General features: G+C 41.0%; 1 protein-coding gene across 4 annotated transcripts; it reads right to left on the bottom strand.

Annotated features, from left to right (window-relative positions):
* Nucleotides 1-26757: 26757 nt before the first annotated feature.
* On the bottom strand, nt 26758-138624 carry ARHGAP12 (Rho GTPase activating protein 12). Of its 4 annotated transcripts, XM_060097801.1 has the most exons (19): nt 138522-138624; nt 125842-125880; nt 123451-124205; nt 78246-78509; nt 71198-71338; nt 69804-69884; nt 63307-63432; nt 60005-60079; nt 52722-52783; nt 48562-48643; nt 42476-42577; nt 39888-39986; nt 37004-37106; nt 35102-35218; nt 32139-32237; nt 30766-30843; nt 30532-30666; nt 30200-30302; nt 26758-29370 (listed from the first exon to the last, which is right to left on the bottom strand). In XM_060097801.1, the coding sequence occupies exons 3-19, from the start codon at nt 124132-124134 to the stop codon at nt 29196-29198; spliced, it is 2526 nt and encodes an 841-aa protein (XP_059953784.1). In that variant the 5' UTR covers nt 124135-124205; nt 125842-125880; nt 138522-138624; the 3' UTR covers nt 26758-29195. The 4 variants fall into 4 exon arrangements, with proteins under 4 accessions (XP_059953784.1, XP_059953781.1, XP_059953782.1 ...); XM_060097798.1 differs by lacking the exon at nt 71198-71338 and having other exon boundaries at nt 138522-138623; XM_060097799.1 differs by lacking the exons at nt 63307-63432; nt 71198-71338 and having other exon boundaries at nt 138522-138623.
* Between the last annotated feature and the right edge of the window lie 5555 nt (nt 138625-144179).

Below are 144179 nucleotides of genomic sequence, written 5' to 3'. Positions count from 1 at the left end.
GCGGCAGCAGGTGAGCTGCAGGTCTGCGAGCCCAAGGGGCCGTCCCAGGGCGGTCTGGGTGGGCGTCAGTCAGCGCAGGGGAGAGACAACAGGGAAGCAGCGCTGGGGCCGTCTTCTTTCCTGAAATGACCTGCATTTGCAAGCTAACTGCAGTTTCTGGCCCTGCCTGGGTCTCAGCCTCAGCCTCAGTGGCGGAGACTCATGGCCCATTGCTCCTGGCACGCTCTCCCTCCAACTCCTTTTTCTTGGCCAGACGCGGCCAGTCAGAAACGGACAGGGAAGAACCCAGCTCTCCAAAGTCTTCTGGTGTCTTGTCTAGGGTTCCTATGGAGCTTGGGACAAACCCCAAACAGGTCTCAGCAGTTAAGGATGCTGACCTGCGCTGGCACCTCTCTCGACTTTCCCACCTCACCTTCACACCCCGTTCGCTGACAACAAACGGACCCCTCCCTCCTCGACCCTTCCCACACTGCCCCACAAACCCAGGACCACACAAAGGGCAGGCGCGGCCCCTGTGGGAACCGGAGGCCCTCCGCCAGGACGGGACCAGCCCTCCCGTTTGAAAGGCCCTTTCTTCTAGTACTTAATGAGGCAAAGGCCGTTAAGGGCGGGACTGACCAGATGCGGGTGGAGAAGGGGGAGTTTGCAGGGTGGAGAGGAATCAGATGAGGAAAGGAAGGGATTCCGGGCGGGGCTGAGTCTGGACGTGGGACAACACAGCACGTCTGCTTGGTTTCATTAGAGCCTCAGGTGGCAGAGGCGGCCCTTAGTGTACTTAGTACTTGAGGGGAAGACCCGGCATCAGCTTAGGTTTTCGAGCACAGAAGTAACGATGAAAGCACATTTTTTCCCAGGGTGGGACCGAGAGGAGGTTCAAGGCCCTGAAAGGCTCACACACCTTATTCCTGGCCTTCCAGCTCCGTGAAATTCAAAACTGCAAAATTGATGTATGTCAAACGGGTCCATTTTCTACATGATGCAATTCATAAGTTAGACTGTGCCATGAGAGCTCGTGGAAAAAATGGAATTCTCTAAAAATCTGAGGGAAAACAAACCCTGAATGCAAAGGATGCAGACCAACTGTCTTCACAGAAGTGCTCACTCTGAGGATGTAAGACAGGCTCTAGGTGACAGGAGACTGACGTCTACACTCTACTTACAGGTTCGTTTTTTTATTTGTTTGTTTGTTTGAGATGTTGAGGGTAGGAGTTTATTAATTAATTTTTGCTGTGTTGGGTCTTCGTTTCTGTGCGAGGGTTTTCGCCAGTTGTGGCGAGCAGGGGACACTCTTCATCGCGGTGCGCGGGCCTCTCGCGGCCTCTCTTGTTGCGGAGCACAGGCTCCAGACGCGCAGGCTCAATAGTTGTGGCTCACGGGCTTAGTTGCTCCGCGGCATGTGGGATCCTCCCAGACCAGGGCTCGAACCGGTGTCCCCTGCATTAGCAGGGCAGATTCTCAACCACTGCGCCACCAGGGAAGCCCCACAGGTTCGTTTTTATTTTCAGTTTTTTATTCTCTCAGTGGCCGGAAGGTAGGAGGGAAACTCTCCTTAAAAACTGACTGCCAGGTTTTCTCACGAGAACAAGGACTGTGAAGCCACCTTCTTGAGGAATGTTCATTGCCTTGACCTTTAGCATCCTGATGGGCTGACTGCGCGGCCCTCGCCCCGGGGGTCAGCAGGGTGATAAATACCCAAGACTTAGAAACAAGCCCGCCTCAGTCCCGGCGAGGTGCGGGGTGCAAGTCCCTCCAACGCCCGCCCCCGGGGGAGCGGGACAGTGAGCGCCCAGCTGCGCGCGGGAGGGTGGGCGTGGCAGCACAGGTGGAGGCAGTGGGGGCGGGGTTGAAGTGAGGCCCCACCCCGCATCCCTAGCGGCGTCCCGGTGGGCGACCACGGCCCTCGCACGGGGAGCGGTGTTTCTGCTCCATCAGGGACCACCCGAGGCGCCGCAGGGCTCTCCCACCAGGCCCGTGGGGGAGGCTTTGCTGTGGCCGAGGAAGCAGCCTCCCTTCGAGCCACAGCCATCAGAGTCCCGTCGGGAAGCCCTGCACGTGATGCAGATGCGCTCGGACAGACTCGAGGACGGAGCCGCGAAATTAAAACCACAGCAGAGTCCGGGCGGCGTTGAGGAGCTCTCAGCCTCCAGCACGCGGCCCGGCACCGGGGCGGAAACTGAACCGGCGTCCACCGCGCGGCGCCCTGGAGCGGTAACCACGGCGACCGCGCGCGCGCCCCGCCCCGGGAAGCCCCGCCTCCCTGCGCTCTCCACTGGCCGCCCGCCGCGGTGCTCCCCGAAGCCACCAATCACCGGCCGCATCTCCCTACAAAGAGTGGAGAGACACCTCAGGCCAGAAGCCGCGCTCTGTGCACGAAACCTAGGCTGATGGCTTAACTGAGGTCAACGTAAACTCCAATTGGAGAAGCAAAAAGCAAGCAAGATGATCTAATCGCCTATATATAAGGGAGCAATCCGAGAGTCCGAGCAGCTCCTAGTAACCGGCCCTGGAAAGGTGTCTGTGCGAAGAGCCAACAGACTGCGCTGATCCTGGACGTCTGTCTGTCTAGACGGGAGTTCCGGCTCCATCACTACCTGATTCCGTGTCACTTCCCATCCGGGGGTCTCTGATTCCTCAGCTTAGAGAGGAGGACTGCATAGTCTGTCAGGACCCTTCCAACTCCAGATTTCTGTGAGCTGCAGAGTCTGAGTTACACCCCCAGCCCCCGGGGGGGGGGGGTAGCCAATGATGTTTAGCGTTCAGACTTGAACAGGAAAGCACTGAATGGGAGGCTGATTTAATTTTGCTTTTTTTCTTTGCCTCTGTCTGCAGGAAAAGAAATAGCTGTCTCATTCCCCTTTGCCAGAGGAAAAAAATCGATAGGTGTTTAATCTGCAAGAGAGATTAATTTCCCATCTCACTGCTGTGGCCTCTCCCATTGCGGAGCACAGGCTCCGGACGCGCAGGCTCAGCGGCCATGGCTCACGGGCCCAGCCGCTCCGTGGCATGTGGGATCTTCCCAGACCGGGGCACGAACCCGTGTCCCCTGCATTGGCAGGTGGACTCTCAACCACTGCGCCACCAGGGAAGCCCAGGTGCATTCCTTTTAAAAAGAAGGAAGAGGCTGCCTTTAACTTGGCCACAATCTGAAACTCTGAAAATTCTAGTGATTCTGCAACACAAAGGTTTCAGCTTTACAGGACTTGCAGCTGGTTTCACAGACTTTCGAAGCCTTAAAGAGCACAGTGATGGAGCTCACCAGTATAGCAGATCTTCTTACTTACCAAATCCACAAAACAGAATCCACTGGGTTTGGCACCTGCGAAGTCTTGCCGCCATCCCAGGATACATTCCTTTCTCTTACTAAACCCACCTCATTCCCTGTCATGTCGGACGACCTCCTCTACCCCAGCAACAGGTGTTCCTTGAACTCCAGTACGATCCCAGCACTTATGAGACCAGGGGAGGATCTCCGAAGCCCCCAGGTCCATTCTAGCCCCGCTGCTTCTGCCCACCTTCTGACCCGGGCTGCGGCCTCTTCCCTTCCCATCACATGCGCCAATTCAAAACGCTTCGCAGGCTTCCCGTGGTTTCTCCTAGTTTTCTGGTTAACTCCTGGAATCCAGCGTCTCCAGGAAGCTGGTGCCCCCATGGTTTGTCCAGGGCTGCTCTGAGACAGACAAACAGCAGTCAGCCAGACTGGTTCACCATCTGCATAGAAGCTGGAAGTTGATGGTGACGGTCTAGCCAAAAGAAGGAGGCGGGAGAGGAGCAATAGAAGAAGAAAAACATGCCAAGGGCTAAACTGCATCCCTTTCTAAAAGGATCTGAAAGAGAATAGATATATGTATATATATCACTTTGCTGTACATCTGAAACTAACACAACATTGTAAATCAACTGTACTCCAGGATAAAATAAAAATGAAAAATAATAACATAAAATAAGATGCATCCCTTTCCACCCTACAAAGTCCAAAATCTTTCACCAGCCGGTTCAAAGCAGAGCCTACCCTGTCACTAACTGGCACTGCGCGTTCATTTAAACAACACTTTGAGCACCTGCTCTGTGCCGGCCCTGGTACACTGGCAAATGAGACAGGCAAGGCCAGGCCTCACGGAGCCCGCAGGCTTGGGCTCCCGGCACAGGAGAGCGTGAAGGGTTCAGGCTGGATGGTGCAGGAGCAGAGAGAGAGGCGTGGCTGGAGCCAAGTGCTCAGAGGAAGCAGGGCCAGGTCCCCCAGAGCCTCGCACTCACTGAGGAGGTGGAATTTTAAGTACAATGGATTCTTTATTTTTAAATTTTTTATTATTTATTTTTGGCCGCACCTCGAGGCATGCAAGACTTCCTGACCAGGGATCAAACCCACGCCCCCTGCAGTGGAAGCGCAGAGTCTTAACCACTGGACCGCCGGGAGCCTTTGCGGGGTTTAAGCAGCAGAGAGGCATGACCTGATTTACATTTGTAAACCCCGCTCTGGCTGCTCTGGGGCTCCTGTAGCGTTATCCAGAGAGGAATCTTCTTGGCATGAGAAGAAATCCGTGCAGCCGCCTGAGTAGACATCCCCTTCTGCACTTTAATCTGCCCCAGGAGGGGACGGTTATCCCACCCAGTCTAGCTTGGGGTATTGCTTTTGGGCCTCCAGGTTTGTAAATCAACCTCTTATGCAAAGCTATGAACTAGATTCTGTCCAAAGTCCTGCCTGCCTGTGAGGTCCTGTGAGCGGTGAGTGGATTGGAGCCCTCCGCTTTAAACCATCGTCATGTTTGCTGGATGAACCAATGAAAAACCAAGTAGATGGCTGGCTGGCAGGAACGTGTGTGTGTGTGTGTGTGTGTGTGTGTGTGTGTGTATGTGTGTGTGTGTGGAGGGAGAGAGAGAGAGAGAATGAGGGCGCGCTGGAGGTAGCTAGGGAAGGGTCCCCGGGGAGGAGGGATGGGTCGAGAGCGCCAGCGGAGAGATTGATCTCACCTCTTAAGCCCCGCCTGCGTATTCTGGGACGGTGCTCAGTCCGCCTTCCAGGCTCTTTGGCTGCCTGGAGACAGGCTACGTAAATGGCCTGAAGCAAGTGTCAAAATCTCCCCAGGTGCTTTGCGCCCCGAGGGCAGAATAATCGCCTTCTCTTCAGACCCCACAACTGCATCCACCCCGCTCTGGGAGCCCAGGCTTTCCACATCCCTAGATGTCCCCTCTAGCCGCAGCGGGGTTAGGAGAGTCCAGGAAGGAAGAAGGGGGTGTGGCTGCTGAGACCCCAGGTCAGGGCTCCCCGTGAGGCCAGAGACAAGGTGGAAGCAGAATCCACCCCCATCCCAGCCTCAGGGCTGGCCCTCGGATCCCCAAGGACCCTCCCTGCACACAGGTGGGTGCCAGAGCGCTGAGGGTCGGTGCCAAAGGCTCCCTGACAGTGTCAGCGTCCCCCACTGCCCAGGCTGCCCCTGGATCCAGGCCACTAGGCGCCTGCCATGTGTGAGGCTGACACCTTCCACCAGCAGCCGCTTTCAACACGTTGGTCGGAATCCTGTGTCGGATCGGCTGTTCCTTCGTGGGGTCTGGGCCTCCAGAGGGAGAAACAAGCTTGACGTGGAACAATGTGCCGACTCAGGCTACCCAGAAGCAGAGAGGAAAATGCCAGCACTTTGCTGTGAGGCCACCCCGCTTGCGAAATCTGCCTTTTTGGTTTCTGGTGGGAAGTCCCACTCTGCTCTGTTAGCAAAAAGACAGGGAGAGGGAGAGAGGGAGAGGGAGGGAGACAGACAGACAGACAGCCAGGGCCCCACACACTCGGCCAGGTTGCTTTTGTTCTCCTGCAAGGGAGAAATGCTTTCCACATGGTCTGAGTGCAGGAGGCTTCTTTCCCCCGGCATTGGATCCCTGGACGCCGCAGCGTGTAAACAATCATCATCCCACAGGCAGTTTCCAGAAACAGAGCCTCACTGGCTGATCCCACGCCCGCCTCTGAGGGAGGTGACCGCGTCCCCGCACCATCCGGCACCCGCCCCCCTGACCACCTGGAGCTGGACCGCTAAGTCTCCTGGAAGCTCATCCTGGCAGAGAGGAAGGCCTGAGGCAAATGATGCTCTTGGTGGCCGTCGTCTGAGGTCACCCAGGCTCCCTGCCCAGAACTGCCTTCTCTGGGGCCCCTGGGCTCCGTGACTGCCTGAGACAGACCACCGTCCTCTCCTCCAACAGGGAGATAAGATCACATGAAGACAAACCCAGGGCTGGGGAGAAACACTCTCATGGACGCCTGTGAGCACATCAGATACTGTGGATTTCCTACGTCTTTGCAGGCAATTTGTACTAAATAAATAAATATAAAATACTCCCTTAAAATGGATAGGCTCTCTGAATAAGCATTTCCAGTTCTAGGAAGCCATCCCCAGAAAATAAGCCAGGAATGTGGCAAACAGAAAAAAAGGGAAACAACCTACGTGCCCAATCATAGAGGATTGAAGGGTCTCTTCTACTTTGAGTCAACAGTCACAGACCCCTAGCAAACATAATTTTTGAGAACACATCCTGATAAATAAATGTGTATTTATTTATGATAAGTTGTGTATGGGTACTGTGGTACTAAAAATGTTATGTGCATTTAAAAACATGTAATATGGGCATTTTAAGCAATATTTTAATTTTTATTTTATTCATTAATACCACGGCAATATGTAGGCTTTGAGAGAGCAGGTGATGTTGGACATGCTCAGTTATCATAATTACCACTTGTGATGCAACTGTTGAAAGTTCAATATATTTCTCTGCTTGGTTATAAAGCTGCCATAATTGAAAATAATCTTTTATGATGGCAGATACAAGTAGGAGAAAGGCATAATTGGGCACACAATAAATCAAGTTAATTTTTCATTCTCATATACTAAGCATACAGAGATTTGTTCTGGAATGGGGCTAAGTAAATTTTCCACTTCTATGATGTCAATTAATCCATCCTACATTTTTTTAATACTTTTAACAAATGCAACCAAAACACGAAAAATTTCATGGGGAAATCTTTAAACAAGTTACAAATTTCTGTTTCCACATTTTAAACTGAGCAAATATGAGAGTATTTATATATAACTGCATTTTTTCCAGCAATAAAATCACATAACATTGGAAATCAAAAGGTACTCACTACTTCTCTCAAAACGCATTATTTTATTTTTCATTGTTAAAATGTCACCATAACTTGGAGGGACAGATCCCATGTATTTGTTTTGAAACTTAAATGACATAATATGAGAAGCCACCAAATTCCTGTATTCATTAGCTCTTTTAAGTAATTTGCTACATGATGCACATCCAAACTTTGTGTACAGGGCTTCCCTGGTGGCGCAGTGGTTGACAGTCTGCCTGCCGATGCAGGGGACACGGGTTCGTGCCCCGGTCCGGGAAGATCCCACATGCCGCGGAGTGGCTGGGCCCGTGAGCCATGGCCACTGAGCCTGCGCATCCGGAGCCTGTGCTCCGCAACGGGAGAGGCCACAACAGTGAGAGGCCTGCGTACCGCAAAAAAAAAAAAAGAAAAAAAAAAAACCTTTGTGTACATAAAAGACTTTTTTGCTCATTCCCTATGTCCTTAAAAAATATTATAAAGATTCTACTATATGTTTAAAGCTTCATTTTATAAATGGAGCCACGTGACTGACATTCAGCATAGAACTTTGCACTCGAGTTTCAAATTCCTTGCTACAGTAGTTTGTTTGTAAATAAATTTCAAGCATGGTGTAAATTACCAGCTGATATTTGTGGAGCACTTACTATGGGTCAGGCATAGTTTAAGCGCTTTAGATATATTAACTCACTTAACTTTTGCAACTACCCCTCGTGTAGATATAATTATTATCCCCATTTTACAGGTGAGAAACCTGAGGCCCAGAGAGGTCAAGTAACTTGCTGTCTCACAGCAAGCAAGCAGCAGCCCTGGAATTTGAACCATGACAGTCCAGGTCCAAGGACAGTGCTGTTCCCCACTTGCTAGACTACTATCTATGTGTCTATGTCTATCTGTTGAAGTTCAAGAACCTTGTGGTTCAAGCGGGCACACTAGGACTTCCCTGGTGGCACAGTGGTTAAGAATCCACCTGCCAATGTAGGGGACATGGGTTTGAGCCCTGGTCCAGGAAGATCCCACATGCCGCGGAGCAACTAAGCCCGCGTGCCACAACTACTGAGCCTGCACTCTAGAGTTTGCGAGCCACAACTACTGAGCCCGCCTGCCACAACTACTGAAGCCCACGTGCCTAGAGCCCGTGCTCTACAATGAGAAGCCACCCCAACGAGAAGCCCATGCACCGCAACAAAGAGTAGCCCCTGCTCGCTGCAACTAGAGAAAGCCTGCGTGCAGCAACAAAGACCCAATGCAGCCAAAAATAAATTAATTAATAAATTTAAAAAAAAGCAGGCACTCTATTTTCTATCTGCTCTTATACCTATGTATAAGAACAACATTTGTTGTTGCTGTTTTTAACCATTATTGCAAACATTATTTAATATTGAGAATATATATCCTTCAGTTATCCTTCTTGTAGTGGCTTACAAAAACATACTTCATGTGTTTTGTTTTTGAAACAGAACTCAGCAAATGCTGTAACCGAATCATGTTGAAAACGTGTGTGATTTCATCCACTTCTAGAGCAAAACTTCCACACTGTGTTGTGTGTTCTAATACTTGTTTCTCCAAATATTCAGCAACTGCTTTCTATGCATCATCCAGTAGTATTTTCTGGCAAAAACTACATTTAAGTTCATCCCCACATTTTCCCCACGTGTTATTTTGGCCAGTTCTACCCTGGTATGTGGCTTTTAAGCTTCTAAACATTTATTACTAGTAGTTGAGTCAAAACGTATAAGTTCGGAAATATTTCATGTCTTTAAACATCGGTGGAAAATGTTGAAATTTGTCGTTATATTCTCAATGCCTTTTTTTTTAAATGTCCTGCCTATGGTGATATTCTTATTAGCTCTCAAGGTACACTTAGAGTAAGGCCATTACAAACGGAATGGCTAATATATCCATTATTCTCTCAAAACGTTAATACATTTGAGGCTGACTTATTTTCAGGTCTGTTTATATTGGTGGTGTTCTTACATCTAACAAGAACTATGACAAGCTCATACCATACACTGAAGAACCTATTCTGTTATTTTCTTGTTTTCCTCTCCCTTTCTACATTTTCTTTGCAGGAAGCTTTTTCAGCCATCTGTCCATTTTGTGACGGTTATTAGTTAAAAGAGTATGATCTGGAAATCTCTCTAACCAAAAGTCATAAATTGCAGTAAATTGCAGTTTGCTAAAAGCGAAGAAAGTTGTGGGGTTCCCCACCCCGACCAGCCTCCCCCAGGACCATGGGTACCACCTGGTGCCATCAGGTTCACAGACTTCATGCAGCACCATGGTGAGTCCAGACATCAGCTTATTTGGGGATAAAAATAAATAGCAGAGGAAGTTGCAATATTTTCTTCCCTCACCCCAGGGGATTGTCTTGCATGTGCCTCACTTTGGAGACCACAAGGGAATACTTTGCAGTTTTAAAAATTATGTTATAGAAGACTATATACAAAGATACAGGAACAGAGTCATAATATGCTAAATGGAAAAGATCAGGTTCAAAAACAGGATATACACAATAATTTTATTTTGTATATAAAAGTGTAATTCAAGATGATTCAAAGAAATGGAAAAATATCCCATTCTCTTGGACTGGAAGAATTAACGTTGTTAAAATGGCCATACCACCCAAAGCAATCTATAGATTTAATGTGATCCCTATCAAATTACCCATGTCATTTTTCACAGAACTGGAAAAAATAATCCTAAAATTTATATTTTAGGAACCATAAAAAACCAGAATTGCCAAAGCAATCCTGAGGAAAGGGAACAAAGCTGGAGGCATAACCCTTCCAGACTTCAGACCATACTACAAAGCCACAGTAATCAAAACAGCATGGTATTGGCACAAACACAGAATATGGATCAACAGAACACAACAGAGAGCCCAGACATAAACCCACACAACTAAGATCAATTAATTTTTGACAAAGGAGACAAGAATATACAATGGAGAAAAAACATTTTTCAGCAAGTGGTGTTGGGAAAGCTGGATAGCCACACATAAATCAATGAGTTTAGAATACACCCTCATACCATGCACAAAAATAAACTCAAAATGGCTTAAAGGTTTAAATATTAGACATGACACCATAGAACTCCTAGAAGAGAACATAGGCAAAACATTCTTCGACATAACATCATACCAATGTCTTCTTAGGTCAGTCTCCCAAGGCAATAGAAATAAAAGCAAAAATAAACAAATGGGACCTAATCAAACTATAAGCTTTTGCACAGCAAAGGAAACCATAAACAAAACAAAAAGACAACCTATGGACCGTGAGAAAATATTTGCAGATGATGCAACCAATGAGGGCTTAATTTTCAAAATATACAAACAGCTAATACAACTCAGTAACAAAAAACAACCCACTCAAAAGGATAGGCAGAAGACCTAAATAGACAGTTCTCCAAAGAAGACACACAGATGGCCAATGACAAGATGCTCAACATTGTTAATTATTAGTGAAATGCAAGTCAAAACTGCAGTGAGGTATCACCTCGCACCAGTCAGAATGGTCATCGTTAACAAGTCTACAAATAACAAATGCTGGAGAGGGTGTGGAGAAAAGGGAACCCTCTTGCACTGTTGGTGGGAATGTGAATTGGTGCAGCCACTATGGAGAACAGTATGGAGTTCCTCAAAAAACTAAAAGTAGAGCTACCATATGATCTAGCAATCCCACTCCTGGGCATATAGTCAGACAAAACTATAATTCGAAAAGATCCATGCACCCATATGTTCATAGCAGCACTATTCACAATAGCCAGGACATGGAAACAACCTAAATGTCTATCGACATATGGATGGATAAAGAAGATGTGGTACATATATACAGTGGAATACTACTCAGCCATAAAAAAGAATGCAATAATGCCATTTGCAGCAACATGGATGGACCTAGAGATGATCATACAAAGTGAAGTAAGTCAGAAAGAGAAGACAAATACCATATGATATCACTTATATATGGAGTCTAAAATATGACACAAACGAACTTATCTATGAAAGAGAAACTGACTCACAGACATAGAGGACGGACTTGTGGTTGCCAAGGGGGAGGGGGGTGGGGGAGTGATGGATTGGGAGTGTGGGATGAGCAGATGCAAACTAGTGTATATAGGATGGATCAACAACAAGGTCCTACTGTAGAGCACAGGGAACTATTGATATATTCAATATCTTGTAATAAACAATAACGCAATATAAAAAGAATATATATATCAATATATAACTGAATCACTTTGCTGTATACCAGAAACGAGCACAACATTGTAAATCAACTGTATAATATTGATGATATCCTGTTAAACTCTGTCTCTTTCCAGCTTAAAAGTAGCAGCCCCATCCTCGTGGCTCATCTGACTGCACAGGGATGGCTGGTGAACACAGACAGAATGCAAGGACCTGAATTATCTACGAAGGACAAGCATATCACCAAGCTACCAACCCTAAACAACTACAGACACAGGCTTTAGGGACGTTAACTCAGGGACAGGCTTGTGAATTGGACACGGCCAGTTCCCTGGAAGGGTGTGGCTCAGGCCTGTGGCAATGGCACAATACTAAGACCACCCTTGGGCTTCTGTTCCCAGCTGTGGAAGGGGGCACAGCAGCAATGCAGCGTGGTGGAACAGCAGCTCCATGCAGTCCACAGGGCATCGTAACTGGTGGAAGACATTACAGAAGGCCTACTCGAGTCGTCGAGCAACGCAAAAAACCACTGTTCGGGATCTAGAACAGCTGCGCACGACCTACAGGACCCCTGGGACATTCACAGCGACCAAGGAATCCACTTTACTGGCCATGAAGTTCAGAAATGGGCCAATGAACCGGACACACTGGCATAAAATAAATAAATAAAAATAACATAAATTTTAAAAGAAAACGAAAAAAGTGTATACACACACGTGACGTTTATTCACATACACGGCAGGGAGCAAATGCTTCACGCCGTCACCATCTGTGTCTGCCTGCCCCCTCGAGGTAAGTGGGTGCGGGGTGCCCACGTCCTCCTGGAAGCGAGGGAGCGGACACAGCAGCAGAGCTGTGCTTCTGTGCTTGGGGGATGGGAGATGGGGGCTGCAGCAGGTGAGCCGGGAGCTGCGCGAAGCCCGGCCGGGTACCAGGTGCCGGCAGAGGGCGAGCACAGGGCGGCGGCCCACTTCCCAGCTTCCCGCCCTGTCCCCCGCGGTAGACTGCCTGTCAGCTCGGTCTTAGCAACGACCTGTGTTATTCTAACACGGTTCTTCCAAGGGACCTCACCAGACTTCACGTCCTGGCCTCGCGTGTCCGACAACGTGGTTTGGGTGCTGGGTCAGGAGAGAGACGGTCTTCGCAAGCGACGCAGACAAGAGGCGCCAGCACCTGGGGAACGTTAGGCCGGTGGTCCAGGGCTGCGGCGCCACACTCCCTGCTCCCCCCGGGCCTGCTCAGCCCTTGGGTCCCGCCGGCCTCCCCTCCAGCCGGGCTGGCTTTGGCCTCCCGCCCACGCTGGCCTGGAGCAGCCGGTGCGAGCCCCCGCCCTCTGTCCTGACCTCCGCGTTGGGAGGCCTTCCAGGGCTGGCAGGGGCCCAGCTCACATCCCTGGGGTGACCCGGGACTGACCGCCCATCCTGGTGGCTTCAGACCCCGCACACACAAGAGCGCGGGGACCGGGGGATGAAGCGGGTGAGCCGGGGGCCCTGAGTTGCCATCCCCGCCCCCCACGGCCTGAGCTTGCTCCCTCTCAGACTCTCACCTAAAAGCTGAGGCTCCACGGGCCCCGCTGCGGAAGCCGGCGCTGGGCCCGGCAGCCTGCTCGCGGGGCAAAGCCTCTGCCCAGAGAGACGAGGAATTGAAGATGTTATTGACGGCACCTGCAGTGTGTTGAGCCCCAGACGACAGGCCCTTTACACACGTGCTGCCCTTTAATCCCATCAACAGCCCCGGGCAGGTGGGCTCTTTCATCTTCACTTTTACAGATGAGGAAACAAGCTCAGGGAAGCTGAATAAATAAATTGCCCGACGCCTCACAGCCCAGAAGTGGGAAGCTGGACCTGCGAGCCCCACGTGTGTGTCTGGGGACCCTGCAGTCCATTCTTGAGGCAGGGCGGCTGGAGTTCCGACCAGTCGGCAGGCAGGTCACTGGGGTGTCTGTCGTGAACCCTGTCCCATGGTACACTCTGGCACCCACCGAGGACGGGGCAGATCGGCCTATGTGGCACGAGGCCACCAGGGGCAGCAGCTGGGCACACGGCTCTCAGAGACACCTCGTGCCCCTGGTGGGACTTCACTCCCCACCCAGACCCAGGCGGGGCTGCGAGCACCGAAGTCCCGGGACCAGGCCTTCCCCGTCCAAACCTGATCTTCTCCGAGATTTGACAGAAGGAAGGGGGCCGGGATGCAGGGAAATACAGCTGAGTCTGCCATGACCCCATGTGGCCGACGAACCAGCTTCCTGGGCCCCCAGCTGAGCCCACTGAGATACACACGAGGGAGTGTGTGTGTGTACATGTGTGGGTGTGTGCACGTGTGTGTGCGTATGTGAATGTGTGTGCGTGCATGTGTGGGTGTGTTAATGTGTGTGCATATGTGAATTGTGCATGTGTGAGTGTGTGGGTGTGAGTGTTGTGCATGTGTGTGCGTGTGTGTGTGCATATGTGAATGTGTGTGGGTGTGTGCATGTGTGTGCATGTGTGAATGTGTGTGTGCATGTGTGTGAGTGCATAGGTGAATGTGTGTGTTCATTGTGGGTGTGCACGTGTGTGCATGTGTGGGTGTGTGCATGTGTTCATATGTGAATGTGTGTTCATGTATGCATCTGTGAGTGTGAGTGTGTGGCAGTGTGTGTGTGTCTGTGAGTGCACGTCCAAGTGTGTGTTGAGGGGGACCCAGATTCTCAGCAGCCCGAGCCGGGGATTGCACTTTAGTTTGAAGCACCAAAGGCCACACATGTGCCCCCCACTCTCACCAGCTCTGGGGCCTCCTCCTATTTCGTGGAGAAGCCAAGCCTCACACAAACTTAAGAGGCCACCGGGAGAGCTGATTATGATCTTTAAGACCTAATGCTACCACCCACGACTCTCTGTTTACAAAGGACACTTGCTTACCGTCACTCTCGTAAACCGTGTGTACCGCGAGCACTTGGTGGGCAGGGCCGTGAGCTCGCATTCCGGGCAGGCGGGAGGAGAGGGGCCGCTGCTGTCGGGCGGGTGAGAGCGGAGACCAAGGCGCAGAAGGCAGCTGCTCTGGCCCCAGATGCGTGGCGGTTGGGGAAGGTGACAGATCCCGTTAAGGGATGCCGCCCAGCACACACAGGGGAGCCGTGTCCCCGTAAATCAACATCAGGCCTAGGTCTCGGGAAGGCTCCTGCAAACCTGGGGCCCAAACAGGCTTCCTGCCTAAGAAAGGACGAGGGAAAAGGGAAGAAGGGGTCAGTGGCTGTCCTCCAACACTGAGAACAGGCCCTGAGGGCAGACGTGGAGCACGAACTTCAGGGGTCCCCCGTCTCCCAGTCCTGAGACACTGGGAGAATCCCGGGGCTCTGAACTGAAACCGAGTCCCCCCAAAACTGAGTTCCTCTGCCGAGTTCATGATTACCCTCTCTATCCAAAACTTTATTCCCTTTCTTGTCCTACACCAGCTCCCCTCAGGATTGAGGAGTGTCAAATGAAAGGGGGGGCAGTTTCCCTGGTGGCGCAGTGGTTGAGAGTCCGCCTGCCGATGCAGGGGACACGGGTTCGTGCCCCGGTCTGGGAGGATCCCACATGCCGCGGAGCGGCTGGGCCCGTGAGCCATGGCCGCTGAGCCTGCGCGTCCGGAGCCTGTGCTCCGCAACGGGAGAGGCCACAACAGTGAGAGGCCTGCGTACCACACACACACACACACACACACACACACACACACAAAAGTATTGTACAATTCCACTTATACTAGGCACCTGGAGTAGTCAATGTCATACAGAAAGTGGGTGAGGGGTTACTAGGGGCTGGGGGAGGGGGAATGGGGAGTTATTGTTTAATGGGGACAGTTTCTATTTGGAATGATGAAGAAGTTCTGGAAATGGATAGTGGTAATGGTTGCACAAAATTGTGTATATACTTAATGCCACTGAATTGTACAGTTAAAATGGTCCATTTTATGTTATGTATATTTTACCACAATTAAAAAAAAATTCTTCAGTTACTTAACTCTGCAGCAGAAAAAAATCCCGCATCACTCCCAGGTTGCTGCAGGCGTCCACAGGCTGGGAGTGGGGCAGCGGGCAAGAGCGTCAGGTGGACTTCAGACTCCTGCAAGGAGACAGATTTCCAAGCATCTCGGCTGCTTTTACCCTAACGGCTGTTGCTAAAATGGGCAAACTGATGGGTTTTAGCTTCAACAGCCCCTTGGAGCAAAGAAACAGAAACCAAAGCCTGCCTTCCACACACACACCGTGATAGGGCACCCAGCAGAAGACCCTTCCCACAGGGAGGCCTGTCCCGGGGCTGTACCCATTCTCCACCCCCCGAAGCATGCTCACCACGGGGCCCATGTGACAATGGCCTTGGCAGCCAGCAAGGAAAGCGGACGACCCAGGCCTGGCCACTGGCCCTAGACTGAATTTGCAGCCTAGCATGTGTGTCAGGGGGTCCCAGATGGGCCTGCTCGTCAGGTACAGGTCAAGGGATGCTAGCAGCCACGCACACCACGCCGCCACCGTGACGGCCTCCCCATCACCCCCTCCATACCCCCTCTGACCCTCTCCCTCTTCCGTCACAGCTCTGCTTCCTACCGTTTCCTGGGAGCCCCCTGCTCTCTCGCCCTGGCCCCCACGTGGGCTGGACATTCTCTCTGCCACCAGCAACCCTACTCATCCTTTTGACCTCAGCCCCAAAGGCCTTTCCTCAGGGAAGCTTGCTCTGACCCCAAGCCTAAACCCCTTTGTAAATACACTTTTTGTGTGTGTGGTACGCGGGCCTCTCACTGTTGTGGCCTCTCCCGTTGCGGAGCACAGGCTCCGGACACGCAGGCTCAGCGGCCATGGCTCATGGGCCCAGCCACTCTGCAGCATGTGGGATCTTCCTGGACCCGGGCACGAACCTGTGTCCCCTGCATCGGCAGGTGGACTCTCAACCACTGCGCCACCAGGGAAGCCCGTAAATACACTTTTATAAACTTGGTTCCTTGCTTTCAGAGCACTTAAATCAGTTTTGAATTATACTTTTATCAGTGGGATGATTTGATTAATATCTCTATCCCTCACTAGACTATAAACACCCTGACAGCAGGAAATATTTCTGGTAATATTCATCATAATTCCAGTGTCTAACACATTGGATGGACTCAAAATTGTTTTTGAACAAATAGCTCAGAAGACTTGGGGTTTGTCCCAACTTTGCCACTTGTCGTATGACCTTCGTCAGCCACTGATCTTTCTGAAATTTGGTTTCCCTTCTTGTATAATGGAATAACATGACTTATTTTTGTGTGTACACATTTAGTTTTATTGTAGCAAAGCAACTTGTACTCTTGTAACATTTAAAACTGAGTGTCATCTTTCCTCTCCAGTGAAACAAAAAGAAAAATCAAAAAATAAACAGGAACAAAATTACAATGGAAAATGTCAATTGCACATAAGATCCTACAGGTCCTGCTGGTTCCCCATGGAGTGTCAGGGCTCAAGTCATCATTAGGAGAGAATTTTATTTTAAAAGTGTCATCTTAAACTGCAAGGATGTCCGTTAAACACCACAATTCCCGGGGTTCTTATAAGGACCAAATAAAACCCAATATATGAAAAATGTAAGTTTTATTACAGGATTGCAGCTGGAGTAATATCATATTTTGCTCTGTGATTAACACTGATTAGGCACTTACTGTAAACCAGACACTATGCAAGGTGCTTCCAAGACATTTTCTCATTTAATCCTTGTCTTAAAAACTGCAAAGAAGGTGTGATTGTCTGAATTCTACATATGAAGAAGTTGAAGTTCTTAGAAGTTCAAGAAATTTGCTTTGACTCCGGCTGAGAAATGTGGGATCGGAACTCAGGTCTCTCTGATCCCAGCGCCTGCACTCTCCTGACCCCCAGCCTCGGGGTCTTCTCCAAGCTCCCCTCGCCCAGAGCTGCTCTGGAACTGACTGGCTGGCTGGCTGGCTGGCTGGAATCAAGGAGGGAACGCCAGAGGGTCTCTGCTTTCCATGTCCTTCCCAAATTCACTAGAAGTTTAGAGTCACCAGAGCACAGCATTCCCCAGTATAAGGGCAGCTGGGCAAGAACCCAGATCTCCTGGGGAAACCCAGGTCTGCAGAGCATCTCCCTGACTTTGGTGAAGGGGGCCACCGGCCTCGGGTCGCCCCAGATCTGCTTCAGTTTACGATCACTCACCCTGCCTTCCACTCACAGGCATGTTCAAGCAGCCCTTGAGTGTCTAAAAGATCCTGCAAGGAGACGGTGATACCAAAGGAAGTTCTTTTTCAATTTACAAAAGCTTTTCTAAAAGTGATTTTTCAACCTAAGACAAAAACCAGCTTTAAATTTTTGCCATTGTCTCCAGATCCAAAAGTCCTGTTTCCTAAGTTTTTTAATAGAACCACACTTTGTCCACTTTGGAATCAGTTTACAGTTTCCATTTTGTTCTTTGGAAGGCCTTCCTGCGTTTATGACAAAGTTTTTTTCAATGTCCATCACCCAAGGAGCAGAAGAAACCTCTGCATTCAGTGCGTCTCGGGGGTAACAAGTGACAACCAGAAAAAAAAATTTTAATTTTTTTTTTAAAGAGTGACAACCAGAAGAGTTTCCACTTTTGTTTTCTAGGACCCTAAGATTAATTACTATAAACAATTCCAAACAGTAAGTGCTTGATGATTATATTTTGGACATCTATGTAGGTTATGAGTGGGTAGATATTTTATTTTAAATATACACATACTAAGTTTACTTTCTGCAAAAAGACATTTCCAACTCCTACCTCAAGCTCAAGGAAATTAAAACACCACATACACACACACACACACACACACACACACACACACACACACACCCTGAGCCGTATTTTCACCAAAGATAATGAACAGAGTAGACAAATCAGTCTGACAGGTAATTTACCATTAACGGTTTGATTTCATCAGTCTAGCCACAGTGCATTATGAACCAGGAAAATTAGACAAGTCAAGAGCATGATAGTATCAGTGTTTAGTGTTTATTTTCCATTACCTGGCAGCACAATTATTCTCAATAAAATATAACTGTTCTCTAAGAGAAAAACTTGAAGCAGTTTGGCTAATAAAATAGTACTATTAAAGTTTCAAGCAGACTCAGCTACTTGGACAAAGGGACCATGTGCCTTTTATTGACGATCACTGTGACAGCTGGAAAACCATGCAGATTTATCACTCCGTTTAGGTGAAATGCAGGGAAACAGGGCATTCTCCACACAAATAACTTCCACAGCCACTAAATGAAAAATGTTTTTCTCCTTCCCTTTTGAATGTCACGCAAAATGTAGTCATTTTTTACGTGAGGTGACAGTTCTGTGTTGGTTACCCCAACCCAAAGCAACATACGACAAAGTTATTGCAAATCTTACATCAATATGAGATATATTAATAAATGTCACACCTGTTCTGGTGCCCTAAGCCCAGGTATAAATTCATCTAAAAAGGATGAAAAGAGTCTTAACAGTTACCCTTGCCTATCAGACTTTTCAGAAATTGAGTTTTCAAAAACAGGTAAATTGTTTGAGATTAGCCTCCCACACAAATATTCCTGTCATATGGGGAAATTTTTCTTCCCAATGCTGTGTTTTGAAAAAAAAAATAGTGGAATACAACTTTGAAAAAATGTAGATTCCTTACACTTCAAATGTAATTTCAATGTTCCTAATTTTACCATTGTAGCTCTTATAACCAGTTGCCAAATGAAGCAGCTGAGAATCCAAGAAAATCTTCAGTTTCAAGATAGTGCCTTCTTAGAAGCGGAAAGATAGTAATTTCAAGAACATCAATGCCAAAAGAGGGTAAAAGGCAGTTTCTAAGGCTTAATAAGGTCAATCCTAGCTCCTTCTACCACAGAGACACTGAGGGTTGATATAAGAAGGGAAGGAGGACTTCCCCGGTGGCGCAGTGGTTAAGAATCCGCCTGCCAAGGAAGGGGAGACGGGTTCGAGCCCTGGTCTGGGAAGATCCCAAATGCCGTGGAGCAACTAAGCCCGTGAGCCACAACTACTGAGCCTGCACACTGCAACTACTGAGCCCGCAGAGCCACAACTACCGAAGCCCACACACTTAGAGCCAGTGCTCCGCAACAAGAGAAGCCACCGCAATGAGAAGCCCGCGCACCATAACCAAGGGTAGCCCCTGCTCGCCGTAACTAGAGAAAGCCTGCACGCAGCAACAAAGACCCAATGCAGCCAAAACTAACTAACTAAATTTATAAAAAAAATTTTTTTTAATTTAAAAAAAGAAGGGAAGGAAGAGGAGGGGGAGGAGAAGTAATAGTAGTAATGATAATAATAAAGCTGTAGCGAGGGCTAGAGTCTACAGATCACACAGCACTTGCAGTGTGGGGTATGATTGAAAGAAGAGGGAGGAACACACCTCATATCTCATTCACCCTCCACTCGCTAGTTCAGCATCCACTGACGATACTTGCCTGAATCGCTTATTACTTTCATGGTTGCTCTTCTCTTTCTTCTTTTGTTCATTTTTCTCCTGGATTATTGGTCTTTTACCTCTTAATTTCTAAGAGCTCTTTAAATATTACAAAGATTATTTCTTCATCTATGACAGATTTGTCTATTTTGTTAATCATAAAAAAAATAGTAAAAGAATATATAGCTAATAGTTACAGTAAGAGAAGTGAAATATTGAAAACTACTAGAGTCAAAAGAAGACCAGAAAATGAGGGGGAGACATTTCACTTTTATGGCTTTGATATTGCCAGGAACTGAGGACCAGAGACCAAATATTGTAACAAAAGATACTCCCACTGCTCTTACCTCTCAGGCTCTCAGGAAATTCCAAGTGTTTTGGGAGCTGTGATCCAGGAATTGCAGACAAATACTAAATACATACAGAAAAAAATTTTATATATATTTGAATATATATGACCAAAATATATCTGAATGACCAAATATATATTGCTTACAAATCACAATAACGCAAGTAGAGAATTCTAGGTTGGCAGTTTACTTTCAGTATTTTACTATTTTTGTTGAGAAGTCAGTAACCAATTTTATTATTGCTTATTTGAAGGTAACATGTCATTTTTCTTTTGTCTCTACTGTTTGGCACTTTCCCTATGATATCCCTACAGTGATGTGGGGTTTTTGTATTTAGCCTGTGTGTTTAGAGAGCTCCCTCCATCTATGGTTTGTTGATTTTCAATCTACTTTGGAAAATTCCCAGCCATTCTCTCTTCAAATAGTGCTTCTACCATATTCTCTCTGACATTTCCTGGAACCCCTGCTACATGGATGTTAATTTTTTTTCACCATTTCCCATATAACCCTTATGTTCAATTCTTTATTTTCTATCCTTTTGTCTCTCCAGGTTTCAGTCTGGATATTATCTGATGAGATATCTTTTGGTACACTTCTCTCTTTAGCTGTGTCTAATCTGTAAGCTCATCTATGGAGTTCTTAATTTCAACTACTGTATTTTTCAGTCCCAGAATTTTCATTTGAGTCTTATAATTTCTAGTTCTTTGCTGAAATTCTCTTTCTTTTCATTCAATATCTTAAACATACTAATCACAGCTTTTGTAAAATAGGACAATTCCAATATTTGGAACTCACGTGTAACTATTTCTATTGTCTGTTTTTACTATTGATTTTAGTCAATTATTGCTTTTATTCTCTGTTTTTTGTTTTGTCTTGTTTTTTTAATTGAATGCCAAACACTGTGTATGAAAAATTGTGACTTAGATGTTCTGGATGTTCTGGTCCCACAGAGAGGTTAAGCTTCTTTTAAAAGTTTTAAACACATCTCCCTCCCTTTTTTATTGTGGCATAATTTACATGCAGGGAAATGTGAAGATCTTAAGTGAATAGTTTGATGAAATTTGACAAATACACACCCCACATCTATCAAAATATGGCACATTTTATCACTCCTTGGGCCTCTTTCCCAATAAATTCCCTCTCCCCACAAAATAAATATTGAGATGAATGTATAAACAAGTGCAATAGAGACACAATGGAATATCACCCAGCAATAAAAAGACACATAAACACCTGGGTGAATCACAAAACGTTACAGTGAATCAAAGAAGTTGGACAGAAAAGAGTATCTGCATAATGGTTATATTTATATGAACCTCTAGCAGAGTCAAATCTAATCTATAATTATAGAAAAGCCCATCAGTATTTGCTTGGGACCAGGTCTGGAGAATAGATATTGACCAAAATGGGCCCTTGGAACTTCTGGGGGTGATGGAAGTGGTCTTTGTCTTGTTTGTGCTAGTGGTTTACACAGGTGAGTATATTTGTCACTAATCAAACTATACACTTAAATGGGCATATTTTATTGTATGTAAATTGTACCTCAATAACGTTGATTTTAAAATGTTACCAGGTTTTCCAGTTGTTCTCAGCTGGAGAATCTTGATTCTCAGGGACCCAGGGGATGACAGAATTAGGATATTCCAGAAGTGTTCATTTGTTTAGTCTCCTGTTACATATACACCAACCAGAATAATACCAATACAATTACTAAAAATACTTTTGAATTTTTGCATATGTCCTCCCCATTTTTCATAACAATGGTACTAAATCTGCATTTGGAAGGGTGTATGTAGTCATTAAGGACTATCTATCCTCCCTGTTGGCCCTCATTTAGTCTTATTTCTATTATAAGTAACTAAATATTTAATACTCCACCACCAGTCCTTATGCTGATGTTTCCAAGACATTTTGGTAGCCTGAAACTCTGTAATCTGTAGTCTGTAAACTTCTGTAATCGATTCTTAAAGATGGGATCATGAGAAGAGCCTTTCTTGAATTCTTAAATGCTGATAACAATTTGTGCCTTTTATATTTCAAAGTCCGTTTTGTTAGATAGGAAATCCTTGACTTTCTTTTCTTGAGAATCTTAAACACATTGCTCCACCTGCATCTGGTATACAATAGTATGGTTGAAAGTTCTAATAATCTAGTTATTTCCTCCTTACAGTCCAGTAATTTCACTAGAGTATGTCTTGTTCATGGTTATTTTCGGTCAATATTAGTTATCTGGTGTGCTCTTTCAATACATAATTTCTAATTTCAGGTAAGTGCTTCTAAAATATTTTTAATGTCTTTTTCTTGCCTTGGTTTTCTTATGAACTCCTATTGGTACTCTGTGTGACCTTCTTTACCTATCTTCAGTGTCACTTTTTAATCTTCTAAAAATTTTTCTTTCATTTTTTATTAAAAAAATTTTACACCTTCTATTTCTTTTAAGGCATTATGTTTTATCTGCTCTTATGTTTCTATTTATGATCCTGAAGTATTTTATTTCTAATTCTTTCCTGAGTTCTGTCATCTTATAATTCTGATTTGATGTTGTTCTTTCATGTCTTATACTATTTCTTAAAAAGCTCATTTTGCAATAAAAAGTTAAAGTTTTCTTTTATGGGCACGTGTTTCTGGAATGCTCCCATTTTCCATAGGGGTGTTATTCTGCTTATTCTTTTTCCTTATAATCTCATATGGGATTTGGCCTTGATGTTATTATTTTGCTCATTTTCCTGTAAAATTCATTTTCCTGAACTTATGGACTAAGGAGTCAGGAAAGCCTTTGTTAACTTCACAGATTCATTCTTGTGTTGTTTCTGCATTGTGTTAAAAAGTATGGCAGCTTGATTCCTGGGACTTCCTGGCTCTACTTCCCCTGCCCACCTTGAACTAGACAACCTCCTTTACCTGCGGTCCCTATCCTACCCAATTTTGATTCTACTCCCAGCAACTTTTCTTCAGTGTGAGGCCTTGTCCTGGAAGGGATCTCTGGCAAGTGGGTTTTGAGACTTCCTGGGGTGACAGTGACTCAGCCCTTTCAGTCCTGGTGGTTATACTGTGGTTCTCCTGCCCTCGGGTTTATCAGATGCTACCCGACTGCCTCTTTCAAATACTGTACCCTTCCAGATCTTGGAGCTGGTGGTACTTTATCCCCAGCTGCTCGTATTTTGGGGGTTGTGAGGATATCTTGTTACCTAGCTTTGCTGTCAATGTCATCATGCTGTTGTTTTAACATGGGAATTGAAAAACTATGCCGTCACCACTACTTCCCCAGAATCCTTTCCATATATTAATTTTCGTACAGAAGGTATGATGTGGATTACTTGTGTGACCACTAACAATGCTGTTAAATCCATGCTTTTCCTGACACTTCAGTGGAGAATGTCCCACTTCACATTTTATTGCTTCATGCCACAATGATCCATTTGCTGTTTAAAACCAGGCCTCATCCATTGAAACGATGCTTCATCAAAACCTTTGACATCTCCTGTATTTATTTGACAAGCTTGCCTAACTTCAACTCCACAAGTACTCAAGAATTATATCATTCTCAACTGATACCCAATCACGTAGCAATAAATCTTAGTTCAATCTCAGCAACCTGGCCTGGCCACTAGTAGCTGACTGGGAAGGCACATTTATAATAAACTGAGATTGACCATTTCAATTCACCCACTCAATAAGGGTTTATGTCAGAACTAAATATATACCAGTTGTCATAATACCAATCTCAAAACCAGAAACATGGGACTTTCCTGGTGGTCCAGTGGTTAAGACTCTGTGCTTCTGTTTTGCTTACCATTATATCCCCAGAGGTTAACACCATGCGTAAACACCTAATACGACGTCACTGAATTTGTTGAATGAATAAATGGGATCCTAGCAGGTTGTTTATATTAAACTCTCTTCAGTGGGGGATGTTTCAGCACTACCTGTTATTTAAAACAGCAGTTTCATATTGTGTGATGCTGGCTTTGTGGAACCACTGATGCCAACTGAATATGCTCCAGCCGCTTCCGAGTGTGGTAAGATGGGTAAGAAGGCTGAGCTGTTGGTACTGGCAGTGCTCAGGCAATCAATCTGGCTGATGTAACAGGCCAGGAGACGGGGCTGTCATAAGATGCAGCCAGGTGTCAGAAACACCACATCTGATCTGGTTCCCAACATAAGGCATTGAATTCAGGGAAACTCATAGTCAAAACTAAAGATACTGGTATCTTTAGCTATTGTTCCCCTTTATAACGCAGCTGTGCTGGCTTCTGTAGAGATCTTTGATTCCTCTTTAAGTCCAGTGTCCAGGAAACCTGGACACTGTGGACACAAGGGCCTCAGCAAGCCCCAATACGGCCTGTGTGAGTAGCCACACATCTGACTGTCCAAGGCAAACAGCAACTGCTGAGACAGGCCAACTGCAGATTCATAAGAGACGTACACAACATATGAAAGAAAGAAAATAGAAGTTTCAACATGCTCCATAAATAAAAATTTAGCTTGAAAACAGATGTCCACAATAGGTAGACAAGCTACATGTTTCCTCCTCCAATGATATTATGTGAACATGCCACAATTCATCACAAGCTTTTTTTTTTTTTTGGCCACGCTGTGTAGCATGCGGGATCTTAGTTCCCCAACCAGGGATCAGGGATTGAACCCGAGCCCCCCATAGTAGAAGCGTGGAGTCTTAACCACTGGACCGCCAGGGAAGTGCCTGTCACAAACTTTAAATAGAAATAACATAACTGATCAAGATCCCTCAGGCTTCTGAGTCGCTAACCAGCCATCAGGCTGCAGGCACTCACACGCACTCTGGGCCTCCATAACATAAGACCGTGAGTGTGAGAGTTCCTATGGTTCCGGCCTGCTTTATCAATCAGTGAGACTCAGTTTTACTTGACTGTTAAGATACCCATTTCTCTTGACTATGTATATAAACAATCTCTCAAAATGCCCAGGAGAAGGAGGCCCTGAAGGCCATGCGGAACCCGCACTAGTCATGACCCTGACCGGACAGCTGTTTTGACTTCTACCTCCGCAAGGGCTCTGTTGATAAGAGCTTCCACGGCGTGGTCACTCTGATGTCAGTAGGTTCCGTGAACATTACAAGGTTCACGACAATTTACAAGTTTCAGTGCTACCTGCAGTGCGAGCCACAAGGATTACAACTACCTAGAAGATCTGGCTGTCGGTTAAAATCTTTACCGAAGACTGCTCCTCTGAAAACGTGGAGAGAGCAAGTAAAACAGAGGGAGGGGCAGGGTGATGAGAAAAAGTGAGAAACCAAACTTCTTGAAATTCGTGTCGTAGTGATTTGTTCAACAGTTACCTTGTCCTGGAAGTGCTCTGTTTATGAGGACCATGGAAGTGCTTTTTTCTTTTTTTTTCCTGTGGGAGAAGGGAAGCAATGAGGGAAATGAAAGAGTTCATTTAAGTGCCATATTCACATAAGGCTAATTTGTAAAAGCTCAAAGCAGCTGAATACATTTACAGCCAGCACTGGCCCACAAAACTTCACTTGAGAAGGCTAATTGAGATTCTCCAGGAGAACTCCCGGCCTTCAGTAGTTAAGGGAATGTTTCATTAGCATTCTGAGCCGCCCCCTTTTCTAGAAGGCTAAGTCTGACTCTGCCTGGCCTGGGTTCACAGCTTGTGAATTTCCAACAGAGTCTAATCACTATCATTGTAAGGCTGCTGATGTGGTTTTGCAGCCCCTTTGCCTTTTTTTTTTTTCCCTTTTGGTTTCAAACTAAAGTTGCATTTAACACGATTGTATTAGTTATACAGGAATACTGTTTTAAAAAAAACAAAAACAGAAATGATGCCCCACCTCCAGGACTGTAACATACAGGCTGAGCTCGCTAATTAAGACACCTCTGTCTCAAACTAGAGGCGTGCTTTCTATAAAAGAGAATCGTTAGAGCTGACGGCTGGAGTTCAGAGACCAGTAAACTCAATAAAATCTTATTTTCTACCATTTTCAACTCTATATAGATGCAGTATTTGAGCAGTTGACTTTTTAACATCAGTGAGAGGATGACACCCATTTGACTATTATTTTTTACTAAAATGACATGTTGTAGGTTCCTCTGTATATTTTTTTAAATGCTTAAAGATGTTGGAGAAATCAGCGTCATGGGAAACTGCATGTTTACTTTAAATATTTAATTAAAAGCCTCTCCCACGAACTAGGAAAAAATTCCTCACTGCTATCTTAATATCTATTATTACAGGCTTACAAAGAATCATAGGATAAAACCAAAATAGTACAAAGGTCTCCAGGTATCTGCCATGATTATTATTGATGAGTTTTCATTTGTATGTAAGCAATGACACATACACACACACATTTACATACACATATATGTGCATATGTGTATATAACACAACTGCCTAGGCCCAAAGTTTGGCTGAATTATTCCATCTGTACTTTTCACATAAGAAAAAAAAAATCTATAGATTTGCCTCTATCTAAAAGATAACATCGTTTTCCCAGAAATATTTCATAATTTTTCTAGAGTAAAAGGTAAAATTTCTTACTGCTGTAACATTTAAATAATAAGTATTTTCCTTCTATTGGATTATAACAACATACTTGAATATACTTTTTCCTTTCAATTTCCAACTACTTTTTTTAATGACATTCTGAAGGAAAGCCTATTAGTAAATGAAATTCCACTGACAATTTATTTCAGCCTTTAATATATTTTCTACTAAAAGTCAAGCTGTCAAGACAGAAAAATATTACTGGTTTTGTTATGACAAGAAAACAAGTGAGAATTTTTAATTCACAAAGGATGAACACACAAGACATTGATCTCATTATACATACAGTATTACAACAAGCTGATTAGCTGTGGACTATTAGAACATTCAAGACTTCACATACACACAGGTGTACTTGGAAACAAGAAACACAGGACAATTTTCATCTTTGATATGTCATAACTACCAAGAGAAAGAACATCACTGATTTGAGTCTAATTGTTTTCCTGGCATACAATCACTATATAGGCCAGGCCTAAAGCATACTGTATATTGTTAAGGACATCTTTAGGCAAACATAAACATTCTCATTTGGGAGCTTTTTCTCCCTGCCCAAAACAATGCTTTCCCATTGCTGTCAAGTAGCTTGGTTTGTTATCAATTTAACAAGATCACAACAACAAACATTTTCACCACAAAACTCAGGTGAGAGGTTTTTACGCAGGTCATACAAAAAATATTTGTCCCCAAGAAAAGTAATCTGTAAATTATAGATGCAACCCTAAGAAAAAGAGTCTTGGTTACAAATCATTCACTTTCAAATATTGATGAAGAAATAGAGTGGAGGGGGTGGGAGGAGGTGGAAGGGGATGGGAGGGGATGGGAGGGGGGTGGGAGGGATGGGAGGGGGTGAGAAGGGGTGGGAGGTGGTGGAAGGGGGTGAGAAGGGATGGGAGGGGGTGGAAGGGGATGGGAGGGGGTGGGAGGGGGATGGGAGGGATGGGAGGGGGTAGAAGGGGATGGGAGGGGATGGGGGGATGGGAGGGGGTGAGAAGGGGTGGGAGGTGGTGGAAGGGGGTGAGAAGGGATGGGAGGGGTGGGAGGGGTGGGAGGGGGTGGGAGGGGGTGGGAGGGGATGGGAAGGGGTGGGTGGCAGAGGCACTGGCATGGCAGGGAGCACAAAAGGTGTGAAACGAGGAAAACATTTGCCACAGGAAGTACTGGATTCAGTTGATTTTTTTTTAAATGAGGTATTATAAGAGTGTGCCAGTAAATGCAAAAACAAAAACAAAATTATAAACCAAAATACACATTTCCAATGGAAAAATCTCTAAACCTCTTATAGTTTTCTTTATTCAGATTAGACATTTCATATACAGCAGTTAATCTAGAAAAATACATTTAAAAAAATCTTCAGCAGACCATGCTCTCTGTAACAAAACCTTCCAAACCCTGTTTTATTATACAAACCAATCTACAATAGTAATGTAAAAAGAAATTCTCAAACTTAGCAATGTCACTTTCGACCTGACATCCCTCTAATTTACATATGGGTTGCCACTATTCGTACTGCAGAGTTAGAATTCTGTAATAAATTTTTTCTAATGTATTCTGTACATATTAAATAATCTAAAAGGTTCCTCTTGTAGTGCATTTACCATTTAGCAAGTCTAGTCAGCATTGTTCCAGTACCATTTGCATTACAGTGATTTGCCTGTAAATGTAATTAAAATCTAAAAGTGCACACAGTTAACTTTCTCAAATAACGGCCTATTTCTGGAGGAAACCTAATATTCACGGAGAATTACCAATATCGTGATTAGAAATGAGAGGTTAGAATGTACTCTGAGACTATATAACACAATTATATACATAAGCTAAAGGACAGTGAGTCTTTAGCCTGTATTTACATCAAATAACGTTGGTTTCCACAGGATCATACCAAGAACTCAGTATGGCACTAGGTAGATTAGGATTGTTAGCTACAAGTCAGTGTAGCACAGACAGCCCCAAAATACCCTGAACTGGCTTATACTAAATTAAACTCCAGTATATCACAGTGTTTTAAGTACTATTAGTATGCTGCTGTGCTACTCCGTAAAGACAGCAAGACTTCATCAAGGGATCGCATCTGGGTTATAATGGGTCCTAGCAATCAGACTGCCACTGCATGCAGAAACCCCGAAAAAAAAAACACAGGTTTCAAAACAGATATACTTCGTTTTGCTTAAAATGCCCAGGAGCGTTTTCAAAATAGCTGATAGTAAGTATTGTTCTATCGAGCGATGAACCTATTGAATAGTGAGAAGAAATTCTATGTTATCCAGTTTGAGGAGAAAAAATGTAGTATTCTTACCAAATTATCCAGTGTATATGACTGGTTAGAATCACAAGTTTTGATTTTTACTGAAATTCAGAGTATGAAATGCAAACATTCAGGATAAAATTAATTCAAACAGTTCTATCAACTTGCAACAAAGCAGCAAATATGAGGGCCTATCACACATCTGGACTCTCCCATTCCCTTCTGATCCCTCAGAAAAGTGCAAAATCAAAGAGTCACTGCTTGGTCCAAACATAAAATACATCAGGTATAAGGACTTGGAATCTGATGAAATCCGGCTTCTATTCCACAGGTTGTCTTCAGTGAGAGTCAACGTCCGAAGATGGAATTTATCTCGAGAAGAATTAACTCTACAATCTGATTCTGGTAGACGGTATGAACTGCTATGTTGCCAGTCTCCTTCTCTGGCTTTAACAGAGTAGGACCGAACACAATTGCTATACTCTGATATGTCATTCTGTTTTTTTCTCCGTTTTCTATAACTCTAAGAGGAAAAACAAAAATTGTTAAAAGAGAAAATTTTTAAATCGGAGAAATTCTTCAAAAAATATTATAAACAGCTTGCATTTAGAAAAGAGAAATAATGCTCATTTTCCTAAGGTACGTACAAACTACTTAACCAAATAGAATTCAGTCTGAATAGCATGTAAAGCTTTCTTTTGCATAAACACAGCTGAAAGGTATACATATTCTCACAAACTTTAAATGTGGGATATTTCAGCTGAGTTTTAAAAATAAGACATAGACTTGAATACCTATTACAATTCAGGTAACAATGATTCCTCCGCTAGGGTGACAGGGAAAATATCATTAGGGCACAGAGATTAAACTTTGAATTTTACTCATTTTATGCTATTAAAAAAAAAATCTCTCATACTGTGATCACTTATTTTAGTAATCTCGTGTTCTTTCTATCAGAAGTTTCAGAGTGACTATGTAGTAACTTAGACCTAATTTCCTTGACTTCAAGGTAACTGAATATTCCTCACTTAACCAATCTCATCTTCATCATAATTAACTTTTAGCAACAATTTCTGAACACTTACTACGTGCTAGGCATTATACAAATGCTTCACATATGAAATCTAATTCAATGTATTCTTTATACCAAACCGTTTTACCTACGAGGAACTGGGGCTCAGAGAAGTCATCTTTCTCATGTTACAGACACAGCGAGCAGCAGAGCTGGGCTCTGAACCGAGGTCTTCGTGGCCCTGGCCCCGGGGGTCCTACACCACATCTCATGCCTGTGTACTTCTCCGACCTTCTTTTTCCCCCTAATTACTCCTTCTCTTTTGCGGTGAGACTCTTACCTTTTGAGATGTCTAAACAGAGTCTGCATTGTGTCCTGATTTGGCTTTGGCAACTGTTTGATTAGATCCTTCACAGCAGAGACACGCTGTCTTGGTTCTTGTTCTGAAAAAAGACAATGACTGGAGATTTTGCATGAAACTGAAAGCAGTGACATTATTTTGGAATGTGGTATTTGGTAATACACAGTGACACCTGGTGGTTACATTTAAAATTTCTGGAGTAAAACAATCCTTTGAAAAAACTTGTTTAAAATATCAAACAGTGTGGTAGCAGCTACAGAGGGTTTTCAACATCTAGGGAAAAAACTGAGTGGAATTAATTACATACTTACTAATTGCATTAACAAAATCATTAAAATGATTAAATGTAAAGAGAGGTTCTGGTAATTCTCGAAAAAACATTTTCAGTGCTCCAGTGATGACATGAATATCTTCCCATTTACTATCCTTCAAGTCCAATTTCTCATCTGGAAAACAGTAGGAACGGGAAAGTTTTTGAAATTATTTTAAACCAATTCTAACAGTCATCAGTTATTTATTCTGTATATAACAATATATGATCTTACCATGATTGACTGTAAACCTCAGCTTCTGGATCACTGCAAGGTTGCCACTAACTCTATAAATCCCATCAACATCCAACCCTAAGAGACAAATAACAATAATTTTACGTTTAAAGTTCTTGTTGGCTTCTTCTAAAGACGCTTTCGTGTTTTAGAATTCTTATTTATTAACATTAGCCTAAAATAAAATTACTCTTTTCCTCTAAATGGCTTTTTATAGATGCTTGGCAGTGAGAGAGGGGTGGAGATTCACTCTGAATTGTTTGGTAAACAGCAACAAATCTACTTTATCATGTAGACTGTGGATCACCATCTCAAGGAAATCATCTCAAACTCGAAATACTAGCAGTTTAAGATAAACTTCGGCAAACACCTGAAGATAATTCAAAAAGTAAAGGAAGCCAGTAGATAAAATCAGCCCACCCATTTCTTGGCACGTCATTTGAGAGTGTAAATGTACAGGTGCTCTCTGAATCAAAGTGCTTGTCATATTAAGTGCTTGTAATAAATAAACTTAATACAAGCCAGCAACTAAAATAATGGTTCTATAACAACTGATAATTTGATACAGTTATTAATTTCTTTTATACGTGAAACAGAATCATTTGAAATTCACATATTCATTAAATGATAATGATGCACACACTTCACATTATCTAATGTGCTACTCAGTTAACTTCTAGTAAAGCCAAGTAGCATGGCATCTCTACTGTCAGGCTGAGAGTCAGAGATCTGTGACTAGCATAAATTACATTTTATGCAAATATTTTAATTACACAAGATATTTTTGATGATATACTGATATAAGTTAATGGGACTGCAGTCAAGATACTGTTATTTTAAAAGCTAGTATAAATATTATAAACATGTTAAAATTAACCAAAACAGAAATTAGTTTAAGTCTTCAGAAGTACAGGAAATGACATAAAGAGGATTTGTCGTCTATTTGCACACTTTAGAGTTGATTTAGCAGTTTGGGAATGTCATCTCATCTTTATTATAAACAGAAGAAACTTCCCCTTAGTAAGTAAACACTATCCCCTCCTGTCTCTTACACTGCTGGATCATTTCTTAATAAACACAGTTTCACAATCACCACGTCCATTTTAAGCAAATGCCAACTCCCAATGGCTTCAAGGAATACAATATGCTGAATCAACCCTAAGTACTGAACATGCAATAGATGACTGCAAAGGCCTTAATTTGAAACAATACAAAAGAAATAAGTTTTTTTTGCAAAAAAGATGCTTTTCTTGACAACTTACGACTATAAAGAACTTTTGGTTGCAACACTCAAAATCATAAAAATCCTAGGGATTTTGATGGCAAAACAATGGGTGGTGTGCTTAACTTAAAAAAAAAATTCATTTTCTTACCATATTGCTCAACATGTTCGATGCACAATTTCACAAATTTTGGCACGGTGCCATTCTCTCTCTGACACAGATTAGCAAGATTGGCTCCAAATACCTGATCTGAAAGAGATTTCAAGAAATGAGTCACCTTGCTAAACTTTAGTTCACAAAATGGCTAAATGATTCACAGTGCAACAGAAGATACCCCTGCATGCAGACACTTTCACCACAATGCATGTCTGTCTGATCCGCACTCGCCTCCCTCTTCCGACTCCAAGCTCCAAGAACACCCTCCTTCATTCCTGCCTGGCTCCCTTCTTACCTTCCCCTCCTGTGCAGAGATCAACCTTCCCCCAAACAGAGCTCCTTCTCACCACTCCTGGTCTCAGCTAAAATGCCACCTCTTTTTAAGAACCCTCTGACCATCCTGAGGCAGTCCAATTCCAGTCCCTCTCTGTTTTATTACTATGTCAGATTCTTCACGTAAGTCACCATTATTCTAAATTACCTTGTCTGTCTCTCATCTTTGTAGAAGTTTCATGCGGGCAGGGACCCTCTCATTCTTGAATGCCAATAGGTATTCCCAGCACTGAGGCTCTCAAGTCCACCACTTAGCAAATACTCAAATACTTTTTAAACTATTAAAACATGCCCATCAGATTGGGATTGACATATATACACTAATATGTATAAAATGGATAACTAATAAGAACCTGCTGTATAAAAAAATAAATAAAATTAAATTAAAAAAAAAAAAACCACACGCCCATCGTGTACCAACATCTGATTTCACAAAATATATCAAAGTCTGCTCTAGTAATCTTTCAACCCAACAGTTTTGAAATTCCACATTCGTGCTAAATATTCAGGAAAACAAATAAAATACAGTATTTGAAGTGGATGAACAACACCAGGAAGTAGCAAGTTTGTATTTCTCATTGAAAAGGCCTGACGAAGAGTGAGCAGGAGTTTCTATCCATTTATTTGTCAGGCTTTTTTTAAGGCTCTAAGCTCAACATGCTAAATTCATGTGCATTATCTGGGGGTTCCTGTTTACCCTTAACTCTTTAAGGCTGCTAATCTGAATCACTTAATTAGCTGAATTCTTCCTAGAAGTTTTAAATAGCTTTTTAATGAAACTCATTTGTGTACTTTAATCTAGATGCTTTGCATAACAGATGTTTCTGCAATGGTCTTTGTTAGAAACTTCATAATCAAAGACAGCTCTAATATATATGGTATAAATTATGTTACCTTTTCCTATATTTTTATTATGAACAAATGTCTCTGTTTGGAGTGATGTGTTAGAAAATTTTATCTTTGGAATTAAACATGCTTGTAAAAACTAAAGGTATATACAAGTATATGTGATTTTAAAGAATACTTTCCTATTAAGAAAAAACTCTGTTAGTACATTATGGTTCTTTTTTTTTTTTTTTTTTTTTGCTGTACGCGGGCCTCTCACTGCTGTGGCCTCTCCCGTTGCGGAGCACAGGCTCCGGACACACAGGCTCCGCGGCCATGGCTCGCGGGCCCAGCCGCTCCGCGGCATGTGGGATCCTCCGGGATCGGGGCACGAACCCGTGTCCCCTGCATCGGCAGGCGGACTCTCAACCACTGCGCCACCAGGGAAGCCCCATTATGGTTCTTATACATGAAAATAAAATGTAAAAATTAGTTAGAAAAAAACACTTCATCCTAATTTTAAAATTACCTTAAATGAGAACTGAAGGCAAACAATCAAGAATAAAATTGTATATTATTTTTTCTTTCTTTCTACAGCTAGTGATTATTTGAAATTTCTTCTGATCTGTGCATCTCAAAACTAAAAATCTGTCATTCTGAAAATCTGCCACGCCGTCCCATCACATCCATGTAGCTCCTCTGGTACAGGGTTTCTAAAAAGCTAATTTGGTGTTTATGTCTGTTCGATGCTTTAGTTAAAATAAACTCTTCATGTGCATTAAAAAATTAATTTTAATTACTCAAATGTATTTTAATCACTGAACCTGATAACTTTATGAATAAAGAATGAGACATTTTTACTGTTTGGAAAATTTTCAGCTTTTAATGTAAAATATCTTATTTCTGATTTGGGCCAAAGTTCATTATTATAAACATCACTTCTACTTACCTTTTTTTTTTTTTTTTTGCCACTATACAAAACTTTATTGTTTTGATAGGACTGTATTTCACTTTATTTTTATTTATTTTTTTTATTAGTTTCTTCTTTATAACAAAGTGAATCAGTCATACATATACATCTGTTCCCACATCCCTCCCCTCTTGCATCTCCCTCCCTCCCACCCTCCCTATCCCACCCCTCCAGGCGGTCACAAAGCACCGAGCTGATCTCCCTGTGCTCTGCGGCTGCTTCCCACTAGCTATCTACCTTACGTTTGGTACTGTATATATGTCCATGTCTCTCTTTTGCTTTGTCACAGCTTACCCTTCCCCCTCCCCATATCCTCAAGTCCATTCTCAGTAGGTCTGTGTCTTTATTCCTGTTTTACCCCTAGGTTCTTCATGACATTTTTTTTTCTTAAATTCCATATATATGTGTTAGCATACAGTATTTGTCTTTCTCTTTCTGACTTAACTTCACTCTGTATGAGAGACTCTAGGTCTATCCACCTCATTACAAATAGCTCAGTTTCGTTTCTTTTTATGGCTGAGTAATATTCCATTGTATATATGTGCCACATCTTCTTTATCCATTCATCCGATGATGGACACTTAGGTTGTTTCCATCTCTGGGCTATTGTGAATAGAGCTGCAATGAACATTTTGGTACATGTCTCTTTTTGAATTATGGTTTTCTCAGGGTATATGCCTAGTAGTGGGATTGCTGGGTCATATGGTAGTTCTATTTTTAGTTTTTTAAGGAACCTCCATACTGTTCTCCATAGCGGCTGTACCAATTCACATTCCCACCAGCAGTGCAAGAGTGTTCCCTTTTCTCCACACCCTCTCCAGCTACCTACCTTTAATATAACCTTTTTCACGAACAGCTTGCAAAGTGGGGCGTCGTGTAAGAAATTTCTTTAAGTTTTTCTTGGTTTTCTTCTGTTCTGAAGAATCTATGCTAGATACTTTCATGGCTTAAGACAGATAGATATTAAGCATTTTATAAAATAAAGGCTTTTTTGATGAAAATTTTTCCACCTAGTACTCAAAACATATTAATGTCATATATAAAAAAATCACAGTATATAAATTCAGTTTTTCTAACTTTAATACGGTTTAAGAGTAACACATGAAGAATCAAAAACTAACACAATTTCAAAGTGACAAACCAAATGAAACATTTCATTTTTATCACTAAACACTGACCGTAAACTGTGCCTTCTTTAGTATATGTGCCAAGACATTTGTAAGTCATTCTAATTTATATTCATTATTTCACGAATGATATAGTCTTGGACTCTCCATCAGGTTTAGACGGTAAAATGACCAGCAAAAAATAAAGTAACCAACCCGTAAAACATAAACAAAATCCCTACCCTTCCCCATCCTCACTGAACTAGGAGTCAAGGGATATATATGTATACATATCCATCACAATTATTTGTACTTCAAGCTAAGACTCATCATAATTATCTCTACTCTGAGCTAAGGATGGGACCACCTGGATTTCCACATTGCCTGCAGACCTGATTTCTCTTTGGGTTACAATAATAAAAATTGAGAAAGTAAATTTCTTGAAAATAACCATATTTGAAGAAAGTTGAGAGCACAAACAATATATGAGTAAAGAATTAAAACAATAAAAGTTTCGTGGTTTACACTATTATGCAGTGACAGTGTCAGTAATAGGCCTAAACTTCATAAGAATGTGGGAGAAAAACAAGAGAACTGATTTTCTAATCATTCAGTTAATGTGAAGACCAAAAATTTCTCAGTTAAATGTGGATTTGTTAAAATAGATTTAAGCAGGTTCAAGTCACGGGTAATGGCCTATTTAAAGCACATAATTCACAAGAGCCCTGTGTTAGAAAATGCAATCCTTGGGAATTCCCTGGCGGTCCCGTGGTTAGGACTCCATGCTTCCACTGCAGGGGGCACGGGTTCCATCTAAGATCCCACATGCAGCATGGAGTGGCCAAAAAAAAAGATGGTTAAAAGAAAAAAAAAAAAAAGGAAAGAAAATGAAATCCTTACAACTGCTGGCGTTTCTCTGGTCCTGTATACATAATATGTGGTCTGGAGATTAAATGCACAGACATATCCCAGTCTAGAGGCGGCTGCCTGGCATCCAGTAGGGAACTATGGTACATATCCTGTGACTTCTGACTTCTTAATGTAGAAGGGTCTATCTAGAATCTTAAACAGTAATTATATATTTTCCAATCAATAAAGTTCAGCTTCCTAGAGACCTCAACATAAGCGCATTCTGTTGTGCGCATTTGTTCCTCTTGAAAGGGTATCATAATATCTTAAAATTAATATGATGCCATCGGGGTGCATACGATTAGGCTGAAAAATGATGATGAGTTGGGCTTCCCTGGTGGCGCAGTGGTTGAGAGTCCGCCTGCCAATGCAGGGGACATGGGTTCGTGCCCCGGTCCGGGAAGATCCCACATGCCACGGAGCGGCTGGGCCCGTGAGCCATGGCCGCTGAGCCTGCACGTCTGGAGCCTGTGCTCCGCAACAGGAGAGGCCACAACAGTGAGAGGCCCATGTACCGCAAAAAACAAACAAACAAACAAAAAATGATGATGAGTTAATGAGGAGAGAGAACACTGAACCACTGAGACTGCAACTCCTGAATCTTAGAAGTCTTGTAACACTGGAGAGTCCACTCAGCTTTTATATATTTACTCTAAACCTTTGCTAAGAGAATAAGCTCACTCAAACCACTAGCAACATAGGGAAGGAAAACTTACAACGCAATTTCTTCAGATCCTTATGGTCCTTTTCTTTATCGTGCTTTTCTATTCCTGGTGAATCTGGTAAATCCTCCTCAATCGCTTCATCGGGTTCTACTGTCTGTTGGTTAGAGATTTTCCAAACACATATTACTTTTGCTATTACTTTAGATGTAATTCTCAGAATGATCAGTAATCAACTCTTCCAAATGATTTTAGGGAACCAATTAGTACATAAGATATATGATTTAGATATTTGATAAATCTTTAAAAATACTCTTCCCCCCACACCCATTGATGGCATTAACTGAATTTCGATAAAGAAAAAATTACTGATAATTCACAAGGATAATGCGCTTGTACTGATGGTGATGCTATCTTGCCTCATTTTGATCAAGTGACAAGTAATAACAGTTAAAAGGTTGGGCTATAATCTGTGGTGATAGAACAGGATGATGGTACATTGTTGATAATAGGACAGATAAAGCTAACTAGCAATGGTACCTTAACTGCTTCACACCAACAATCTTTTAAAATTGCACTTTGTGTCAATAGTTAATTGACATTACTCATTACTCACAGACCTACGGATATCAGGAATTGAAAGAAATCCTAGAACTCATTTACGGCCTAACTATGGTCACTTTTACAAGTTAAAAAGGGGACTGAATTCTTAAAGCTAAAAACACTGCTCTGCCTTTTACTCTGAGGTCCTTTCTCCACCCAGAGTTTATTTTTGTGCACAGTGTAAGGAAAGGCTCCAGTTCTTCTTGGACATCCAGCTCACCCAGCACATGCTCTACCTGGCACAGAGTGTCCAAAGGTACGTGGGTCTGTCTCCAGGCTCTTTATTCTGTTCCACAGGTCTTTATATCTATCCCATTATGGATACACAGCTTTATAAGGTCCTGACATATGCTACAGCAAGTCTTCTTCAAAGGTGTCTTGCATATTCTTAGCCCTTTGCATTTCTATATGAATTTTAGAATAAGTTTGTCAAGTTCCACCACAAAACCTACTGGGATTTTGAATGAGACTCAAAAATCTCAAACCTACAAATTTATAAGTCATTTGGAAGAATATTATATCTTTACATAATTGAATTTTTTAATCCATGAACATGATATACTTCTCATTTAAGTTTTTGCCAATGTCTCTTAATAAAAAAAAGTTTTGTAATCTTGCCCATCTCTTTGCCCTCAGTATCTTTTGCCACTTTGTAAACAGTACACATTTAAAATTTTTAGAGTCAATTATATGTTCCTCTCTTTTCAGTTGGCTTATTCCCTGAACGCTGAGGCCTTAATTTAAAAAGCCACTTTCTCTGCAAGGCCTCCCTTGATCCCTACACTAGATTAGCCCCTACTTAATCAGAGTTTTTATATGTTCATTATATTAACTGTTCAGTTGTCTGTCCTCAGTAATCTTCTGTCTTTGATTGTAAGCTCCATGCATAAAGATGCAGCATCCGGTTGCACGCTGCTATACCCCAGTGTGTAAGGCACTCACATGTGTGTGAGATGGATGCAGCCACCCTTGCTTTCAAGGGGTAGCGAGCACATTACAGTGACTAGACCTGCAAGCCCGTACTGGGTAGAGTAGGAGGTACATTTGAAAAGACAGACTGGGCTCAGGTTGTTGAATTCTAATAGGAGTCACGTAAGGTTTCTGTGCAGGGGAGGATTACAAAAGTGACATCAGGAAGTTTCATACAGTAGCGGCATTAACAATGCATTGGTGGGGGATGAGATGAAATAAGGAAAACTGTTTAGGAGGTTACTCTTAATATCAACATTTAAAGGCCTGTCCATGGTTTCAGGAATAAATGGAAAGAAATGGACAAGGTTCAGAAATATCACACAGTATTACAAACCGCAAAGGAAGAATTCACATCTAGGTTGGTAAATACTTTGCTAGAAGAGGTAAAAGTTGGAGGCAGAAGAGTTAAAGAATACTCAGATTCCAAATCTGGGTGATTTGAACTGGGTGAATCATAAAATTTTGGAGCTTAAAAGGATAGTTGGAGACAATCCAGTGCAATCTCTCTATTTTCTCTAAGTAGAAAAACTGAGACCCACAGAAGGTAAACACCTTGATACAATCACAAACCTTATTAATAATGAAGCATCACCTATGAAGTCTCTGAAAGACATCTCCATCTCTACTAAAGCCAGTGATTCCCAAACTTTCTTTGTCTCCATTTAGTTTAAAACCTGCATTACATGCTCCCGTAAGTATTCACTTTTATTTCGCTTCTGTCACTGATACATGATCCTGAACCAGGAACCAAGTCCCCATATGGTGAGGGGGGAAGAGTACAGTCTAAGAAAGTACAGCTTCTAGTTGTTTATTACTGCTCTTACAAACACAGCTTCAGAATATAAATGCGAGGTTCTTTTTGGTTGTAATACACATGAGAAGAAATTTTCCAGGAACATGAGGGTACTCTGAGTAGAAAGGTCACTAGGAAAGAAAAAGTACAAATGACAAGACGACAGCTTCATGCATCTCACCATTTTGCTCAGGATCTGTTTCCACCAAATAGGATGATTTCCAAAGCATTCACTCCATGAACAAATACTACATACTAGGCACAGTTAGACTGTCCCTGCCTCCTGAGCTATTTTCTTTTTGAACCAATGCCTCATGTGAAAGTTACGTGAAATCTACTGGTGGCAAAATCCTATAAATGACGATGTTAAATCACTCATCAGTCCCTGGGAACTGCTAAACTAATCACTATCTTTCCTACCTCTGTCAAAATATGATTTTTAAAAAGTATTTTTAAAATATAAATTGGAAACTATATATATAATAACCAGCTAGAAAGCCAAAAAACAAAAAGAACACAAGAAAAACAGCTCTAAAGTTAAAAAAAAATTTACCTGAGTCAAACACATACCTGATTACTGATGGTGCTACTGAGAGCTTTAAACCACTCATTGATAACTGCGTCATTGTCAGACTGAATCAGCAGTTCTGTTCCTTGACGGGTTTTCAGCTTTAGAGATAAGAAGGGAAAAAAAAAGTATGGTTAGTGCTTTCAATGAAGTAAATAAATACATTTAATTCAAAGTCTACAAAACCACCAGAAGATTGGATGCCATATATTATATTAATAGTGGAATGGTTACAGTACTCCACAGGGATGGAATTATCTTTTATTTTAGTATAAAAGAATACCAGCTGGATAATTTTACAAAACATGACGTTTTTCTCACAGTAAATTCTCAATGAAAATCTAATAATTTAGGATCCCAAACTCCATCACACAAACAACATAAAACTTGCTGGAATCTAGAATACTTTATCATTAAAAAAATAAGTTCAAGTACCTATGCTGTGCATTTTATTTTATTTATTTATTTTTTTGCGGTATGCGGGCCTCTCCCTGTTGTGGCCTCTCCCGTTGCGGAGCACAGGCTCCGGACGCGCAGGCCCAGCGGCCATGGCTCACGGGCCCAGCCGCTCCGCGGCATATGGGATCCTCCCAGACCGGGGCACGAACCCGTATCCCCTGCATCGGCAGGCGGACTCTCAACCACTTGCGCCACCAGGGAGGCCCCTATGCTGTGCATTTTAAATGAGAATTGAAACATGATTTGTTAAGAAATAAAATCTATAATATTTTAACATAAATTTGAGAATTTCTCTCTCTGGTTAAAAAAATATATAGAAAAAGAGACTATACAAGAGTTAGACTTTCAATATTGAGTATTTAATAGGAAATTATAATGACTTGGTACAAAGAGAGGGCACAGACAATAAACATCCCAACCCTTCTGGACAGAAACATCACTGAATTGTCAAATCATGAACTAACTAAAGTAAGGACACGATATATGATTCTATATGAATGCAATAACCCATTTATGTATGATCTCCTGGGTTCAGAGTTTCTCACACCTGACTGAGGAAGAATTTTGAGGTATTTATAGAAATCATTCCTTCTATTTTCTGTTTGGTAAGTGTCTGATTTTCTTTTTTCCTAGAGGAACATATGGCAATGTTTCCCAAACAACATTCTGAGATATATTCCTCAAACAGCTCCTGAAGTAATGTTTTAAAAGGCATTCCTCAAAAAAATAAAGAACTCATTATGTGATGTTAATTTGGGAAATGCTGGATTGGAAAGAGCTAAACAAGACTCTCTCCTTCAAGACTTCTCAGAGTTTTGCTATTCCAGGGTGCACCGTGACTTCCTAACAGAGGAATAAAATATATACTATTTCCCAAATTTATTTGACCATGGTACCTTCTTCATTCTGGAATGAAACAAGGCTACCTCAGGTAACAGTAACTTCCTTTCCTGCATTTCTTCTAGAGAGTGGGCCAAGATACTCTGTTAGAGGGTCTCACTTTGTAAAAATAAGGAAAAACATGCAGTCTCTTTGCTTGAAAAGAAAATTTAATACTCTAGCGGGGGAATAATTTACAGATGATGAAAGCTCCAGGTACATGAGAACAAATGCTATGTTAAAAGCATAAAGCAGCAGCACCTGTGCTGATGTTTCTTGTGGGTCCTGGAAGAGAGGGAACATTTGACAAGGAGAGACTAGCAGCTGCTGGTATTAAAGGCAGATCCATCAGGAGTGAAAACCATCAAGACAGGAAAACCCGGGTTCCACTTGGGAAATATCAACTATTCTAATCTGCCTAGACGACAAGTAGGAAAGACCTGAGACAGGAGAGATTCTTTGCAAAGACGGTCCGAGCACCCTCTGCTCTCTGCGTACGCAGCCCTGTGCAGTGTGGCTGCCCCTCCACCAGCGGGGGGGCTGTGCTTTAAGCCACAGAACACACTGCTGTTTGACTCTTACATCCGGTCCCCAAGAAGCCTTGTGGATCCCACTCTGGCCCCCCTGGAACCCTGACATGTGAAGAAACCTGGGGTCACCTCCTTGAGGAGGAGAGATGGTGAGCGGGATCCCAGCCAACAGCTGGCACCAACCCGGAGGGGGAACTAGACCGTCCAGCCCCGGCCAAGCCACTGGATGACTGAAGCTGGGTGACCGGTCCCGGGTGGGACCAGAAGAACCATTCAGCTCCGCACAGGCCAAACCAAACAAGCAAAACGGTTCTTTCCTCAGGCTACTAAGTCTGGGGATGGTCTGTTAGGCAGAAATAAGTAACTGATACAGGATCATGTATCACTGCGGAGGGCTTTTAATGACAAATAGGAAGGTTTTAATTTGTTTTTTAATATTAGATTTGGTAGGCAAAAGGAACCACACCTTTTATTGTTGCTGGGGAAAGGCACGACTTGTGGAACAAAGGCTTGTAATACATCTTCGGAGATCCAGTGACTTATGCAAGTGAAGCCAGATCTTTACACCAGCTTTTTTCCTTAAATTACGATACAAAGTAACTTAATGACTAACTTTGCCTTAACTAGTCACACTGAAAGACCATTTCCCGAAATAACTCAAAACAGAACATGAAGTTACCATGGTTAAGAATGTGGATTATACTCAGAGAATAATTTATTACCTCAAATACATTCTTTTTGCTGGATTTATCCTTTGAAGCCATCTCAATCGTTGCCCCCTTAAGGTCCACCGTGAACTCTGGTTTGGACTGATTACTCCCAAACTTCGTTTTAGAAAAAAAGAAAAACCTTTATGTTATATTCATGTACATGTGTGTATCCAAAAAGAATAAGGCCAATTTTATATTGTTAACAATAAATCAAAAAGGTGGTCACCTCAAATTCCTCTTCTCTTTTTGTATTATAAAATAACAATTCCTACTTTAAATTGAAATTGAAAAATGTAAGACATGATTATATATAGTTCATAGAAAAGGAAACAAAATGGCTCAACCTCCATCATTATAAGAAAAATACAAAATAAAGCCATAGTAAAATCTTTTTTCACCCATTAGTGCAAAAGCAACAAAAAAAGTTCAATGAAAAACTGCATTGGTGAGGCTACAGAGTAATAGGCCCTCATTTGCAAGTAGGATATAGATTGGAACTCCTAGAGAAGAAAAATTGCTCATACTATATTTACAAATTTATAAACACATGTATCCTTTGGCTTAGCTATTCTATTTTTTGGAATTTATTCTAAACTATCTATGACTAGGTAAAATGATGTGTTCAAAAGGCAATATTCTTATATATGTATAAATAATATCTGGCAGAAAAACAAGTTCTTTTCCACCTAATAAATATTCTCTAAACCTGATTTTGTGCTTTCAAGGGTTATTTTCTTATCAACTATTTATGTTGTCAACAACTAACAATAACTTGTAAAAACAAAATCCTAAGGCCCATGTTCTTCTATTCAGCCTTTGTTAGAAATAAAAACTAGAGCCAGGTGCTCTAAAGCCTCAGCAATTTAATGAGGAACCATGAACTGAAGAGGAAAACAGTTGACATGGGTGGTTTGAGAAGCAGCAGCACTTAGCTATTATATTTTGTTAACCAGATAAGGAAAAGATTAGAAAATACCAGAAAATTTATGTTAAATATAGACCTACTCTGTATCTTGCCATCATAATTTAAATATCTGTTTAGTCTGTTAACTGAGAATAGAAAATAGCATTCCTATGTTAATGTAGGGTTTGGGGGTTTTAAAATCTTCAAGGGCTGATGAATTGTAATCTTTAAGGTCATAAAGACTTGTTACAGGAAATTTCATTTGCTAAAATATTTTCAAATTATGTTTGTCATTGGAAATGGATCTTACCCCCCAATCTTGTGATAACTTATCGCTATTCATAACATTAATGACTACTTCGTAGTTTCACATTTAATAAATGGTTTGACTTCATCTGTTCCCGTTTACTTCATCTTTTCAGTGTGGACTTAAATAATATATTTGTTATAACTAAACAAAACTTAGGATATTATATGGACTTTATTAGTGGAATCAAAACAAAATTTAGGGTAATTCATGTAATTTTATTAGTGGTATCATAATAAAATTCACAACAAAAATTTCAACAATTCTACAAAGCCTTTGCCTTCCTTAGTACCTTTTGTCATTCAAAAGACATGTTATTAATCATAAAGCTATGATGGGCATAGATAACTTTCTGAGAAAATTTGATATATCTCAAAAGTCACAAAACTTAAATGGATACATTTAACAAAATAATAGAAATCAACTTAATTTAACTTGTCATCATGACATGCTCTGTAGATAGTTAGCTATAAGGTAAGATATAAGTAGCCAACCAAATAAGTTATAGCAACCAAATACAAATATCAATACAATCACATGACATGGAATGCTATAAAAATGCTTCAATGTGGTTGGCAAAATTTTGGGTTTGTTATCCATTATTTCTTAAAATCTAGTCCTGCTTTTCTCTACTGTAATCATCGCTCCAATGCATTCATGGCAAAGAAAACAGAACTACCGTGGCAACGGACATGCGACAAGAACACATACAGTGACAGCGGACACAGGAGCGGATTTTACATATGCGACAGCAGGCCGGCGGCTGACAGAGTGCGTCCAAGAAGAAAGCAGCGAGAGCAGGAGCTCAGAGACTGAGCCCTGCCGGCAGAATGACTTGATGGGAAAAGGGAAGAAAATGACGATGTCATTACAGTGCACAATGGCAAAATGACGCACAAGAGAAAACCATAACGGAACCAGAGAGGACACAAACAGGGCTCTGTAAGCAGGGGACACAAGCCAAGCTGCATCTCCAAAGTATTTTTCAAAGGCCCTAGAATTTATCTCAGAGCATTTTCTGACTTCTGAGTTTATTCTATAAATTCATGTTTTATTTTTAAGATGAATGCTTTATACAACTTACTTTAAGCTAACTTGTTCTCCCGTATACTCACAATGGAAGCCTTGGGGGGATGGAGAGGAGTCCCTGAGCCCCTCCGATGGCCTGCGGGCCTTGTCCTCTGGTCCCTGTCTGCGGCGTCTCTCGGGAGAGGCCCTGCCACCCAGCTTGCCCCCCCGCCCCGCTTCCTCTAGGACAGTGGATCTCAACCAGAGGCGATTCTGCCACCTGGGGACACCTGGCAATGTCTGGAGATGCTTTCAGTTGGAGGTGGGGTGCTGCTGTTACCTGCTGAACCCCCTGATGCATAAGACAGTCCCCACAACAAAGTATTATCTGGTCCAAAGAAGCCACTATTTTTAGAAATTCGAAAGCATTGTATAAATGAATTTGAACAACTACCAATATCTGTGGGGTGACTTCTGAAATACTCAAGGAATATGAGTATTTAAATCTGCAAGGAACACAGTGTATATCGTGTCGTCTTGTGACTGTGCACATGCTGGTCCCCATTACAGTGTAAGCTCTGAAGACGGAGGTCACGTTACTCACTTCTGAACCCCCAAGCCTAACACCAGACCCAGAACAGAGCAGGTTTTTATGTCTGCTGAACAAATGAGGTGAAGGAAGTAAGAAAAGGGAAAGTATACTTTAAGTTACTGATATAACAACCCGGGAGATAACTAATATTTTCCGGAAAACAAGTGACGTCTACCTATCCCAAGGAGAAGGAAAGGCTCGCTGGCTTCTGGATGATACAGCATTGGTGTAAAATTATCTTACAGTGGAGCTGCGTGTGGCATATGCACATTTCATTTACTCAGTTTTTACTACCCATGAAACCAAAAATAAACACAAAGCATGAATGGTTTTCTAAAAACAGAGCTTCAAATTGTATGGATGATTTTGCTCAGTATCCCATCGATGAGTATATGCCCTGGAGTAGACTGTAAGATTTGAACTGGCTATTTCTTCCAGTGGATCTCGGTATAGGTTTTTGCACCAAGTGTGAAACTAATCTGTAAAGAACCATACTTCTCCAGCGTGGCCCTGGAACAAACCATCTGAACCCAACTGAAGGAAAAGCAATCTCTTCTAACATCAAAGGAAAAAACTGTCTCTGCAAGACACTGACTTCTCACAGCATCTTCCTGAGAGACACTCAAAGGAAATTTTCACTACAGGTGATTTTTGTCCTTTGGGCTTACGTGTTAGCCTCAGGTTAGGTATGATGTCACTGTATAAACAGGATAACATTTTACCTACGAAAGATCTAGCTGGTGACCGAGCAGGGAAACAAAGTTAGGATTCTTTCAAACCCTTTTTGAACAATCCTAATTACAGAGTTAATTAAGAAGCATCTTGCATATTTCATCAATTTTTAATATTCATGAGTGTTGTATTTGCCAAAATATACTTACACACTTTTTATTTGAATAATCTTACTAGCTTTTACTTAGGCCACTTAAATTAGTTTTCGTTCCCTTAATATGTACATATGGGAAGAAAAAGCAAGGCAGTTTGAGATTTTATAATTAGCCATAAAATAAAAATTAAGAATTGACTGTATAACCAAGCATTTTATCATATCTGTTTAGTTTTTAAGACTATAAAACACCGTGTGACTATATTTAATTATACCAACCTGAAATGATTACCATAATGTACTGTATTATTAACAACATATTAATAAAATTTCATTTAAAGGCAAAAATTCAAAGAGTGAATCTCTAAAGTTAAAACTCCATTAAGAATTCTCCAATTTCAAAATTGGCTACCTCAGTGAATTTTAAGCTACACTTCTGCTATTACCACATGGTAATGCAATAACACAACTTTAGCTGATAAACAGAAATACCCCACACCCTCTGTTGGCATTAGTTTTAATTATGAGTTCTGAATTATGTAAGGTCCTCAGGAGACCTTCATAAAATGCAACCAGCCTGTACTAATGGTTCTGTGCCAGGGTATTCACTTAACATCTTCAAATTTTCTTTTTAATTTTATTTTCTTTAAATCACATACATATCTGCCTACCTCAATGATGCCTCACTTACCACAATGATCTATGTACTTGCTTTATCTGTATATACCACAACCTTCAATCTTTAGGGGTCAGTAATTATCAAATAAATGACCATTATCCAGCTTCCTGCAGGAACTTTTTTATTATTTTAATCTCTAATTGCTTCTCCATTCCTTTTCTTTCATTCACTTCACTCAGTTCCAAATAAAAGTTGAGCCACGAGTAGGAAGAAGAAATAACTGCATCTTCTTCTAGAAATGCATTAATATAAACAAAAAAGTACCATATGCTTCACCTCAGGGGAAAAAGGAGAAATAATTATCAATTTACTTTAAGACAAGTCAAACAAAAATTTCAATCTTTTAATCTGGAAAGCATATCACAGGTCAGTTCCACTGTACTGGCTGACCAGAGAGCAAATCAAAGCATCAGTGAAGCAAAAGAGAAGAAACATTCCAGAAAGTTCATATTCATGCTCAATCCAGCAGATTTTGGGGGTTGCCATATCAGAGTATTTGAGGACTAATACGCTCTATGGCACTCCTGGCTCAGAACAATGTTACATGGCTGCACTGTAAATGTAGATGACTAAAATTTGCTTGAATTTTACAAATGGATTTCTCTTTTATCAAACGTAAAGTCAATAGGTCCTGTTAATTTTTTTTTTTTTTTTTTTTTCCTTTTTGCGGTATGTGGGCCTCTCACTGTTGTGGCCTCTCCCGTTGCGGAGCACAGGCTCCGGATGCGCAGGCCCAGCGGCCATGGCTCACGGGCCCAGCCGCTCCGCGGCATATGGGATCCTCCCAGACCGGGGCACGAACCCGTATCCCCTGCATCGGCAGGCGGACTCTCAACCACTTGCGCCACCAGGGAGGCCCGGTCCTGTTAATTTTAAATCAACTCCGTAATTGTAAGAAATACTGGTTAAGGCAGGATATAAAGCAGACCAAAAACATTAGATTAATTTCATTTTAAAACCTTTTTGGAAATACCCAGAGCATGGACTCTGGAGCCAAAATGGTACCCAGATCTGTCACTTAGTAGCTGTAAGACCTTGAGCGAAGCACTGAACTGTTGTATACTTCATTTTCTCATCTCCAACAGGGGGAGAGGGAATGATAAACAGTACCCCCCAAGAGTTAAGAGGATAATATATACACCATCCTCTACACTTAGAACAGTACCTAACACATTTTCAGCTGTTAGCTAAAAAATGTTAGCTATTATGATATGGCACAAATTATAATTTTGGGTATTTGTATTACAAATAACCAAGGAGTAACGATAGTAAACACTCAAATATACGAAAAGCTTCAAAGTCCCACAAGTGATGGTGACATTTCTTTTTTCTTCTCAAAACTGGCTGATATCATATATAGACATGGAAACCTGACTAGTATCCAAGGGTCAGATCACAATTCAAGGTGGGGCTTGTCACATGATTGCTTATTTTCTGACTAAATATCTGAAAGAGCCAGGTCACAGACACAGGAAAGCTTTGGCATCCTGAAAACAGACCAAGAAATATATCTGTTCTCTAATGCCCAAGTAGTAAGGTCACCTTTCAGTTCAATGCATAAAATATAACTGGTTGGTTTTAACAATATGAGTCAGACTTTTCTAAGTAGCCCTTTTCTTTCTCTTGTGAGTCAAAATGCATCTTTAACTAAGAAAACCTCATTTACTCTTATTTGCAAGCTAGCGGTAGCTAGGAGGACTCTGGAATACTTCGTGAAGTTCAGGTGCAACACCATCCACATAATTTAAATGTAGAAAGCCTCCAAACAAAAGAAATACTTACCCAACTTGTGCTACTTCCTTGAGTTTTGGTAAACAGTAAAGATGAACCCTGCAACACGGCCCAAGAAGTCAACCAGTTCTTTCTGTAATGATAAAAATGGCCAATTAAAGCTCCATATCCAGTTTTTCTCACCAAATTAAAAAACTTAAAACCTACTTAGCTGTTATCAATGTTGTCCACAATTTACAGTCATACTGACATTCTAATTGTTTTTATTGGGGATATAATTCTAATGGAAATTACAATCATTTTATGGCCCCAAAACAAATGAAATCAATGAGAGATGTAAGTTATCAGAATAACTATACACCTAACTATGTGCACATGGGGGTAATCCAGCAGATTTGTGATCAAGGGCACTAATTTAGAGTCACATGAACTGAACACTGCATTTGGCAAGAATTCTTATTCACAATTAAAAATTCGACAAACATGCTCATCTTACCTAATTCTCTGTAGATACAGATTGTTTTATATCTCTTAGTTATCTTCCTTCCCTTAATAAGGCTATACCAGGTAAGCGGTAGATCGTATAAATTACATGCTGGTTGATAACTAAGGTTACTATTACTAAAATAAGGCTTTTTAAAAATCTTTCCTAAATTAAAAAATCAGCACACATACTATATCAAAACTCTGAACGTAGAAATGTATACAGAAAAAGGCCCCATTTCTTCTCCTTCAACCACCTCTCCAGAGGTAACCAGTGTTCACGTTATAAGGCAATTTAATTGCTGGCAGGCTAAAACGAACGTCAAATGTATCTTCCACAGGAATTTATTAAGGCTCACCTTACAGCCAAACATATGGCCAGTTTTGTGAAAACTTTATACGCACTCAAAAGAAGGTTTATTCTCCATATTCAGAATGTAGAATTTAATATCTACCAATTAGACCTACTTGATTATTTTACGACTTTTTATGTCCACTTGAACTTGAAAAGTGAAATAAAGTTTACTCCTACTGAATCTCTATTTTTCCTTTTATTTCCTGTTGTTTTGCTTAGGGTCATTAACACTACTTACCCAGTGAATGGCTATTTCTAATGACGAGATCTTCACTGTGGATTGATCCACAGTGCTTTATCATTTTAAAAATGCTTAGTGCCTTCCCCGAGTTGAACCTGTCTGCTACTAAGATCCTTATTCCTGCTTTACTTTTTATGCCTTTGATATGCGTTTTTATTTGTTTTAACTTTTCTGAATCATTTTTCAGATGTCTCTTTTGTATGTAATATTGAATTGGGTTTTGCGTTGTGTTTCAGTCTGAGCACCTTTTTCTTTCAACGGATGAATATAGTGCATTTACATTTATTTATACTGATATGACACATATGTTTGGTACCTGTTCTGTCATCATTTTATTATATTTTCATTTTATTTTATTATTTTGTTTTGTGTGGATCTCAAGATATTTTGGAAGGATTTATTTTCATTGGTAAATTTATTTTATATTCCATCTTATATTTCTTTAGATAATATCTAACTTCTCTATGCTGAAAAATGCTAAAATATATTCTCACTTTAAAAATATATATATATGTATTTCCACTTTAAATAAACTTTTTGAGTTTAATTTTCAAAATCAAAAAAACTGTAGAATGTATATCTCAGAACAAGTATTGAATATATGGATACTGAATGAATGACAGTATCCAAATATTGAGTTGCAGGTAGAATTAGTCACACCTTTTTCATGGAACCAATTTTTTCCTGAACAAACAACTGACGGATACACTGATTATTTAGACTTGACTACTTGGCAGGTAGACATTATCTCAAAAATAAATGAAGTGAGCCTTTCATTTCAAGGAAAATAAATGATAGTATATGTTCACAATAACAAATTAAAGCTTTTAAACAGAAAGCAGAATTTTGGAAAACTTGGCACATCTGCCACTGTGAGGCTGACAATATTCCAAAACTTAGTGACTTCGATGATGATATTACTGATTTACGATTCTTTGATATTATAAAATAAAATGTGCCAACATTTGAAAAATCGGCAAACTTAGTAAACCAGTATTTTCCAAATGACCTACAAGATACTACAAAATTATGCATAGGTAAAGATTCATTCACAATGCAACACAGACCCATGGATTTTAATGTAACTGAGTACTGAAAGTTTAAGGATAGTTTTTCAGAATCTTCATTGCAACTAACATTTTTGGCATTTTGGTGTAGCAGAAAAAATACGCACAATTATCTGAGAAGGGTATTAAAATATTCCTCCCTTTTCCAACTTTATCTATGTAAAGGAGCATTTTCTTTATATACTTCAACCAAAATAATATGTCGCAACAGACTGACTGCAAGCAGAGATGAGAATCCAGGTGTCTTCCATTAAGCCAAATAGTAAAGATTTCTGAAAACATAAAACAATGCCACGCTTCTCATGGAAGTTTTCTGCATGAGAAAATACAGGGGGTTTTCTTCATAAAAGATGTTATTCATGTTAACATGTAACAGGTTATTAGTTTTAAAAGAGTTAACAGAGATTCTTAAAATTTCTCAGTTTTAATTTCTTACAGTAAATAATTCTAGATAAACTATATAGACAAAAGTTCTTTGCACTAACCAATAATTTTTAAGAGTTTAAAGAGGTCCTCAGAACAAAATGTTTGATCAACACTAAAATACAGGAAATTAAAACACCACTGTGCTCAGCTCTATATAAATAAATTTGAATATAATGAAATGGATGATATTCTTAGGAAAAGTCTTCCAAAAAGCATTCCAAAATAAGTAGAAAATCTAAAAAACTAATTATCACAGGAAAAATGACAACAATGAAAACAGGGAAAATGGCCAAAGACCTACCTGCACTACATATGCCCAAAAGGGAGAAAAGAAACAAAGATCCAATTCACATGACTTCTACCAAGGAACAGCTTCAGGAACAGGTAACTGCAGTATTTGTAAAGCTATTTCAAAGCACTTAAACGAAAAACTTCCAAGTATCAAAATCTGACAAAGACAGTTCAATTAAAGCAAATCTAAAAAACTCAACTACATGTAAATTTTAAACTCTTTCTTAAACAACAGACTGATCTCACTTTGGCTATAAAACCCTAGCATTTCAGCAGTTTTTTAAAACTGGGGAAAATGCAACTTATCTTACAAAGAGTTAATTTCCTTAATTTATTAACCAAAAAAACCCAACAACCCAACAGAAAAAGAGACAAAGGGTATAAACTGATAATTCAACGACAACAACAAAAAAAAGTATAAATGGCTTGTGGTACTCTACCCTACTAAAAAGAAATGCAAATAAAAACAACATTTTCTCTCAAATCTCTATTAGCAAAGATCAAAGAGTTTGACAACATACTGAATGGGCAAAGGCATGGAGAAATCCAAGGCTCCTGAGGTTGGAACTGACTGAGAGCCTTAGGGCACAATTTGGAATTGTATGAAAATGACCAACTGCATATGGCCTAGCAATTCCACTTTCATAAAATATGTCCTACAGGCATATCTACATACTTGCAAAATGAACCGTGCAAGACACTGAGGGTAATACTGTTTGTAATAGCAAAAAATGGAAACATCTTAAATGTCTACCAATAGACAGGTATATTTACATACTTGCAAATAACAGTTAAATAAACTATGATGCAGCCATACAACATACAACTATGCAGCAGTTAAAAACTATGTGCCAGCTGTACATGCAATGAAATAGCACCATCTCCAAGATAAACTGTTAAAAGATTGTGTTAAAAAAAATTAATCTATGCACATGTAAATATATCTATTTTCTATCTCTGGAGGAAGACAGTACATCTCACTAGACATAACTGGTTACCTCTGGGGAGGGAAACTGATGGCTGGTGACTGACTTCTGACTACATGTTTTGTGTACGTTCGTATTTTGCCATGTGCATTTATTACTTATTGAAAAAAAATTTAATAAAGCTAATGCCTGCTCAGAATCCTCCACTTTATCACCTCTGAATTTAATCTTACCTTTAGAAATATGTCAAGACAAAGAAAAATTTTCCTCTACTTCCTGACAATCTTATATACATCATATTAGAAAATACATTTGAAATTCTTTGAACCTGTTAATTACTTCTACTAGAATATAATTATATTCAGTTTTTATTTATATCAATTGATGAAATATGTGAGAACATTAATGATCTGTGTACTTACCGAACCTTTTTCCCATTTTCAGTAATTTTTGTTACATTTAATAATCCATATTTCTCTTGACCCTATGATATGGAACAGAGGTATTACTGTTTATAGATCATTCATACAGACAATGAAGTCCGAATTCTTACATAGGACTGAATCAAAATGATCTGGTACTCTAAATATTAGCTTAAAAGAAAAGATCAGTCAGTGTGTAATATGGTTAGTTCTAGACTACCTTAAGAATATAATTTCCTAATACTTCTGTGAAGTTTTTTTCAGCTATTTTTGTAATTAAACACTTGGTCTTCTCAAGGAATAGCAGCCATAAGGTAAGGTAAAATCAAATTAAATTTCCACATGAACGCTACATGTCAGCACCGGAAAAATGATTTATGACTTCCTGTTCAAAGCAAGTGATACCATGCTATAAATACCACAAAAAAGGAACTGTTTACTTTGCTGTCATTTTACAACAGTATAGTCTGAAAATTATTTAAGATACTAACCTACTTTGTCAGAATGTGAAAATAAGTAGGTAGAACAAATGCAGTGACTGTATTTAATAAATTACTTAAAAGTAAGTGGCACTATGCATAGAACTGGCCTTAATGTGGCATAAAGAATTCAATATGTGCTTCATTAAACGTATTATCAGATGGCAAACTGGGCTCTGGACAAACTAGATCTATTAGTCAGCTGATGTAAGAAACAACAACACAGCTTTATCATCAAACCCTAGGAAGGCAAAAGTCACTGTGCTCAAGTTAAATGTTATCATAAAATTCTTCCAGGTGGAGCTGAAGAAGCACTTTCTCATCACTCTAGCCTTCTACAGTCAAATGAATTTAATCAAAATGAGTCTGTGCCTACAGCCATCATCCATTAGTGAGCGCTGTATGAAAACGACAAAGCAGTCAATTTTACTTCAATTAAAACACACACATACAGGAAAAAATATTCTCAACTCAGAATTTATTTCTAACTATTTACCTCAGCTATTTTCTCAATGTACTTTAATTAGAAAAAAAATTCTTTCTTGTATGAGAGATAAACATAGCATTATTTTCTCACTAATGTCTAAAAGATAACGTTTGAAAGTTTTGCCTGGTCTGATAATAACTCACATCTATAGACAAAGCTGACAAACTATTATGTTATTCACTTTTGTTATACTGGGAACTTGGGAACTATCCATATTACTATAATTTTTTCAGAAAGCACAGGTTGGATCTCCTTAGATATGCAAGCCTGATACATTTCATAAGAGCTCTCTGTTGCCTCTCAATAAAAATATCAATTACACGGTGATAAGTATGCACAGGATGTTAAGTAAGAACTTTCCCAATTTACCATCAGAAGCAGGGAGGGAAGAAAAACTTTCAGTGATCCAGGAACTAAGTAACATTAATCTGAGAGGATGGGCACTGGTGATGTGAGCACAGGAACTGGAAGGGCGGAGGTGGGAATAAGCCTATTAAAAAACACCAAAGCTGGAACCATGCAGGGTGAAAAAGCAGAGACAGGAAGGAAATGCCAGCATCAAAACAGGAAGAAAGGGCTTCCCTGGTGGCGCAGTGGTTGGGAGTCCGCCTGCCGATGCAGGGGACGCGGGTTCGTGCCCCGATCCCGGAAGATCCCACATGCCGCGGAGCGGCTGGGCCCGCGAGCCATGGCCGCGGAGCCTGTGTGTCCGGAGCCTGTGCTCCGCAACGGGAGAGGCCACAGCAGTGAGAGGCCCGCTTACCGCAAAAAGAAAAGAAAAAAAAACAGGAAGAAAAATGGGAGGGACGGCAGCAGTGACAGACGGCCGAAGCCTGAGGGGGAAAGAGCCACTCCGGACCAGGGATTCGCACCTGAGTCATGGGGGGACCAACGCTGCACGTAATGGTGCACGTACACGCATCCTTCCAGCGAAAGGCCCCGAGCTCTCAGGAAATTCTCACAGGGACCAAGACCCAAGCACTAATGCTCTAAGCAGTAAGCACTCCAACGGGAACATAGAATAAGAACAAGACGTGCCACGTCCAAAACGTACCAATGCAATGACCATTACCACGCGGTGTGAGAAGTGCTCTGAGGAAGGCGTACCTAACTCCACCTGAGAGGGGAGGAGGGAGGAAGAGAAGCTTCCCGGAGACCCTGACCCGGGCGTGAGGACAGGAGTCGTCCAGACAGAAGCGACGGACGGGTGAAGGCACAGACGCCGGAAGCGCATCATCTCTACGAGGCTTAGGTTCCCTCAGCGTACGGGGTGCAGCCGAGCAGGAGGAGGCGGGGGGCGGGCAGCGGACCGAGCGGGGCAGGAGCGGGCGATGCAGCGCCACCGGAACGCTGCTCTGATAACGCCTATCAACGCACGAGGTGCTGACGGCCTGGCCCAGGCAGAGGCCTGGGAGGGTGAAGAGGGGCCACGCGTGAGAGCGACTCGGACGGCAGGACTGACCGGGACGGGACGGGAGGAAGGAGGCAAGATCGGGGAGACTCCCAGGCTCGAGCGGCTGGGCAGCTGGGGGCCCTCAGCTGCGACGACAAGCTCTAGAGGAGCCGTCCCTGACCCCTCGGCAGGAGCTCCTCCGCCCTCCAACGACTGATGACGGCCCCCAGTTTGTTTCCTTCGTGGCACCTAATGCAGAGCACAACTACATGTTATGTATTCGCCACCTACTGTCAGGCTGTGCGTCGGGACCACATCTGCTGTGCTCACCATGTATGACAGCGCCCAGCACAGCGGCTAGCGTGGTGCCGGGGCTCAACACATGTTTGTTGAAGTAATTAACCAACAAAGCAGCCGTGCTATCACACTACCAAGAAATGTAAGAGAAGCTCAGTGATGGAGAAAATAAAGCTTTAACTCTTAAACACTGAAGTTCTGAATTTGACATAAAAGTGACAAGCAGGCAGCTATAGGTTTGGCTATACAGGTGTAGATTTCAGGGGGAAATTTAGGCAGATTATTAGTTTATACTGTTCAGTGTACTCTTCTCTACTTAATAGGATTCAAAGTCAACCAATGTTTTTGTGTAGCTTACTAAAATAACTTCATAAAAATACCTGTTAAGTCCTTTAAAAACTGCCCATACTCACATGAATATTTCTTAGTCTAAATATGTCGTTACTCCAAGGGAAACTTCGTGTTGAAAATAAGCAGGAATGTTTTAATATGAACTGGCAAAATATGGTTAAATTTTAACCAAAAATATTGTAGTAAGATTGTCCTATCCTAATTAAGGCAAGAAAACAATAAAATGTCAGTTCTGTTGAGTAATCTGGGAAAACTTCCACAGGTTCATAATCACTTTGCAGGCTCCAGAATTTCTAATTGATTTTACATTCATTTAGTAAGATAAGCATTTCCCAATTTTGGCTAATAATTATTATATATCAAAATCAATACCTCCCATTAAAATCTTTATCTTCAGTTAATCATGTTATAACCATGTAATAAAAAGATTCTGTCTATACAGAGTAAGTAACCTTGCCCTGTGATATAATGTTGAAAAAGAACCAGTGTGATAAAACTTCCAGAGCAGGTAAATCCATACTACAGGCTGCCATGGGGAGGGGAGAAGAGGTGGGGAAAGGTGCAGTGACTGCTTAATGGTAGGCGTCTCCCTCTGAGGTGATGAAAGTGTCCTGAAACTGAGCAGGAGTGACAGCTACACACATTGTAAATACACTAAAGCCACTGAACTATATACTTTAAAATCGTTAATGGCTAATTTTATGTTATGTGAATTTCACCTTGATTTAAAAAAATGTTTAAAGAACCAGTGTTATAAAAAATTGTTTAAATCATGTTTTTTAAAAAGGCTTTAGAATAGTAATATTCAATGTAAAAAAATTAGCCGATTTGTCCACTAAACCCTTTTGGTAACAAACGTGTTGAAATGCCCTTTTCTCCAAAGTGGGTAAAGCATTTTAATACCATAATTGGAAAGACAAAGTCAAAAGCTCAAGTTTCCAAATTATATACTTAAAATTGTATTCACTATTCAGTAAATGAGAACTTTAAAATGCATATCCTCATAGGCATATTGGGACACATAGAGATGAGGTTCTTACATCAGCCTACAAAATCCTATTTAATCCATGTTGCAGTCATATTTTAGAGGAATATCAATTTTTTTAAAATGTATACACTACCTATTTCAAAAAAGGACTTGAAGTGACTATGAAAAATAACAATGCATTTGAAAACTGGAAATAAAACAAGAAAAAGTGAACATGTTTAAAATTTATATTAAGGGATGAAATTTTAATCTGGTTTGATTAGAGGAGACTGAATGAAAACATCATACACTACGTGAACAAAGCCTGTCAAACGAGACCACGTATTCTATGACTCCACTCATGTGAAGCGTCCAGAAGAGGCAGATCTAGTGAGATAGAAAGCACATTACTGGTTGCTTAGGGCTTGATGGGATGTGGAAGTAGAGGGGTGACAGCAACGAGTACTTCTTTTCGAAGTGATGAAGATGTTCTAAAACGACCGTCCTGATGCTTGCACTTATCTGAACATACTAGAAACCACGGAACTGTACACTTTAAAGGGGTGAACGGTGTAGTATGTTAGTCATATTTCAATACGGTTTTAATAAAAAAATAAATTAAAAAAGAGATTCAATAGGCAATCTGCAGAGATTTAAAGATGCCATCAGGTAACTAACACTGATTACGATGTCAGTTTCTTTTTCTTAACACTAAGGCTTTACACCAACCAGATTTTAACTCACAAAGAACTAAAAAAAAAAAAACCTGCTTGTATTAACTGGGTAAGAGTGGGAAAGACAGGCAAAAGACTCCGTTCAAACAGGGCAAGTAGAGAAGAGGGCAGAGGCTGCAGGAGGAAAGAAGAGGCTCCGGGGAGCAGAAGCCGCGGGGGGGGCCAGACTGGGGCTTGGGGGGAAGGACGCTGCACACTTAAAGGGAAACAGAACAGCCTCAGCAGAATGAACAGAGCTGTTCCTGTTTTCCACCTGAAGGTAAATAAAGAACGAAACAGAATCCTGCTGCGGCAGTTCCCTGCCATGGCCATTAGAGGGGACCCTGAGTCTGGGGCAGACAGGTGACTGGCAAACTCTTGAGAAAGGGGTAACTGCCTGGGGGAATAATTTGCAAACCATCCTTTTAACTCCCAGGCGAACACTTATAAACTCACGTTTCCAGGATTACCAAGAAATTCCCTTTTACCAAAATGTAAATAATTTATAAAAGGTCTTCTCAGAAGTTACATATTACCCATATTTAAAATAAGTTAAAAAGGGTTTCTGCTTCTTTTCTAGATGGATGGATAGATTAAGAATACTGCAGTAATAGTACCTTACATTCATACAGGAAACCCTGACAAAACCACTAAAATCATGTTCACTTTGATCTTTATTTAATTTTCATGCACCCAGGACTGTGTTAAATAATGCAAAAGATAAAAAGTATTAGAAAGCAGCCCCCACCCCGCCCCGCTCTCTCTGAGTGCCTTCAGAGTTTAAACCCTTAGCAGAGAGCTGAGGGGCACACGAGGTAACTTTCACACCATTAATGCCATCAGTGACTTGAGAGCTCAAAGAAAAAGAAGAGATGCTATTATGCTGAGGTTAGTGTGGGCAGGCCCTAAGGGGTCATCCCACTGGTCAGCACAAGATTAAGTGTAGGTGCAGAGAGGCTGAGGACCACGGTAGGCAGGGAACCCGCCTGAGCAATATCAGCAGGACGGGTGCACAGCATGTGATAGGAACCAAAAGACCTGATTTGCTCAGGGGATGGAGAAAAGAGCTGGCAAACAGCATCTGTGAAAAACCTGTGCCTCTAGAAAATCGGAATTATCCTAACAAACAAGAGTCTATAATAGTTTCTTAAAATTAAGGAAGTAACAATAAAAGTTTGTCTTCTGGAAAGCTTTAAAAATTTCATTTCTTCATTTCGGCAAAACTCCAGGGAACAGCTGCTCTATGGCACTGGGGTTACTCTGGCCCTGCTCTAAGGAGTCTTTTCCTTGTCTAGTGGGGAAGACATGAGCTGAGGGTTGGAAGTTCCTACAAGAAATAGGAAATGAGAAGAGTTACTCGATTTTATGGACTCAAACAACATATAATTAAATGTTATTAATAGTATCACAGGGAAACCTGACCAAAGCTAGAGGATCTGAAGAAAATTCCGAGCCTGAACCACACTCTAAGGCATGACCAGAAGTTGACCACGCAGAGACGTCGGGGAAGACGGGTTTCAGTGTGTGAAGGGCCTGGAGCTGAAGGGCGGGCTCCTGTGCAGAGAGGAGAGCAGCGGGGCTGCAGGAAAACAGGCGGGGCGGGGGGGGGACAAGGAGGGGGATGAGGACCCGGGACAGGCGCAGTGCTGCAGAGCTCGGCACGAAGCTGCGTCCTCCTTCTGAAAGGAAAGGAGGGCCGCTGGAGGGGAGGAGCAGGAGGGGCAGATCACAGGGCGGACTTGGGGACGGGGCGCTGCAAACACCGAGACCAAGTAGAATTCCTCCAAAGTTACGACTGAAGAGAAGGGCTTCCCTGGTGGCGCAGTGGCTAAGAATCCGCCTGCCAACACAGGGGACATGGGGTTCGAGCCCTGGTCCGGGAAGATCCCACATGCCGCAGAGCAACGAAGCCTGTGAGCCACAACTACTGAGCCTGCGCTCTAGAGCCCGCGAGCCACAACTACTGAGCCCGTGCACCTAGAGACCGCGCTCCGCAACAAGAAGCCACCGCAATGAGAAGCCCGTGCACCGCAACAAAGAGTAGACCCCGCTCGCTGCAACTAGAGAAAGCCTGCACACAGCACCGAAGACCCAAGGCAGCAAATAAATAAATGAATGAATGAATGAACGAATAACTAAAGAGAAGTCACTGTATCGCCAATATTACCTGGCCTAGGCTGGGCAATGCATTTGACAGCTTAGTGGAGAAGAAAAGGCATCCAAGCTCGTTAAGATGGAGGGAAATGATTCTTACCTTTGGACTGCTGGCCTGAGGGAGGAAGGGTACAGTGTAATCTGACAGGATTCTCCAGGGATTTTTATATTTATGTGTAAAAGCCAAACATAAATTCACTGCTTACAAATATGGTACACAAGTTGATCACGAAGATACCATATTTTGCATAAAAGGGGGAATTTTTAAATCAATAAAATCTGATTTTTAATTTAAACCTATTATGATTATTTTTTGAAAGACCAATGAAATTTAATAGAAGCCCAAGAGATATTTTTACACATTACACTTAGAGAAAATTAATGTACTGCAATGGATTGAAATAATTGGACCATATTATCTACATGCTGCTATCATACTAACTGTATCTTGGTTCTTTGGTGAGGAGGGAGAAGACTCATTTTCAGGATAGCAGGGTTTGGAGGCAGGTGGAGATTCCTACAAGAAATAAGTAATGAGAAATGTTACTCTATTTCATATAATTATATTTCTCCCTCTACTGACAGTGGGAAAGCTTAATAAGGGAGGCTAAGAAAAAGTTTTTCCTAGTTATTTCCCTTCTATATTCAGCTATGAAACTAATATGGTACAGATGTGAAAACTACAGATATCATAAAGTTTATGAAATATGGCATATTTTATACCAATTACAGTAAATTTAAATACCGCATACGGAATTACTCAAAAGAAATGATGCATGTTGCCTTAAAATCATGATGTTGCATCAGCTTAAATTAACCATATTTAAAATAAGTAAAACCTGAACACTTAACGGATAAAAATGTAACAGTCCCCATACTAACTTGCTCTGGGTATGAATCCTGGTAGGATTAGGCAAGGAATAGTCACAGGAACTACTTGGCAACTGCCAGAATGAGAACTTGTATTAAGAAATTAAATTAAATTGCTATTAATATTTAATGTAATTTATAGCTAACTTTCCAATTATTAGAAATAAGCAAGATTGTTTAAAATGCAAAGAAGAAACTTCAGATTTACAGATTAATAACTCACCAGGAAAAAAAATATATTTTAATGTCTAAGCCTACAAGAATATATAACAGGAGCAAATCAATAATGTGCATTTTTAAAGCAATTCTGCTTTGTCAATATTAAAACATGGTATGTGATTTCTACCTCAGATATCTGTAAAACTATTCATGGAGGATAAGACTGAAAAAAACATTTTTTGGGACCAAGAGCCAAGCTCCATTTTTCTCTGTTCTCCTAGAAGCTTTGAATAATTTCAGGAAAAGAGAATTAGGAAAATCATATGCCAATGTCTATTATTATTTTTCCTATAAAACCAAATAATTTACTTGGACATTCATCTTCACATCTGTATCATCTACTTTACTATACTTATGAAACTGGATAACGTACTGGGAATTTGTATTAAATCACAATACAAAAAACCATTAATAAAATCCATTCACTTAGAAAAAAGTCTTCAGGTTTATATCCTGTACAATTCGTAAATACAGAAACCAGGTAGCAGTGAAACTGTATAGGGACAATCCTTGAAGGTAACAACCTTGAAATCCAAGACCTACACTATAAATGGAGAAAACATTAAAATCATTATCAAATATATCTTTATAAAAATTACATTTAATGTCCAATTATCAGTTTAGCCTCATTTAAGTATTTTTTCTAACAGCTTCAGATGTTTTACTTTTCAATTTCTTGACTTCTAAGAGTGTTTAATATTAAAATACTCTGAGAAAAAGAGGAAAGATTTGATGACCCATAAACTAGAAAATAAGTAACTGAATAAAATGAATGGTAATTACAACTTATTTTTCATGGCATTATCAGTCCTACAGAAATGAAAACCATAGCAAATGGAGTAATAATGTAAACACAACAATTATAATTATTATAAACCAACAATTTTACATTTATCCATTTGTTTATGTATACTTATAAATGTATATGCATATATAAATACATCTTAATGTCTACAAGCAGCAGGTTTTAGTAAAAATCATACATAGGCAGAAACAAACAGATGTATCCATACACACACACACACACACACACGCACACACACCTAGCTCCACCAAGGCTGTCTGGCAACCGAATTAGGACCCATATCATCATAACAACATTCCCTACATAGTATTAGGCTTCTCTGATTATCTTTCAAGTTATACGCATTTCACCCCTTATCATATATTAGTCAGCTAGTTTGTTCTGGTATAGTCCCTCTTTTATAATCTCAAATCTTAAAATCGCGTATACTGTGTGATGATAAATAGAAGAGTTTACTTGCTGAAGTAGCTATCTATGACTCCATTTATAAAGGTGGGGGAGGAGACATGTCTACCAAAAACAAGTAGAGCTCTGGTCTCAAGAAAATCATGTTATCACATGCTGAAACAATTAGATGAAAAAGGATATATAATAAGAACTTCATGCAGGTTATTCTAATAATAGACTGAAAATGAATCTCAAGAAAGATTATAAGGGAGTAACAACTTTTAAGTCGACATCACTAAAATAACCATCCTTTTGGTTCTAGTACCAAGAGCCAGTAGAGTTGGCTCAACAACAGCTTTTGCACTAGAGCTTTCATTACATACAGTAGGAGCTTTCTGTATACACTGAACTGTAATCTGGTTCTTGGAGTTAAATGAATTTTTCTATTAAAATCTCTAGGACTCTTACCTACACAGGTTAACCTCAATGCTAGTATATTGGGTTGGCCAAAAAGTTCGTTCGGGTTCCCCACAAGCACTTACAAAACACCCGAATGAACTTTTTGGCCAACCCAATATTTTCAAGCATTCTTCAATAGACAGACTCCAAAATTTCATTCGTTTAATATGCCCCCTACATTCAACCACATAACATCCTTACAAATAGAAATTAGAAGTACTTGTCTGACTGACTGAGATAATTTAGAAAGGAATTTAAGACTGAAAGCATACAAACACAGAGAAATATGCCTCAGGAGAGTTCATCCTGTTTTCACTAACTATCTAAAAATGCAGGAAACCTATTAATTATGTCAAAGGAGCAGCCTGCTGGTAAAATAACAGAGAGTCCCCAGCGACAAATATTTTAGCTTTAGGGTGTTGCCACCACCCTCAGATTTTAACATTAGTGTGTCTGCTGTTCTACAAATTCGTACTAAGTTCCTATTCTATCCCCAAAATGAAGCCACAATGTAAAGATTTAACTCACAAGGAAATTCAAAACCTCATGGCTTTTCCAATCTCATGTTTGCATCAAAATCCATTCCCTATTTGAAACCGAGAACATGACTTCTCAGAAGCACTTGTGCAAAGAGCACTTAGGGGAACAGGAGGAGCAGGGTTCCAACCGTCCCTGGGATGGGAAAGTCAGTGAAACGCCTTTACCATTAAACCTCCTAGAGACTGAAGACAAACAATAACAGATATGTGACTTTAAAAAGAGATTATGAAGAAAAACCTGTCACCTACTAGGCCCATATGTATCATGGAACACATAGTTATGCCACATGTAAGTCAGTCCATTGTGCAAAAATCAAAAAACTTCAAAACCAAACCCCACTCTGGGACAAACTGATATGACATACAATAAACCAGTCATCACCAAGGTGTGAGATTCAACCGAGGAGAAAATACAGAATAAAGAACTTGGCAAAGTTCGCAGCAGATTTTCTCAGAAGGTCCTACCTTGTCATTGGTGTCCAGCACAATGGTGCTATGTCTCCACTTTGTTAGCACTATTGGTTCTTGCAGCCGCCTGTCCAGACTCCTACTTTTAATAATTTCTCTTTGCTGCTGAGATGAGGCATTATACTAAAGAAAACAAATTATACCTCATAAATAATAGAAACAAAAGTGGAATCTAAACATGCTGGCTCCAACTGACACATGGTGTTAGGCAAAACCCACCATGTGACACTAACCTGAGTTTTCTCATCTTTGACCAGCACTGTGACACAATCAAGAAGATCACAGATTTGGGTATTGGAGAGGCCAAGTTAATGTTATCTTTGGCAAAACACTTAATCTCCACAAGGCTAAGTTTCATCAACTATAAAACAGATATAATGGAAATAGAGTTCTAAGGATTAAACAGTATAAAAAGTGCCAGATGTAGCCCTGATAGGTTCTCAATAAATATTAGTAGTTATAATTTATAAAATGAGGTCATTGGACAAATTAATTTTTTAAGGTTCCTTCTACTTCAAAAATCCACATGAATTCAATTTGTGGTTTAGGTTTTTTTAATGATGCTTTCATATACAACAGTATTCTCACATTTAAAGGAGTTTTTGTCTTTACTTTTACTTTCCATATGTAGGCCAAACACACTATTATTTGTTTCTCTGAAGTGGTAAAACATAACCAAGTCAAAAGGCAGAGGTGGTACTCGTTCCAAACACCAATCCTGAACATATCAGTTGTGTACAAAGGATAAGTAATAACTACCAACTGAAAATGAAATATAACATTAAGAACACATTATCAATAAGGTATTAGGTCTTGTGAGTGTCTGAAATGTCAATTAGACCACCAGGCATAAACATTTGAGAAATGTGAGGTTTAAGAGTTATGCTGTTTTATACAGGCAGTCTTAATAAATTATAAATAATAAATTATAATAAAATGACAAAAGAGGGCTTCCCTGGTGGCGCAGTGGTTGAGAGTCCGCCTGCCGATGCAGGGGACACGGGTTCGTGCCCCGGTCCGGGAAGATCACACATGCCGCGGAGCGGCTGGGCCCGTGAGCCATGGCCGCTGAGCCTGTGCAACCGGAGCCTGTGCTCCGCAACGGGAGAGGCCACAACAGTGAGAGGCCCGCATACCGCAAAAAAAAAAAAAAAAAAAGACAAAATTCATCTACTTTTTAAGGGATACATCCTTCTCCTGAAACCAAAGGATACCTAATATCTACTTCTCTAAAAAGCCCAGTAAAGCTTAAATTTTAATGACTCATAATTTCAGTGACATTATGTTTTATTATGTTATACTACTACATCTCAGTAATATATTATTATTTATATTGTTTTTAATTTTAAAACTTTCCAACATCTTTCTCCATAATATGCCATTTCTTCACTTCCCAAAATGAGTCCAGACAGGTCCCCCAAACTGTTTCCAAAGCTGTTACTTCATTTTTTACATTAAAAATTTGCCAAAGCCAGGCAATCACATATGGGTATATATTTTTCATTCATTGTTGCTTAACAAACAGCCATCTTAAAATTTGTCACAGAAGTTAACAAAGGGATCATTTCTAGAATGAACAAAGACGAAGCTTAAAGGCTTCCCCCCAAAAAATTCTGCGCCGTATATCGCTAAGTGAAAAGAGACCGAGTTATTAAGCAGAGCTCCTTCCAGACAATCATTGTTAGCAATAATTAAAATGTGTAGTTGCGTGTAAGCTTGTGTATGAACTTTAATGGATACCTACCCTAGCTGTTGAACTTTATAACTACAGTTGTTTAGAAATCCTTTCCAAGGGGCAAGAAAAATAATGTAAAATTAAACTGGGTAATATTCACAATTTAAAAGGTGCTGGTAATTTTATTAGGCAACAGTATGTTCATAAAAGCAAATAAAGCACCAATAAGATGTCATATAAAATCTAGTGTAGACAGAAGACAAAAATAAAGTGTCACATAATCAGAGAAAAGAAAAATAAGATGATACCACAGCTAAAATACACACACACACACACACACACACGTCTAGTTAAACAAGATGGCTAAAACAACATTTTAGAAATCTTTTTAGAACACCTTTTTTCTTTTAAGAATTTTAATTGCAATTTTATTTGAATTATTTCAAACATACAAAAGAACAGCGACTATAATAAAAACCCACAAGCTTCAGCACATCTAACATAAAACAGGTACCTTTTTTTTAAAGAAAAAAAATATTAGAGTCCTCTGAAGACATCTTCCAGATTCCATTCCTCTCCCTCCCTCCCCGCCAGTACCATATAGTTCAGTGCTCACCATTCTCATGCACTTTACACTTTAGTACATACGTATGTATCTATAAATACACAGTACCTGTAAGCTTTTAGATTTTATATAAGTGGAATCATATCACATGCATCCATCTTCAACTTGCTTTTTCACTCAGTATGTTTTTATTAAAACAAAAACCAGAAAAAGCTGCGTCCATATTGGTGAGTATGCAGCTCTAACTCATTTGTGTTTCACTTCTATGTAACACTACATTATAGGTAGATACCACGATTTAACCACTCTGTTATAAATGGACCTGTCTGAGGTGGCGGTACTAATTACACTTCTACCAGCAGAACATAATACTCTGGACTGCCCTGCTTGGTACTGTTGAACTTATATGCCTTTGTGTATATAAAATAAATGGATGTACATGTGCACAAATTTTTAAAATTCTATTAGAAGAGTGAAATGTTCTCTCTTTTTCATTCTCTGATTACTTATAAATTTGAACATCTTTTCATATACTTATTTCATGAATCTCCTCTTCCCTGTATTGCTTAGTCATATATTTTGCCTATTTTTGACTGGGTTCTCTCTCTCACTAGTGTGTACAGAAAGAACCAGGAGGCTCTTTATATATTTAGGCTTCTAAGGCTTCGTAAGCTATGTGAGTTGAATGTAGCTTTTCCGGGTCTGAAGCTCATCTCTTGCCTTTTGTATATGGTATCTTTTGTATCAAAAGGTGTTCTGTTGAATTTTATGTAGTTTTATCTGTCTATCTTTCCCTTTATAATTTTTCCTTATACAGTCTTGTTTAAGAAATCCTTCCCATTCTGAAGTCAAAGATATTCTTTGACATGTCATTCTTTAGCCATTAAAGTTTTGCTTATTACGTTGACAACTGTCATCTACCTGGAATTAATTACTAGGTGTGAAGTCAAGATCTATGTTTATTTCATTTCTTCATGTGAATAACCAATAATCTTCCCAACATTTATTGCACAGCCCATGCTTTATCTGTTGATTTGTGATGCCACATCTGAGATTCCTATTCTGTTCTGCTGGTCTATTTCTCTGCACATGTGCCCACAACTTAATCACTACAGCAGGAACTCCACATCCCTGCCCCCAGATTCTCCCTACTCAGAAACATTTTGGTTCTTCATAGACCTTTGTTTGCAAATAAAATTTAGCATCAGTTCAAGAAAAAAAAAAGGTAGGGACGGCGACAGGAAATGGAAATACAGTGAACTTACAGATCAATGGGGACATTTATAAAATTAAGTGTCCCAACCCAAGGTCATAATGGTGTATTGCACCATTTCAGGTCAACTTTTATGTCTCTCAATTCTGCTCTGAAATTTTCATTAAGATCTTACAAACCTTCTGCAGGAGTATTCTTAGTTATGACTCTTCTTAGTGTTGCTGCTGCTTCTAATGTAAAAAAGATCTTTATTCCTATCACATTTTCAAATTGACTTTTTATTAGAGACATGGGTAGTTTTTAGGTTGATTTTAATATCATCACTCTTCAGTTTGCTGAATCTCCTGATTTTCTAATAATCAAAAGAACTGAATCTTTCAATTCATTTTTTTTCTTATTTTATTGTTGAATAGAAACACTGATGGGAAAGTTACAGTCTAGGTCCTAACTCTATTGGCAAAGCTTCTGTAATTGCACCATGAAGTATGAGATTTACTGTTGATTACATGATAAATAACCTTTAGCATGATGTAATATATAATTACATGTGAAGTGACCTTTTTGTAGAAACATATAGTTGGGTCACGGTTTTTTGTCATTTCTGAGAAACTTTTAACAGCTGTGTTTAAACCATTTACACTTAATGTAATTATTTATATGTTAGGATTTAAGTCTATTTTATTTGTTTTCTGTTCTGTTTATCATTCCTGTTTCTCCTTTCCTTTCTCCTCTCCTTTCTTGAGTCTATCTCTTGTTACGGTTTTTTAGTGCTTGCTCTAGGGATTACAATGTACATACTTAATTTCTCAGTCTACCAATATCAGCATTTTACTATTTCAAGTGAAATGTGGAAGCCTTACCAACAATTACATCACACTACTCTCCCCTCTTTATGATATAACTGTTTTAAATATCATCTCCGCCTACAATGAGTACTTCTTCAGAAATGTTATAATTTTTGTTTTAAAGATCAAACATAATTTTTAAAACTCAGGACAAAACTCTCCTCAGATATTCACCCTTCCCATTGTACTTTCTTCATTCTTAATGTTCCAAGTTATCTTCATTTATCATTTCTCTTCTGTTTTAAGGACTTCCTATAGCAATTCTTTGAGAACAAGACTGCTAGTAATATATCTCTTAGTTTACTTTCATCTGAAAATGTATTCTTTTCACCTTCATTCCTGAAGGATATTTTTGCTGGATGTACAATTATGGGTTGACAGGTTTTTTTTTCAGCATTTGTAAAATGTTACAGTACTTTCTTCTGGCTTCATGGTTTCTGAAAAGACATCCACTGCCATTCAAATCATTATTACCCTACAGGTACTATGTTGTTTCACTGAGCTGCTTTCAAGATTTTTTTTGGAGGAGGAAAAAGGGAAATCTTTAATTTTCAGAAATTTGATTACAATGCATCTGGATGTGGAGTTCTTTGAGTTTATCCTGTTTAGTATTTATTCAGCTTCTTGAATCTGTTAATTTGTCTTTTGCCACATTTGGGTGTTTTCAAACATTGTTTCTGCATATATTTTTCAGCCTCACACTCTTTCTCCACTTCTTCTGGAATTCTGATGAAATGAATGTTAGATCTTCTGTATTTTCCCACAGATCTCTGAGGCTCTGTTCATTTTCTTAAAACGCATTTACTCCTTCTGGGTCCAGGAGGCTAGCCTGGTGCATTCGTCTCATGGCAGTGGCAGAAGCGGAAGAGCAAGCCCTGGTGCACAAGCCCATTTCAATACCATGTTTGTGACACATTTGCTCATGTCCCACCAGTGGAAGCAAGTCACATGACTAGACTGGATTCAGTCATGATGATAACAGCAGGACAATATGCCCCATCCACAGCGGGAGGCCACTACAAAGGTACACAGCAGACAGCACTGATACAGGAGTGGGTAAGGAATGGGTCCAATGCTGCAATCTGACACCACAGGTAATCTGGTTGTCTACCCTTTGATGGCTTTTAAGATTGTCTCCGCTACTGAACTTCCATAGATCCAGTAAAATCTGTCAACATGTGTATTTATTTTTCTGTCTTCTGGTCTGTATTGAGGGCATATTTTCCAGTTAAAAATGCATGCCTTCCTTTAGTTTTAGAAAATTCCCAGAAATTATATTTTCCAATACTATTTCTCTACCATTTCCTCCATTTTCTTCTTCTAGAATTCCTGATATACGAATTTAGGAAACTTCCCACCCATTTTCCATTTCTCCTAACTATGCTTTAATATTCATTACCTTCCTGTCCCTCTGTCTATAGTTTACACTATCCACTGCACTTTATATTTCAATGATTTTTTTCTATATCCTTGTATCTTTATACTAATAATATTTTTCTTTAAACTGACTTACTCCAGGACAAAGAAAACTAAAGTCTATCTGGTAATTGACACTACAGATATGTCTGCTACTTACACTTGTCTTCTAAAACATTAAAATAATGTACCAATTAAAATTTAAATGTTTGCTCAGATTTCACTTAAAATTATCTGAACACTAGTAGTGATAAGTATACGACCACTATGAAACCTACTGCTTTAGATAAACTCAGCCCTGGTGCACTTATCTAAAGAGAGAGAGCCAGTGAGACCCTAGATCTCATTGCCACAAGCTGCTAATGACTGACTCAATTACAACACACATCTACATACAAGAATAAACTTGAATACTGAGTTGCTTTTCTTTCTTTAAAAAAATAAATATAAGATCAACTTCATGTAGAAGATGCAATATATTCAAGGGAACTACCGGCATTATTGGCACTGAAGGGGACACTGTATCCAGGAACAATGAAAAACTGATTTCAAGTTAAACCAAAAGAATTTTTAAATAGGGATTATCAGTATTATATAGCTATGACATAATGCACATCTTAGAAAAATTTAGCCAAAGGATTCTCGATGAATTCTGAAAAAACTAGTCTTGCTGCTTTTTAGAAGTTGAATAAAAATTTTAAAGTGAATCTGCTGTAACCATTTTCAGATATTATTTTATCTACTATTTCTAAACAGAAATCCAGTGTTAATGTTTATTACCTTTGGCAACTCCCATTCTGACCGAGATCCATCTGCACTGTAGTAATATTGTCTACCTTGATCGTCAACATGCTTGAGCCACTATAAAGAAAAAACAGGTGTTATATTTTAAATGTACATAAAATTGAGTTGAAGCCTATACAACCAGAGATATTAGATGACATTCTTATGAATTTTATTCTACTTGCTCAAGACCATTGCAAAAGAAATATAACAAACCTATACTAATAGACTTGCATTTTAAGTTTGGTAAAAATAAGGAAACTAGGGACTTCCCTGGTGGTGCAGTGGTTAGGAGTCCGCCTGCCAATGCAGGGTACACGGGTTCAAGCCCTGGTCCAGGAAGATCCCACATGCTGTGGAGCAACTAAGCCTGCATACTACAACTTACTGAGTCTGTGCTCTAGAGCCCACGTGCCACAACTACTGAGCCCATGTGTCACAACTACTGAAGCCTGCACGCCTAGAGCCCAGGCTCTGCAATAAGACAAGCCACCGCAATGAGAAGCCAACGCACCACAACACAGAGTAGTCCCCACTCACCGCAACTAGAGAAAGCCTGCGTGCAGCAACGAAGACCCAATGTAGCCAAAAATAAATAAATAATTAATTATTTTAAAAAGCATATCTACATTTATTCCCAAGGGTCTTATTCTTTAAACTAGCACAACAAACCATTACCTTCTCTGATGATAAACACATAAAATTTCAAAATACATTCTCAGGGCTTCCCTGGTGGCGCAGTGGTTGAGAGTCCGCCTGCCAATGCAGGGAACACGGGTTCGTGCCCCGGCCTGGGAAGATCCCACATGCTGTGGAGCGGCTGGGCCCGTGAGCCATGGCTGCTGGGTCTGCGCATCCGGAGCCTGTGCTCCGCAACGGGAGAGGCCACAGCAGTGAGAGGCCCGTGTACCGCAAAAAAAAAAAAAAAAAAAAAAAAAAAAATGCATTCTCAAACTCGTTGATTAATCATAAAATACGAGATTCATGGTTTTTGTTTTATGTAACTTGGTTATAAAAGAAAAAGGAGTGTAGGAAGTGAGGTGGTATGTCATAACAGCATGTTGAGAAAACTATTCCCAAAAAACTATTCCCCAAGAAAAACACAAAGAAATATGTTTACTGAAGAAGTGTAAGCAGACTGACACTCAACGGGTCTACTCTTCAAAGGGTCTGTCTTAAACAGGTTGACACCACAGACATTACTCTAACTGGAAGCAGTTTAAAACCATGAATAAGTAGTTACACTGAGTTTTCATATTGTCAGTTGACATGATTACAGAATTACAAGAAAATATTTTCATGAGTTTTAAAAATACTACTAAAGCTTCAGTACATAATGATTTTATGAGAGGAATCTGCCACGAAAACTAGATGAGAGAAAAAGAAAGTACCTTTTCATTAGTACAGTCACTGGTATACAAGGTATGCCCACGTTCATCCAACTCTTCTGACCAACCCCTTGGAGGAGAACCACACTGACTATCTGACTGGCTGTAACAAACGCTGTGGTAGTTTTCTTCTGATGAAAGAAGCTATAAATAGTCAGAAACATAAGGATTTTTCTTCTTTGAACATATATATATATATACACATATATATATATATATATGTGTGTGTGTGTGCAGCAGTTGAAAATCTAAGCAATTGACTTTATTTGATTATACATACTAATATATCTTGAATATATTTAAATATTTAGTTTTCAAAACAAAGTGTTTAGTCTTTTTAATGGTACACTGTAAGTGGTAAGGTGAAATTAGTAAGTTATTTTATGGCATTAATGCAAGCCTAGAAAAATTTACTATGATGAAATTGAGAACAATGTTTTCAGACTGAGAGATAAAATGCTACCTTCTATTTAATGCTGCTTTTGAACTGAAATCAGGTTAAAAAATGACAGGGGGGGTTCCCTGGTGGCGCAGTGGTTGACAGTCCTCCTGCCGATGCAGGGGACGCGGGTTCGTGCCCCAGTCCGGGAAGATCCCACATGCCGCGGAGCGGCTGGGCCCGTGAGCCATGGCTGCTGGGCCTGCGCATCTGGAGCCTGTGCTCCGCAGCGGGAAAGGCCACAGCAGTGAGAGGCCTGCCTACCACCAAAAAAAAAAAAAAAAATGACGGGTGCGTGTGTGTGTGTGTGTGTGTGTGTACACACATCTATGCGTAAACAAAGCAGGAGGTGAGGGCACTTCATTAGACTGAGATTCTTGAAACTTCTCACCTATTTATTGCAAGTTCCTAGCCAAATGCCCTGCAAAAAGTGCTCAATATATCTTGAACTATTTTTTAAAAGCATGTGGGATGGAGATGGGGGGAGAAAAGGCCCTAGCTTTGTAACACTATATTTTATGTTCTAATTTATTGTCAAGCTTTCCTAACTCACTCAACCAAATGCTTCTTAAAACTATTCAAAACTACACTTTGAAAGAAGAAAAAATAATATTGAGAAAATACAAACACAATACAGAAAGATTAAGAAATTCAGTATGTAATATTTACTAGGCTAACTCTAATGTGCAAATGATCCTTCCAGGGTCACGTTCAGGTAAAATATCTTCTACAATTAAATCTACTCAATCAGACTGGATTTTCTACCATAATTTGGTCTGAAAACACTAAGATGTGTAGATTCTCAATGCTATAGAAGTAACATATGTAAACATCCTAATGTTAGTAATATGTTCACAAAAACTGACATAGACTACTTAACAGAAGTCCTGTGTACAGTGAGCTATATATGTTTTGTAACAGTAATGTTTTTAAAAAATGAAAAACCTAACTCAAAAATCAGGATTTATTTTAATTTAATTGAGACCACTTAAAATGTAAGCTCATATAGGAGAGGTACAGTAAAATCTTTTAGAAACAGAATAAAAGAAGGCAATCTGTACAGGAAAATATTATTCAACCATCAAAAAAAAAAGAAGGAGGGTAGGGCTTCCCTGGTGGTGCAGTGGTTGAGAGTCCGCCTGCCGATGCAGGGGACATGGGTTCGTGCCCCGGTCCGGGAAGATCCCACATGCCACGGAGCGCCTGGGCCCGTGAGCCATGGCTGCTGAGCCTGCGCGTCCGGAGCCTGTGCTCCGCAACGGGAGAGGCCACAACAGTGAGAGGCCCGCGTACCACAAAAAAAAAAAAAAAAAAAAAAAAAAAAAAAAAAAAAAAGAAGGAGGCCTTCCCTGGTGGCACAGTGGTTAAGAATCCGCCTGCCAATGCTGGGGACACGGGTTCGATCCCTGGTCCGGGAAGATCCCACATGCCACGGAACAACTGAGCCCATGCGCCACAACTACTGAGCCTGCACTCTAGAGCCCGCGAGCCACAACTACTGAAGCCCGCATGCCTAGAGCCCGTGCTCCGCAACAAGAGAAGCCACCGCAGTGAGAAGCCCGCGCACCACAACGAAGAGTAGCCCCCGCTCACCGCAACTAGAGAAAAGCCCACGTGCAGCAATGAAAACCCAACATAGCCAAATAAATAAATAAATAAATTTATTTTAAAAAAAGAAGAAGAGGGCCTCCCTGGTGGCGCAGTGGTTGAGAGTCCGCCTGCCGATGCAGGGGACACGGGTTCGTGCCCCGATCCCGGAGGATCCCACATGCCGCGGAGCGGCTGGGCCCGCGAGCCATGGCCGCGGAGCCTGTGTGTCCGGAGCCTGTGCTCCGCAACGGGAGGGGCCACAGCAGTGAGAGGCCCGCGTACAGCAAAAAAAAAAAAAAAAAAAAAAGAAGAAGAAGAAGAATCCAGAAAGGTAAGTAGAATAAAAAGGCAGCTTCCTCCTTGATGGCATTTGCCAAATCCTGAACTAGAACATTAGTTTTCAAGGCCATGCAGAAGTGCTGGGGAACAGGACGCGGAACAACCTAAGGCAGTGAGTCCCACAAGAAAGAATGGGGACCCCAAAGAATTATACCTGCAGTTTATGGGGTGAACCAAAAACAAATCTTGGCCCTTTATTCCATGCTAGGAAAACCACAGGACTAATCAGGGGAAACTGGGGGAGAACGCAACAAGCCACTCTTCATGCGATCCAAAATTACTACTACCTAGGTGGCCTGTGAAAGCGTAAATGGTAAATTTAGTTTCAAATGTTCACAGCATACTAGTTTCCCCAGGCACCTGGCAGAAACAAAAGCAAATCCTCTCTGAAGGAACAAACTTTCAACCCTAGCATTAAACTTGCTATATATGAATTTCCAAAAACTATAATCTCACATTAAAACACACACACGATGTAAAACAAACACCATGACTGAGAGTCAGCAGAACAGCATATTCAGACTCTTAAAGACTATACACTGAAATTATCAAAAATAAAGTACAAAATAAGACTTAAGAAAGATATGACAAATAAATGCAATATATGATCCTTCACTGCAGGAAAAAAACTATAAAGGATATGACTTGACAAGTGAGAAACACGAACATTTCCTTTGTATTAAATAATATACTGATATTAAATTTCTTGGGTGTGATAATGTATTTTTCACACACACAAAAAAAGATTTTGCTGGAAAAAGTCCTTATACTTACAGAATAAAACATTATGTTGTCTGAGCCAAATGATTCAGAAAAAAAATTACTGCAGAGTTAGAAGGGTAAAAGGAGGGAAAGAGTAATAAGGCAAATGTGGTAAAGTGTTAACAACTTGTAAATCCAGATGAAGGGTACCTGGCAGCTCAATATACTATTCTTTCTACTTTTTTTGTATGTTGCAAACTTCTCAAAGTAATTAAGATAGGAAAGCTCCCCAAACAAATTTAAAATAACACATTTTTTAAATTCAAGGGTTGGTTTAATATCAAACAAACATACATGATGAAGAGAAAAACAGCAAACAGGAGCTTGACTTGGAAATGACTGGGAACAAGCAGAGAGAGACACAGCAATAAAATGTTAAAGTATAAGGGAAATCAAGACACATGATAAATGGAGCAAGCAGATTAACTGTTCATCTAATCAAAGTCCCAAAACAAGAGGAAAGAGAAAATGTGACAGGAGCTGTATAAAGACAATGCCTAAGAGTTTTTCCAGAACTAATCAAAGATGGAACGCCTCAAATTTGGGATTCCCAACAAAGCCCCGGAAGGAAATAAAAAAGATAACTTCACCTAATTACATCATAGTGAAATTACAGACACGAGATCCTCAAAGCCACCCGGAAGAAGAGATCTACAAGTTGAATCTTCCACATCAACAATGGAAGCCAGAAAACATCGAGAATAAAGTCTTCAACGAACAAGGGAAAAATAAAAAGCAATCAGCTTAGAACTGTGCACCAGGTAAAGATACTCTTCAAAAATAAGGAAGTGAGGGGCTTCCCGGTGGCGCAGTGGTTGGGAGTCCGCCTGCCGATGCAGGGGACGCGGGTTCGTGCTCCGGTCTGGGAAGATCCCACATGCCGCGGAGCGGCTGGGCCCGTGAGCCATGGCCGCTGAGCCTGCGCGTCCGGAGCCTGTGCTCCGCAACGGGAGAGGCCACAACAGTGAGAGGCCCGCGAACCGCAAAAAAACAAAAAACAAACAAACAAAAATAAGGATGAAAAATAAATTTCCAGGCAAATGAAAACTAAGATTCTATCACTAACAGAGGCTCACTAAGGAAATTTAAAAGTAGGTACTTAAGACAGTATAAAGTTATCCAAGATAATCTAATATGCCTAAGAAATGTGAAAAAAGAAAGTGGTACATATGAGGATAAATTTTAAGAGTCACCATGTTGAACAAGTAGTAAGGGAGCTAAAAAATAGAAATAAAATAAACAACAATAGCACCGCTGCACATATAGTTCTTGTATGGCTTCAAAAGGAGCAAAAAGATGCTGATTAACCGCAGACTTGGATAAGTGCGCCAGTTACAACATCTAAGGCGGAGTTTCTCATCAGCAGCACCGTGGACAGTTAGGGCCAGATTGTTCCTCGCGGTGGGAGCTGTCTTGTGAATCACAGGATGCTCAACAGCTTCTCTGGCCTCTACCCACGAGGAGCCAGTAGCCCTTGCTGAGTTGTGACAACCCAAAATACCCCCAGACATTGCCTAGGTCCCCCCGGAGACAGACAACACTGCCCCATGTGAGAACCACTGTCCTAGGGCAACCACTGAAATAACAAGCTTCTGAGTTAGGACGAGAGGGCGAGCGTCTGCTCCCTCTCAAACCCTACTGAAATAAAAGTATCGAAACAAGCCTAAAAAGACCCGACCGTCAAGAACAGGGAGAACACAAGGAGGCACAACAGCCACAAAACTCTGGAGGCTGAGAAGCAGATGAACAAACACCGAAGTTATCCGCAAAGAAAGCAGAATCTAAACTGGTGGGGGGCATGGGTGCCGGGGAGGGAAGATGAAATACAACAGGTCTGCAGAGCGAAATCTTCAAACGGCCCAGGAAGTATTACGTCCTCCTGAACCGAGGGGACTGACCTGAGGACTGAAACCGCCAGACTCCCCTTCCTCACGTCTGGCCACTAGGTGTGCACCCCTCCCTTATTCCAGCCCAAGTGTAGGGTTTTACTCCCTATAAAGAGGGATTCTGAGTCGGAAGTCAACAGGCCCGACTGGGACGCAGGTACCAAACAGAAAGAGGGGAGACTAAGGAACTGTGTGCAAACTAAACGCCGGGGACCAAGACCCAGGCGGCCCTCACTGTCCAGGCGTTAAGACTTCTGCAGAGACGGGTCAGTCTGAAAGGGAAGACCGAATGGTTCCAACGCTGGAGACACCCCACACGCAGCTGACCGAGATCGCCGTAAAGTCAAGTTCAAAATGCCTTGCAACTGTGAGAAGAAATGATGTCCAACCTAGAATTCTTCACTCAGGCCAACTATCGATCAAATAGGAGGGCAGAATACAGACTTTCTCACACACAAAGTCTCAATGTTACCTCCCATGCACAACCTTTCTCAAGAAGTTACTGGAAGATATGCTCCAGCCACTCTGGAAGTACCTATTTTACACAATACCTGCAGAGAGTGAGTGGTGTGAGCTCAGACTCTGACACACTAATCACTCTCATCTAGTCACTGAAATAGAAAGCTCAGAAGGGTTGTTAAAGTTCCCATGTATACTTCAACTTTCTTTCAATTATTCTACAATTTAGCCCTTACCCTAATTCTTCCAAATTACATGATTTTACTTTATTATTGATACACAGGACAACTTATTTTCAAATCTTTCTGGACACACAAATTCAAATCACTTTCCTAACATTTTCTTATTATAGCAACACATGAACAACTTCTCACTATCCTCCACGCCATTCCTGAATACTAAAAGTACAAGTTACCACCAAAGCAACGCTATAAATATCCAACTGAAAACCAGGGTAAGGCGAAGGGTCATTAACTGTAAAAAGCTTTCAGATTCTGCTAGATACACGATGTGTTACCTGATGTCTCCAGCTCCTACCTATAACTGGAGTTCTGTTCTTACTGTACAAGCCAGCCGCTCTAAGAGCAGGTGTCCTGTGCAGGTGCGGGGGCCGCCGTCTACCAAACAGCAGGATTTAACTCCGTTCTATCCACTCTACCCAAGCTTCTCCTGCACACCTGAACAGTCCCAAGGACTCTCTCCAGGCCTCGGAGATGAGTGTTTCTCAAAACACCGCTGGCCAATTCACCGCACCACCCTCTGAGAGGTGGGAGGGAGGTTAAACCAAGGCAGGTGGGGAGACAGTATGGACATGTGTTAGAGAAAATAACGATATAGAGTGAACTGGCAGACTTAGAGGGTGGTCCTTTGCTCGCAGCAAAGGAATTATACTTATTTCCCTTACATACAAATAAAAAGTGATCTTGTATCTCTAACAAAAACTGACAAGTATCTTGCTAGCCCCACCAAACCATAAAGTGTCAATTAAATAACTTTGTTGGGCTTCCCTGGTGGCGCAGTGGTTGAGAGTCCGCCTGCCAATTCAGGGGACATGGGTTCGTGCCCCGGTCCGGGAGGATCCCACATGCCGCGGAGCGGCTGGGCCCGTGAGCCATGGCCACTGAGCCTGAGCATCCGGAGCCTGTGCTCCGCAACGGGAGAGGCCACAACAGTGAGAGGCCCCCGTACCACAAAAATAAATAAATAAATATTAAATAACTTTGTTTTTATTTATTTGGCTAAATCATATCACATATTTTCTCTCCTTTTTCTAAAAGATGTCACTCCTTGGGCAATAACAATGATTGAATTAGTATCTTCTAGCACATGAGGGAAACCACTGCCACTAGGCAACATTAACCCAGTTAATTCTGGAACTAGTAAGCATGCTACAAGGCTAGCCGCTGTCCACTAGTTAGAGGTTAGGAAGCGACAAGCAGTAATATAGTAAAACGTGGAAAAAAGATTTAGTATCTTAAGAGATTTCAAGGGTTAGAAGCAAACCTATTCACTTCTTTGAGGAACAAAAAGAGAAAAAGCTCGGCAACTCACAGGTTGACCCCCTAACTCCTCATACCTCTTGATCTCCTGGACTCTGGGAATCTCCTTTGCTTATGTTTGTATCTCGAGTCCAACGAGGGGGTTTCCAAGTTCTTTCCTGTGTTCCTCTGTTATAGTAGTAACAACGCCCTGAACTATCTTTATGAGTTTCCCATTCTCCATTAATCTGAATTGCTGGGCTTCCAGGGATCGGGGGGAGAGCCAACTGGGATATTTTCAGTTCTTGCAGGTTAGCGTAGACAGGAGAATCTGGCCGCCCTTGATTTGGAGGTGTTGTCGCCTGTGAAAAATGTGAAATATCCATGTTTAAACTGGCATAACGCTTATAAATTAAACATGAGATTTATAAACATAAATACTAATTCATTTTAAAACATATATACAGGTGTATACAATCTTTTTAAGGAAATAAGAATTTAACAGCTTTAATATTCATAGTTTGAAAAAAAAATAAGCTTTAAAGAGAATCCAAAGTGTGCCTGGGCTTCCCTGGTGGTGCAGTGGTTGAGAATCTGCCTGTCAATGCAGGGGACACAGGTTCAAGCCCTAGTCCAGGAAAAGCTCACGTGCCGCAGAGCAACTAAGCCCGTGCACCACAACTACTGAGCCTGTGCCCTAGAGCCCGCAAGCCACAACTACTGAGCCCGCGAGCGACAACTACTGAGCCCGTGAGCCACAACTACTGAGCCTGTGCTCTAAGAGCCCACGAGACACAACTACTGAGCCTGCGTGCCACAACTACTGAAGACCGTGCGCCTAGAGCCCGTGCTCTGCAACAAGAGAAGCTACCGCAATGAGAAGCCCGTGCACCGCAACTAAGAGTAGCCCCTGCTCGCCACAACTAGAGGAAGCCCGCGCACAGCAACGAAGACCCAACACAGCCAAAAATAAATACATAAATAAATTTATTTTTTTTTTTTAAAAAGTGTGCTTAATTACTTCCCCTCACCCTGAAAGAGTACTCGACCAGAAGTCAGGAGCTATGGGTTCCAGTTCAAGATCTGGCCTAACAAGTGGTAAGACAACGAAAAAGATCACTTCATATCTCTGAAACTGAACTTTTTAATCTCTGTAAGTGAAGAAACTGGATTAAACCACCTAGGTCCCCATTGGCTCTAAAATTCTATGATTTGAGGCAATTTTTAAAATATAAAAAGTCTTACATATGGGTAACTCAGCATTTATTCAGAAAACTATCCTAAGCTCTAATATTAAATCAAGAATATAAGTAAAAGACAAAGGAGATACAATACTTCAGGTAAGAATTTACCACATACTACTTCTCAGCTATAATTTCTCAGTAGCCATAAACAAATCTTTCCTCTCTTCCTAGTCTACTTATTTGTGAATTTCCTAAGACTGGAAAAACAATTAGTAGTAACTCTGATTTACAGGCTTATTCAGTCTCAACCTTCAGTTTTACTTTTTATTTTTAAATGTCTCACTAGATGTCAGTCAAGAGCAGAATACTCTTCATACACTTTGCATAAGGACATTGTAAACCGTATTAAGTTAGAATTATAATTGCTGAAAGAAAAAGTGCACGTCTGAGAACGCCTTTTTAATACTGTGTGTTTGTATTTGTGTATACATCTTTCCTTTTACAAGAGGGTTTCTCAACCTCAGCACCACTAACATTTGGGAAGAGCTGATTCTTTTTGTGGGAGGCTATCCTGGGCACTGTAGAATGTTCACTAGCATCTCCAGCCGCCACCCACTAGATGACAGTGGCTTCCCCTCACTGTGACAATTAGAGTCTCCCGACACTGCCAAGTGTCTCATGGGGACAAACTGCCCTTGATTGAGAACCTTTGCCATATTAGTCCTAGAATTATTCAGATGTTCAATTACTTCTATAATATACCCATAGTTTTATGAACACTTGAAAACACTGCATTAAAAAAGGGAAATGTGGGGCTTCCCTGATGGCGCAGTGGTTGAGAGTCCGCCTGCCGATACAGGGGACACGGGTTCGTGCCCCGGTCCGGGAAGATCCCACATGCCGCGGAGCGGCTGGGCCCGTGAGCCACGGCCGCTGAGCCTGCGCGTCCGGAGCCTGTGCTCTGCAACGGGAGAGGCCACAACAGTGAGAGGCCCACGTACCACAAAAAAAAAATTTTAAAAAGGGAAATGTGGGCCATCATCAAAAAATCTACAAACAATAAATGCTGGAGAGGGTGTGGAGAAAAGGGAACCCTCCTACACTGTTGGTGGGAATGTAAACTGGTTCAGCCACTATAGAGAGCAGTATGGAGGTTCCTTAAACAACTAAAAATAGAGTTGCCATATGATCCAGCAACCCCACTCCTGCGCATATACCCAGACAAAACTATAATTCAAAAAGATACATACATGCACCTCTATGTTCATAGCAGCACTATTCACAATAACCAAGACATGGAAACAACCTAAATTCAGCAGAGGAATGGATAAAGAAGATGTGGTACATATACACAATGGAATATCACTCAGCCATGAAAAAGAATGAAATAATGCCACCTGCAGTGACATGGATGGACCTAGAGATTGCCATACTGAGTGAAGTAAGTCAGAGAAAGACAAATACCATATGATATTGCTTACATGTGGAATCTAAAAAAATGGTACAAATAAACTTATTTACAAAACAGAAATGGAGTCAAAGATGTAGAAAGCAAACTTTTGGTTACCAAGGGGGAATGGGGAGGGAGGGATAAATTGAGAGACTGGGATTGACATATACACACTACTACATATAAAATAGATAACTAGTAAGAACCTACTGCATAGCATAGGGAACTCTACTTAATACTCTATAATGTCCTATATGGGAAAAGAATCTAAGATTAAAGAGTGGATATATGTATATGTATAACTGATTCACTTTGCTGTACAGCAGAAACTAACACAACACTGTAAATCAACTATACTCTAATAAAAATTTTATAAAAGGGAAATGTGGATGGATACACTGAATCAGTTTTATTGAAATTAAAGTACTTTAACTGCGAAAATATTATTTGCCTATAAATTAATTATAATGAATCTAAATCACAGAATAAGCTTTACAAAAGAAAACAGTAGGGACTTCCCTGGTGGCGCAGTGGTTAAGAATCTGCCTGCTAATGCAGAGGACACCGGGTTCGAGCCCTGGTCCGGGAAGATCCCACATGCTGTGGAGCAACTAAGCCCGTGCGCCACAACTACTGAGCCTGCGCTCTAGAGCCCTCAAGCCACAACTACTGAGCCCATGAGCCACAACTACTGAAGCCCGTAGGCCTAGAGCCCGTGCTCCGCAACAAGAGAAGCCACTGCAATGAGAAGCCCATGCACCACAACGAAGACTAGCCCCTGCTCGCTGCAACTAGAGAAAGCCCACGCGCAGCAACAAAGACCCAACACAGCCAAAAATAGAAAAATAAAAATGAAAGAAAACAGTAAAACTAACCCGAGACCTGAATATATTTATAAAACGGTTACCTTTGGTCTTTTTAAACATGGTAATTATGCAAATATTGTACTCACTGATACAAATTAGACCATTTTCCTATAAATGTTAGCTTTGAATTTAGACTATCACCAAACGGCATTTTTCTATGAAGAAAATATATCCATGAGGACAGATTTCCATGTGTTTCTCTTCCAGACTAATTCCATATCCTGATGACTTAGCTGGATAACAGTGCTTCTCTGACTAAAACCAAGTCTGTTAGTATAACAAGCAATTCTATATAGTAAATCATTTCCCAGGACCTTATCTAGAAAATTCAACAAGTGTTAAAGTTCTTTGCTCCTGAAACTTCACTAGACTTGGGGAAATAAAGACGCCAAGAAACAGAAACTTTCTAAACAATGTTAGAGACACATTGTACTACAGCTTTAAGAAATAACTAATTCCTGTTGTTTAAACAATTCAAATTTAAACAGTTTTCCCAATTAAAAAAAACTGAAATGCCTTAACAAAGTTTATAAGGCTAGCATAATTCTGAAACAAAAGCAGAGAATTAAACGAAAGAAAAGTACAAACCAATGTCACTTATAAATATATATGAAAATATACTAAATAAAACATTAGCACTCAAATCTAGCACTGCATTAAATAAATCAGGAAAAAGCAGAACTATTAAGGTAGTCTGTCTTCTGGAACTCTCTTTCTGTAATTCTTTACATTAACAGATTAACTTGATCATCTATCTCCACAGACACCAACAAAGCTACTGATAAAATTCAACATGGATTCAGGATAAATCTCTTAGCAAGTGAGGAACAGGTGATGCCTCCTTAATTTGATTTTTTAAATTATTATTCAAAATAAACATCATACTCAGCAAGACACTGATAGAAGCATTTTCATTAAAGTCAAGAATAATTCCAGGGGGACTTCCCTGGCAGAACCAGTGGTTAGGACTTGGTGCTTTCACTTCCAGGGCCTGGGTTCAATCCCTGGTCAGGGAACTAAGATCCCACAAGCCACGCAGCCCAGCCGAAAAAAGAAAAATCCCAGCATGCCAAGTATCACGGCTTTTATTCAACAAATGTACAATACTAAGATATGAAATGTACTGAGACATGAAAAATGAGTTAACTCATAAATACCCAGTAGGAAAACAACCTGATATTTGTCACTGACATAACGAATATTTGAAAACCTAAGTCTATGAAAACTACTAAGAAGTTTAATAAGTTGGCCAGATAAAAAGATCATTTAATCAGTTTCCGATACATGAGCAATGACAAGTTAGAAACTGTAACAGAATTTTTAAAATCTCATTCACACTAAGAACTGTTAAAACACAGTTAATAAGCTTAACAAAAAGCTTTTAAAAAAAAAAAGCTTAAAAAAATGAGGAATACTTCTAGATAAACTGTTGTTCCTTAATTTTGTAAATGTGTTCCTTCTCAAAAAATTAATCTATACATTCTACAAATTCAATGCACTGTTTGGCACACAGTATATAGTTAGTTCACAGCCTTGCATACAGTAGCACTGAAGGAACTACTGAGCCCGCGCGCCTAGAGTCCGTGCTCTGCAACAACAGAAGCCACCACAATGAGAAGCCCGCGCACCGCAACGAAGTGTAGCCCCCGCTCGCTGCAACTAGAGAAAGCCCACGCACAGCAACAAAGACCCAACGCAGCCAAAAAAAAATTAATTAATTAAAAAAGAAGAAGAGGTTTACTGATGGTGGATGAATGGTAAAACTTTAATATTTCACGCTCTTACTTACCACTAAATTTTTGGACAGATGTTCATTTGAAATGTTGCTCATCTGCTGTTACAAACAGCTTCTAGTAGAAATAAGAACTTTGTTTTCTTAATAAATTAACTCCAAACTTAAGACCAGCTTAAATCTTCAATTTCCAAAATGTGCAGAAAGAGAACAGAAGAGGACTCAGTATTTTTAATATTCCAATCTCTGGCAAAAAGACACTGTCCCTGTTTATTATCAACTGCTCAAACCATTGAGAAAAATTCAAGGGAATGACCACTGATTGATCACTAACAAGTTTCCTCAAGAACCCTTGAAAACTTAAATTCTTGGTAGAAAAAATACTTAGTATAAAATATCAAACTTATTTCTACATACACACAAAACATGTATTAACCACAACAAAGGATGGTTACATAATTATATACCATTTTGTCTAGTGAACCAAAACTATGGGTTTTTTTTAAATGAACACAACGCTGGTGAAGATGAATGTTAACTCTAGTTTACAGCTGGTAACTTTAACTAGATGAACCCTTTTGGAAAAGAGTTTGACAGTATGTTTCAAAAGCTTTTAAAGGGGCTTCCCTGGTGGCGCAGTGGTTGAGAGTCAGCCTGCCGATGCAGGGGACATGGGTTTGTGCCCCGGGCCGGGAAGATCCCACATGCCGCGGAGCGGCTGGGCCTGTGAGCCATGGCCGCTGAGCCCGTGCGTCGGGAGCCTGTGCTCCGCAACGGGAGAGGCCACAACAGTGAGAGGCCCGCGTACCGCAAAAAAAAAAAAAAAAAAAAAAAAGCCTTTAAACATATTTTTAGGGGAAAGGGGAGAAAAAAATTGTATACATTGAAAAAATTTTCCCCCAAAGATGTTCATTCCAATGTTATTTATCAGAAAGAAATTTGAAACAATCTAAACATCCAACAGAATGGTTAAGTAAATAATGATCTACTATATAAGGCAATACTATAAAAGCAATGAAATGTTAATGGTTTCTTAACATGATAAAAAAAATTATAAGGTTAATGAGAAAAGCAAAATATAAAAGTGCATCTAACTTCCAACTTAAAAGTTTAAAGTATGAAGAAGAACAAGCTAAAACATTATGAGTACCTGGCAAGGCTTTCACTCAGATCTAATGGAGAGATCAAAAGTTTCATAGACAAGCAAAAGCTAAGAGTTCAGCACCACCAAACCAGCTTTACAAGAAATGTTAAAGGGACTTCTCTAAGCAAAAATGGCCACAACTAGAAACGCGAAGAGTATGAAAGGTAAAGGCAAATACACAGTAAAGGTAGTAAATCAACCATATATAAAGCTAGTAGGAAGGTTAAAAGACAAAAGTAGTAAAATCATCTTAACCACAGTAAGTAATTGATACAGAAAATGAAAAGGTGTAAAATACGATGTCAAAAACAGTAAACCTGGCGGGGAAGGGAGTAAAAATGCAAGGTTGTTAAAATGTGTTGGAACTTAAGAGATCAGCAACTTAAAATAATCATAGATAGATAGATATAGATAGATAGATATAAACCTTGTGGTAACCACAAACCGAAAATCTATAATAGATACACACAAAAAAGAGAAAGAAATCCAAACACAGCAATAAAGATAGTCATGAAGTCACACAAGGGAAGAGAAGACAGAAATATTGAGTCACTATGTTGTGTAACAGGACTTAACATAGTGTTGTAGGTCAATTATACTTCAAAAACAAACAAATAAACTCATTGAAAAAGAGATCAGATTTGTGGTTGCCATGGGGGAAACTGGATGAAGGTGATCAAAAGGTATATAAAATAAAGAAGCACTAGGAGTGCAATGTACATACAGCCTGATAAATATAATTAACGCTGCTGTCTGTTATATATGAAAGTTGTTAAGAAAGCCAATCCTGAGAGTTCTCATCCCAAAAAGAAAATTTTTTCTATTTTTAAATTTTGTATCTATATGAGAAGATGGATGCTCACTAAACTTACTGAGATAATCACCTCATGATGTATGTAAACCAAATCATTATAATGTACACCTTAAACTTACACAGTGCTGCATGGCAATTATATCTCATTAAAACTGGAAGAAAAAATTTTTAATTAAAATTAAAAATTTTTTTAAATCCGTTTTCTTGGGAATTCCCTGGTGGTCCAGGGGTTAGGACTTGGCGTTTTCACTACTAAGAGCTCAGGTTCAATCCCCGGTCGGGGAACTAAGATCCCCAAAGCCACTCGGCGTGGCCAAAAAATAAAATCAGTTTTCTCTGCATAATGTAATTATATTTTTTTCTATGTGCTTTATTACCCAATTTCATCACAATGAGAATTATTACCCATAGAGTTTGATGAGGACAAGAATCTGGGGCCTTTGTCTAGTCTACTGGACTCATAAAGTGACGGCAATAGTATTAACACTATACAAACTAGTGTTTCTTAAGGGATGGTCAGTGGATCATCTATCACAGACTCATCTAGGGGTTCTAATGAAAAGTCTTGTTACTGGGGGTGGAGAGTAACGGGGGTGGGGGTCAAGAATCTGTATTTCTAAGTACCCTATGTGATTTTCATGTATACTATTATTCAGAAGTTACTCAATCTTTCTGAATGGACTTAGGGCAACCAGGCTCCTGATCCAATATACTTGTATTACAAAAAACATAAAAAACTTAAAGACAATTCTTAAGTTTCTTACTCTGCAGATAATTCAAAGGAAGAAGTCTTAAAAGAATAAGCAACAAGAAGTACTTCCAATATATGAATCAAATAAAAATCAGTTCTCAAATATTTATGACTTAAGTATTACACACTTAAACTGAACAAACAGCCTTGTTCATGAACTGCCACCAACAAAAATGAGTGGATTTTTCATACCAAAAAAAAATCTTTAAAAGGAGAACACAGAAACAAAGTTAATTTTATGGGTCATATCTGTCATTAATTAACAACTGAACTGGGACCAGTACCTCTGCACACGACCCAATTTAATATTTAAAAAAAGACCTGGCCTGTTCCACTTCTATCTATATGCAGACGAAAATAGTCTTCCCACTATCCACAGAAAGGAAAAACTGGGAGCCATATATGAAGAAGGTAACTTTAAACTTTGATTGTACCTGAATTCTTACTTTAATACCAAAAATACTGAGATTTGGCCCTCTTTACTTTTGACATTCAGTCACTGTTTCTAAAATAAACTTCAGAGAACAGGAGAATACATATTAGCTACACTTCTTGTTTCTTAATTAGCATATGCTACTCTGTACTAATACTTAAGTATTATATCTACCTTACCATAAATGCAAAATTATATCTATATTACTGAATAATCAGTAATTTATATTATGGAATAATCAGTCCCTGCAGCCTATAATCATACCTTTAGATTTAGATTTATGGGGAAAAAAACATATACCAAAGTATCAAACTCCAAAACGGAATTCTAATTACTTTTTAAACTCTATTTTAATTCATGTGGAAAAACGACATTTATGTGCCTTTGGTAATTTACCTGCTTAAACTCTGCTTTACCATAATTGCTAATTTAATAACATTGGGTCAGTTAACAGAATGAGGACAAAAAGAAAAAATATGGTCAACAAGCCAATATTCAGTTAAAATAGGACTGAAATTTGTTTCAGTTTCACAACTGAGAATTGCACATCAACTTCATTTATTTATTTATTTATTTATTTTTAAAATTTATTTATTTTAGGCTGCATTGGGTCTTCGTTGCTGCATGTGGGCTTCTCTCTAGTTGTGACAAGCGGGGGCTACTCCTCATTGTGGTGCGTGGGCTTCTCACTGCGGTGGCTTCTCTTGTTGCAGAGCACGGGCTCTAGGTGCGCGGGTTCAGTAGTTGTGGCAGATGGACTCAGTACTTGTGGCTCTTGGGCTCTAGAGCGCAGGCTCAGTAGTTGTGGAGCACGGGCTTAGTTGCTCTGCGGCATGTGGGATCTTCCCGGGCCAGGGCTCAAACCCATGTCCCCTGCATTGGCAGGCGGATTCTTCACCACTGCGCCACCAAGGAAGCCCTGCACATCAACTTTAAACTGGAAAATCCGACTTTCCAAAGACAATATTCTCACTTAAAGTCAAATTTTAGGGGGAGGAGGGAAATATATTACCCTCTGTTTAATAATTTTTAAATACAAACACTTGCAAGTTGAAGTGTTCATATCTTAAAGCATGGCTGCACTGAGATTTCAAGCTCCGTACAGTATTCTGATATTTTCTGCAACTCACTTATTTAACTATCACTTAAGAACTAATTATGAGCCAGGTGGGAGATGAACATAAGACAGTCCCTGTCTTTCAGGGCCAGCAGCCTAGCAAAGAGGAAGAGACAGGCAGAACACGACTCCAGGGGCAGGAGCTGAGAGTTGTACAGAGAAGCAGCACTAAACAGAGAGAAGAGGGTGAGATGGGGTGGTCGGGAAAAGGCTCCCGGCAGGTTTAACTGCATCTTTAAGGAAAGCAGGAGGAAGCCAGGGACGCCAAGAAGTGGTGAGGACCCTCCAAGAACACTCACGGTCTTAAGTGTTTAAGCTGACATAACACAAGGAAATGAAATGCAGTCTTTCAATAATGAAACATAACTGGTAGCTAAGTGAATCCAGTGCTGTGAAAAGCTTTCACAGATATAATCTTCATGGTAAATATATTCTTTTTCTTACTGGTTTTCTAGTTTGCAACCCAAGGCCGCCCAACTCCTCCGGGGCTTGCTGTCTCACATTCAGCTACTAAAGGCTCCCATTCCACCTGGCTTCTGTCCTCCACCTGCTCCGCGGACCGTGGCCAACAACCTGAAGGAGCCCTTCACATCGTCACAGGTCCGTCACTTACGCCTCCTCCCCGCCAGACACAAACAAGGCAAGTCCCAGGCGGGAAGGCGCGGAGGCCTGACGGATGCTCGTTTCTGGGAACCACACAAACACAATGGAGTCATTCCTGTGCCACCAAACCTGCCGTAACCGCTGCCCACGGAGCAACCGGGCCACACCATCAACAGAAATCGCTGTGGTTCAAGACTCTGGACCTACAGGGTGGGTAGATTGCAGCTGAGAGACACCACAGCGAAGAGCCCAGGGTCCTGGAGCCCAACACATACATAGTCGTGAGGGGGGGAGTGTGTGTACAGTTGGGAGGTTTATCAGAAGTAAAAAGTCTGCCAAAAAGGGACAAGTGACAAACTTCCCCTTGGAGATCAAGCCCACACCTCTCCAGTGTCAGCTTCTGTTGTCCTCACGTGGGTCCTTCCTGGGCCTAACTACCCTGTAGCTTGTCGTGGAACCTACAACACTGCAGTGTCATCCCACGGGGACTGACGGCCTTTCCCTCTGGAGCTTGATCGCCTTTCGGGCAGAAACGGCTGCCTGGCTGCCTGGTTTCTCGCTTCATCTTTGGCGCCAAGCACAGCACTCGCGCACGGTAAACACTCAGGATGTTCTTAAAGGAAAATTACCCTTATAGAACTAAAGAAGCTATCATGAAATCCATGCACTGAAGTTAATTTCCTACTCCTGTGTTTACAGTCTCCCTGGGAAATCTTAACTGACTCCACTGCTTCAAAAAAATCAAACTCTCTCTCAAACACCCACCTCCCTCCCCTGAACAGCAGATGTGTTGTGAAAGACCTCCTGGCATGGACCCTCCAGACGCTCAGACTCATCACCTCCTCGGCCCCAACCTCTGTCCATAACACACTATCCTAGTATCCTCAACAGTTCAAACAACAGCATCACGAGCTCCTCAGGGGGAGATCTCAAAGTTACCCTGTGTCTCTTCTCTTTACCCCAATGAGCTTCTACTAACTCTTCCCCCTACTCTGTCTTGAACTGCTTCCTCTCCTATCCCAAGACAACCACCTTAATTGAGGTGGTGAATAAGTGAGGACAAGTCCCATTTCTTCACCTTGTCGAACTGATCCTCCAGTCCCAAGTTATTCTCCAAAAACAAATCTGATCTCGTTACTCACCCACTTCAAAAACATCAATGAATATTTCACTGACTGTAGAAGTTCAAATATCACAGCAGAGAACTGAAGGCTCCCAAAAACTTCAGTCCCAAACAATCTTTTCTGCCTTTTATTGCGACTGTTTTTACATTCTTTGTCTAAAACCCCCATGTTACTCACAATTCTATTAATGTCATGCTATTTTCCCTTGTTACACCTTCAAATCATTATCCCTCTATCTACAATATACTGTCCCCAACCACCAACCCGTGAACCACATATAAACCATAACGAGTTGGTTCAAAGGTCACTTTCTCTTTGAGATGCCCCTCTATTCCTCAAGGGCAGAATTCGTAGATTTCCTGTGCCTCTAGAGCAGCAGTAACACAAATATCACATGAGCCAACAGGTGATTTAAAATTTTCCAATGACCACATTAAAAAGGCAAAAATAAAGAGGTGAAATGAATTCTAAGAGTATATTCATTCATTCAACCCAATATTCAAAATATTAGCATTTTTACTGTATAATGAATATCAAAATTATTGAGATATTTTATTTTTTCTGGACTAAGTCCTCAAAATCCAGCATGTATTTCATAGCATATCTCAATTCAGATCCTAAACTTTCATCAAAAATACTTGATCTGTATACAGATTTCATAAAATTTACAGTTGAAAAATAGATTCACAGACTCAAATGATTCCAAACAGTCTTTAAAGTTTTCCCATAAATGAATCAAGTATGAGTTTTAAAATTTTAACTTGGAGTAACTGAAATAAAATAAAATCAAATAAATTCAGTTCCTCAGCCTCACTAGCCACATTCGAAGCGTTCGATAGCCACATTCGAAGCGTTCGATTACCACATTGGCCAGTGGCTGCTAGATCAAATAGGGCCACCTGGCAGCACTTCGTATTCACCTGTACTCACCGACCCCAGCACACCCCACAGTAATTAATTGCTGTTCTTCTGCCTCCCAGTAAACTGTAGGCCCCTGAAGAGTTCAGAGCAAGACCATGTCTTAATCATCATATGCTTTCAAAGTCTAGAACTGAAGATCCCTCCTCAAGCCCTGACTCAGACTCTAATGATTTCTGTTTTCCCAGTAACTGCTTTCCCAGTCCATAGTATGTTTTAAGTAGAAAGGTAAAGGGGATAGCTGCTAGATACTAATATTTATTGATGAAACCTCATTATTAATCTGTGTTAAAAGTATTCAACCAGAGATGCTTGTCCTTGGTCAGTTAAGCAAACAAAATTCCTCAGCAGGACATAATGCTGAGATAACAAGACTTAGTTACTATTTTATGCTGATGAAACAACAGTGCAATGGCCTGGTGCACTGCCATTCATTATTACAAATCTCCCTCCCTGGGAACTTGAATGGTAACTCTAGGATCAGCACCCAGGGGATGACTAAAGAATACTCTGTTGCTGACATTTCTAGAAGGTAAAAGTTTATGGTACAATTACAAAGGAGAAACAAATGCATCTGTGTTTAATTACTGAAAGCATGTACTACATGTACAAATCTAAGCTTAGAAGCTGAGGTATCTGGCAACAACAAAAAATATAATAATTTCAAAAAGATACAAAATTAATCCATAGTAATATGGGATACATTTAAAGAGTTGACATACTATCTTTCCTCTAATTTTCTGACAAATGACTATTCCTTTTGCTTTTCAAAAATAAGATTCTGGAAATAAAATATTTTGAAAAACTTTCATTATCTAAGGAAAATAATTTATAAATTGTTATTTTGAATAAATACAACTAAATAAATGGGTTTCTAACTTACCACATGTCCTAATTCATTAACAAGTCTGCATGAGAACACTGTAATACAATTCCTTGGATAATCTATTATTATATTAACTCCAAACTGAGTGTTAGTTATAAATTTTAAAGCATTACTTCCTTAAAGCTATACTGAAAGAAGGTCTAAGTATACAAAGTGAATAAAAAGTTGATGATTTACCATCATTTTGATTGCTCAGCAAGAAATACTTAAGCCCTGAATTCCTTAAAAAATATTCAAAATAGGTATTCAAGGGGGCTTCCCTGGTGGCGCAGTGGTTGAGAGTCCGCCTGCCGATGCAGGGGACACGGGTTCATGCCCCGATCCCGGAGGATCCCGCATGCCGCGGAGCGGCTGGGCCCGTGAGCCATGGCCGCGGAGCCTGTGTGTCCGGAGCCTGTGCTCCGCAACGGGAGAGGCCACAACAGTGAGAGGCCCGCGTACGGCAAAAAAAAAAAAAAAATAGGTATTCAAAATAGGTATTCAAATACATATAGTATGAATCTATACATATAAAAATATGTGTATACTTTCACACACATACATACATGCATGAAAGAAGATCAAAACGCTATGTAAGGGGCTTCCCTGGTGGCACAATGGTTCAGAATCCCTGGTGGCACAATGGTTCAGAATTTAAAAAATTTACTTATTAAATAAATAAACTTATTTTTAAAAACACACTACTTAAGATTTTGCAATTTATTTCATGGAATTATGGCTGGTTTTGTTTTGGTTTTGTTTATCTGTATTTTCTTTCTTTTTAAAATTTATTTATTTATTTATTTTTGGCGGTGTTGGGTCTTCGTTGCTGCACGCGGGCTTTCTGTAGTTGCTGCGAGCGGGGGCTACTCTTCATTGCGGTACGCAGACTTCTCATTGCAGTGGCTTCTCTTGTTGCGGAGCACGGGCTCTAGGCACGTGGGCTCAGCAGTTGTGGCTCGTGGGCTCAGTAGCTGTAGCTCGCAGGCTCTAGAGCACAGGCTCAGTAGTTGTGGTGCGTGGGCTTAGTTGCTCCGTGGATGTGGGATCTTCCCAGACCCAGGCTCGAACCCCTGTCCCCTGCATTGGCAGGTGGATTCTTAACCACTGCGCCACCAGGGAAGTCTTGTATTTTATAATTTATTCTTCAAGGAGCACATTTATTTTGAAGATTAAAAATTTGTGGGAAAAAAAGGCCATTAGTTTTAAACCCAAAAAACAATTCTGGAATGACCTTTAGGAAGTTCTATAGCCTAAGCTACAAAGGCAAGAACATTTATGATATCCATGGAGGTCAATACTCAAAACTTCAAGTTTACCCAGAAAGTCTAGAGCAGGCAAGGAGGAAGGGCTTGTTCATGGTCACAGATATTCTGAGTTCATTCTAAGCCAAAAATGTAGTCACTGAACTTAGAATTATGATCCTCATAATAAGCCACAATGAGAATAGAGTTCCCTTTAGCAAGTTCTCCAAGTAGCTAATGGATAAAGCAGGGTAGGTAGAATGGGATTGTTCTATAATGACAGTGATCAAAAGTCTAGCACCTCTTTGAGCCGTTCATCTTAAAGTTTCACAAGCTGAGACCTGTCTAGACATTGGGCAATCGTTCCCAGCCCTTCTTTCTTTAGAACCATCAACACCATCCATCTCCAGAACTTTTTTCATCTTGCAAAACGGAAACTCTGTACCCATTACACAATACTCTCCATCCCCCTCTACCCCAGCCAGTGGCAACAAACACTCCACTTTCTGTCTCTATGAATCTGACTCTAGGTGCCTCATCTAAGTGGAATCCGCAACACGTGTCCTTTTGTAACTGGCTTATTTCAGTTATCATAACATCCTCAAGATTCACCCATGTGGTAGCGTAGGTCAGAATTTATTTCTTTTTAAGGCTGAATAACATCTTATTGTATGTATGTACACCCAAAATTTTTTCTATGCATCTGTTGATGGAACTTGGGTTGCTTCCACCTCTTGGCTATCACGAATAATGCTATGAATATGGACATACAAATATCTGTTGTAGTCCCTGCTTTCAATTCCTTTGGGTATTGTGATGACTGACTGGATGTGTCAATTTGACTGGGCTAAGGTGATGCGCAGATAGACAGTAAAACATTACTGCTAGATGTGTCTGTAAGGGTGTCTCCAGAAGAGATTAGCATTTGCATCAGCAGACTGCATCAAGAAGACTGTCCTCACCAGTGGCGGTGGGCATCAACCAGTAGTTCAGGGCCTCAACAAAACACAGGAAGAGCAAATTCACTCTCAACTTGAGATGAGACATCCACGGCTCCTGCCCTAGGACGATGGCTCTCCAGGTTCTTGGGCCTTGGACCACGGGACATACCCCTCCCCCAACCCCCGCCCCAGGTCTCAGGGTGTCTGACTTGGACTGAATTCCGCTACTGGCTCTCCTGTTCTCCAGCTTGCATACGGCGGACTGTGGGACTTCTCTCTCAGCCTCCAGAACAGCATGGGCTGACTCCTATAATAAGTAGGCTCTGATATGTATCTACATATACCCTGTGGGTTCTGTTTCTCTGGAGAACCCTGACCGATAGATTTATACCCAGAGCTCTTTTCTCTTGAAACTGCTTAAGTAAGGCTTACCATTACCTTTAGAGGTCATTATCTAAAAATAACACTGATGCTTTACATGTTTTCTGCTTCCCAACATCTTAAACACACTGAAGACCATTAATCCAAAAGAGGGGGGAAAATCAATCAGCAGCTAAGTTTAAAAGCAATTTGTTTTTGTTCCTCTTGATCTCCTCATGTAGTCTCATTCCCAGGGAGAAAAATATAAAACATTCTACTTATATTTCAACGTGCAGGAAACAAAATCCACCTAACAAATGTACTCCAGGTCAACGGAGAATTAAGCTAGTCAAAGCTGCAGTTTGTTTTCCAAGATCCTTGGTCTCCTTTTAGAGCCCCTTCCAACCTCTCTTCTTCATCACAGCTAGCTCTCAGTTCAGAATTTTCAGAAAAGATTCCTAAATACAAAAGACATGTTTCCCATAAGTCAAATTAACCCCAATCCTCATCTAAAGACTCACAATTACTCTACCCTGTTCCAACGCTCAATTGAGACATGGGGGCTCCCTCTGTTCCCAAGCAGCTTTTTTTTTTTTTTAAGATTTTTTTGATGTGGACCATTTTTAAAGTCTTTATTGAATTTGTTACAATATTGCTTCTGTTTTATGCTGTGGTTTTTGGGGCATAAGGCATGTGGGATCTTAGCTCCCCGACCAGGGATCAAACCTGTGCCCCCCCTGCAGTGGAAGCGCAGAGTCTTACCCACTGGGCCACCAGGGAAGTCCCCCAAATCAGTTATTTATATGTTTGTTCCTTTTTATCAGGTATCTAAACATTCACAGGAGAAATAAAAAGGTTTGCATTCAGAATTCAGAAGTCTCTAGAGAACATCTGCGGCAGAGACCTAAATTCTTTATTAACTTCTTGCCGAGTTTGTCCTTTGGGGATACTGTTGCTCTTCAGAATGAGACATACTGAAAGTGGCATAAAGATGCCTGGTTCCTTTTAAGAGAAGAAAAGGCTGGCCACAGGAAGGAACAAGTCTGGTTATCACAGTTTTCAGGCTCCACGTTCTATTTTGGTGAATGCGCTAACATAAAATCTATGAGACGTATGTGTCAGAGCAAGTAACTATTTTAAGAGTATCCATGCCATTTTTCGAATTACAGCATATTTAGTTTTTATAGGAACACTGAGATTTATTAATTCCTATTTAAATCTTTAAAGCTGTAGCTAAAAAGATAAAAAGGTCACATTCCTCCCCACTTGATTACGTCATGTGTTCTTTAACAGCTGGCGATTCAGTTATTGTAACTGAAGAATAAACTGATTGTTTTTCTCCATAAACTCATTTAAATTATAGTAACAAAACTGTCGATGAGAAAAATTACTTTAACTAAAACATAAAATAGATGGTTTTTCTATAAAAACAAAAAGGTTTAATCTCTATGTATATGTCACATTACTTGAATATTTAGCAATAACATCCACACGACATGGGTCTTTCTCAATGCTTTTCTACAGTAAGCATAATAAATCAAGTAATATAGCAGAGGGAGGAACACTCCCAAACTCATTCTACGAGGCCACCATCACCTTGATACCAAAACCAGACAAGGATGTCACAAAGAAAGAAAACTACAGGCCAATATCACTGATGAACATAGATGCAAAAATCCTCAACAAAATACTAGCAAACAGAATCCAACAGCACATTAAAAGGATCATACACCATGATCAAGTGGGGTTTATTCCAGGAATGCAAGGATTCTTCAATATATGCAAATCAATCAACGTGATACACCATATTAACAAATTGAAGGAGAAAAACCATATGATCATCTCAATAGATGCAGAGAAAGCTTTCGACAAAAGTCAACACCCATTTATGATAAAAACCCTGCAGAAAGTAGGCATAGAGGGAACTTTCCTCAACATAATAAAGGCCATATATGACAAACCCACAGCCAGCATCGTCCTCAATGGTGAAAAACTGAAACCATTTCCACTAAGATCAGGAACGAGACAAGGTTGCCCACTCTCACCACTCTTATTCAACATAGTTTTGGAAGTTTTAGCCACAGCAATCAGAGAAGAAAAGGAAATAAAAGGAATCCAAATCGGAAAAGAAGAAGTAAAGCTGTCACTGTTTGCAGATGACATGATACTGTACATAGAGAATCCTAAAGATGCTACCAGAAAACTACTAGAGCTAATCAATGAATTTGGTAAAGTAGCAGGATACAAAATTAATGCACAGAAATCTCTGGCATTCCTATATACTAATGATGAAAAATCTGAAAGTGAAATCAAGGAAACACTCCCATTTACCATTGCAACAAAAAGAATAAAATATCTAGGAATAAACCTACCTAAGGAGACAAAAGACCTGTATGCAGAAAATTATAAGACACTGATGAAAGAAATTAAAGATGATACAAATAGATGGAGAGATGTACCATGTTCTTGGATTGGAAGAATCAACATTGTGAAAATGACTCTACTATCCAAAGCAATCTACAGATTCAATGCAATCCCTATCAAACTACCACTGGCATTTTTCACAGAACTAGAACAAAAAATTTCACAATTTGTATGGAAACACAAAAAACCCCGAATAGCCAAAGCAATCTTGAGAACGAAAAATGGAGCTGGAGGAATCAGGCTCCCTGACTTCAGACTATACTACAAAGCTACAGTAATCAAGACAGTGTGGTACTGGCACAAAAACAAAAAGATAGATCAATGGAACAGGATAGAAAGCCCAGAGATAAACCCACGCACATATGGTCACCTTATCTTTGATAAAGGAGGCAGGAATGTACAGTGGAGAAAGGACAGTCTCTTCAATACGTGGTGCTGGGAAAACTGGACAGGGACATGTAAAAGTATGAGATTAGATCACTCCCTAACACCATACACAAAAATAAGCTCAAAATGGATTAAAGACCTAAATGTAAGGCCAGAAACTATCAAACTCTTAGAGGAAAACATAGGCAGAACACTCTATGACATAAATCACAGCAAGATCCTTTCTGACCCACCTCCTAGAGAAATGGAAATAAAGACAAAAATAAACACAACACATGGGACCTAATGAAACTTAAAAGCTTTTGCACAGCAAAGGAAACCATAAACAAGACCAAAAGACAACCCTCAGAATGGGAGAAAATATTTGCAAATGAAACAACTGACAAAGGATTAATCTCCAAAATTTATAAGCAGCTCATGCAGCTCAATAACAAAAAAACAAACAACCCAATCCAAAAATGGGCAGAAGACCTAAATAGACATTTCTCCACAGAAGATATACAGACTGCCAACAAACACATGAAAGGATGCTCAACATCTTTACTCATTAGAGAAATGTAAATCAAAACTATAATGAGATATCATCTCACACCAGTCAGAATGGCCATCATCAAAAAATCTAGAAACAATAAATGCTGGAGAGGGTGTGGAAAAAAGGGGACACTCTTGTACTGCTGGTGGGAATGTGAATTGGTACAGCCACTATGGAGAACGATATGGAGGTTCCTTAAAAAACTACAAATAGAACTACCATATGACCCAGCAATCCCACTACTGGGCATATACCCTGAGAAAACCATAATTCAAAAAGAGACATGTACCAAAATGTTCATAGCAGCCCTATTTACAATAGCCCGGAGATGGAAACAACCTAAGTGTCCATCATCGGATGAATGGATAAAGAAGATGTGGCACATATATACAATGGAATATTACTCAGCCATAAAAAGAAATGAAATTGAGCTATTTGTAATGAGGTGGATGAACCTAGAGTCTGTCATACAGAGTGAAGTAAGTCAGAAAGAGAAAGACAAATACTATATGCTGACACATATATATGGAATTTAAGGGAAAAAAATGTCATGAAGAACATAGGGGTAAGACAGGAATAAAGACACAGATCTACTAGAGAATGGACTTGAGGATATGGGGAGGGGGAAGGGTAAGCTGTGACAAAGCGAAAGAGTGGCATGGACATATATACACTACCAAACGTAAGGTAGATAGCTAGTGGGAAGCAGCCGCATAGCACAGGGGGATCAGCTGGGTGCTTTGTGACCGCCTGGAGGGGTGGGACAGGGAGGGCGGGAGGGAGACGCAAAAGGGAGGGGATATGGGAACATATGTATATGTATAACTGATTAAATTTGTTAATTTAAAAAATTTAAAAAAAAAAAAAAGGAAAACCTGACATACTCAAGGGAGATATTTTGCAGATAACTGATAAAATTTTGAAACCACACTTTGCTGGCTAGAAAAGTGATGTATTAATAAGCTGCACAAAATGTTAGATTTTAATTATAAAATACAGATATAAAAGGCAAAGAAGAAATCGATCTTCCTTTTATAAAAAAACGGAAAATAGACTAGAAAAAGGAAAAAAAAAAAAACCTCCAGAAAACTACTCAAGTATAACCTATTGATGTCTCCAGTGAAGCTGTAATCATACTAGGTGCAGGCTGTGACCTTTTGCTTAGAATTTTTAACTTTTAAACATCTTGCACTTCCGTATTTTCAAAATCAAACTCCTAAGCTTCCTTTCATACATAAAATTTGAACTGTCTTATACCAGCTGATGAACTTTTTGAGCAAATAATGGCAACCATTCTGTTTCAGAAGCCTTGGATTTCTCTGTATAGCAATGCTTCTGCAGTCTTGTATTTGAGTATTTTATTGAATCTTACACTTTTTAAAATAAGGTAAAACTATGAAAATGGAAAAAAATACTGCAGCATCTCCCTACTTATAGTAAAGGGACAGGCAAGATATGGTCCAAATGCAGCCTGTTGCCTGTCTGTGTAAATGAAGTTTGACTGAAGCACAGCCATGCTCCTTTGTTCCCACTGTCTCTGGCTGCTTTATGCCACAATGGCAGAACTGAATACTCGTGACTGAGACCATATAGCTTACAAAACCTAAAATATTTGCTCTCTGGTTCTTTACAGAGAAAATTTGCAAACTCCTGTGAAAATGCCCTCCTCAAGTTAAGCTAGATTTTATTAAAACCAAGCACACAAAAATTAGATGGATATGCACTGTGCTGCATTCTTCCAAAGCAATTACTTCAAATAATTACAAACTTTAGATTCCTTCAACCTTGACATTCTCCCTCTCTAGAAGCCTCAGAAAGGACGGACAAAAAGTGCAATCTTCAGCTATGTACAAGTGTCACTTCCATGTTAACAGTGAGTTTCAACTGATTTTCTTCTCTTTTTATTTTTTTTGCGGTACGCAGGCCTCTCACTGCTGTGGCCTCTCCCGTAGCCGAGCACAGGCTCCAGATGCGCAGGCTCAGCGGCCATGGCTCACAGGCCCAGCCACTCCGCGGCATGTGGGATCTTCCCGGACCGGGGCACGAACCCGTGTCCCGTGCATCGGCAGGTGGACTCTCAACCACTGCGCCACCAGGGAAGCCCTCAACTGAGTTTCTTAATTCACATGTTAGTTTTAATACCTATTTCAAAGATAAGATATTTTCTCTTCCTTACCTAGGGAAATAAACACTTATCACAGAACTTCAGTGGTTTCCTTTAAAAAAGGAAAATTTTATTTAAAAAATATAACTTTATTAGAACCTAGCCTAAGTCAAATAGTCACAAAAATTAAGTGCAGAATCTCTAGCTTTCTTGTTTATTGTTTAACTTTTAAAACTTATCCTTCCCCATGTATCTTTCCTCTGACCTCTGATCTTATACTACCTAGTTCATTGCCTTATCCTACTAATTACCTGCATCCCCACAAAGCACCTAACACGCTCACGTTTGGCTCCAGTTTTAAAAAAAGCCAATACAGACTAAGAGACTGACACTAGGCTGGCAGTTTTTATATCAAGTAAATTCCTTAACTAAAATCGCCACCACCTACACTACCAGAGCCGTATTAGAATCTCCTACACAGCTCCTCCATGGTTACAGTAACGGCGCCTACACACTTCTACAAGGTTTCTGGCAATTCTCTGCAGGTACTTTTAACAACCCCCAGAGGTCAGGGAATGTCCATTTAAAATTTTCTTATGGGAGACAAAAGGGGAGCAACAGAAATGATCCACTGTTCTACACAGGAATCCTGTATGCATTCATAAAGTAGGGCTCTATTAAAAGATATGCTCTGTGCTCACCATCAAACCCCCAGAACCTTGCACGATACAAGGTATACAGCTGGTGCTCAACAGCTGGTACTCAACAAATTTACAGCTGGTGAATGCATGAATTATTTAATTATTCCATTAAATCTACAGTTATGGTTTTTGTTTTATTTTATTCTTCTCCATCAGTGTTTTCCTTTCTAAATAAAAACTGATTAAAATATTTAACAAATATGTATGAAAAAAATCTAACAGTTCTATTAAAGCCGATAGTTCACAATGGGTATTAAAAAACTATTGTTTAGGGCTTCCCTGGTGGCGCAGTGGTTGAGAGTCCGCCTGCCGATGCAGGGGATACGGGTTCGTGCCCCGGTCTGGGAAGATCCCACATGCCGCGGAGAGGCTGGGCCCGTGAGCCATGGCCGCTGGGCCTGTGCGTCCGGAGCCTGTGCTCCGCAATGGGGGAGGCCACAACAGTGAGAGGCCCGCGTACAGCAAAAAAAAAAAAAAAAAAAAAACTATTGTTTAGTGGTGATTATTTTTTTTAATTTATTGATTGATTGATTGATTGATTGATTGGCTGCATTGGGTCTTTGCTGCTGCGTGCGGGCTTTCTCTAGTTGCGGCGAGCGGGCTTCTCACTGTGGTGGCTTCTCTTGTTGCAGAGCACAGGCTTCAGTACTTGTGGCACATGGGCTCAGTAGTTGTAGCTCACAGGCTCTAGAGCACAGGCTCAGTAGTTGTGGCTCACAGGCTCTAGAGCGCAGGCTCAGCAGTTGTGGCTCGTGGGCTCTAGAGCACAGGTTCAGTAGTTGTGGTGCACGAGCTTAGTTGCTCCGCGGCATGTGGGATCTTCCCAGACCAGGGCCCGAACCCGTATCCCCTGCATTGGCAGGTGGGTTCTTAACCACTGTGCCACCAGGGAAGCCCCTAGTGGTGACCATTTTGTAATGTATAGAAATATCAAGTCGCTATGTTGTGCACCAGGAACTAACATAGTGTTGTAGGTCAATTATACTCCAAAAAACAAACTCATAGAAAAAGAGATCAGATTTGTGGTCACCAGAGGCGGGAAGAGGGTGCTGTGAGGGGAGGGCGAACCGGATGGAGGGGGTCAAAGGGCACAAACTTCCAGCTATAAGATAAACAAGTACTAGGGATGCAATGAACAGCATGGTTAATATAATTAACGCTGCTGTATGTTACCTATGAAAGTTAAGAGAGTAAGTCCTAAGAGTTCTCATTAAACTCTTTTTTTTTCTTTTTTAAAATTTTGTATCTACATGAGGTGATGGATGTTCACTAAACTTACTATGGTCATCATTTCATAATGTATATAAGTCAAATCATTATGCTATACAGAAACGTACACAGTGCTGTATGTCAACTGCATCTCGATACAACTGGAAGAGAAGAAAAAAACTACTGTTTAATTTGATGTGTCCAAACCTCTCTGAAATACAGGGAAGACATGGCAGATTCTATCTTCAAATATCCTAACTTATGGTCTCAGAAAAATGCTTATCCAGAAAACATAGCCTTATATCACTTCATGAAAAAGAACCAAATGTAGATACACATGTAAGTATCTACATCAAATAATCCCAGTAATTAAGTTCTACCTTTAATATTTTGATCAGATAGATAATTATATTTCTATGACTTATACATTCAGCCATTCACTTACTAAGTAAACTTTATTTCCTACATAATTAAAATAGGCTTTTGCTATTTTTCTTCTATTTTTAATTAAAATGTCAAAAATATATAGCTCTATGGGTATGTTTGAGATCAAAGTAATAAGAGTACACCTACACATAAATATAGAAAACACTTAGCAGTATATTTGTGGACCAGACAATATTCTAAGAACTTATATAAATCCAACTAATCTTCATAAAAACCCTATGACATAGGTACTACTATTATTCCCATTTTACAGATGGGGAAATAGTTCCAGAAAAGTCTGGGTACTTGACCAGGTTTGGACAACTAGAAAGTGATCGATCTGAACTTTGAACCCAGGCAAGCTGGCTCTTTGCCTCTCTTACACTATGCTGCCTCTATACTTGATTAATGGGAAAAACTTTTATGAAAGTTATAATATTGAATTCTTAGAAAGAGTTATTAGTTATGAACTATAAAAAGTAAACCACACAAAAATTCATGTCTTCTTTGGAAGTACATTATAGACTAAATTGGAAAAACAAGAAAAGGACTTGTGCCAGTGAATAAAGTAAGATTTCTGTTTGACAACACAATGTTAATTAAGAAACAGAACTGAGAAGTCATACTCTTTAATGTCTTTTGATTTAACTAGAGCCTTTTATGCTCTCCTTCATTCACTTACTCATTCAAGAAATGTTCAATACATCCTGACTGACAGGATAGAAAAAAGTAACAGACAAATCCCTGTCCTTGAGAGGCTTTGCAACTCAGGAATGAGAAGCAAGGCTCAAAGCAGTGAAGTGTATTTCCCAGACTTTACATCATAGGCTTTCCCCCAAAACTATATCACGTCAGCTTTCCATAAGAACATTAAAACTGACAAAGGATTATCAAATATAATATATAAATGTAGTGACTAATGTCATGTTAAAAAAAAAAAAAACCTGCCTAAGAGAGTAACATTATCCCTATAGGCTGAGAAACGGGAATAAATGCCCTGGGCCCACAGATACATTGTAAGAGGCCCAATATAGTATACAAAATACATAAAGCACACACCCAAATAAACTGATTCTAACCCAATGTACCAACTATGCATTTCTTTAAAATTTTTGCTTGCGTCCTTAGAAGTTAGAAAATCTCTTTTGAACGGTCTCAAATAGAAACCCACAGAGTTTAGAACTGTCTTTTCTTTAATAAAATTTTACTTCAGCAATAAAAAAAATACTACATAGCAATGAATATTTACTAAGCATATACTCTGTCTGAGGCACTGGACTCTCATGTCCTCAGCACCCAGGAGTTTCGTGATTCCTCCCTCCTCACAAGGGAGTTGCTGAACCAAGATTTAAAACTAGGTCTGTTTGATTTCAAAGTCCAGGCTATTACTCACTACCTATACTGTCCCTACCAAGTACAAGGAACAGTAATCATATCTTACAGCTGTGTTTAATAAATACTCTTATTTCCACAGTGTAAAATATTTTCAAATTTAAGAACTGGCACATTCTCTCTCCCTAAAGTTACAAACAGAAACACACTAACAAGAAATATTAAGTGCTACGTTATTCCACTTTAATTTCATTTTGCCTATCTTCCAGTGAAAGATTTGAGAATACTGTTCTGTAATTTCTAAATCATGCCTGTTACAGCAAAAGCAAGCAATAAATACTTACCTAAATAAATAATGCTCTCCTCTCCAGGAGCACGGCAACCATTTGACACAGCTCAGATTTCAAATATTACCTCCCACTCGTCCCCAGAAGTACATTCTCACTTACACTCCTCAGCACAAGTGTTGTGACTTTTCGTTCGCTAAGTACGGCTGCCTCACCGTGACACTACCAGAATTCCAAGCTCAAAATGCCGCCAGCTCTCCAGCTAAGTTTGCAATGCAAAGTAAAAGTAGGAGGATTAACAGTGCAGAAGTGTGTTCCACTAGGAAACAGAGTCCTTGATTCAATACCCCAAGTCACTGAGCACCTGTAAATATGGGACACTAGGTAAATTTAAGTGAAAGAGAATTCTCAAGGTTCATTTCATGGTTCTTCGGTATGCTGAAGTAACAAAAAAAATCACAGTCACTTGGGAACTATAAAATAACTGCCAAGACACACCCACCATTTTTTCTTTTAAATGACCTTCACATACATTTCTGCCTACAGGTGCCACACCTGTCTGCTCTCCCAGAGCCAGGGATGGGACACCCGCCCCAGCTCAAATGGTTTCCCAAAGAGACAGGGAGGCTGAACTCCCCCCACTGACAACCTTCCATTAGATTACTTGCTTGGGTACTTATGAGATCCTAACTAACACAACTCTGGTCTTCATCTGTGGAGAAGCATTAGACAAAAAGATAAAAAAGGCCACGGGACTTCCCTGGTGGCACAGTGGTTAAGAATCTGCCTGTCAATACAGGGGACACGGGTTCGAGCTCTGGTCCAGGAAGATTTCCACATGCCGCGGAGCAACTAAGCCCGTGCGCCACTGAGCCTGCACTCTAGAGCCCATGAGCCACAACTACTGAGCCCGCGCTCTAGAGCCTGTGAGCCACAACTACTGAAGCCCACGTGCCTAGAGCCTGTGCTCTGCAACAAGAGAAGCCACCTCAATGAGAAGCCCGCGCACCACAACGAAGAGTAGCCCCTGCTCGCTGCAACAAGAGAAAGCCTGCGTGCAGCAACGAAGACCCAACGCAGCCAAAAAGATAAATAAATTTATATATATATTAAAAAAAGAGATAAAGAAGGCCAGACATATGCTCTGGGCTCTCATTAAGAGGCCAAGAATGATAAGTAAAATTCAGAGTAGAGTCACCAAAGTAAGTCCATATCCATAGGATTTTAAGTGAATATCAGAATAATGAACACAGAGATAAAGAGATCACAGAGTAGGAGAAACAGGTGTTTTGGTTTAGATGTATTTTTTTTTAATCAGACAAAAAGAAAAGTAAACATATACATTAAAAAAAATTATAGTAATTAGAGCCTATCTAACCAAAACTGTTACCTGGAATTTTTCAACATTTTCACTTTAGCAGAATTAGACAAATGACACCTGACAGTACAATTATTTTCTTTTCCTCCAAAAGTAACACTGAGTATGTCCTGGAGACACTACGAACTAACAAATATACTATGTGCTATACAGACAACTAATAGTAATAATAATGATGACTACAAACGTCTGATTCTTTGAAGGAAGGTTCAATAATCTTTCATACACTAGTTTTACTACTGCTGGAGAGCAGAGTGAAATACACTAAACTATGGGCTCCTTAAAGGCAGAAACCAGACTAGACGTGGCATCTCTTCTAGCACTTAGAAAACCTTTAATAGGTCGTGAATGAAACATAGATACTGGATATTCAATTAGGCAAAAATTTCTATCCCCCAGAAAAACTGACTGAGGTTTCAGTGCATTAAAAACTACATATTTATTTACTCCCTAAGACTCACATTAATTATCTCCTTGCCTGAACCTGCTTCAAATTTTAGTTCAACAAGCTAAACAGATAAAAGAAGAGAAATGGTGTTAATTCATCTTATATGAAAAGTACTGAAAAACAGTCCCAGCACTGACTGAGGCGTCTCTCACCCTGCCTAAGGAAGAACAGATTCAGAAGGCAGACTTCCCCCCGCCCCAGCCCCTTTGATAAGCTTTCCATTTTCTAACTTCAGCACAAAAAAATATTTAACACAGTCTGACTACAGGAAATCTTCCTCTTTTCCATCCTTACTAGAGACACACGTCTTTCACTTCTTGTCATTTCTATTTTTGCGTAGTCAAGGTTTTCAGATCTTGAAACTGAGTGTGTTCATGTTGTGCCCTCCTTATGGGGATGGGACTTTATGTATACTATATATAATTTTTTATATAAGTATGAACAATTTCTAATGCAAGAAATTTCCAACATTTTAATATTACTATAGTTCATAACACTGCATATATGCTTACAAAAAAATTAAATTTAATTCTATGTATTGTTAAAACACCACTGACTATATGCCGACCAGATTAACTGGTAATAGATTTTAACAAAGAATTCATCTCTCTAACTGAAATAGAGTTTAGCCAAAATGTCTCTGGCCAAATTTTAAAACGTTTTACCAAACAATGTGATCATCATCAAACCCTAAACCACTAACATACACCCTGAACCTATACATAAAGGCATTGGATTCTAGGGAGAAGAATCCTGTGGGGCGGCAGTCCGATACTACGTTCCCTTAGCTAAATGCAGACCCTTTCACCAAAACAGCATTCTCAAACGGTTTGATCCCAGAGCCCCTGTATCCTCTTAAAAATTACCTGGGATACAAAAGAGCTTTTGTTTCTGTTCAATATCATATCTATTGATATTTGGCATTAGAAGTTAAAACTAGGAAATTTTAAAATTATTTGTTAAATTTATTTAAAAAGAATAAACATGTTGCATGTTAATATGAATATGTATTTAGAAAAATAATGATAGCCTCCCCCCAAAACATCAGTGAGGAAATCAGCACTGTCTCGCAGTGTTGAATCTCCTCATTATCTGGATTCTCATACCCGCTTCCACATTAAACCTCTTGCAATATGTTGTTCTGGCTGAAGCACATATAGAAAAAATGGTCTTATACAGACATGCAGGCAATAAAAGGAGAATTATTTTAATAAGCTTTTCAGATAATTGTGGACATTCTTTAACATTCCTCCAAAACTCAATGAGTAGCGGTTTCTTAAAGATTAGTTGCAATGTGGAATCTAAAATCACATCAATTAACGATTTGTACTTTGTCACATTAAAATCCATTGGTCTATCTGGCCTCTGAATGACTCTTGTATCCATCATGCACTGGTCATTTGAAAAATGTTAATTCACTGAGCTAGGCTTATCTTATTTTCCAAATGTTGGAACATTTTACTACACAGTATCAAAAACAAATACAAAATCTTTAACATCACCACTGCTTTCATCAGCAAAGTCCTGAGTTTTAAAAACTATAAGCTCACGGCGGCAGATACAAGTTTTCAAGATTCTAATTTTCACCTGAAAGCTTGATTTTTATCATTTGCAACAAAAATCAATTTTTCTTTGAAGCAATGGCCTTACTTTGTTCATTTTTGAGAAAATGTCTAAGAAATGCCCTGCTGTGAATAAGCAGTCTGTCAGTCATTCTTTCAAGTAAAATTGGTGTTCCATTAAAAAAGTAACTGGCTAAACTCACAACTCAATCAAACAAGGTTAGGGGACTTCCCTGGTGGTCCAGTGGTTAAGACTCCACGCTCCCAATGCAGGGGGCCTGGGTTCAAACCCTGGTCCGGGAACTAGATCCCACGTGCATGCTGCAACTAAGAGTTCACATGCCACAACTAAGGAGCCTGTGAGCTGCAACTAAGGAGCCCATGTGCAGTAACTAAGGAGCCCATGCCTGCCACAACTAAGACTCAGAGCAACCAAATAAATAAATATTTTTTAAAAATCAAACAAGGTCACAATTTTGATATAATTATTTTTAAGTATTTTTAAAGGTATAAATACTCCCTTGACTTCATAAACTGAGAATATGCAATTGTTTCTTCAATGTAAAAAGAAAGTTATCCCTACCTGCCTTACAAAGCAGCTGTGAAGCAACCACATACAGAAGCATCTATTCTAGTGCCTGACACAGTAAAGACGCTCAACTAACCATGGTTAGTTCCTTCCATCATCCTGTCTCTCACTATAATATTAATATTAATGAATCCCCTCTAGTTCTTCATTTTTCTATTTCTCCTCTATAACCAAGTTGTCACTCACCTACCTTCCAACCACTTTTAAGTTACTGAATTCCTCTCTATGAGACAGAAAAACAGACAGGTAGTATTCAACCATAGGCTACGGAAAGAGGGCTTCAGAAGTCAAGCATCTTGTAGAAAGGCTCTGAGACACAAATTTCTCTGGTTTAGAAGCCTAGTCCTTTCCCTCTCCCTTTAATGTACCAAGTTACATTCATGATTCGCCAGAAGTGTGAGCTCAAGTGTTGTTATAACACGTTTCAAAATAATTGTTGTGATAAAATTGTTCAAGGAGTCATCCTGAGTTTAAACCATCTGTCTGGCATTTACTGAAGCAATTGCTAAAGATATTCTATGCATACAGATGAGATTTTTCTCAACAAAAATGCAAAAATGTTTCCACATCTGTTGTTTTTGTTGATATGTCACCTAGTTTAGCAAATTCTTTCCTACGAAGGAAACAGGGTGAAAACACAGAACATTTTTAATGAACACATTTTTAAATGACTCTTAAAATTATGTCAACTTTCCAACCATCTTTTTCTACTGCTACTCTACGACAATCATACTAAAAGTATGTATGTGTGTATACACACACACATACATACACACATACATATACATACACACACGCGCACACACACGTACATATGTACATGCGTGTGCATACACATACATGCACACATGTGCACATCCACGCAATGCATACACATACACCCACATGCATACGCACATACATACACATACACACAATACACACAAACATACACACATACAAACACATTCATACACACATACATATGTACACACATATGTGCAGATACACATACACTCATACTTACACATACAAACGCACATACATACATATATGCATACATACATCTAAAGAGACAGAGAGAGAAATTTCCAGTATCTCAAGTCGACTGACACTGTGACTTTAATCTTTAAACATGTCTAAGACTTAAAATCACAAACTGGAAAATTCACGCATTAAAGTCCATCAGAACTGGTCTACAGAAGTGAAGAAATTTACATGCAGTTGATGTTACACAGTATCCAAGAATTCTAAAACATAAAGAATACACTCATTCCATATTCCAAAAGATAGATATATTCCAATGTGTAGCAAATAACTGTGCCATATGAACATGTATTGTTCTGACTGCCTAGCAGGCCCTCGTTTCAGGTGCGAGCACCGCTGCAGCCCTTTCTTTGGTTATCTGCCCTCCCCCGAAGGATGGGATTCTGGTGGTACTGCCAATCATACTACCCTGCACACCTCACGCCTTCTTTGTGACAGGCTGGCAATAAATACAGTGCTGACGCATCACAGCGCTCAACCCACCTACCAGAGGAATTGGTCCAGAGACGAGCACAAGACTTAATTAAGCTAAGATGAGCCGTCCCTGCAAAGGGTTTCACATGCGAACTTCAGGTCTTTCTTCTGGATCTAACTGTTATGATAAAAGCGTGGAGCAGTCAGCAGCGGTAACCTGTATATTAGGGTTCTCCAGAGAAACAGATACAAGAAGAGGTGTATAGACAGGCAGACATACAGACAGATAGATAGACAGATACAGAAAAAGATTTATTTTAAGGAATTGGCTCATGCAATGGGGAAGGCTTGGCAAGTCCAAAATCTACAGAGCAGTCTGGCAGGCTGGAGACCAAGGGAAACGTAGCAGTTCAAGTTCAAGAGCGGTCTGGTGGCAGAATTCCTTCTTACCAAGGGGAGGCTCTATTCTCTGTTCTATTAAGGCCTCCAACCGATTGGATGAGGCCCACCCACATAATGGAGGACAACATGCTTTATTCAAGGTCCGCCAGTTGACATGTTAATCTCATCCAAAAGACACCTTCACAGAAACATCCAGAATAATGTTTGACCAAGTATCTGGACACCATGGTCCAGCCAAGCTGACACCTAAAATTAACCATCACAAGTTCACCTCTTATCAACTGTAGACGTATCATGTTAAGCATATTAAGTTGCTTTCCTTTTTTAATCAGTATTGCCTTCACTATACAGATTCTTTATTATTTGTTGTCAGAAGTTTGCTGGCAGAAATGGGCAGGATACAATCTTTGGCTTTAAAGACTACAATCTGAAGAGAGTAGGACATGCACAAAGGGAATATTACTTTGCTCTTCCTACGCTGAACTAGAATCAGTCTGATAACTGTCCTGGCCAGCTCTTCCCCTGGCCTTCATGGCACCTGATAACTGACCTGGCACAGAACGGGTGTGAAGTGGGAAGACCTCAGAAGAAGAAGATATGGTTGACAACTATTATTTGCCTGCCTGGCACCTCTCCCTTATTCTGGGAACAGCACGTCTGCTACTTCTGTGGGGGAACTGCTTCTACTCAAATTCCAACTACGCAGTTTGGGTATGGTCCAGCCGTGCCCCTGGTCATAAGCATAAGGATAACCCAAGCCAAGCCAATTCTTTCTCCAAGGTTTTCTGAATTAGAACTAAGGGAGGAAAAATAGATGCTCTAAACAGATGCTCTAACAGAAAAACTAAGGATGTGACCCTAGCACTTGCCAGCAACTTGTCTATAGCCATGTGGAAGAAGTCTGTTTGGAAGAATGACAGAGTCATGGAAGGGGAATCAGGGATAAGAGAGAAAGGATAAAAGGAATCCTGACAGTGAGAAGGCCTTAGTTCCAATCACCCCTAATGCCTACATGAATAAACCCTTCCTCTGGTTTGGCTACATGAGCCAGTAAATTCCCTTTTGCCTAAACTAGGCACAGTTGGGTTTCTACCACTAAGTTCTGGCTAACAGACAGGAATTAAAGCAGAAAAGGGTAAAATAAAGCCAAGTGTATCTAGGATCATGAGGCAGAAGGACAGGTAAAGTTTATAAGAAGGTAAAGAAGAGACCAACTTGTCTTAGAAAAGGAAAAGGTGAGAAAAGGGTCAGGACGAAGGTGAAAGGGAGGTGGATGTAAAGAGTTTTATGTGGACTGTTAGCCCAGGGGTACCACAGGCATGAATATACATGCAGGCATTTTCTTGAAGAGATGGTCTACGGCTTCACTAGATCCTCAGAAAGGTCACAACCAACCAAAGAGGAAGGAGCCTGATAAACAGATCGACGCTAAATTAAAGCAGGCTCTTTATTCCAGAAGGAAGCTAATGATAGATGATAAAGCATTTACTTTCTAATATCAAGAGTTTCTGAGAAAAGACCCCCAGCAGTTAGAACAAGGTGTTCTTCTCATGGAGAACAGAAGACATGCCAAAGAGAGTAGGAGCAGTCATCCTAAGGCATCTCAATTAATTTTGCCTTCAGGTTTGACCCAAATGTAATTTCAAGCAGATCTAACTCCTCTCCCAAATTTCCATCTAATTAGACATTTATGCCTAAATTTCCTTCAAGAAGATTTATCAATGTTCACTCCATAATTACTTTGCCCAGAACTTTCACTGTAAGAATCTGGGTTTCTGGATACCTTGAAATTAGAGCAAAATTTGATGTAAATGTGCATTTCTTGAGAGAGGAGTTTGCATTTTTCACCAAACTCTGATTGCATTTTTTATCAAATTGCATTTTTCATATAAATCCTGTGACTTGATAAATATGTACGTAGTCAATCAAATAAAATCAAAAAAAACTTTTATTCTTTCCTGTTTTGATTTAGTAGAAAGATTTGACAAGAAGATGATCCTAGAAAGCAGAAACAGAAGATAGTTTCCCAAATGCTATTCAGAGGAGGAAAATACAAAGAAAGGAAAGCTAAAGGACACTGTAGTTGAAAAACTTCGTTAAGTTTGCCTAAATATGGCTGTCTTTATTTACAGCTGATTATAAAGGAAAAAGTCAAACTAACAAAACCACCCAAAAAAGCACTGCTGATCTCATCACTCCCAGGGATGTCACAAATTAAAATATTACTGAAATAAGATTCAATCTTAATACAAACAACTCTCCATATGTGGCGATGATGACCATTTCTACAGATCATCAGAACCCTTTTCTTTACTTCCCCCCACCCCTTTAGTACTTTATATGCTCAAGCAAAGGACAGTCCAAGAACTGGAATGGAACTAAAATGCCGATCAATTACTACTTGCTAAGGTAAGTTTAAAGAATAAAAAAAAAATTAACGAGGGGAGAGAGAAAAACTATTTTATTATTCCACCTACAGATCTCACATTAATACATTTCCTGTTCAACACAGGCAGAGATTATTAAGGGCTTACTATAAATATGTTCAATTTCATGTACATCTATTCTTATATTGAGTCTTTTATTTATTATTTATTTTAGTTATTTAAATGAAATGTCAGTTCCAGTTTACCAGCTTTTTCGCTTTTATTTTCTAATGATTAAGTCACCAGATACACCTATCTTGGTTGTCTCAAAACAGTCAACTGTTTTAACTAGTTTTTCAAGAGTCAAGTACTGTTAATACTAGATTATGCATTCTGGGCAGGGGGATATGAAAATCCAGAATCTGACAGTAATTTGGCTGGCCAGCCTTCTAAAGCAAAGCCACTAAATATACCTGCCAGTTGCTTTGATTAAGTAGATCTGCCACCCATGAGATCGCCTTTCTGAAATTAGGTAGAGATATTAATCACTCCAGTTTCTGTGCAAAAAAATACACCACCAATTCTACTAATAATTATTATCAAAAGGAATACAAAGTTCACCTTCACACTCAAATAAGTAAAGGTACAGCTTTCTACTTTATAAAAACATTTAAAATTAATTTTGAAAATTGTTTAAAAATCCAGGAACCACTTAAAATGTTCATCTCCTATGATTCAAGGTCTAAGAAAGACTTTAGTGATTTTTAATATATATATGAACTTAAAACATCAAGTTTTAGAAAACTAAGGGCTCTGAAAGAGCAGTGAAACCCTTAAACATACTGTGCCTGGGCATTCCAACCTCTAAGACTGCCAGCAACTATAAGACTTGGAGAGAATAGAACTAGTAGCGTGCTTGGGGTTTCCCCTGTGCCAGATACACAAGGAGTTCCACACACAGTATTTCATTAAATATAACAACAATTCTCAGTTCATTTTTAGAGGTAAGAAAACTGAGGCTCAGCAATTAGGGGACTTGCCCACAGACATACAGCTACACAGCAGCAGATCCCAAATCTTAAAAGCCACACCTGTCCTAACTCAAGTTCAGACACCACATTGCCCTAAATTTAAAAAGTAAAATAGGGCTTCCCTGGTGGTGCAGTGGCGAAGAATCCGCCTGCTAATGCAGGAGACATGGGTTTGAGCCCTGGTCCGGGAAGATCCCACATGCCGCCGAGCAACTAAGCCTGTGTGCCACAACTACTGAGCCTGTGCTCTAGAGCCCACGAGCCACAACTACTGAGGCTGCGTGCCACAAATACTGAGCCCTGTGCTATAACTACTGAAGCCTGTGCACCTAGAGCCCGTGTTCTGCAACAAGAGAAGCCACCACAATGAGAAGCCCGCGCACCGCAACAAAGAGTAGCCCTGCTCACTGCAACTAGAGAAAGCCCGCGCGCAGCAACGAAGACCCAACACAGCCAAAAATAAATATAAACAAATAAATAAATTTATTTTAAAAAAAGGGAGACATAATTTGAGAGCAAATCACAAAAGACAACAACAACAAAAAAGTAAAATAAACAATACCAGTGAAATAAACAATACTCAAGAGACAATTCCAACTGCTTTGAAGTAAGACACTAAACTTCATCCATACTTTACCAAAGAAAATGACATAAATGCTGAAGATTAGGTTTTCAGACAAATTCACTAAAACGTATTCAAGCCATTATATGGCATAAGCCATCAGCACCCAAATCTCCTAAAATTCCTAATTTGGGAGCTGCTCTAAGCAATAAAGAAATTAAACAGGAAGTTGTGGTGAGTCTGAGCAGGTGGCAAAGCAGCATTTCAGAGAATTTTAAGGAATCTAAGTAATGACTCCACGCGTTCCAGCAGCAGGGCAGGGGAGGATTTCACAAAAGGGTCTACCAACAGCGAGCGAGGATTTGCACGAAAGGGGACATTATTAGCTGTCACTATACAAAGCTAATTTATGTCTGTTTTTAGACTCAGAACCATCTTTGTGGAAACAGATTTAGGAAAATCTCTAACAAACACTGAAACCTTTTATACCTAATCCTGAATTAACCAGAAAATCCAATTAGCCGGAAAAATTACACCTCTCAGCATTCTTCTTTGTTTAATAAATATTCTGTTTGCATAATAGATATTTTAAAAATACTCCGTGTGGTGAAACTGCACATACAGTATGATTCTTTCTTTGTAAATACAGATATATTTATGATTGTATAATTAAAATCTGTATTTTTAAATACAATAAACATCTGTATTAACAGTCCACATAATATGGGAATAAAGACTAAAAAGAAATATTTAAATATTTTTCAATTAGAAACAAAGCTTCAATCTATAAAAAATTACAGAATTGATTTTGTGAACCTAGAGTACTATGATAACACCTAGAAATGTTGATGAATTGTTCCATATATAAAATTTTCCAGATGAATTTAATATTAGATTTCAAATGCCAGAAATACATTAGTTTAGCACTGTCAATGAAGAAACTCTTTCTATAAATATATCTGCCAATATAAAAAAGCTAGTATAGAACATAAACATTTCTAGATTCATAGTCATCGTAAACATTCATACTGTATTTTTTAAATAACATGATTCTCAGCTTTACAGTATTTTGGCCTTCTTCCTAAAGTCATCACTTCTTCTGGCATCCTGTCAAGCCTCACAAACGAAGGTCTACCATCTCGACTTTCCAGCTTTAGACCTCACTTTCTAACTACAGGGAACCAGGAAACTTGATACTCAAGGCTAGTAAGACACACATATTAAAGGAATATTAATGAGATCATGAGAGAAAAATCGGGCATCAGGAGCAAAGCGTGTAATTTTTAAGGCTGTTCTAAGGTTTGGAGCTCGGAACTAACGCTGATTTTTCAGTTTCATCTTCATATCAACCATCAGTATAAACTTTGAAATGACCTAAAAACTTGCTCCAATGAAGACCCTGCATATCATGTACCCAATTTAAGGGGAGGGTGGGGGAGACTGAATATTATGATTTTTGTTGTTGTTGTTGTTGTTGTGGAGCACAGGCTCCGGACGCGCAGGCTCAGCGGCCATGGATCACGGGCCCACCCGCTCCGCGGCATGTGGGATCCTCCCGGACCGGGGCACGAACCCGTGTCCCCTGCATCGGCAGGCGGACTCTCAACCACTGCGCCACCAGGGAAGCTCTATGATTTTTTTTTTACTCAAATTTTGGAATCTCTCTATCGCATTACAGTTTTCTACCCCCAACTTCACCTCTCTAATAACATTCTTCATAAAGCCTATGCTGTGTCAAAGATCACAGCAGTGCTGGATGGCTGTTTTTCAAGCAGAAACATGCATCTTTGATGGGACATTTATCTAGGTCTCCCCTTCCATGTTATCTGTGGCTAAACACTGGTCATCATTACAGAAGCATTTAGCACATCTACTATGTACCAGGGTACTATGCTAGGCACCGGACAGACAGAGATATCAAGACATGGTAGATAGCTTGGCCTTGGAGACCACAGACTGACTAGTGAGAAGAAAGAAAACAATCCTAAGTGTGATGAGTACAGCAAAGGAAAAGGACAGGGCATGACGGAAGCTTGCGATGAGAGGATCCCCCAGAGAACTTTCACCACTGCCAAGTGGCAAAGAGGCCATCCTCTAACCAAGACTGTTAAGAGGGCAAGACAATGAGCACTTAAAAACCACCACTGAGGGCCTCCCTGGTGGCGCAGTGGTTGAGAGTCCGCCTGCCGATGCAGGGGATACAGGTTTGTGCCCCGGTCTTGGGGGATCCCATATGCCGCGGAGCGGCTGGGCCCGTGAGCCATGGCCGCTGAGCCTGCACGTCCGGAGCCTGTGCTCCGCAACGGGAGAGGCCACAACAGTGAGAGGCCCATGTACCACAAAAAAAAAAAAAAAAAAAAACCACCACTGAAAACTTACCAATCACTTCCAGTTATGGGAAAAAGGAGGAAATGTACTTTACCCTATTCCTCACACTAGGTATAAATAAAAACATAATATATAAAACAAACAGAAGACAACTCTGAAAGGCAGAGAGAAGGTAAACCAACTGTGACCTCAGGACCCAATGAACAACAAACTGGTGAGTTCCCTGGGTTTAGTTGTGGCTTCATACACCACAGGTTTGAAGAGGGAAGTCAGGGACTTCCCTGGTGGTCCAGTGGGTAAGACTCTGCACTCCCAATGCAGGAGGCCCAGGTTCGATCCCTGGTCGGGGAACTAGATCCCACATGCGTGCCGCAACTAATAGTCCGCATGCCACAACTAAGAAGTCCTCACACCACAACTAAAAACAGGCGCAGCCAAAATCTAATAAATATTAAAGAAAATAAAGAGGGAAGTCAGCAACCCAGAAACACCAACAGGCACAGACCAAAAAAGCCCCAACAAATCCCTGCTCTACATCTAGCAGAAGAACCAGAAAAGGGGAAGACCAGCAAGACTGAAAGGTTTTGGACATTACCGCTCTAGTCCAGCCAAATGCCACAGAACAAACCACTGATTCCACCCACAGACCACCAGCGGCGGCAAGCAGGGCTGTAACAGGCACCCCAAAACCCCCACCAGGGTGGTGTCAGAGAAGGCAGAGTCAGCAACCAGGGCGGTCACTGCCAAACAGTCACAAGACCCCCCCACCTATGTACATACACACAGAGGGCGCTTACTGGAGACTCAGAACCTGCACCACCGCCAAGCAGCAAGGAGGCCATCCTCTGACCAGCATGTCGGTGGAGGGCATGTGGGCCAAGGAATGAGGCACTGCCGCCGCCCCCCGCCCCGGCCAGGAAGGCAGCAGGGAGGTGTACTGGGGAGCCAGGCACTAACGAGGAACTCTCAGAGAAGGCCAAAAACATGGGTACTTGAAGAAGTTAAAGCCTCGTCTGGTACCTACAACTACATCAAACCTTAAACACAGTCCAATTTCTAGCCCGTTGAACATAACACTGCACACTAGAGGCCTATTTACTTCCATTCCTATTACCCAATAAAACATGTCTGGCTCTCAACAAAAACTACGAAGCATGGCAAAAGGCAAGAAAAAAACCATCTAAAGAGATAAAGGTAGCATCAAACTCAGATATGGCACAGATGTTGGAATTATCAGGTGGAATTTAAAGTAACTATTATTAATATTTTAAGGGCTGTAAAGGAAAAAGTAGGCAACATACAAGAACAAATGAGTAATGCAAGCAGAGGGATGGAAAATCTAAGACAGAATCAAAAAGAAATGCCACAAATTAAAACACTGTAACAGAAAAGAGAAAATGCCTTTGATGTGATGATCAGTAGACTGGACACAGCTGGGAAAAGAATCAATGAGCTTGAAGATACGTCAACAGAAATTTCCCAAACTGAAAGCAGGATAAATACCAAAAACTTACACAAATACTAAAATACAAAAAGAAAAAAACGCACACAAACTGCAGAAAACCAAAGATGAAGAGAAAATCTTGAAAGAAGCCAGAGGCAAAAACACTGAACTAGTGAAGAACAAGAGTAAGAGTTAAGCATACTTCTCACTGGAGACCATGCAAGCAAAAAAAGAGTGGGTAAAATATTTCAAGTGTTGAAAGAAAAAAATCACCAACAAGAACTCTGTATCTAAAGAAACCATGCATCAAAGTGAAGCACTTTCCTGAACAAACAAAACTGAGAGAATTCAGCACTACCAGGCCTGCCTGCAAGGAATGTCAATACTGTTAAGATGGCATTACTCCCCAAACCGACCCACAGATGATCCCTCTTAGAATCCCGGCTGGCATCGTCAGACCCGCCCCTGCTCCACCTTCACACCTTCCCTCTGTGTGGTGCCCCTCTGCCGCTCTATGGACATGTGTGGTTGCACGTAGGGTCCAGGATAATGTCCTCATCTCAAAATCCTTACCTTAATCATATCTGCAAAGACCTTCTTCCCCTCTTCAGCCTACAATAGCAAAAATATCTTGGAAAAAGAAGAAAGTAGGAGGAATCAGTCTACTCAATTTCAAGACTATTATATAGCTAGAATTATCAAGCCTGTGTGCTATTAGAGGAGGAACATACATGTCTCTGAGTGAAACAGAAGAGATGGCCCAGAAACAGACCCATACAAGTGTGGCCAGTTGATTTTTGACAAAAGTGTAAAAGCAATTTATTGGAGGAAAGATAGCATTTCAACAAACAGTACTGTAGTAATCAGATACCCATAGGCCAAAAAAAAATGAACCTTGATTTAACCTCATACAAAAATTAAACTCGGGCTTCCCTGGTGGCACAGTGGTTGAGAGTCCGCCTGCCGATGCAGGGGACACGGGTTCGTGCCCCGGTCCGGGAAGATCCCACATGCCGCAGAGCGGCTGGGCCCGTGAGCCATGGCCACTGAGCCTGCGCGTCCGGAGCCTGTGCTCCACAACGGGAGAGGCCACAACAGTGAGAGGCCCGCGTACCGCAAAAAAAAAAAAAAAAAAATTAAACTCAAAATGGATCACGGGGACTTCCCTGGTGATGCAGTGGTTAAAAATCCGCCTGCCAATGCAGAGGACACAGGTTCGAGCCCTGGTCCAGGAAGATGCCACATGCCACAGAGCAACTAAGCCTGTGCGCCACAACTACTGAGCCCACGTGCCACAACTACCGAAGCCTGCGTGCCTAGAGCCCATGCGCCACAACAAGAGAAACCATCGCTATGAGAAGCCTGCGTACCGCAGCAAAGAGTAGCCCCCACCCACCTCAACTAGAGAAAGCCCGTGCACAAAACCAAAGAACCAACACAGCTAAAAGTAAATAAATAAATAAATTTATTTTTAAAAAAAAAGATCACAGATTCAAATGTAAAACTATAAACTTTTAGGGGAAAAAAAACTTGAGGGAAATATTTAGAATCTAAACCTACTGTGATGGTTAATTTTGTGTGTCAACTCAGCTGGGTCAGATATTTGGTGAAGCATTATTCTAGATGTTTCTGTGAGGGTGTTTTGGATGCAATAAACATTTAAATTGGCGGACTTTGAATAAATCAGGTTGCCCCCTGCCCCCACTAGAGAGGGTGGCCTCATCCAGTCAGTTGAAGGCCCTCAGACAACAGAAGACTGACCTCCCGTGCAAGAATAAATTCTGCCAGCAGACAAACTTCGGATCTGAACTTCAACACTGGCTCTGCCCTGGGTCTCCGGCCTACCATCCCACCCTTCAGGTGTTGGACTTGCCGACTTGTGTAATCACATAAGCCAATTCCTTAAAATAAATCTCTCTCCATACACAAACACACACACACACACACACACACGCCTTATTGCTTGTTTCCCTGGAGAACCCTGACTAATAGAGCTATACAGCGAGTTCTTAAGACTTGACACAAAAGCCTGATCCATAAAAGGGAAAATTAATAAATTGGACTTTATCAAAATTAAAAACCTTTGCTCTGCAAAAGACACTGTTAAGAGTACAAAAAGACATTGGGAGAAAACATTTGCAAATTATATATCTGACAAACGACTAGTATCTAGACTATACTAAAAAAAGACTCTAATCAGCTTGATGCTTTCTGACCACCTAGAGGGGTGGGATAGGGAGGGTGGGAGGCAGGCTCAAGAGGGAGGAGATATGGGGATATATGTATATGCATAGCTGATTCACTTAGTTATAAAGCAGAAATTAACACACCATTGTAAAGCAATTACACTCCAATAAAGATTAAAAAAATAAAATAAAAAGTTAAAAAATAAAATAAAAAAATTTTAAAACTCTCCAAACTCAACAGTACAAAAGTCTAATTAAAAATGGGCAAAGGCCTTGAAGAGACATTTCAATGAGAAGGATCTACTGATGGCAAACAAGCACATAAAAGGTGTTCCACATCATTAGCCATTAGGGAAATGGAAATTAGAATCAGGAGCGATTACGACACACCTATCAGAATGGCTAAAACAAACAAGTGACAACACCAAATGCTGGTGAGCATGCAGAGAACCTGGATCACAAGCACTGCTGACACAAATGTAAAACGTACAGCCACTCTAGAAAACAGCTCGGCAGTTCCTCGAAAAAGTAAACGTGCAACTGCCATATAATTGCTGTTTAATGTTCTTGAAAAGTTAAACAGCAATTATACACACGGGCATTTATGCCAAAGAAATAAAAAAGGTATGTTCACACAAAAACCTGTGCAGAAACGTTTATACGTAGCAGCTTTGTTTGCAATAGCGAAAAACTGGAAACTCAGACATTCTTCAATGGGTGAATTATTTTTAAGTACGGTACATCCATACCATAGAATACTAGTCAGCAACAAAAAGAACAAACCCTGATACACACAACAGCCTGGATCAATCTCCAGAGAATTATGTGGAATGATAAAAGCCAATCCCGGGGACTTCCCTAGTGGTCCAGTGGTTAAGAATCCACCTTCCAACGCAGGGGACGCAGGTTCAATCCTTGGCTGGGGAACTAAGATCCCACATGCTGCAGGGCGACTAAGCCCACACGCCACAACTAATAAGCCCATGTGCCACACCTAGAGAGCCCACGCATCTCAAATACTGAGCTTGCAAGCCACAACTAGAGAGAAGCCCACGTGCCACAAAGAAGAGCCCGCACACTGCAACAAAGATCCCGCGTGCCGTAACTAAGACCTGACGCAGCCAAATCAATCAATCAATAAATAAATATTTTTAAAAGCCAATTCCAAAAAGCTACATAGGCTGTGAGTCCACTTATATAACATTCCTGAAATGACAAATTATACAAGTGGAGAACAGATTAGTGGTGGAGAGCGGTTAAGCAGCGTTGGGGGTGGGAGGGGAGCGGGTGTGGCCATTAAGAGGGCAACATAAGGGGTCCTCGTGTTAATGGAAACACCCAGCATCTTGCCTGTACCAACGTCAACACCCTGACTGTGATACTACAGTCCAGTCTGACAAGACGTTACAACGGAGGTAAATGGACAGAGGGCACAGGGGACCCCTCACTATGGTTTCCTATCACTGCTTACGAATCTACAACCATCTCAAAATGAAAGGTTAATTAAAGAAGACTGATCAGTACTAACCTGCCAGAAGAATGAAAATCTCCTAGCAGAGACACGGCGGGGAGGGTGTAGATACTGACTGGGAAGGGGCTCATGGCTTTACATAAGCACAAATCCATCAAGCCGTACATTTAAGATTAGTACAATTTACACACGTGATTATATGCTATGCCTCAGTGAAAAGTTATTTTAAGTTGCCTTCTGATTATTAATCTTGTTTACTGTAATCATGATATGATTATGTATAAAAAAATTTTTAACTGTCTGTACATTTATCAACAATGAAACCATGGGCAGCTTTTAGCAGAAGCTCTTTAGGTGGGGTGGTGAAGCCATATGAGACCAGGTTAAGGAATGAGCAGGAAATGAGCAAACACAAAGAAGCAAATACGTGCAGCTCTTTCCAGAAGTTGTCAGTAAGGAGTGATACGGTGATACTTGGAGGGGAAGGTATTGCTGAAGAGCTTTACTAAAATAGGAAAACAGGAGCAAATGTACATCCTGAAGGAAAAAACTTGGTAAATAATGAGCCTAAAGCCATATGAGCTACACAATGTTTAGCAAAAGGTTTGTGAAAAAGAGGGAAAAGCAAATACGAAGAGACCACTCATTGATAGAAGATGCCACGCCTGCACTGCCGGTACCTGGGGGAGATCACCGATGACACTGGTGCACCTGTAGGTTTCATGGTGGGAATAACTGTAACAGAAACGACGACGACAACAGTAATGACAGCTCTGTGGTGCTGAATGCGTGCTGCGATAGCCAGCCCCGAGGTGACCCTTAATGTCCCGTAGCCTGATGTTCACACTCCGTGCTGTAACCTCCATACAGAGCAGGGCTGAGCTGTGTGATCGCCAAGACATGACAGGGTGCAACTTCCAACATCGGGGCGTAAAAGACAATGCAGCTTCCACCCGGCTCCCTCTTGGATGGCTCTGTCTCGGGGAAAGCTAGTCACAACATTCAAGCATCTGCAAGGAGGCCCAAACAGCACCAGGTGAGTGACCATCCTAGAGGCAGCTGCTCTGGCCCGGCCAAGCCTTCGTAAGACGCCAACCCCGTGAGAGACCCTGAGCCTTTAAAACTACCACCTAAGCTGCTTCTGAATGACTGACCCACAGAAACTGTGACATAATAAATGTTTGCTGTTTTAAGCCAGGAGATCTGGGAGCAATTTATCAAGCAGCAGTAGATACCTACTCTACTTGCTTAAGTGCCAGGCACAGCTGTAAGCCTGCTAGGTATACAGGAACCCACTTGTGATCCCCATGTCAGGAGGAGGAAACTGAGACACACAGAAGTTAAGTAACCGGCCCCAATTATCAGTCAGCCGGTAAGCGACGTGGACCCGGATTCAAATCTAAGGACAGCTCGATGAATTGCTGTGCATACGTCCTCCCCACGCAGAAGCAGTTCCCACCCCACGGTCTTCACTTCTGCCGTGAAACAGAAGGCAAGACTATCTGCTAGGAGAGCAGGGAAAAGCAGGTGGATCAGAGAACTGAATAAAACGGAAAAGGTTTGAAACAGCTGCCACGAAGAGCTAGGACGAGGTCTGGCTAGAGAAATGGAACAGGATTTCCAAACAGTCCAGGAGAGGTTAGGAGCCACGAGCTTCCACGGAGTGAGTTGAAGATGAGCACAAGGAAGAGAACACAGGGCTGCTAGTGGACCTACACATACAGCATAATTTCAAGTGTGAAACAGTGGTGATGGCCAGATGGAAGAGAAAACACACGTCTTTTCCAAGTCCAACTAATACATAAGGAGCCACATACAGAACAAGTCCAGGACACACGAAAGAAATATTCTACATCAAAGTATCACGTAAGGACTGAAGAAAAGACTAAGACGAATGATGATAAACTGACAGTAACTGCCTTGATCTCAAGCATCAGAAGTTTTTCTAGAGAACCTTCCCTTTTTCCTGTCTCCATTCAAAATGTCACAAGAAAAATTAAAACCTATAAAAGAAAAAGAACATACTAGTTCCATTACAATCAGACCACACCTTAAGAGCAGCCTCACTGACTTAATTTGATGAATAACTCTTACAACAGAGCTTTAGGCCCAAAACTTATCAAATTCACTAATAATTAAACTTTTCTAAACACATTCAAGTTTCAGTTTCACGCATGTGCTTTTAAAATTACTTCACTTTACTTGACAAACTGACACAAAGTAACCTCAAAATAAAAGTTAGTTAAGGGGGGGGATATCAAACCGTAGATGCAAAATTTTTTCAAGGCTAACATTCAATGCAAGACACTTAAGACACAAAAGTGCGTGAACAGAGGTAAAGGTTTGTGCATTCTCTCTGTGTATATATATATATATATATATATATATATATATATATATATATAAAATATTCAAAGTTAATAAACAAGTTTCAAAGAACAAGAGTTAGTATTAGTAGTTAATATTCCTGTGACATTTTTCCTCTTATATCCATTATTACCTGAAGACTTAGTGAAAACAAATCAAAATGAGTGCAGCTAGAAAACATACTTTTTCCAGTAAAAGAAATATCATCCCTGGATAAACTAAGTAAATCCTTTCCACATAATGGGTAATCAATCGAGAGGGGGAAAAAAAGTGTCCACACTTCTGGCAGTTCTAGGCCTACAAAGGAACAAGAAGAATTAGAGAAACCCTAAAGTGAACCTCCATCATCCCCCAAGTTATTTCACATATTCTGTCTCTCTCGGTTGGGATAAACCCATGTACTCTGAAAACATAAGGCAAAACAAACAATTCTTAAGTCTTACGAAGATTTTAATTAAAATAAAACCTATAATTAAGAATGGATAAACAACAAGTCCTACTGTATAGGACTGGGAGCCTACAGTCAATATCCTGTAATAAACCATCATGGAACAGAATATATGAAGGAGTGTGTGAGTGTGAGTGTGAGAGTGTGTGTGTGTGTGTGTGTGTGTGTGTGTGTATGACTGAGTCACTTTGCTGCACACCAGAAACTAACCCAACACTGTGAATCAACTACACTTCAATAAAGTAAATTTAAAAAAATTTAAAAATAGTACCACCTATAATTAAATGGTTATGAAGGTGGCACAAGTGTTCCATCATCCACTTTCAGTCTTACCCTTATCTGCTCAGTGGAGCTGCTGCTAAGCTCATCACCAGACTCTGAATCCTGATGTATCCGTTCCGAGCCTTCTCCTGCTGAATCACAAGACTGTTCCTGGGAGAAGCCAGCTTTCTCTACGTCCAAGAACTCCGGACCAGGAAAGTGACCAAATAACCGTGTCCTATTCTGTCCAGAAACTTTGGGAGAATGTGAGTCACTGTTGAACTTTCCATTATTATGGGTCAGGTCCAGGCTGAGGTTGACAGTCTGACCTGGAATATAACTGGGTCCAAAATTCTGATTGGCATCACGAATAAGACCTGTTCCTTGAACAGATGGCGACAGCTTTCCAAAACTTGAAAGCTCGGGCAGTTTGTTCACATTTTCTGTGGACCTCTGAAGGTGGAGACTCTGCATCGCTTTCACAGAATGATTCGGCAGCCCCGCTGCCTGTTTCACAGGCGGCATCAGGGCTCTGCGGCCGACCTCCCTCACATACTGGGCAGGCACATAAAAGGCTTTGGAGTTCTCATCCAGCTTCACCTGCCACCAGTCATCGTTGGTCTTCTTCACCAGGATATATCGCTCCCCTTGTTTGATCACGACCTTTCTGTCCTTCGCTTCGTATTCGTAATCATATTCCACTTCAATATACACCTGCCCTGGAACAATCTTCCCACCTCTGTCAGCCATTTTCATTCCGTAACATTCACCTCTCAAAAAGGACGCTTTGCCACATTATGGCTCTGTGGCTTGTTGGATCAATACGGCTATTTTTAGTTAAATGAAGGAAGAGAATGAAGAAAAAAGTTAACATAGTCTGGATTTTTAATATTCGTTCACAAGCATCACAGAATAAAGAACATTACCTTCAAATCTCAAACCCAGAAATTAAACATGTTTCTAATACTGTACGTATGGTCCTGCATTACAAACGCTCTCATTCTAACTGTATTCTACATTTTTCAGTCGTTTATGACCAAAACTGAACCAATGACTGGAATGGTAAATACGCTAACCAACCAGACGTACGACTATCAAAAATAAGAGGTGAGAAGAACTTTCCTTCCTTTCATGACTACCTCAAACCTCCTTCACTTTCTTAGAAAGGCTCCCTAACAATAACTAATACATAATAGGCACTTATCAAGGCCAGGCATTGCTCTAGGTTCACTGTATGCCTTATTAAAAACCCTCTTTGAAGCTGAGGCTGAATTTCAATGACCCTGAATTTCATTCACTGACCCTGTATTCTTTATTTTCTAAAATGATCAAGTGCATTAGTGAGCTTAAAAAAAAAGCTATCCAAATATATGTTTCATTTTCTAATATAAATTGATTAAAAAGCAGCATTGTTATTTTTAGGCAAAATACACACAAACAAGAGAAAAGAAACTGCTAGTTTACTTTTGTTTCCTCTTACATCCACCCCAGGACGACCACATCCTCGTTAAGCTGAATCCCACAAATCCCAGCAAATAACCAGTCTTTTTATTTGTAAATTTTACACACACTCACACACACACCATGCAAAGTCTACTAGAAATATCCTTAAAATGGCTTGAGAAACCTAGGATTCACTTTTACAATTCCAAATATTTTAGTACCTCATAAAACACAGCATTCAAGCTTCAGAATGATCACAGCATCTCGATTTTGCTACAATTCAATTCGAGCCCCGACTACTGTGGGACGAATTGTGTTCCCCAAAAAGGTATGTCTAAGTCCTAACACAGGACCTGTGAATGTGACCGTACTTGGAACTAGGGTCTTGGCAGATGCAATCAACTTGAGATGAGTTCACATTGATTAGGGTGGGCCCCAAATCCTTGGAGACAGGGAGAGGAGACACAGAGGGAATAAGACCACGTGCAGACAGAGGCAGAAATGGGCAGTGAAGCAGCTACAAGTCAAGGAATACCAGCAACCGCCAGAAACTGGAATGGGCAAGGAAGGATTCTCCCCTAGAGCCTTCAGAGGGAGCACAGAGGACCTCTGGCTCCAGAACTATGAGAGAGTAAGTTTCTGTAGTTTTTAGGTCACCCAGTTGGTAGCACTTTGTTACAGCAGCCCTAGGAAAACACACTCAACCCAACACTCCAGGATCCTCAGGCAAACCAGAGTAACTCTGACTAGTGAGATGTACCAGCAATGTTCCCACAAGGTCGCGTAGCCTCCCAATTTTCCTCAGCACCTAAGTACCAGGCACGACACTATTTACACTATATGTGCAGTAACCACCATGCCCCTGGGGACAATATCCTCTGAAACAGACAAAGCCCAGGTGATAACTAGTTAGGCATACAATTTCAGCAACTAAAATTTACTTTCTAGACAAACTACTTGAATAATAAATTTAATATAGTAATGTTGTTTCAAAAAAAATAATAAAAATAAAAAACTTACCTTAGAAGGAGAACTAAACAGCCAGTCTTACATTTAAACCTATAGAAAAAAAAAATAATAAAGTTCATTAACTTTAACCGGGATTGCTTAAAGAAGGCTAAGAATGCAATGTTGCTCACGGTTTTAGAAGCATAACTTTTTTACAACAGCTATAAGGAACACAGTACAATTTTACATATCACGACTGCGCCCAGCACCGCCCTCCAGACAAAGCACACTTCACCACTGCCCCTCCTACTTCATTTCCACTTCGTTTCCACTTCATTTTCGCCCATAGTTTTTAGCCTGACAGAAATACTTTTTCAAACTTCTAATAACATGAGAAACAACTTTTGTAAAATCGTTAGTAAAAAACAAACCCAGAATGTGAGACATTCTATGAGACACACACCTGAACTCTTCAAAAACTCAGTATCATGAAAAATGAAAGAGAGAGAGATTCTTCTAGATTAAAGGCGACTACTGACACACAACACCCAAACCCACTCAGTGTCCTAACAGGTACCTAAAACCTAACCATATCCAAAATCTACCCCCGACCCTGCCCAATCTGCCTGGTCTTTGCCGACACAGTAAATAGAGATTCTAAGCTTCAAAGCAATCAGCCTTTATATTCACGCATTACCAGGGCATTAGTCACTATGAACGTTAATCCTTTTACCTACATAAAAGGTTTTCACTACAACTTTTCAAAATTCCACATTGAAATACTTATCCTCGGGTGATGTTTTTTTCTCTTACTTTCCAGGAAGTAATAAAATAACTTACGAAACATCTTTGAAGATCCTGAAACAAGTCAGGGAATACACAGAAGGCTACAGGAACTCAGGTGTACCAGAAGTGCTCAGACACTGATCCGCAGGCGTGGAGCAAGGGGAAGTATGAAGAGGAAGGAGTAAACGGCATGGTTTCCTGGTAGCAGGGGAGGGGCCGTGGGGTGGAGTGCAGCACAGGTTAGCGGCATCCATGCCCGTCCACGCCCGGCCTCATGACCACACCTTCCCCAGCGACCGCAGAGGTATGGAGGAAGAGGAACCAGGGAAAACGGGAAGTCAGTGTCACCACGCTCAACATGGGACACCCAAACTAAAGCTCTCAGTACTGTAAAGGACATGAGAAGTGGGAGGACAAGAAAGACGGAGAAGCAGTCGAAAGACATCCAGATAGAACAGGTAGTTGATACAAGGCAGATGACATGAGCAAGAGTGAGCACAGGGGTAACAGGACCTGAGAACAGGTTTCTAGTTAATACGGGGATGGGGGTGGGAAACGAACTGGGAAGCCCGAGACGACTGAAATAATAAACTTCTAGAAAGTCACGTAGCAGGAATTATGTATCACAATCCAAGGTCTAGGAAACGTTAGATAAAATAAATATGAAGAGAAAAGCCCTATTATAAACTACAGCTTCAAATAAAATTAAAATAATTGTGGGGTAGCTCTACAAACTTGGATCTAAGGGAAATTTATCTGCATATATGTGAATAACATATGCTGCCTATTTTTATTTAAAAACATAAGCTGTATTAAAACAAATGTTTGTGGTTTTAATTTTGGTTTGTTTCTTCGTCTGTTCCCCAAACTGTGGATTCTTTTTTTTTAAGTCTTTTATTGAAGTATAGTTGATTTACAATATCATGTAAGTTTCAGGTATATAGCACAGCACTTCAGTTATATATACATTCTTTTTCAGATTCTTTTCCCTTATAGGTTATTACATAATATTGAGTATAGTTCCCTGTACTATACAATAGGTCCTTGTTGATTATCTTTTTTTTATTAAGAGTGATTATCTCTTTTATTTTTAATTTTTATTTTATTTTGTTTATTTATTTTTTGGCTGTGTTGGGTCTTCCATTGCTGCACACGGGCTTTCTTTAAGTGTGGTGAGCGGGTGCTACTCTTTGTTGCAGTGGGCGGGCTTCTCACTGTGGTGGCTTCTCTTGTTGTGGAGCACAGGCTCTAGGCGCATGGGCTCAGTAGTTGTGGCACGCGGGCTCAGCAGTTGTGGCTCGCGGGCTCTAGAGTGCGGGCTCAGTAGTTGTGGCGCACAAGCTTAGCTGCTCCACGGCATGTGGGATCTTTCCGGACCAGGGCTCGAACCCGTGTCCCCTGCATTGGCAGGCGGATTCCTAACCACTGCGCCACCAGGGAAGTCCCTTGATTTTCTATTTTATACAGAGTAGTGTGTGTATGTTAATCCCAAACTCCTAAGTTATCCCTCCCCCCACTGTGGATTCTTCTCTTTAGATTAGGTTGAGCACTGTTTATCCTGCTATCTTAACCTCTCACAAGTATTTCGGTTAGAATCTTGTTCAACTACAACGCCCTCTGAGCACAACACTCCTCCAATTGAAATACATTCTATACTTATCACCACACTCCTCCACCCTTTTTCATCACACACACACAACTACTAAGGACCCAACCACCAGGATAAGAGTTTTTGCACATCTACTATTCGGTAACAACCACTGCTCTTCTTTGAGGCGTGAAAAGCCTCTTACCAGTGGTCCTCTTCCTCAAGCTTCAACAAGAACAGACACACCCAGAGACACACCACTTTTTACAGCTTTTACTTCTTCCCCACCCGCCCCCCAAAGTCAGGTTCATTTCTAACAGGCTATCTTAAAATCTAATGGTCTCCTCCTTTCTGTCTACCAATTTTTCTCATTTTCTTTCCTAGCACAAATTACACAGCCAGCAAATGTTATCTTCCTCCCCCAAGACATGTGCTTTAATCAACTACATCTCACAGCATGAGATCCTTACCAGGTACATCAAAGAGTAAACAAGTAAACAAAGTCTTAAGAGGACTGGGATAAATGTATCCATAATTAATGACCTTACAATTTAAGTCTGATACATACATGTACAACATACTTAGCAATTCTAACACCATGAACAACAAAATGCTAATATAGCCTCACACACATATTAACCCACTTAAAAATACCACAATTTAAGCACTGATTCTTGACACCAAGTCCTCCAGTAGCTTTAAAAGTACTTGTTTAAAATGAACACTCCCTAAACAACCCTCTACTAAAGAAATCAATTAAACTTAATGAGCACAACAAAAAAGTTAAAAACAACTCCAGCATAAGTTCCACAATAAGAAATTATTCCACCAAATAATTTTGTAGATTGTACACTTAACAAGAAATCACACGCCGTGATAGGGCACCTAAGGTTTTCTTCTTAATGCATTATCCCTGTTTTCCAAGAATAAAAACATACAGAATATAAGATATATCTTTAGGCCTAAAGAACAGAAGCAAAATATACTCATTGCTATTATAAACTATTCTGGTCATAAAGAAATAGCAAAAATAAGAACAGCAGAAAGGAGACAGGAAATAATCAGGTAACTGGAAAGCAGTAGAAAACTCAGCCAAGCATAAACTGGTAAAGGAAATTCAAAACCCGATTGAAATACGAAACAAAAATGAGGAAACAACAAAAGAAGTACTTGGGAGAGCAAGCATATTTTAATAAAAATGATATTTGCATGGAGTATTTCAGAAAGATTTGTGCCATCAAGTCTTTCTTAGAAATGAGGTAGGGACTTCCCTGGTGGCACGGTGGTTAAGAATCTGCCTGCCAATGCAGGGGACACGGGTTCGAGCCCTAGTCCGGGAAGATCCCACATGCCGCGGAGCAACTAAGCCCGTGTGCCACAACTACTGAGCCTGCGTTCTAGAGCCCACGAGCCACAACTACTGAGCCTGCGTGCCACAACTACTGAGCCCGTGCGCCTAGAGCCCGTGCTCCACAACAAGAGAAGCCACTGCAATGAGAAGCCCGTGCACCACAATGAAGACCCAACACTGCCAAAAATAAATAAATAAAATAAATTTTTTAAAAAAAAGTATCCGCCTGCCAATGCAGGGGACACAGGCTCGAGCCCTGGTCCAGGAAGATCCCACATCCCTTGGAGCAACTAAGTCCATGCGCCACAACTACTGAGCCTGTGCTCTAGAGCCCGTGAGCCACAACTACTGAGCCCACATGCCACAACTACTGAAACCTGCACGCCTAGAGACCGTGCTCCACAACAAGAGAAGCCACCGCAATGACAAGCCTGTGCACCGTAATGAAGAGTAGCCCCTGCTCGCCGCAACTAGAGAAAGCCCGCACGCAGCAACAAAGACCCAAAGCAGCCAAAACTAAAATAAATTTATAAAAACAAAACAGAAAAACACAATGATACACCACTCCATACCCATTAGGGTGGCTACTGTAAAAATAACAACAGAAATAACCAGTGTTGGTGAGAATGTGGTGAAACTGGAATTCTTATGCATTGCTGGGGGAAATGTAAAATGGAGAATGCAGTTTAAATCACCTTATACCTGTCTATCCCAAAACCATAAAAATCACTAAAATCCTCATACAGCTTTTACAGATCCTCTTTCAAAGTAAATATTAAAAGGCAAATAAACATTCAACCTTTTAGAGAACTGAAAAGTAGCACTTCTGTAGCACACAGACAATGATGAACTACTACTGCTACCAATCCCCTAGAGGTTTCTGTCCTCTACTGGGGAAAAAAAAAAAAACCCACAAAATTCCATGATTATTCATTTTTATTCCATTTATTTTACAAACCATTAAATATCCTATAATGCAAACTAAAACCAAAACAAGATATCACTACCCACCAACTATAATAAAGTTATTTTTAAAACACAAAGACAATATCAAGTGCTGACCAGGATACCAACAACTGGACACACATTCAGTGCTAGTGGGAATGCTAAATGGTATAGGCAGGCAGTTCAGTAGTTTCTTATAAACATACATTTTCTCTCTTTCTCTCTCTTTTCTTTTTCTTTTTTTTTTTGGCCACACCGTGTGGCATGTGGGATCTTCATTCCCGGACCAGGGATCGAACCCGTGCCCCCTGCATTGGGAGCATGGAGTCTTAACCACTGGACCACCAGGGAAGTCCCTAAGCATTCATTTTTTGTTGATTATATTCTGGGCCATGAAACAAGTCTCAATAAATCTAAAAAGACTGAAATAATATGAAGAATCTTCTCTGACAATTGAATTACATTATAACTTAATAAAAAGATATCTTAAAACCCACAAATTTGTTGTTAGAATTTAAACAACATACTTCTAAATGCCTCAGAGGTCAAAGAAGAAATCAAACAGGAAATTTGAACCGGATGAAAACGAAAAGGTGACAGCTCAAAATTTGTGGGATGCAGCTATAGTAGTGCTTAGAGAAAATTTATATGCTAAATGCCCATAATTAGAAAAGAAAAAGGTCTCAAATCAGTGATGTAAACTTGCACTCTAAGAAACTAGATAAAGAGCAAATTAAACCCAAAGCAAGCAGAAGAAAGGACACGATTAAAGTCAGAGCAGAAAGCTGTAAAAGACAGAAAAATGTTAGAGGGAATCAATGAAACCAGAAGGTAGTTCTTCAAAAGGATCAGTAAAGGATCAGTAACACTGACAATCCTCTCGCCAAACTGATCAAGAACTAAAGACAAGAAACACAAATTACCAGTATCAGGAATGAGACAGGAGATATAACTACATACCCTAAAGACACTGAAAGGAAGATAAGAGAATATTATGAACAGCTTTATGCTGATAACTTCAACAACTTAGTGAACCAGATAAATTCCTTTGGCAAATTACCAAAGCTTGCTTAAGAAGAAACAGATAACCTAAATAGTCCTATATTTATTAAATAAATTGAATCCATCTTTAAAAATCTTCCCACAAAGAAAACTCCTGGCCAAGATGACTCCACTGGTGAATTTTACAAAATGTAAGGAAGATAATACCAATTCTACACAAACCTCTTAAAGAAAATTGAAACGGAGGAAAAACATCCCAACTCATTCCATGAAGTCAGAATTCTCCTCATACCAAAACCAGACAAAGACGTTATAAAAAAGAAAAACTACACACCAATATCCCTCATGAAAATAGACACAAATGTCTCAGACACAAACTTATCTCCAACAAAGAACTCATATCTAGAATATATAATAACTGTACAAGCCATTAAGAAGACAAATGACCCAATTAAAAAAGGGAAAAAGATAGGAACAGACAAGTGTTCATATCCAAGGAAGATCTATAGATGGTAAATAAGCCCATGAAAAGATGCTCTACATCTTTAGTCGTTCGGGAAATGCAAATTAAAAACACAAAGAAATAACACCACACGTCTACTAGAATGACTAAAACTAAAAGACTGACAATACCCGTATTTCTGAGAATGCGGAGCAACCAGAACTCTCAAATACTGCTGGTGGGGATGTAAAATGATACAACCACTTTGGGAAAAGTTGGGGAGATTCTTAATAGCTTGAAATATACATCTACCATATGACCCAGGGATTCTACTCCTAGGTAGTCACCAAAGAAAATGAAAACACATGTCCACACAAAGACCTGTATGTGAATGTTCACAGTGGCTTTATCTGTAATAGTCCCTAATTGGAAACAACCCAATGTCCACCAACAGGCAACCGGATAAACCAATTGTGTAATATCCACACAATAGGATATCACTCAGCAATTAAAAGGAACAAACTACTGATACACACAACAAACTGGATGAATCTCAAAATAATTTTGCTGAGTGGAAGTAAGTCAGAAAGAGAAAAACAAATACCGTATACTAACACATATATATGGAATCTAAAAAAAAGAAAGAAAATGGTTATGAAGAACCTAGGGGCAGGACAGGAATAGAGACGCAGATGTAGAAGATGGACTTGACATGGGGACGGGGAAGGGTAAGCTGGGACAAAGTGAGAGAGTGGCATGGACATATATACACTACCAAATGTAAAATAGAGGGCTTCCCTGGTGGCGCAGTGGTTGAGAGTCCACCTGCCGATGCAGGGGACACGGGTTCGTGCCCCGGTCCGGGAGGATCCCACATGCCACGGAGCAGCTGGGCCCGTGAGCCATGGCCGCTGAGCCTGTGCATCCGGAGCCTGTGCTCCGCAACGGGAGAGGCCACAACAGTGAGGCCCGCGTACCACAAAAAAAAAAAAAAAAAAAAAAAAGTAAAATAGATAGCTAGTGGGAAGCAGCCACATAGCACCGGGAGATCAGCTCCGTGCTCTGTGACCACCTAGAGGGGTGGGATAGGGAGGGTGGGAGGGAGACGCAAGAGGGAGGAGATATGGGGATATATGTATATGTATAACTGATTCACTTTGTAATAAACTAACACACCATTGTGAAGCAATTATACTCCAATAAAGATGTTTAAAAAATTTTGCTGAGTGAAAAAAAAAAAATCCAGACAAGAAAGAGTGCATACTGTATGATACCATCTACATAAAATTCTAGAAAATGCAAAGTCATACATAGTGACAGAAAGCAGCTCAATAGTTACCAGGGAATAAGGGCAACAAATTACCTTTGGGCTCAAGGAAATTGGGAGGTTGGTGATGGATACGTTTGTTATCCTGATAATGGTGATGATTTTAGAGGCACAGCTATTCATATGTCCAAACTCATCAAACTACACACTTAAAATATGTCCAGTTTATTTTATAGCAATTATACCTCAATAAAGCTGTTAAGACAAAACCCTTATAATGCAATGGCTTTATGCAGGGGACACGAATTCGAGCCCTGGTCGGGGAAGATCTCACATGCCACAGAACAACTTTATATATATTTAGAATGGCTTTACATACATATAAAGGATATTCTGTAGGGTAAAGATACCAGCAACTGGAATTCTCATTCACTGCTGGTGGTAATGCAGAGTGGTACAGCTACTTTGGAAAGCATTTGGGCAGTTTCTTATAAAGTTAAACATACATTTAACATACGATCTCGCAATTCCTCTTCTAGGTATTTACCCAAGAAAAATGAAACCATAAATCCTTGAAAAGGCCTTACATGAACATCTATAATGGCTTTATTCATAACAGCCAGAAATTGGAAATAACCCAGAGGCCTATCAACTGGTGAATGCCTAAACTAACTGTGATACACTCATCTGTAAAACAAGAAACTATACAAACTTCAGAAGATCCCTGTGAAAATGGGTAGAGAAAACATGAAAAAGTACTTAGTAAATTATAAAGCGTGATAAAAAGCATCACATTAATCACAGTTTACTCAAGGAAGCCAAATGGAGACAAAAGCATATACACATATAGTATGTAGCCTTTCATGTCTGGCTTGTTTCACCTAGAACAATGCTTCTGAGAGATTCATTCATGTCTTTGTATGTATCTGCAGTTCACCCCATTTTATTGTTGAGTGTTTTATTTTACTGTATGTATATTTTAACTCAAAACTGATTTTTTTTAAACCAGTAATATACAGCAAAATACAGGTAATTTTCAACTAACTTTAAAGATATCACTCTAACTTGTAAATGTATTCTGAATTCTCCTGTGGTAAAGGAACAGAGAACTCAGGGTCGGAGGACTGAAATTTAAATCAGGATTTGCCATGTATTAGCTCTCAGGCCCTCAGCACCTGAACTATCTGTAAAACAAAAGAAACAACACAAACCTCAAAAGATCCTTGTGAAAATGGAAAGAGAAAAAAGTACTTTGTAAACTACAAGGCATGATACAGAACATCCACATTAATCAGTGCTTACTCAAAGAAGCAAAACTTGCAGAGAAGGAAAACACTCACAAATGAACTGACTGCTCTTAAATTAGTCCCTCCTCAAACGTCCCTGTTTCTGCCTCTTGCTACCTAAGACACGTCACCTAACGTCTCTGAGCCTCAGTATTTTTTCCATTTTTGAAAAGGAGCTAACTAATGGTACATATCTCATATTGGGAGAGTTAAATGAGTAAATATGTGTAAAGTACTTGGTATAATCCCTAGCATATGCTAAGTGTTTTATAAGTTTTAGCTCTTATTACAAAAATACTATTATTGGGAATTCCCTGGAGGGCCGGTGGTTAGGACTCTGAGCTTCCACTGCAGGGGGCCTAGGTTCGATCCCTGATCAGGGAACTAGAATCCCCGAAGCCATGAGGCGTGGCCCACCCCCAAAAAATACCGTTATTACCCTACGAGACCTAACAGTAGCCTCCATCCTGCCCACCCAAGCTGCAGTAGTGCAGGTCATATTAGTGACCTAGATCACCGCTTCTCACTTTTAGTGAAAGGCGGCATCACCTGGAGAGCTTCTTTAAAAAAAACATAAAATAAAATAAAATAAAATAAAAACATTCTTTTAGATGAGCTTTAGATTTACAGAATTACTGCAAAGACAGTACAGAGTTCCCATATACACTGTACACCGTTTCCCCTACTACAAACATCTTACATTAGTATGGTACATTCGTCATATTCAGTGAACAAATACTGATACCTAATAATGTCCATATTCCTTAGTTTTTCCCCAATGAACTTTTTCTGTTCTGGGATCCCATCCAAAACATCACATATACATTTTGAAGTCATATGCTGCAAGTTACTGAAACTCCAGATATTCTAATGAGAGTAGGTTTGAGGGGGGGCCCTAAAATGTACATTTCTAACAAGTTCCCAAGGGTTGCTGATAGGGCCAATCTGAACACACACTTAGAACAGCACTGATCTGGATTCTAGACTCCAGAACCATGCTTTTCAACACAGCAGGCAAATGTGGTTACTGAGCATGTGAAGTATGGCTAATCTAAACTGAGACGTGCTGGAAGTGTCAAATACATATGGGATTTTGAAGATGTCACGCAGACAAAAATGATAATAAAATTTATTTCATGGTTTCTTTTTAACTTTACCTATCATGTGAGTACTAAAAACTTGAGAATTACACAGGTGACTGGCATTACATTTCTACTGGACAGTAGTAGTCTGAAGTCCGGGCAGCATCGGTATCATCTGGGGCTTGTTAGAAGTTCAGGTAATTCCCATGCACATAGAAATCTGAGAAGGACTAGATTATCAACAGGGGAAGGGTGCTTAGAGACATCAGTGTCTGGCAGTTCAGTTCAAATGAAAAGCTGCTCAACTGCAAACTGAAACTGCAAAATATTAAGTCAATATAATAAGAAAATGGCTGAATCACTGCAAAGCCATCCACAGATGAGGATGTGGCACAATTAGAACAGTTAACAATTGAAGAAAAGAAAACACAAAGATAGTGGCCCAATGGGTTCCTCAAAAGAGAATAATCATTGAAAAGCATGATTTGAAGCACGATGATGCAATGTGGTACCATCCTGCCTTTTCACATCTGATTCATTCTACAAAGCAGTGTGTATTTGCAATTACGACTAAAATTGTTAAATATAAGATAAAATAAACGTTTAATTTCACTTTTCTCTCCCCCTATTATAAAACTGTACTGCCCATTTTAGGCAGATTTACCTTTAGCTGCTTTTTCCTAGTACCAATTTTCTCAGATAAGCAAAAATCAGTACTACCACTTAGTAATTTTACACATCACCACATTCACTGTTTGAATTAATCTAAACTGTTTATTACCCTTTTGTGCTCAGAAATGTCAACTGCATTACTTAAAGAACTTACATTCGTAAAACCCATTTTCTGTCAACCTATTAAAAAAACCACTCAGCAGATACTTTCTAATTAATGAAAGAAAAGCCAAATGACTGACTACAAATAACATGCTGTTTTTCTGCAGTATTTACAGATTTTCACTTGTGCCTCACAACAACTAGTGCAGTAATTTGAAAAATCTAAAGGTATATAAAATATTGACTATATATGGACAACTATTCTATAGAGGGCATCATATTAAGAATCAATGAAGGACTTCCCTGGTGGTGCAGGGGTTAAGAATCTGCCTGCCAATGCAGGAGACAAGGGTTCGAGCCCTGGCCCGGGAAGATCCCACATGCCGCGGAGCAACTAAACCCGTGCGCCACAACTACTGAGCCTGCGCTCTAGAGCCCGCGAGCCACAACTACTGAGCCCGCGTGCTGCAACTACTGAAGCCCACGCGCCTAGAGTCCGTGCTCCGCAACAAGAGAAGCCACTGCAACGAGAAGCCCACGCACCGCAACGAAGAGTAGCCCCCGCTCGCCGCACCTAGAGAAAGCCCGCGCGCAGCAATGAAGACCCAACGCAGCCAAAAATAAATAAACTAATTAATTTTTTAAAAAGAATCAATGAGTTAGCAATCTTCTCCAACATCTGTCGTTGATCAAGTATAAATAGAAACCTATCAGCCAGTACTGCGGCATGCACACGTAATCTGGTACATTAGACTGTATTTAACTCATTTTTCCCCAGAGAGCCCCCCCCAGAGCAGCAGAGCTACTACCTGCAACCACAGGTCACACCTACATGCCCAGCTTCTCTGGCTCTTCGGGGTGCCCCACTCAGGGTCAAGTCTTCAGAGCCCGGCTCACTAATCTGGGCTCCCAAATCCCTGCTGTGAAACATTTCCAAGGCATTTTTAAAACAGAGAGAAAAAGAAAGAGAAAATACTGGAGCAGCAGCCAGACTGTCTACTGGGACCAAAAGATAGACAAAGATGCCCCATCCTGTAACGCACCCTCCTGCAGATCAGGAAAGAACACTGGATATGGACCAACATACACCTCCAGGCCCCCGTTTCCCAGCGTTTAAGTGGGAAAGAGGCGTGGCTAGGAGCTGGACACTTGTTTTAACCACCTTTCACTGTAACATTCAAGAGTCTTTGAAGGTCTCGCCTTCAGACGCGGGGGGCAGAATCTGAACCCGAGCGACTCCTCTTTCAAAGCTCGTTCCTCTCTACGTCACCTCCCCTTAGGAGCATGTGCGTAATTGCTCAATAAAGTCTACCTCATCATGATTAACCATAAGGCAACACGAGTGTTAACAGGCTCTACCGACAACACACACTCTACTTGGAAAGACATCAGAACTCTCATAAAGCCACGCTCTGAACATTTTTGTTTTCGCCTTCGCAAGTGCACTGAAAACTGCGGCTGCAGCCAGAAGGAAAACATCACACGCCTCGAGAACGCCAGGAGGCCGTGCCCTTCTCAGGGCTGATGACCCTGTGGCCTTTTCGTCTCAAAGGGTCTTCGGTACCTTCAGCCGCAACACGTCAAAGACAGTCATGTTTATAAGACAACCCACCACCCCCGAGGACAATGCACAGCATTCTTTAAACTCAAGGACCCGGAGGAGATTCCTTGCAGAAGGGCTGGAAAGGAGCAAGAACCCACCGAGCAGGGGCGGGGCACCTCTGAGGGCTGCAGGGCCCCGCGTGCCCAGTGCTGAGGTCAACAGCCCTCGAGGGGAGGCCCCGGGGGAGGCAGGTTGCAGCCCCGGCAGCGCTGGCGGAGCGGGCACGGCGGCGGCGGGAGGCCAGGAAGGAGGGCGGCACCGCCGGCCTTTAACACACGCACAAGCACACACACACACACAACCCAACACCCTCCTTCCTGGGGGCGGGGCGGGGCGGCGGGCACTGCCCTCTCACAGGAAGTCAGGACAGCCGGGGGGCAGAGGAGCCGCAACTTCCAGCCATTTAAACCCCGTCGCCCCCGTCGGCCGACCGGCCGGCAGCGGCCCCCGGCCCCGCGCCCGCCCCGCGCCCCGACCCCGCCGGCCGCGCCCACGGCCGCACCTCTCGCACCCCGGCGCCGCCACGCGCCCGCACACGCCTCCCCCAGCCCCTCAGCCCCGGCCCCGGGCGCCTTTGTGCAGCGCCGCCTCGACCTGCCCTCCGCCCCGGCCCGCCCCTCCCTCACCGAGGGCCCGGCGGCCCCGCGGGGGACGGCTCCCTCCTGGCCCGGCTCGGCGGCGGCGGCGGCGGCGGGGCGCCCTGGCGAGCCCGAAGGGCGCTCACTCGGCGGCGGCCGCGGCCGGCGGGTCCCCGCAGGCTGCCCTCCCGGGGAGACAGAGTTCCAGGGCACGTCGGAGCGCGCCGGCGCGGGGGCGGGGCGGGGCGCGGGCACGTGACGGGGGCGGGGCGCGGGCACGTGACGGCCCGGCGGGCGCGGGGGGGACCGGCGGCGCGGAGCTGTGGGGGGAGGGGAGGCCGAGGGAGGGGCGCGGCGGGCGCGCGGAGCTGTCGGCGGAGGGGGCGGCGGCGCCGGGTAAATGCGTGGTGGGAGATGCCGAGGAAGCGCTTGTGGGGAAAACGAGGGACGGGCGCACGGGAGACGGCCGGAGCGCGGCGTGGCGGAAGCGGGACCCAGGGAAGGAGGGCCTGTCCCGTTCCTTGGCACGCTGGGAGCGCTGCCGGCGTCGGTCAGCCGTTCCCGCGCCCGGAAATCCCGCGGGGGAGGCTCGGGAAAAATCCTCACGCGACCTCAGCGGGACGGAACGCAACTCTGGAGGCCCTGATCCTTGCGAAGCTGTCCTTCGCCGGGACCACCCGGGCAGAGTGCGGGGCCAGCGCGCACACTCCGCGGGCGGGCGGCGCCAGGGCGGCCTGACCGCTCACCCCGCGCCCCGCTGTCCACCGGCCCGCAGTGTGCAGGCCCCGGGGGGACCACGGTGTCATTGCCCGAAGTCACCCCAGCTTGCAGCGCTTGCAGGATGGCAGCACAGACTCCGGAAGTCAGAGGCGTGAAAAGGTTTCCCGTGGGGATCCGGGGGCGGGAGTTGTGCTGGCCTGAGAATCGAGAGAGACCTGGCTTCTGCCATTGTCACTTCACCCGTCCCGCTTCAGCTGTCAAAGGAGCATGTTGACAAGTCCGAAGGCTCCTTCTAAACTCTAAGATTCACCGACTGAGAAAACTAACTGATGTGTATTAGGACTGCAGAAACCATTCATTAGTAACCATTTGTTGATCGTATCTATTATGGCCGGGATGAAATTTTAATAATACAAGAAAAAAAGGTCAGGCTGTGATTCAATAGCCACTCTCTGGAACTGGCTCTTTTCTGTTCTTCACCTCATGCTTGCAGATGCCGTTGGATCTGGATCTAATGGGGGTCTAAAGTTGAACGATATTCTCCTTTTAGAAAGAAAAGATACATAAGCCTGAGACCATACTATCTCTGCCAATACACTCGATACCCCCTTTCCTTGGCATCAGCGGTCTTTTCTGTCTCCCTCAGTTTCTAACAAGTAACCTTTTCCATGCCCTTGTTCAGCAGACACAGTATTGCTGCTGTATGATTCTGACACTGTTTTCCATAAAATCCTTTGTGATCTCTTTGTAGAACCAAAACAGGGACACAGCAATAAGGAAACTGTGCCCTGATGGGAATGTGCTGATAACCTTATCGTCCCTACGCCCCAAGCCTGAGTGGGCACCCTTGGTTTCAGCTAGAGATAGAACCAAACAGTTTGCACATCCTTGCTGATCTGCCTGTAACCCCACTTCCTATTTCACAACCTAATCTCAGATGCTACCACAATGCCCACAGCATGCTGATCACTACCAACAGCAGATGGAGTCAGATAAAAAGAGCTCTCGCCCAAGTGTGTTGTTTAAAAGGACCTGATGGAAAGCTATCAAATCATATGCAGCATTGCCTCTAGTTAGTTTTTAAATCACACTGGTAGCGGATGTCTGGCGCCAGGGCTCAGGATCACAACGGATCATTTTCAGGATATTGACATTTAACTCGCTTCTTAAGAAGTAGCCTAGGGCTTCCCTGGTGGCGCAGTGGTTGGGAATCCGCCTGCCGATGCAGGGGACACGGGTTCGTGCCCTGGTCCGGGAAGATCCCACATGCCGTGGAGTGGCTGGGCCCGTGAGCCGTGGCCACTGAGCCTGCGCGTCCAGAGCCTGTGCTCCGCAACGGGAGAGGCCACAATAGTGAGAGGCCCACATACCGCAAAAAAAAAAAAAAAAGATAAAGAAGTAGCCTAGAGTTCCAAGATGTAAGCTCCACAAAGGCAGAGATCTGAGTTTGATTTGTTTAGATACATGTGTCCAAAAGCCTAAAAGCACTTGGCATGCGGTAGATGCACAATAAATTACTGTTGAATGTATTTTTGAGTGAAAATGTACTCTGTAAATTGCCAAATAAACTTGTCTTGCTTTCTTCCGTATTCTTTAATAGGTAACCCAGTTTTCACTGTGCATTTCTGAATGAAATGAAAAAAAGCATAAAATTATAGCTGGCATCACTGCTTTGGCTAAAATATAGAGAAACAGGAATTTGGCAGCATCTATCAAAATTACAAATGCACACCTACTCTGAGCCTCCAGTTTCACTTCTAGGGATCTAGCCCACAGATGTAGTTCCACACATGAGAAATGATAAGGTATTTCTTATCCTTCACTGAGAGTAGCAAATGATTGGGAACAACCTAAATATATCCATCAACAAGACACTAGTTGAATTATGATATATCCATCCATTTGAACACTATGTAGCTGTTAACATGTTTTAATATTAAGCTCTCCAATATTTTTTTGTTCAATGAAAAAAGCAGAAAAATGGAACAGAATAATGTATTGGTTTGTATATGCATTAAACTGAGACAAAGTAACTGTTGAGGTATGAGAAATCTGTGGATGGAAGGCATAGGTAGGACTTTTCACTGTATTCATATTTAAACTTTTTGATAATCAAACCGTGAGAAGGATTTATCTGTTCAAACAAATTAAAATGTTTAATTTAAAATTTTTCCAGTATCTTTGTTATTAAAACATTCAGCCTTCATCTATTTTATCAAAGTTTACCTGGTTAGAATAAGAATATCAGGTAAATTATTACACATACCAGGTAAACTTTTTTAAAAATTGAGTTATTTTCATTAAGTTCAAATATCTGTTCTTTAATAATTTAAGATCCAGTCACTGTATTCAGTTTGAGGCTTAGTATACATCGTATCAAATATAGGTACATTTTCAAGAGTGCTTTATTTTTCTTAAAGTGGGGCCTTAAGTTTTAACGACTTGGACCCTCTGTCTTAAACAATAAACTTAGAATTGTATGGACCATTTGTTCATCTCCTAATTAAGGTCGAGAAAAAACACCGAAGGCACGTGTTTCTGAGTGTGTCTGTTCATTCACCCACTTTGTAATGTCAGCTCCCTCCTGTTCCCACAGGTCACAGAGATGAAAAAAGAAAGTTAAAAAAAGAAAGTTTAACTCCATGGAAACTTAAAAAAATTCATTATTTAAGCCACTTTAGATGTATGAACAACACTTAATATGTGCCACAGCTAGACAGTAGTGCAATGTTTCAATGTGAAACATAGCTACGGTAGAAATAATATCTTTTTTTGGGGGGGGGCTGCGTCGGGTCTTCGCTGCTGTGCACGGGCTTTCTCTAGTTGCGGCGAGCGGGGGCTACTCTTCGTTGTGGTGCACAGGCTTCTCATTGCAGTGGCTTCTCTTGTTGCGGAGCACGGGCTCCAGGCGCGCGGGCTTCAGTAATTGTGGCACGCGGGCTCACTAGTTGTGGCTCGTGGGCTTCAGTAGTTGTGGCGCACGAGCTTAGTTGCTCCGCGGCATGTGGGATCTTCCCGGACCAGGGCTCGAACCCGTGTCCCCTGCATTGGCAGGCAGATTCTTAACCACTGCGCCACCAGGGAAGTCCCAATATTTCTTGATTTAAAAATAAAACTACTTCCCTAACTTTGGGAACGAGGGAAGGATATCTGCTTTCACCACTTCCAGTCAACATTGTACTGGTGGTTCTAGCAAGTAACTGGTGATAAGTAAATTTGCAGATAAAACTTTATGTAAATTTATGTAAGTTGGTACAGTAGATAAAACATCCAAACAAATCACTTTACTAAAATCCATATGATTGGTATATCAGGGCAGCTGGGAGGATTAAATGAGGGAAAACACCTAGCCCTTTTGGTGCCACCTGACATTTGGTAGGTGGTCAGTAAATGATAAAACTGAAGTTCTGTAGAGTTTTTTCAATTCTTAGTAAAAGAGTAATTTGTTATAAAGTCGTGAAAGACACACTTTTACAGATTTACGCAGGAGATGAAAGTATACCTCTTTCTTAATTTGGGTTCCTCCAGAAGCTGACCTTGAGGCAGAGATTAAAGTGCAAGATTATTTGGGAGGTGATGGAAGCAACAGTATTGGGAGTGAGGAAGTGAGATAAGGAAGAAGGCAATTAATCCAGGGTGCTGAATCCAGCCTGCAGGCAGTTGGAGGTAATCCCACTAGGGAAATTCTGGGAGCTGGAAAGAATAACCTCTCTTTCATTTTCAAATAAAACTGAGCAGCCCTAAGCTCAAATACATACTTGATTTTGTGGGATTTTCAAAACATATGTGCACATGGAGCTGGCCGTCATAATCGTATTTTCCTGAAGATCCTGGATGTGCCCTCCAGCCCCACAATAGCAGGAGCCTTGGCCACTTTTAGTTGAGCCTGTGACATTCACATTGCTTGCAGCCTTTGTATTTCCAATTCACCCTTATAATCATGTATGATATTTGTTTGAGGACCTACTGTATAGCACAGGGAACTCTACTCAATACTCTGAAATAACCTATATGGGAAAAGAATCTGAAAAAGAATCGATATAGGTATATGTATAACTGAATCACTTTGCTGTATACCTGAAACTAACACAACGTTCTTTTTTTTTTTTTTAATTTATTTTTGGCTGCGTTGGGTCTTCGTTGCTGTGAGCGGGCTTTCTCGAGCTGTGGCGAGCGGGGGCTACTCTTCGTTGTGGTGCGCGGGCTTCTCATTGCAGCTGCTTCTCTTGTTGCAGAGCACGGGCTCTAGGCACGCGGGTTTCAGTAGTTGCAGCACGCGGGCTCAGTAGTTGTGGCTCTCGGGCTCTAGAGCGCAGGCTCAGTAGTTGTGGCGCACGGGCTTAGTTGCTCCACGGCATGTGGGATCTTCCCGGACCAGGGCTCGAACCCATGTCCCCTGCATTGGCCGGAGGATTCTTAACCACTGCGCCACCAGGGAAGCCCTAACACAACATTCTAAATCAACTTACTCCAATATAAAATAAAAATTTTTTAAAAAGAAATATCAAGAAAAAAAGAGGGCTTCCCTGGTGGCGCAGTGGTTGGGAGTCCGCCTGCCGATGCAGGGGACACGGGTTCGTGCCCCACTCCGAGAAGATCCCACATGCCGCGGAACGGCTGGGTTCGTGAGCCATGGCCGCTGAGCCTGCGCATCCGGAGCCTGTGCTCCACAACGGGAGAGGCCACAACAGTGAGAGGCCCGTGTACCACAAAAAAAGAAAAAAAAAAAAAAGAAATTAATGTTTTTGTGCAGTCAGATTTATATTAAAAATATTAGAATATTAAAATGCACATTGTCATCTTTATTGTTACATAAAGTATAACCATTTTGTGTCCCAGCATCAATCCAAATGTGATGATATGGCTACAAAACTATAAGTCAGATCAACTACAAATCAGATATCTTGGCAATATAGACTATCCAAATAGCTGAGAACCAAAAAATAAGAAAAAAAAAATGGTGAGTTGGCGCTAAGGTGAACAGAG

Source organism: Mesoplodon densirostris, chromosome 4 (assembly GCF_025265405.1).
Source record: "Mesoplodon densirostris isolate mMesDen1 chromosome 4, mMesDen1 primary haplotype, whole genome shotgun sequence".
NCBI classification, from domain to species: Eukaryota; Metazoa; Chordata; class Mammalia; order Artiodactyla; family Ziphiidae; genus Mesoplodon; species Mesoplodon densirostris.
Note: the sequence above shows the minus strand (reverse complement) of the source record. Positions and strands in the feature narration are given on the sequence as shown.

Coding starts and splice junctions, on each gene's coding strand:
- ARHGAP12 (XM_060097801.1), bottom strand. CDS start 124,134: ATGAAAATGGCTGACAGAGGTGGGAAGATTGTTCCAGGGCAGGTGTAT. Junction 71,339..78,245: donor AGAGTCCAGGAGATCAAGAG/GTATGAGGAGTT, acceptor GACTATTTATAG/CTTCTTTCATCAGAAGAAAA. Junction 39,987..42,475: donor GCAAAAAGAATGTATTTGAG/GTAATAAATTAT, acceptor TTATCTCTAAAG/CTGAAAACCCGTCAAGGAAC.